General features: G+C 40.6%; 2 protein-coding genes across 2 annotated transcripts; one reads left to right on the forward strand and one right to left on the reverse strand.

The window, feature by feature from the left end:
• The first annotated feature begins 23,706 nt into the window (after positions 1-23,706).
• On the forward strand, positions 23,707-86,570 carry rims4 (regulating synaptic membrane exocytosis 4). Its single transcript, XM_075460174.1, has 7 exons — positions 23,707-24,674; positions 24,760-24,978; positions 64,245-64,389; positions 73,690-73,802; positions 74,973-75,074; positions 75,586-75,725; positions 83,394-86,570. Exons 2-7 carry the CDS (start codon positions 24,882-24,884, stop codon positions 83,610-83,612), a joined length of 816 nt encoding a protein of 271 aa, XP_075316289.1. The 5' UTR covers positions 23,707-24,674; positions 24,760-24,881; the 3' UTR covers positions 83,613-86,570.
• Positions 86,571-108,298: 21,728 nt separating this feature from the next.
• abraa (actin binding Rho activating protein a) lies at positions 108,299-115,506 on the reverse strand. Its single transcript, XM_075460175.1, has 2 exons — positions 114,811-115,506; positions 108,299-110,110 (listed from the first exon to the last, which is right to left on the reverse strand). Exons 1-2 carry the CDS (start codon positions 115,423-115,425, stop codon positions 109,673-109,675), a joined length of 1,053 nt encoding a protein of 350 aa, XP_075316290.1. The 5' UTR covers positions 115,426-115,506; the 3' UTR covers positions 108,299-109,672.
• Positions 115,507-144,179: the final 28,673 nt, after the last annotated feature.

Below are 144,179 nucleotides of genomic sequence, written 5' to 3' on the forward strand. Positions count from 1 at the left end.
AGAGTTTAAGCTGGGACGCACGGTCACTATCAGCTCACCTCCAGCTCTGGATATAAGAGGCCCTCAGCTCTATTCCCGCGGAGAGTTTCTGCTTGAGCTGCTGCCATCTTTACTGTGAGCTGCACATGTGAGAAACTTTCATTTCTCATTCTTCCCCTTGAACCAGATCAATACAGTAATCACACATCTCTAAACAACCTCATCTCTTTGATTCCCCCATTGAGCACATGTGCCCCCCCCCCCTTCGACTGGTAAACAATTGATTTACCCTCCTGCTGCCTCACTGTTCCGCATCAGTCTCCTATCTCAGAAGGAAACGCATCCAAGCCAGGAAGGACTGTTTCATTAGGACTTACTCGTGCTTTGGAATGATTAGATACATCCACCTTAATGCGATGATGGAGGGAGGGGGGGAAAGAGATGGAGGGGGACATGAGGGGTGACGAAGAGAGGTGAAAAGGTGATTTGAGTTCAGTAACGTCGGAAAAGAAAGGAGGGAAATGAAGCAGGTAAAACTACGAGAGGAGGTGAGAAATAAAGACTAAAAGCCACGTGGGAAGAAACGTCTCCTCGCCAAAGACGAATCAAAGTCACCTCCATGTCTGCACGTCCGCTGGGACACACTCACACATACGGACCCTTGCTGACAAACAGCTGCACGAATCCCATCCTGCTGCAAAGCCGCCCCCCCTCCCATGGTTCCCCACTCTATCAGACTCAAACACATAGAGATAACACAATTTATGGTTCCTTTGCATCTCCGTCAGTCTCTGTTTTGTTTCTGTTTGGTCCTCATTTCTGTGTGTGTGCATGTACCGGTGATCGTGATTAAATAAGAGTCTGTGTAAATGTAAATGTACTTTATTTGTACAACCCTTTACAAACAATCCTTACGGTGTACCAAAGTGCTTTAAAGCAGGTAATAAATAAAGAGAAGAATAAGTAAAAACAAATAAAAACAATAAAAGAACAGTGAAAGCAATAAAATACAACAAAATCAAATAAGATAAAATAAGATAAAAGTGTCATCATACTACTGGGTATTAAAACCAATCCTATATAAGTAGGTTTTTAGCGTAGATTTGAAGAAATGTGTAAAGTAATGATTGCTGCTTAGTGTGCTTGTGTGAATATAAAAAAAATTTTGACAATGTGTCAAGGTGCAGAAGCCTATAAAATACGCCTGAGTGAAAAATACCTCGTGTGTTTTCTTTTATCGCATTTTTATTCCAATTCTTCAATAAAATTGGTGGTTTTATCTTTTTGTCCTTTTATTTGATGTGAAACTTTTGGAAATGAGACTCTCAATCTAGAAGTTTCTATTCAAATCAAATTCATTCATTTAATAAATCAGTCTCATTTATTAACGAGCTGCTGCTTCGTACCTCACAATCTGTTCATGGATCTTGAGAATTCTAACTGTACATATTTGAAAGAAGATGATTTTTATGACCTGATAAGATCACACTAGAGCAGCAGAATATTAGGCCGAGCCTCGACCAAAATTGAGACATAACTGAGATAACTACCATTGGAAAATCGGAGGAAAGTTGACCCTGATCTCTTATCTTTCCATGCAGAAGACTCCCATGAGTAGCAGCTGAAGAGCACAGTTAAATCTGTTGGTCTTCACTGGCTGACACTAGATCAGTTTGGATTGTAAAACACATAGAAGTAAGTTATTTTTCTAATGCTATTTGAATAATCTTTGTTTTAAAGAAGTTTGGTTTAAACTTGTTTAATTTCTCCGTTCCCTTTGATGAAATAGAACAAAGAACTGGGCTAACGTTGGGTTTATTGCTGTCAGTGGACACTTATTGGATTGGTGTACATCAAACAGGATGCTACTGCAGAGAGGATTCAGACTCAGTTTCCAGTAACAGATACAGATGTGAGAAAAATCCCCAAAAAGACATCTGATTAAATATCAGATTATTCAGGATCCCTCAAACAATTACAAAACTACCAAATGAATTAATCTATTCGATTAAATGTCAGATTATTCAGGATCCCTCAAACAATTACAAAACTACCAAATCAGTCAATCTATTCGATTAAAGCTGCAGTCTGCAAGATTTGTTGTTGTCATACGTAAAGTCCTACTTTTTGGCATTTTAAGAGTTTACATGATCTATCAGAACGCTTGAAGTTGAAAACGGTGATCTCCGTAGTCGCAAAATGCAAGAAATGCTTATTTTTTTACCGAAAAATAAAAAGTTATTCAACTTCCTGTCCCGCCCCTTCAAAACACATGACAACTCGTGCACGTCTACGTGCACGCCAGATGCGCCTAAACGACTCCTCATTCATCAACTCACCTGTCATTTGCGATCATGGAAGACACAGTAAGTAGACTAGCCCGTAATGAAGTTCAATAGTCCAGATAAATTAACGTGGGGACGAGCCTACCTTGTATCGCGCGTGCACAATCGGTGATTGACAGGCAGCAGAGCCCAGCTCGTAAACCTGATTGGTTACCTTTTACCGGTCCGGTCTGAAATTTTGTAAACAAACCTGCTGGCTTTGGAGGGACCTAGCGGGACATATAGGGGACCTAGAGAACTCATTTTTTTTGTATTGGGGTATTTAATGTACTACTTTCAGAATCCCCGGACAGTTCCAGGCATTATGCTTGAAAAAGAGTTGCAGACTGCAGCTTTAAATGTCAGATTATTCAGGATCCCTCAAACAATTACAAAACTACCAAATCAGTCAATCTATTCGATTAAATGTCAGATTATTCAGGATCCCTCAAACAATTACAAAACTACCAAATCAATTAATCTATTCGATTAAATGTCAGATTATTCAGGATCCCTCAAACAATTACAAAACTACCAAATCAATTAATCTATTCGATTAAATGTCAGATTATTCAGGATCCCTCAAACAATTACAAAACTACCAAATCAATTAATCCATTTAATTGAATTGTATCTTAAAATAAACTGTGAAAAGTCATGGAAGACTTTGATAAAGCTTGAAAATAATTCATGTCCATTGTGCTACTTCATGAAACGGAGGAGAAACGGACTTAAGTTTACTGACTGAGCTAATCATGACAAAGTCACACAGACACGCGCACACACAGAGAGCAGAGCTACCTGATGTAACATATCTATTTGCCCACCCTCAAAATGTCTGCACGTGAACACACAAACACAAAGAAAAGCTGATTGAAAGAGAAGCATAAATGCAAATCTTATGTGGTTCTATTAGTTTTACACTGTCACACACTGTGGTAGCTCAGTGAAGGTCTTACTGGCCTTCTGTCTTTTTCTGGATGGACCCCAGGGACACAGCATGACCGATAGACTGACGTCAGTGTGTGCAACCTAACCATGATGTGTAGAGCATGAAAATCTTCAAACGGCTGTGGTAAAATATTCAATGTCATTTTGAAACCTGTGACTGCCTAATTTCTGATATAATGCCTCGTCTCAGAGCCCCAGATCAACTATTACATGTTAATTTTCTGCAGTTACTCATCTTCTCAGTCACATTGGTTTTGTTACAGTTAGGTTTTAAGGACTCCCTCTGCTAAAAATCCCATTTTAAACTCGGCTACATTAAATGTTTTCATGCGTTACAAGAAATATCATGAGCTAAATCAGCCATCAGTGCTGGGGCTGAGGAAATTTCAGCTTTGAATCTGCAGAGAAAATCCAACAATCTGAGAAAATCAAGGTCAAACAGCCCTTGTGTTCCACGTGGAATATTGGAGGGACTGTTTGACTATTTAGACTATTGGAGAATTCGGACTGTACAGCTATTTTTCACGAGCTGTGAGAAGGTGAATAAATGAGAAGCTAGTTCAAGCTAGCTTGAGATTCAAAACTTAATCACATTTTAACTACTGATTTTATCTATTGTTCTTATTTCTTTCTTTTTTGTTTAAAATTTAAATCATGCTTTTTATTTCTACTGTTTTAATGTATCTGTAAAGCACTTTGAATCACCTTGTTGTTGAATTGTGCTATACAAATAAACTTGCCTTACTATAGGGTGTTAGTTGTGAACTTGTGGATGCTAGCAGCTGTTTAGCAGGCTGAACAAATGGCCACTAGCCACTGTCCACCAGGACTTGAGCCAAACGAGTAGGTGCTAGCAGCCAGCACTCACTTCGGGCCAAGCAAGCTGGTACTTGTGGCGACTTGTCAGGCTGGTGGAGTAGCTGCTATTTCCCTGAAGCTTTGAGCTAAATTCTTCTCGTTGCTTGCATTAGCTGGGCTATGCTGTGGTCAAGGCTCGATTAGCATATTCATAGATCTGCATGTACTGAATGAGGGGGAAAAAAAGGCATAGAGTCAAATCATAAAGGCATGAGGATTTTCTCATACCAAGTACTTTAAAATGCAAATTTTAGGAACACCTATGTAACCGGTATGAAACCTCTGCATTGTGTTAAGGCTTGTACGAATGGAGACCACACTGCTGATCTTTCGAAGGTCTTTATTTTCCTCAACCTTTCCTCACCGAACATTAGAAAAAAGAGGAAGAGTTTAGGCGGGACCGTGGCTGTGTTCGAAACCGCCTACTACATACTACATACTTGCAAACTGCATACTTATCAATCAGACAGTATGCAGAGCGTTTACCCACAATGCATTTCGCTCCTGCCCGAGACGAAATCAGCTGGCCTGAAGCTGATTTCGCTTAAGCTCTAAACTCTGTAAACACTAGCAACATTTGAAACATTTTCAGGCGAGAAAGTATTCGTTTAGATCCCCAGCGTGTTGAAACCTGACAAAATACCGGCTATTTACAATTTTGTTCAGACGAATTCGGCGCTACTAAAGCTAGCCGCAGTGAGTAACACACTTCCGGTTATTTTCACAAAATAAAATACCCGTTGCCTTTTATCATAGGGAAAGCCATTACGATACAATTGGTGCTTTTGTTTTGAAAACAGGAAGTGAACCTACCCTCGTTGTAGCTAGCTTGAAACTGCCGTTTTGACAGGAAATGACGATCGGCGACGTCACGTTACGTTGCATCTTGGGTAGTTTGAGTATGAGTAGTAACCTCATGATGCATACCCAACATTTCGGAGAATCTAGTATGCATCCGGGAACTTTAACGGGAAAAAGTTAAAGTTAGTAGGAGTAGTGGGAGTAGTAGGAGAAGTAGGCGGTTTCGAACACAGCCCGTGTCTTTCGTAGCGGATGTTGCTCCCCCATAAAAGAATGTACAGAAAAAGAAAACAAAAGTTCCACCTGACTAGTCTTATGACTGTCAGGTTAAAAACAATAATTTTGTGGAATTATAAACAAGCCAAATTAACCCTTGTTACACTTATTATATATATAAATTTTTTTAGTGATAACTGCTGGAGTGCGATTTGAAATGGGCTTGTGGAGGGAAGGCAGAGTTCCCCTCTGGTAAGAATGGGAAAAGGAGAAACCATAGACTTTACAATCTAAGTGAGAAACTCACTCAAAAGTATCCCAAAACTAATTGGACTATAACTTTGAATGTACAAGCCCAAGTAATGCTTGGAATAAGACCCTAAATCAAGATGAGTTGAAGAGGGGACATCTAGGATGCAGAGAATGACCAACATTTATAAAAAAATTAAAGTAGTTTAAACTGTTTCCTTTCCTTGATCATCATAGGAAGTGTGAGATCAGCGGCAGATAAAATGGACGAGCTTGGACCCCTGATGAGGGCACAGCAGAAATATCAGGAGGGTAATATTTTTTTCATCGAGACATGGCTGCAGGAGCAGCTCTAACAGCCCTCTGCTCAGCTTTAAGACTACACGGGCGGACAGAGACTGCAGACAGAGCGGTAACAAGTCAAGGAGGAGGATTACAGAGCCTTTTTACAATAGATGGTGTAATCCTGGACATGTCACTGACAAGGGGCGTCGCTTGTTGGCTGAGAGTTTCTGTCCATGTTGTCCACTGAGACAGTTCACCAACGAGGTTCTTTCATCAAGCTAAGTTGTTGCCAAGCAACAAAAACAACACCCCAACCCATTCATGGCGAACTCTGAAGATATCTACCCCATCTCTTTCTTACACTTTAAATTTCAACATGTTAGTCAGCTTTCATTTTGTTATCTATCTATAACTGTAACAAATCTTTAATAATAATTAATACTGCAGTAATATAATTGGAGATTAATTAAGTATTCCTGAATTTAATTGAATTGAATAAGCAGCTATACCACCTCAGCAAACTAGATGCTACTGCAATTAGTGAACAAGAGACCATCAAACAGGAAGAAAGTGATATTTGAAAAACACCTCACACACCATTTCTTCCCATGTTTAAAGGGCTTCTGCATAATACCAATTCAATCTATCTATCTTCTGAAATCACATAAATACTCATCTTTTATCTTGTCTGTTATTTGTTTAGACATTTTTAATCCTTATTTCAAAATATGGAAGCCAGAACTACTTTCTTTTTTACACTACTGTTGTTCACCCTAAAACTGTCAGGATCTGGGTTTTTAGTTATGTTTTGTGACTTAGTAATTGGTATTTTTATTCAGTGCTCTTTGTGTTTTCGGTATTAGATCAGCCCTTGTTTCATCCTAGTTCGTTTTTATCAGTATTCAGTTATGTTTTATTACTCCTTGTGTATTCTTTGTGTTAGATTCATTTTCCACCACTCCTCGCCGGATCCTTGTCTTACTCGTCCTATTGCCCATCTGAAATCCTTGTCTGTAGTCCCCGTCTTATTCCTCGTCTTATTTCCCTCTCTAGTCGTACTTGTCTCCCGTTTCCCTTCCCGTGAACACTTCTTGCCAGTTTTGAGTCTCCTTAGTCTGTTTTGGTTTTTGTGCTCCCTGTATTCCTGGATCTTTGATGTCATCATTTACTTTGATTAAATCATGAAAATGAACTCACGTTGTCTGCATTTGGGTCCAAACTTCGTTATTACATCATGCCAAAAACCTCTAAAAGTTGGCTTATTTGCTGGTTGATAAGGCTCAACGCATTGTGCCAGAACATAATGGCTACGTTCAATGTGTTTCAGAGTTGCGTTAAAAGTACTTGTGGTTTCTAACATCAATTTAAAGGTGATAGAGAAAGGTTGAATGGGGCATTAATCCTTGTTCTGTGATGTGATATGTAGCCCCAAAAAAATTGGTTGGGTCTGTAATGGCTCAGAACCTCCCTAAAAGGCTCTCTGAAACAGCTGTTACTATGCTGGGTTTAGAATGAGTCTTTTGCCCTTATTGGTGTCGTTTCAGAGCTTATCTGGCAACCTCATTATGAAATGCAGGTAGGTGTTGGCACTATTCGGTTGCCGTTGCTTGATTGGCTGCCCTTGCTCTCACTGAAAAGAAAGTACTCCGTTTGGCTTCATTTGTTTTGTTTTACTTCGGTAACTGTGACTTCCAAAGGTTATGCATTGAAACAAGCAAGCTGGCCTTTGCAGGCTTACTTACCGCCTGCATAATAGTGCAAATAGCTAGCTGCTAAGGGGTTAGCTCATTCCCTTTAAGCTGGGCATACACTGTGCGATTTTTTCAATCGCGTGATTCAGCTGCTGCTCATACTGTACGAGTGAATCGCAAGGGATAAAACGTCACAGCTCACGATTCCTGTTCTCACACTGTACGACCCGATGGTCTGATGCGATCTGGCTGCTCACACTACACGACACGTCGGACTCAGTCGCCGGTCGCTGCCATGCTGTTCTGTTGTCTTTTTCTTCTTCTGTTGACAATTTTCTCTTCCGTGCCTTTGTTTGCGCATGCGTAGTGTGACAGGATGAGGTAAATCGGCTCGTCCAGCTGCTTCAACTGTGCGAGAGCCTCACGAGGAGCGACCAGGATTTCAAACAAGTTTGATTTTCATCCGATCGATCGGGAGGTGGTCGGGAGGGCTTAATCGTTTGTCGTTACCCCATGTATACTACACGGTGCGAGACGCACGATTGAGCCAAAACTCGGGCCCGATCTCCAAAATAGTCGCACGAGTGAAAATCGTGTCTAAATCGGGCCAAAAATCGCACAGTGTATGCCCAGCTTTAGATGAACAAGCCAGAGCTAACGTGCAATTCTTACAACAGGAATATGGCACAACACACATTTAAAACAAAATAAAATGTGATACTTACAGGCTGTACTGATTGCTGGGGTTGATTTTGTTGCAAAGTCGGAACTGACCCTCTACTGAGCATTAAATTCCGACTGAAGCCTGCTCGGAATCGTGCAAGCTTTGTGAAACTGTACTCCGTGAAGGGGCGTGTCTGAAAGGGGGTGGCTGTGGATTTTGGTGTGGGGGGGGCGATTGCGCCAAAAGTTACGTCACTTAAAGCTCAAACACAGACTGGCCCATTTTCTGGGTGCAATTCAAAAAAGGGGGAGTACTTAAAACAGAGGTTCTGACACTTGCTGGCACTTCGTGTGTACTCCCCACAGCGGGGAGACTCAGAACTAACACCAAAAACGTGAAAAAGACGATTTTGATTCTCTATCACCTTTAAGTTAACTGTAACTCCAAACTGTTCTCATCTCTTTTTTGGTCATTTCGAAAGCATCAAATCCCCAATGAGCTTATAGGGTACCTATTTAAAAACAGTAAAGATTCTCATTTTAGCTGTCTATTCATATATATATATGCACATATACATGCATTTTTCAGGTTGTGTACAGAATGGTAAAGAGTGGCTAAGAGGGAAAAAACAGAATACGAGGTACTTTATCCTTCTCTGTTAAAAGTTTCAGTTTTTAATACCAAATGAAGTAGGATTACGATGGAATAACACACATTCAGTTGCATAATCTCTGGTCTACATGACTGCATGTGCGGGAGCTGAGAGTTGGAGAGATTTCAAAATTGGACACAGACAAGACCCTCCCTGTTATATTTCTAAACCGCCTGTCTCCCATTTTCATATTTTCCCATCGGTTTTTGTTTTGTCATTTGAAATGTAAGGGTTATGTCCTCAGTCTCTTCCTTAATTTCTGTCCCTCGGTCGTTCTCCCCTCCGGTTGATCTTGTCATCTCACATTGTTCGTCGGCTGATCCTGATATGGCTGCTGGTACTTGCAGTTGCCTTGGCAACGGCCCGGTTTGGTTCAGACACACGCCCCGAGCTCTGAAGCTGGATGTGGCCTTTATGTCTTATACTGATCACACTGTTCACGTCAGGGTTCAGACAGCGAGTTTTATCTTTCAGGTGGCTCGTTGTATCTGATGCATCTTTATATGAGCTCTTTTTCATAAAAGCCACTTTTATGACGAGCAGAGATCCAAAACATCTGAGAAGAGTGTAGAGAGTTTCTAGCTTTTGTTTCTCACTCCCTCGGCCTCCTCCCCAGGTCTCCCTGCACATCGGTTTCCCGTTAATCACTCACCTGCTGTCACGCCACTCATCAACTCCCCCAGTATATGGAGCTCTGTAGGTTTCTTGTTGTTTTCTCTGCGCTTTGCACAAAAAAAACAGATGTTTATACAGGATGAAGAGAAAAATGGAGAGCTTTTTATGTGCTTGAATTAATATCGTAACACGTTCACAAAAACAAATGTCAGTTTTGCTGCCCTCTTCTTGGTCTTTTTTCTCTTCATTTTTGTAAATTGTTTGCCCACCGGTACCATTATGAGGAAAAGGTGACGTTTTGAATTGCATCTGTAAGTGTTGTGGTCTCTTAGTCTGAAATCAGCCCCAACTGTAAGCACTTTTAAATCCAGGTTAAAAACATTTCTCTTTCGGTGTGCTTATGGTTGAATTCCTTTAAATCATTTTAATGCTATAAATCCTCTTAATTGTTTTTTATATATATATATATATATATCCCGTCTTCTTTGATTGCTTTTAACTGTGTGTTTTAATTTTTATTCTATTTTTTTAATCTCTTTAAATTGCTTGTTTTTATGCTGCTTCATGCGGTTCTTTTAAATGCCTTGTCTTTATGTAAAGCACTTTGAGTTGCCTGTGGTATGAAATCCGCTATATAAATAAAGATGCCTTGCCTTGCCTTAGTCGTGCAACATAAGTATGTGTTATATGATAGTTGGATCACTCCTAATATTAATAAAACAGCAGGATAACAGCAGCACTTTTTCAATTCAATTCAGCTTCTTGTCATGTCAATTCTTCACATGTACCAGACATACGAAGAGATCGAAATTTCGTTTCCCACAATCCCACGGTGAAGACAAAGACATATGCTATATAAATATATGTAAATAATATTTATAAATTACACATAGCTAAACATTAAATAGAAGTAACTAAACATAAAATAGGCATTTAAAGTAAGTAAAGTGCATTGTAGGATGGAGGATTAAGAAGGCAGTGGAATGGTGCAAAACAGTTCTGTTTGGTGATGGCTAAGGCAAGGCAGGTTTATTTGTACAGCACAATTCAACAACAAGGTTATTTACAGATACATTAAAACAGTAGAAATAAAAAGCATGATTTAAATTTTAAACAAAAAAAGAAAGAAATAAGAACAATAGATAAAATCTGTATTTAAAATGTGATTAAGTTTTGAAACTCAAGCTTCAGATTTGGAGCTTTATTCAAATGCAGCAGAAAATAGGTGTGTCTTCAGCCTGGACTTAAACACACTGAGTGTTTCAGCTGATCTGAGGCTTTCTGGGAGTTTGTTCCAGACATGTGGAGCATAGAAGCTGAATGCAGCTTCTCCATGTCTGGTTCTGACTCTGGGAACTGATAGAAGACCGGATCCAGATGAGCTGAGGGGTCTGGAAGGTTCATCCTGGGTCAGGAGGTCACTGATGTGTTCTGGTCCTGGACCATTCAGAGCTTTATAGAGCAGCATCAGAACTTTAAAGTCTGTCCTCTGATGGACAGGCTAAGTGTGCAAGTTGCATAGGAGTGCAAAGACAGTCAGGTAATAGCAGCATAAGTTTTCGTGTTTTGTTTAAACTGTGCAAGTGGCATAATAATAGTGCAAAGACAGTCATGGGGGGGGGGGGGGGGTTTAACATCCTAACAGCCTGGTGGATGAAGCTGTTGGTGAGTCTGGTGGTTCGGGAGTGGAGGCTCCTTTACCTTTTTCCCAGATGGCGGGAGGCTGAACAAATTGTGAGCAGGGTGGCTCGCATCGCTCACAATTTGCTCTTGCCTTGCGGATGAGGCGGGCGGTGTGTATCTCTCTTCACACTTCACAAAGCAACGCTTCTTTCACGTAGAGAGAAAACCAATCAAAATCTGCTCGTTCAAGATAAACGAGTAAATAGAAAGTCAAGCTGAAATCAGACGAAAATAATGTGTTTGTTTTATTGCGTGTGTGAAAATAGAAAAGCATGACATGTTTCTTTTGCCCTCTGTCATCTCAACAAGTTCATTAAAAAAAAAACAGATTAATAAAAATAAGGCATTTGGCTGAAGACCAAAGGCAAGTAGAGGCGTACTATAAGATGTAGATGACAGACTAAACTGCTTGTAAAGCAACTACTATGTAAAGTAATAGAATTATCATGCATGCGACAGTATAGAAAAAGGTTGACAGACATAAATCCAATTTAGTCACACAAAAACGGAGGAAATGGCAACAGAGCTGGCAGGGGAGCAGATGGGGGTGAAAGGCAGGGAGGCAGAGAGACAGAAGCTGAGGCAGGTACTGGTGGGAAAAGGTCAATGCTCCTGTGATAAGGCGAGCTTGGACAGCATGCTCACAGCAAGCAGCCGAGCGCTTGTCAACACGATACCAGTGCACTTCGCTGGCCACGGGACACTCAGAGCAGTGCGCGGGGACAGAGGCATCCAGTGTAAAAAGCCCTTTATTACCCGTCTTAAACGTGGATGAACACCTGATAAAAGGCAGTGAGTAAAATCTTGTTAACATAAAGAAAACAATGTAAACATCTGATTGATGAGGCGGTTTCTGAACAGTTACAGGATTAGTGTGTGGCTGTCTTCTTCTGGTCTGTGTTTGCGGCAGCTGAAGCTGACAGTGGCTGATGGACACTGCAACACGGAGTAAATTATGCAAGATTCCTCACTAAAAAAAAAGCATTGTGGGCCACAGCTTACACCAAACCGGAAATAAAGTTGGACAATCGGACAAAGAGGGATTATTGATGTAAAATTCAGCAAGCAGTTTAAAAGGCACAGACAGTTACGTACAATGACCCTTTCTACGCACAGTCAACTCAGCATAAGATTTTCTGTTCTTAGGAAATCTGTATATTACATTACATTACATTACATCACATTACGGTCATTCTGCAGATGCTTTTATCCAAAGCGACTTACAATAAGTGTGTTCCACATCGGTAGGCAAAAGAACTTCAGGTCACAAGAAATAATAAGTGCATTTCCTTCCAAAAGCAAACAGCTAAGAGCATAACTAGTGCTAGATTAAGTGCAGTTAGTTAGGTACAGTTACGACCCCAGGTCTAGGGATCAGGGTGGTAACATAAATGTGTCCAGAGGGAAAAAGTAAAGTTTAAAATAATTTATTACAAAGAAAAAAGTTCCATAAACAAGACAAGGGGTACACTTTAACCACACAAACTACTAATTGGAAGCACTAGAGTTAGTTAACTCAAACTGTTAAACCAAGCAAAAGGTGGAAGTACGAATTCCATTGAAGTTTCCATAAACAGTCAAACAAAAGGCTGCCGCACACAAAGTGGGTGCTCAGATGTACAAATTCTGTTCCTAAGGCTGTCCCTTGGGAAAATGAGTTCAGGAGCCTTTTATAGAGTGCGGGTGGACCTAATCGTTGACTAATTGGCTTGTCATCTCCTGCTGGTCCAATAGGGTTGCTCAGCAGCTCCCAGGCAGGCAATCAGCGGAGAGTGCTCCCACTCTTGAATCTGCATAAAAATAAACAAAGAGACTGCACAGCCTCTAGAGGCCAGGGGCCGTAACAGGTACCGAGACAAATGGGAAGACAATTTAGGAAACTAAGACAATTTAGGAAACAAATAAGTGCGTAAGGAGCTGGGACGAAACAGGTGATATCCTAAGAGGGCGGATCTGGGTAGTGTTTCCTGAAGAGATGGGTTTTCAGCCTGCGGCCAAAGATGGGCAGCGTCGGGAGATCGTTCCACCATCGGGGTGCCAGAACAGAGAAAAGCCGTGACCGTGTGGATGGTGCGCAGGGACCGCTGAGTGACGGGGCAGCCGGCCGCCTGGAGGCCGCAGAGCGAAGCGGTCGGGCGGGGGTGTAGGGCTCGACCACAGCCTGGAGGTATGAAGGAGCTGTTCCTCCCACTGCCCTGTAGGCCAGTAACCTGGTTCTCACGCAGATGGATGTTTCTCATCCATCTGGAATTTTGTCGGTTGCCTAGCTGTTCTCTGCTGTGAGTAGGCGGGGATTGTATTCAAAACCTCTCGAACCTGATTGGAGAATTCAATGTGTGTGTCACGTACTACTTCGACCAATCATATTGAAAGCGGACGTGACACGTTGGAGCGCGACCAGTCTTTCGGTCTGTGGTGGAAAATAAACAAAACACAACAGCAGCGAGCAAAGCAGGAGCTAGCAGCAGCTAATCGTCCGGCAATGGCTGTGTTTGACTGTGTTCGTTGTCGCGCCGGATGCTACGTCATACCTGTTAACACCCCGCCCCACGATTATGATTGGCCCGGTTATGGGGTAACCGAAGACTTCGGGCTCAACAAGACGCGCCCAGACCCTCGTGCGAGCTCACGAAGTGTAACGAAGATGCACGAAGCACGAAGGGTCTGCGTGAGAGCCAGGCTAGTAGGCCAGCACCAGAGTCTGAAACTGGATGCTGCAGCTACAGGGAGCCGGTGTAGAGAGCGGAGAAGGGGAGTGGTGTGGGAGAACTCGGGGAGGTTGAACATGCTGGCACGTACGCCAGCATGCAGCCTAAAAGGAGTTGTTGGCACTGCAGAATCAATGTAAACTTTCACCTGAGAGCATTTTGTTTGACTCATCAGCAGAAACATTGTTCCATTTTACCATTGTTCCATGTTCTGGCACCCCGATGGTGGAACGATCTCCCGACTGATGTCAGGACAGCTGAGTCGCTGCCCATCTTTCACCGCAGGCTGCAAACCCATCTCTTCAGGAAACACTACCCTGATCCGCCCTCTTAGGACATCACCTGTTTCGTCCCAGCTCCTTACGCACTTATTTGTTTCCTAAATTGTCTTTGTTTTCTAAATTGTCTTCCCATTTGTCTACGTACCTAACTTATTGCACTTACTCTAGCACTAGTTTTGCTCTTAGCTGTTTGGTTTTGGAAGGAAATGCACTTATGATTTCTTGTGACCTGAAGTTCTTTTGCCTACCGATGTGGAACACACTTATTGTAAGTCGCTTTGGATAAAACCGTCTGCAAAATGACCGTAATGTAATGTAATGTAATGTAATGTACCATTATAACCATTTTTTAGGCTTTCAGGTGCTTTTTTATTTATTTTTGGTTCCATAAATAGTTATTTATGATTAGAAAAATATATGTTTTGGGCAGCCTTATCTAAAATAACAAGATGACTTGATCTTTAATCTCTGACCATTCAGGGTAGTGGTGGCACGGAGCAGGACTTGTCACCCTGGCAACCGAGAAAGTTAAGCCACGAGTCAAAGTGTGTTTTCTGTACATGTCAACAGTGCAGAAGCTTGTCGCTCTCTGTGGTAATGGCAGGTAAATTAACAATCTGTGGGTTGTTTTTCATGCCAGTCAGCATCACCTGCAAAAGGGATGGAATTCAGTGGTAGTTTGTGATGTGTAAAATCTCACAAACATCAACGAAATTAAAGGTTTCCTCTCCCAAACAGACCAGGAGAAACTCATCCATGCATTCATCTCCAGTAGACTCCATTACTGTAACGCTCTTTTAACTGGACTTCCCAAAAAGAGCATTAAACATCTGCAGCTCATCCAGAACGCTGCTGCTGGAGTTTTAACCCGGACTAAGAGATCTGAACACATCACAGCAGCTTTAAAGTCTTTACTCTGGCTTCCAGTCAGTCACAGAATAGATTTTAAAAGCCTGCTGATGGTTTACAAATCCCAGAACGGTTTAGGCCCAAAATCCATCTGTGATCTGTTCGGAGAATATAAAGCCAGCAGAGCTCTTTGATCCAAGGACTCAGGTCAGCTGGTCCAGTCCAGAGTCCAGACTAAACATGGAGAAGCAGCATTTAGCTGTTATGCTGCCAACAAGTGGAACAAACTGCCAGTGGAGATTAAACTTTCACCAAATGGAGACATTTTTAAATCCAGGTTAAAGACATTTCTTTTCTCATGTGTCTATGCATGAAATCTGCACGATATCTTTGAATTTATCTGGACTGTTGCTTGTTTTTAAATTCATTTAAATTATTTTATTTGTTTCTCTTTATATTCTTTTATGTATTTTTAATGCTTCTTCCACTCCCTGCTGCAATGCTTTTATTTTATGTGAAGCACTTTGAATTGTTTTGTACATAAAATGTGCAACACAAATAAACTTGACTTAATTTGATTTTGATAAAAGAGGAACAACAGTGACTGAATGCAAGAATTACATTTATTGAAGGCATTAGTGGCCAGAACAGGACTCAATTTTGACTTTTGACTGGCAGTCAACCCGTCCAACCTAAAGTGTGGACTCCTCTCTTAACTATTAGCAGTCAAAGGCTGCGTTACTCTATTTTCCTGGAGCACAAAAAAATTAGATTAAATAGAATAAATGTTTTGGTATGAGACTGGTTGGCAGTGATTTCATCCCTCCTTTATGATTTCATTCTTACCTAAAGAGGCAAAAAGAACTCACCTCAACCATGTGTAAAACATTTGTAAAACTGGGATTTTTCCGTTACTATCAATGTTTCATGCAAAAATTTAAATGCACATAGGAAGCACATCGACCGATTAGGTAGTGTTCAGCAGCAGGAAATGTCATGCCCTGAGACACATACATACAGAGACACATGCCCTTTCACGGTTGTGCCTAACGGCTTAGTTAACTCGCCATACGACCATTCATCAGTTTGTGCTCACACACATTAGGCTGCTGTGCTGGGACCAGTTGAGTAATGACGGCATCGTTAGTTATGATGGCGGATTTTGCGCTGCCCCCACTCACGGACACATTTAGCCTCTGTCAGTTCGGAGGCACGTCAGCGGCAGGTCAACTTTAACCACCCCATTCCGCCTCCGTACTTTCATGACGCTGATGCTCAATGAAGGTGCATCAGTTCTGACTTGAAAGTCATGTGAAAAGTCCTGCACACAAAGGGAAACGCACTGGTGTGCTGGTGGTGGCTGTGACATTCAGACTATTGATTTCACGACAACCGTATGTATATTTTTTGGTAAAATGCATTGAAACAAGGGCTGGGCAACGATTAAAATGTTTAATCTAATTAATCACATGATTTCCCTGATTAATCACGATTAATCGCATTTGTACGCAAAATCCAAAAATGAATCCAAAAGTAGTGTATAGCTTTTAGCATTTAGTTTTATTTTAAATGTGCTGCCATATGAATGAAAGTGCCATAACATTTGTTGTGCAAACACACTTTTAACATCAGCATCTTTCTGTAGTTTTTATGTAGAAGCCTCGCTCCACTGTCTGTTTCCCTGAATGACTTGCTGCTATCAGTTGTGTGTTTTGCCTTTAAGTGATATTTTAGACTGGAACTACTACGCTGAGAAGACAATTCAACTTGGCAGTGTTTACAGATGACTTTGGTTCTGTCGACTCCGCCGTCTGGAAGAACTTTAAAATGAAAATGGCCGAGTAAAAGTTCCGTATCCTTCTCCGTGTTTGGTGGATCCGCCGATTACTTTCTTTTCCGGTTCTGCAGCAGACAGCAACAGACTTTTACAGAATAAAAGCCTGTGAGCAACATACTTTTACAATAATAAAATAAATAATAAAACAGGGGTGGTCCGTGGCATAGTGGGTTGAGCAGGCGCCCCATGTACAGAGGCTATAGTCCTCGCTGCAGCTGGCCGCGGTTCGAGTCCTGCATCAGACAGCCCTGTGCTGCGTGTTGTTCCCCCTGCTTCCTGTCTCTCTGAGCTTTCCTATCCGTTAAAGAGCCCAAAAAAATTTAAAATAAAATAAATAAAACCTGCGTTAATGCGCGATAAAATATTTATCGGCGTTAAATAATTAACGAGTTAACGAAATAATAACGAGTTAACTCGCCCAGCCCTAATTGAAACAAAAACATAATTGTAAATTCGTCTATTTTTCTTCGGTGTATGCAGGTGGAGATACATTAAATCTATTTTAGTATGTATCAAAAGTCCCTTAAAGGTCATTGAAGGTTCTTCAAATAATTGTTTCCCCTAATTGTGCATAAACTAACTATGTTTTAACAATTGACCTTGTTAGGTACATTTTTCAATTCACTCCAATGCTGGCTGGAGACATTTTGTGTTCTGAAGCAGCGGATCAAGTGCAAAGCAAAACTACTCTGACGTAAAAGAATTAAAGGGCGCCTCTCAGAGAAAATTTATTCCGGGTCAGATGATTGCAAACTCGGGAAGAAAGACAGATGGGTGAACTGCTTTTCTAAAGTTCATTTATGTCAATAAAAAGGACCAAATGATGGCTGTGGCTCGTGAGAGCACAGCCATCATAGAAACTATAACTGAAGACACCCCAATGTATCCTTGGTGGAAGTTTTTTTTTGGCACTTGCAACTTTTAAAGGGGGCATTGTGCGTTAACCCTACACTTCAAACAAACTTAAAAAAAATATATCTTCTTTGCCACAAACTGACTTAATGCTTACATTAAAGATATAATTCAGTTCAGATGTGTGCTGCAACTAACCAAAGGTTGGCTGATGCAGCCTGCAGCAACGACACTCTGAAGTAAAGATGTCTCATTTAGTTAAAAACCCATGACTCTGACCCCTCTCTTGTGTCTGCATTCAACTCCTCTCTCTAACAAAGCAAAATGTTTCAGTAGCAGTTTACAATGTGTGAAAAGATAGCTTAAAAAATGCCCATTTTGAAGTTATTTGAAGCCATTTGCGGTGTGATGGCCACTCCTGAAGCCACACAGTCTGTAACCCCACACACCAACACTTTTTCATTGTTGGTTTACATATACACGTTTATGGTAGCACAAATATATGGGTTGTTTATTTTTATTTGATATTGAAATCCATTAGTTCTATTTGTAGCGCGCACATTTAGTTGGCTTTTGTATGTTTAATTTAGTCAAATATTCAATTTGTTGGGCTTTCTTTTGCTGGAGCTGTGGGGGGGCACCTTGGACTCTGGCTGGCACACTCCAATCCCAGATTGACTGGCTGATTGGGTGATACCATCTAGAGCTCCATGGGGGAATACTATGGAGTCTTCATTCTAATTTTTGTATTAGTTCTTTTTGCTTTTGTGATTTGTTTATTTTGTTAACTTGGTTTAGTTATTAGGCATTTAAGTTGATTCTTGAGCTAACTGTGTTTAGTTACTTTCGTTAGTTAAATTTGTAGATGTTTCCCTTCCCTCTTCCTGATCAGCCAACATTTAAGTCCCCTTTGTATGTTGTGTGTGAGGTCAGTTTTGTTTGCTTTTGAACCGTTAGCTTAAGGTTATGTTATGTTAAAATCTTGATTTTTGGCTTTGAGTTTAGTTTCCTTATTTGACCTCTTTTAAGGGCCCTGCAACTATTGTTTGAAGTTTGTTGTTTTTTTGGGAATAAACCCATTTTCCTTGAAATTATTTCTGTGTCCTCGTGCTTGACCGGCTCGGTCCCTCACAGGCGGTGAGAACCAGACTTCATTTTGATTCTCTGACTGACCAAGAAATGTGGACTTTTTCACCTATTGAATGTAAATAACACTCACAAAGAGCAAAAAAAATCTTGTCTGTGGACACCGATCAATACAAAGACTGAGTGTGCCAACGAGGCATGTGTCTGGATCAATCTCCACTCAGAGAAACAAGAAAACGCAGCACTTTACGAGCGTGTCTGAATGAAATAGAGAATTTAACTTGTGGTGTTGAAGCACTTCTAGTGGTCAAGGAGACTAGAAAAGCACTTTAGAAAAGCCGTCAATTTTCCCCCCCATAAGAAAATGATCATTCTTGGTAAAGGTCACCGCCCATCCACCCATTCTCTGTATCTACATCCTCCTGCTCAGAATCAGGAAAAGTTGGAGCCTATCACAGCAGACATGAGGAGAGAGGCAGCAGTGACACCGTGGACAGGTCACCTGTCCATCACAGGGCTAACACACATCAAACTGGCGTGGTGAAACCAGCTGATGACAGCCCTGTTTGGTTAAGAGTGTCGACTCGAGGTGTAAGCACGCACAGGTGGGAGAGCTTCGCCTGTGTTACTCAGTGGCGGATTGACTTTGACCCTGTTCCTCCTCTGAGCTTATGTTTACGTTACTTTGCTCAAACACCAAATGAACGTGCTCTCGTTCACAATTTCTTCTGTGTCTTTTGTCAGATGGCCAAAATGCATCAGAAGCTGTGACTAAAAATCGGCCCATTAATAATAATAATAATAATAATAATAATAATAATAATAATAATAATAATAATAATAATCAGGGGCGATTTTAGGATCTGGTCTTTAGGGGTGCCCAGCCCCCAGTGCTCACAGAGGCACATTATTTCTCACTAATTGAGGCGAACTAGTACATTTATAAATTTTGGAGCCGTATTAGTTTTGCTTTGAGTAGTGTTTTCCCCTACAACATTCAATTTTGACCTCTTCATTTCAAAAGACTGTGGCTCGACAGGGATAACAGAGAACCTGAGACAAATATTGAAGATAACTCAACATTTATTTTGGGAGTAAAGAGTTCAAGCAAAAACAAATGCTAGAAAATAAATGTGCTGAGCCAGGGGGTGCCGAGCTATCTCACGGTGGTGCCTTGGCACCACTAAAAATACCCTAGCCTCGCCCCTGATATTAATAATGCATTTTATTTGACAGCGCCATTCGAGTTACTCGCGATCGGATTAAGACCTCGAGATAACTCAGTTGAAAGTAGACGGTGAAGCACGTGGTGAATTAGACTTTGCGTTCTGCGCATGCTCGAGATTTTTTCCCGGGGTCGTGACCCGGAAGTCAAAGCAGACGATATTCCTGTTGTTGTCGCCGTCGGAAAGAAAGAAACAACGCGATGGAGAATGCTCCGTTGGGCAACAAGCAGCTCATCACAGACCAAATGCAGAGGGACGTAGCTTCATCTTGCTCTGCGTTCTCCGTCTTTCTCCAATGCCTGAGTTTGTTGTTGTTGTTGTTGGTGGTGAAGAGGTCAACAGGAAGTGGCTCTATTAGCAATAGTTGGAATGGGTACAGCGCCACCTGGCCCTCTCCATTACAAACACAGGGAAATCAACAGCAAGCACTCAGCCACCAGATTAATGACACAATTGAAAGGCTCACACTTCTCTAACATCTAGAAACTGTCTTCAGAAGACCTGTCTCAGAGAATTTTGGGTCTCTGTGAGACCCAAAATTCAATTCCATTGAAAAATTGATTGAAAAGCACTTCATGAGCCAAAAATGCCAAAAAATGCCCTGTTTTGGAGGCCTCAAAGCTCAGCCATACAACATCACAGAGACATCATTCAAAGTTTATATGTGACAGGAGACTCAACTTTATAGGGATTGTTCCAGGCATCTGCATCAGGATTAAAACTCATGGTTATAGGAGAGAAAAAGAAGGCACTTTTGCCTAAATGCCAGAAACTGCCCTATTTTGGAGTTGCCATAACTCAGCCATACGACATCGCAGAGACCTCATTCAAAGTTTATATGTGACAGGAGACTCGACTTTAACTGAACTAAAGGGTTTATCGATTGGGCGGGCAGTAGATTGGCACCCATCAAAATTTCTTTAGGAATTTTCTAGTTCTTATTGTAATTTAGCCAATTATCCGATCCTTTCAGTGCCATGTGACCCCACTGAGTGTCATCTGACAAAATCATCATACAAGTAACTTGGAGCAGTGAATTCAGCTATGTCCACATGTGCTATGATCTCAAAAAGAGAAGGAAAAAAACAGCTGAAAGTTCTCAACAATAACTCGATGAGCTTCCCGTGGATACATACTGGGACAGGGACGGTGCTCTAAGTGAATTAACGTTGAGTACTGCTCAACTCATCTGTGCAAACTGTGCATGTAACTGTAGTAACGAAGAAAACAGAGAGCTGTAACCGTGCAGCAACATGAGCACATGCAGTATTTATCCATTATGACTCCCAGCCTGGCTGCTGGTTGAGGGAACTGGAGCTCCCAGAGAAAACTGGCACAGATAGAACCTGCAAACACCAGAAACCGTGAATCTTCTTGCTGTGAGGAAACAGGACTAACCTCTGCACCACCTGGGAAGCTAAGATGAATTTAGAGTTTTCCTTGCTCAGCGTGCTTCCTTTGCTTCTCACAACAGAGTCGCCGCTTGTGACAGTTTCATAAATGCAATGTGATATATTAGTACCTCACTATTTTTCTGACCACTCATTTGTCTGACTGACATCGTGGAATGAACTTTGTGCCGCGCAGTAAACAACTTGATCATTCCTGCTAACTGCTGCTTGTGTGTGCGTGCGTTTGCGTGCATGTTCGTGTTTAGTACTGCATCTGTTGGTGTGAGTGTAATTACATGTGAGTCACCGCATTTCCACTGTGTGCTCGTGTGAAGTTGTGCATTTGTCTCCGTCAGGGCAGCGCGAGTGTTTGTGTGGGTGCAACGCGTCCCCCATGGCCCAGAGATGAATGGAGCCCCGTGGAGCAATGTTGATTACACAGCCAATCACTTCCCTCCTTTGTGTACTTGCTGCACAGAAAGCAAGACGAAGAACAAAAGAGGCAAGGAGCGCACAGCACCAAGTCAAAGATAAGTAGACGTGGAGGAAAGGGGAGGTGAGGAAGTGGTTTTTCATCAGTCATAACAAAACACGCACCTTTAATTCTATATAACCTACATTTTCTGTTTTTATTTGGTTCTAATTCAAAATGATTTCACTTTCCTTTCGGCTATAAAAGGTTTCTATCGAGAAATCACTGGAAAGCTTTGATTCTGAGATGCAACGTGTTGGTTCCTGAAGTAAGCAACCTTTAACGTGACAGTGTGGAGCAACTACTGACACCCAGAGGCCAAGTTAGAGATTGCAACCGTCTCAACTGTGTCCACCCAGTATTTCTTCATGTTTTTATTTTTTGACGACGTTGATATTAATCATGGCTTACGTGATGAGTATAAATGTGTACCTGCAAACTTTGCTTTAAAGGGATAGTTCGCCTCTTTTGACATGAAGCTGTGTGACATCCCATATTAGCAACATCATTTATGAACATTTTCTTACCTCCTGCTGCGTCCTGTGAGACGAGTTCCAGCCTCGTTTTGGCGTTGATGAAGGTAGTCCGGCTAGTTAGCTGGGGTTTAAAAAATAAAGCGTTTTGCTTCTCAAAACAATGTGCGTTCAAAAGAGTAAAACATTTGCATCACAAAACCGTTCTCCAGGAAAAGTCAGACCCCACAATCGCTTGGCCCCATTTTCTCTCTCTCTTCGTATCACTGTGTGCTGTGTAGACCGAAGTGTAGACCGAGCAGTCCCCTGCTTCCGAGCAGTAAACACCGTAACAGGTGCGGCTGTCGGCAGGTAGCTGTACGCATTGATATGAACGCATGGTTCTTTTTTTTGTCTTTTTGAAAAAAAAATTGAAGGCTATTGTGCCTTTAATGGATAGAGAGAGACAAGAATCACAGGGCCGATAGAGGGGGAACAACACGCAGCACAGTGCCGTTCGATGTGGAACTCAAACCGGGGCCAGCTGCAGCGAGGACTATAGCCTCTTGTACATGGGGCGCCTGCTCAACCCACTACGCCACAAACCACCCCTGTTTTAATCTTTATTTTTCATTTATTTTATTTTATTTGTAAAAGTCTGTTGCTCACAGGCTTTTATTTTGTAAAAGTCTGTTGCTGTCTGCTGCGTGTCACGTAGGGTGTGGGGAAGGCAGGACACGGATGCGGAACTTTCAAAAGAAAACTTGGTTTATTTCATAAAACAAAAAAATCAAACAAAAGGCGCGGCTAAGCCGGATTAAAAAAACTAACTGTGACAAAATAAACAATGAACTTGGCATGGAATAGGATAAACAAATATTTAGCTTGGAAGGAAATAACAGGTATCATGGGAGGTAAGGTAGGTCAGTTAAGTATTACAAATATGGCAAAGATCCGGCAAACTGAGAGGGGAGACTGGAAACTAAATAGGGACTGAGAGTGCTTGGAGAGTGAGTGCAGCTGAGGGGAAAAACACAGGTGAAGTGAGTGAAACTAATGAACTGGTAAGTGAAGGGAAACTAAAACATGGCAAAACTAAAAAATAAACATGGACTGTAAAACTAAGACATGATCTAAGAACCAAAACATAAGCTAAAACATAAAACTTAAAACATAACTCCTGTGGCGTGACACTGCGGAACCGGAAAAGAAAGTAATTGGCGGATCCACCAAACATGGAGAAGGGTACGGAACTTTTGTCGTGTTTGATTAATTCGATAAAACATTTTAATCGTTGACCAGCCCTAGTTTCTAGTGATCTTTGCTTGAGGGAGGTCAGTTATCACTGACATAAAGAGGCATCAGAGCAAATAAACAGAGGGAGCGACACTATAAACTTGTTCTGACTTCATTGCCTTGACTGTCTCCAAGTCACACCCATATTCCCTCATCCAGATTTTGATTGGTCCAGCTTGCAGCGACAATCTCCCCCCACTCCTCGCTGCCTCTCTTCCCCCCCCCCGCGCCCCCTTTCCCCTGTTCACTGTCTGCGCTGCTGCTCACCAGTGAATGAGTCCGCTCAGACACAAGCCTCTTGCTCTCTTGCTCTCCCACCACATCTCTCTGTCCTTCCCCGTCTCTGGAGCAGACAGAGGAGCATCGGCGCTGCAACGGAGCACCGCCGGAGTGTCGGAGGAGAGAGGGGAAGCCGACCAGCCTCGCCTGGCAGCAGCAGCGCAACCTCAGGAACATTCCCAACAAGAACAGCAGACAGATCAAATGTGAAACAGTTCAAAGCCAAGCACAAAAGCAACAGATTGGCCAACAGTTGCAACTGTTGCTGAAACTGATGTTGCCCCACCTGATCTGGGGTTTGAGACGAAGCTGATTGGCTTCCTGCAGCTCGCTTCTCCGGGTTGTTAGGCTGCATCTCTGATGAGAGAAAAGCTTTTGCTCTGTCCAAAACAGGTGGATCTAACGATGCCGAACGGGAGGAACAAGAATCTCTGATTCATCCAGGAGGCAACACGGTGCACGGTGGGCGTGAACATCACCTCCACCATCAGCATCTCTTCCATCATCCCTCCTTCAAGAGGCTCTAAAAACACAAGGCATCCAAGCTGAGAGTGCTCAAACAGAAGAGGATGCTGGGATGGCACGCGGCGTGCAGATGTCAGGGAGCTTCGCTGTGAACCAAAACGGGCAAGATCAGCTTTAATCAGAGTTAAGACTCAGGTAAGATCTACCAACTGACACCAGGAGTCCATCACACTCCCACCTTGCATCCGGAAGACAAGAAGGGGTTTAAGAAGAAGATGAACTGAATTAAAGATGACAGGAACAGAGAGATAGAACCCTTTTACGCACAGCCCCGGATAGAAGATCAGCTAAAAAACAAAAGGAAACAGCGTAAACAACCAACAGAAACTGATGTGACCTCTCGCTCCACTTATTTTAGGATGTTGTTTTTGCCCCAGTGGAGCTTTCTTCTTGTCTGACATTCAGAGAAATCTTACTTTTTCCTCTTCAACCTGTGCTGCAAAGTGTTGCAGGTGAGTTCCTGCGCCGATTTGGGTCGGTGTGAGCCTTTCTGGGATTTTTTATTTTTGCTCGACTCTTCTTCTTTTTCGGGTTGAGGTGGATCTGCCGTGGGGGGCAGCTGACAGCCATCCAAGACGCCGCGAGCCGTACTCCGCGTGAAGAATGCCCAGCCGCGCTTGGCCAAGCCGGCCGACCCGGGCCCGACGCCGGGCCTCTACATGGAGAGATCCCAGAGCCGCATCAGCCTGTCGGCGTCCTTTGAGGCCCTCGCCATCTACTTTCCCTGCATGAACTCGTTCGACGAGGATGATGGGGGTGAGTGGGAATGAGCAAATCCATAAAATGTTGGCCCATAACTCACTTTATTTGTCACCTCTCTGCTGGAAACTTGCGCTTCCACATGTGTGGAATCGTGTTATTTGAATGACAGCTTCATTTCAGCACGTTCACATCATTCAAAAAGCCATGTGCGTTGTTGTGGATGCTCACAATTTTGTTTTCCGACATCACTAATTTACGTAAAAATACAATTGGCAACATCTACACTGTAAAGAATTTCCCTGTAAAATAACAGTAAAATACTGGCAGCAGGGATATTTTACTGTTATTTTACAGTGCAACTACTGTTATTTATTTTAACAGTATATTACCGTTTTTTGGATTACAGTATATGACGGTAGGATAACTGTGTTTTAGTAATTTTACAGTGCATCTACCGTAATTTATTTAACAGTATAACTTATTTTGGATATGGACATCAATTCATTGCAAATACTGTTTTATGCTGTGAAATTACAGTTATCTACTGGTATTGTTAAATGCCTGATTTAACTGTTAATTTACATGTGAGGGATGAATATTCAACAGTATTTTACAATTAATGTAAAATACAGTCGGATACTGTTGTAAATCCACCGTAAATATACAGCAACTCGTTACAGTGTTAGTTCTGCACAAATTCTCTGATTAATAGATGAATTAACCCTCAGAAAACTAAACCCGCAGCAGGTTTGATGCTGGATGAAAGTCTTTTATCATGAAAAAATGCCAGACAACGTGCTGGTCCCAGCTCCTGGAATGGTACGTGAACAGTTGACTGCGTGGAAAAGGAAAAGATGCACAGTCTTAGACTTGAATGGTTGGTGGTCCCTGACAGCTTGATTGAGTGAAAAGGTAAAATGACAAATGAAGAAAACATCTCAATCACTAACACTGATTATAACGTCCATTGTGCGCCGACGTTATCTACTCTACAAGCAGGAAGCTTTACCAGCCTTTTGGAAAATGAAATACATTTGTATGTCTTTGTGGTGCAGAAACATATCTGAGTGTCTGTGTTTAAATGTTGCTTCATTTATGGGCTCATAACTTCTGCACAGTCACATTTCTGTTCTCAGTCCGTAGGGTTACGTGCACGCTTGAGTCGAGTTTAGGTTAGAGTTTGACCTGGCCACCTAATGGGACCACTGTCCCAGTATACATGCACAGGTAGGAAAAGAAGTTGTTGACTGAAAGTTTTGTCCAACACTGCGACATAAGGTGGCGACATACTAACCCCCTTACAGGTGGTTCGTGTTGGGCTTCTTCTGGTCGGCCTGTTACATCCCAGACTAAGTCTGAGCTGTGTCAGTTATGATTTGGACAGCTCTACAGCTGTTTACCGTCTGGTTATTCTTTGTTGTTTTTAGCTTCTTTGTTCTTCTTTGATCTTCTCTTATTTCTGGCTCAAAGCCAGAGATGGAAACTCATCTTAGTTGACAAATTTCAACCTCTTCATCTCCTCCAACCTCCAGTTTGTGACCTGGACATTGTTGGAGGGAGGAATTAGGTCGCATAAGGAAGAGTTGAGTGGAGGAATCCAGTGTGTGCACATTGGGAATGAGATAAGTGGATTGAGCATATACAGAGCACGTAAGAGCCCATTTATATTTGCACGGAGATTTCCTCTCAGCGAGGGGTGCAGCAAACTGTTCTTTAGGTAACCGTTTATCGTTTATTCCCTCGGTTAATCGAGTAACCGGATAAGAAACGCTTTTGCAATAATAACTATTTAAAAGAGAGGCTGAAGCTGCTCTGACGGGCAGAGGGAGACTATGGAGAATATTACAAGTGGGCTTGTGCTAGCAGCTCTGGTGACATTTCAAACAGAAATAAGGCACTATTTTTCCAAAAATGAAAAAGTGGGCTCACCGTCCGGCCCTCAGCCTCAGTTGATTTTATTAGAGTTACAAGAGGAATGGTTTCACCTCTACTCACAGCCACTGCAGTTGGGTATTTTTATAACAGACAGAAAGGCATGCGGTCCTTTCAAAAAGCTAACAGGATGCAGGCTTTGTAGAAGGTGCCAGATGTTTATTGAATATTATTCAGATGAAAGGTAGCGTCAGCCTGCAGGAGCCGAGAACAACCGATTTCATAACACAGAAGACGAAGTGCTGGATAGTGTAGCGGTAAGATTGCTGCCTTTCATGTGGGAGACCTGTGGTTCAAATCCCACCTTGATCCCACAAAGATGTGGTTGGAGCCCTCCTTACACTATCTGGGATCTGAGTGTAAGTTGCCTTGGATAAAAGAATCTGTCAAAATTTATCAACATAAGTAAAAAAAGAGGCACGAGGAAAAAGCTCAGACAACATCTGCGCTGTGCAATCTTTATTATTCAACCCTTTGTTTCACTCCGTCACAAAGCAGAACTTTGTCCGCTTTGACTTCTGCCTTTTTCACAACACAGGCAAGGCAAGTTTATTTGTACAGCACAATTCAACAACAAGGCAATTCAAAGTGCCTTACAGATACATTAAAACAGTAGAAATAAAAAGCACGATTTAAATATTAAACAAAAAGAAACAAAGCAAAGCTAAAGCAGCACCAAGAAAATCCGGAGCGCCGCACGGCTCAGGTTGTTTCACGTATTCAGACTGCCTCCAAGCGGCAACAAAACACTATAACATGCAGGTGTTTGCACAGACCCTAAGCCCAATTCATGTACACGCAGGAGCAATTTAACCTCAAACCAGATTATTTGGTTTTGTTAGCCTGGCCATGAGAGCTTCGTCTGAGTTATTTGGACTAACGTGTGTTTTAAAAGTCCTGTTTTGCTCTGTCTAACACAGGAAGTAGACTTTTCTAGTGTCACTGTTACATTCACTAAAATGGATAAAATTCATGTTTGTGAATACAAGAAAGACCGTTAATATTACATCTGTATACGTTTAGAAAAGGTCCAATATATCAAGAAAGTTATATTTAACTATTTTTAAAGTAGCCTTTAATGATCAGAGGTTTAATTTGATGTTTGCTGTCACTTTATACATATAAAATGCACAGAGTCTGTGAATTTTCAGATATAATTTGGTTATCTTACTGCCTTAGTGAGTTATGATAAATGAGTTAGACCGGTTAAGTGCTCTTAATGACGAAGTGTGCACTTGTGTGCACGTACACCTGTGTGATTACGTCTGAATCTATGATGAGATTGTCAGAAGAATCAAGTATTTCCTCAAATTGGATGCATTGGATGATGTAATGCATTTTGATCTGGACTGGTGTTATTGCTCCACAACATTACTTCTGATTCCCTGACACACTAATCCTGAAAAATGGCAATAGTAGATTATCCTTCCTATGCAGACTGACGTAAAGGATGAAACTTTATGTGTATAGAGGAGTCTGTGGAAGAAGGGGTCTTTGCAGATTTTAACTGTGAATGTTCAGGTCACACGTTAGCATAAAGCATATTTATTCAGGTCAATATCAGCTCTTATGTTACACTACATTACATTACGGTCATTTTGCAGACGCTTTTATCCAAAGCGACTTACAATAAGTGTGTTCCACATCGGTAGGCAAAAGAACTTCAGGTCACAAGAAATCAAAAGTGCATTTCCTTCCAAAACCAAACAGCTAAGAGCAAAACTAGTGCTAGAGTAAGTGCAATAAGTTAGGTACCTAGACAAATGGGAAGACAATTTAGAAAACAAAGACAATTTAGGAAACAAATAAGTGCGTAAGGAGCTGGGACGAAACAGGTGATGTCCTAAGAGGGCGGATCTGGGTAGTATTCTTATGTTCATGGATGAAATGAAACTTTAACATCTTAAAAATTTCATGTGATGGCAACAGCTAGCTAACATGACACATGAAAAGAGGCAGTTGTCAGTGTAATCATGCTAATTTGGACTCATCAGTCAGCTGATATCTGAAGTGGTTAAAGGGATAGTTCGCCTCTTTTGACATGAAGCTGTATGACATCCCATACTAGCAACATCATTTATGGACATCTTCTTACCCCCTGCTGCGTCCTGTGAGCAGAGTTCCAGCCGAGTTTTGCCGTTGATGAAGGTAGTCCGGCTAGTTGGCTGGGGTTTAAAAAATAAAGCGTTTTGCTTCTCAAAACAATATGCGTTCAAAAGAGTAATACATTTGCATCACAAAATCGTTCTCCAGGAAAAAGTCATACCTCACAATCGCTTGGCGCTATTTTCTCTCCCGCCTGCCGACAGCCGCACCTGTTACGGTGTTTTCTGCTCGGTCTGCACTTCGGTCTGCACGGTCTACACAGCACGCAGTGATACGAAGGGAGAGAAAATAGAGCCAAGCGATTGTGAGGTCTGACTTTTTTCTGTTGAACGATTTTGTGATGCAAATGTATTACTCTTTTGAACGCATATTGTTTTGAGAAGCAAAACGCTTTATTTTCGGGACCCCAGCCAACTAGCCGGACTACCTTCATCAACACCAAAACTCGGCTGGAACTCGGCTCACAGTACGCAGCAGGGGGTAAGAAAATGTTCATAAATGATATTGCTAATATGGGATGTCATACAGCTTCATGTCAAAAGAGGCGAACTATCCCTTTAAGACTCTTTCTTTGCTGCAGCCCTGTAGACTCACACTGACAGATGTTGTTACAGGTGCAAAAGCCCATACTGTTGACCGCACAAAGAGGCATGATTGAGGATGTGAAAACAACATCACACATCGGCTTGTTGAAACAACCTATTTTATTCTTACCCGCCGTCTTTTCTTAATGCACAGGCCCTGAATTCTAACTTCAGAGTATTGTTTCTATGGTCAAACTGTAGAATTAGCCTCTAAAATCATATCTCAGCCCATTTATAAATCCCCATAATCCCATGCTGTATTTATCTGTCCACTGCAAGAATAAAAGAAACACGTTTTAATGAGTTTTTTTGATGTTACAACATGTCTATATCGTCGTTACGGTGACTGATAAAACTAACTGCATACGATTCCATGAAATGAACACATCCCTGAATGTATTTCAGTTCGATTAGACTCCGGTGTTTTATCAAGGTGGAAGATGACATGATGGATGAAGGTGGAGTTGGGCTACATGATGCTCGGTCAAGAAGGAGAATGACGACAGAAGTGAGATTTAAAAGGATGGAAACGAGACTGATTGGCTGGGTGAGAAAGGAAGCAGGAAGACCATTGGACAAAAGCAGTGATGACGTAATTAACACATTGAATACCAGCGGTTTTTACAGAATTATGTCGTAGACTCCCAGCGTTCTAAACCATTTTTTGACGTTATTTGTACAGTCACAGCATATTATGTTATAGTGCCACTGAAACATGTTATGGCTCGTTTCAAAGCTGAGACTTTAAACTCTTTGTGGGTCAAAACTGCGTGTCTCTAGGTGCCGCCATTAGCGAGCTATCCTTAGCTAAACCAAGGCGGGTATCCACCAAAATCAACAACAAACTGAGATCTCGGGGCTTTTGTGAAACGTGCGCTCTTTCAGCCTGTCGCACTTTAGATACTTACATATCCGGGTCAGAGGATTTGCGTCGTGTCGCATGTTGCAAAGCTAACCTGTTCATAAGACCGCCTCCTTAGACTTGTCGCGTGTCTTCTTCTCCTTCTTGTTGTTTGTTTATGTTACTTTACCGCCACCCTCTGGAAACCGACACGTGCGATTGGACAAAATGCGGAAATGCACAACAATCAATGCAGCGCTATCAAAATTGTTCTTGAGTTGACGCGAAGCCATTGGCGTAATGATCAAAATGTCCAGATGATGACACCAGTTTTTGACTGCCATCTATGTCAGTTCTGTTCATCACATAATTACAAAAATCACACAGAATGTGCATTAGAATGTATAGATTTAGAATCCATAAAAAAAACGTATTTTTACCATGTGGGACCCAACGCATGGGCAGTAAAAACGTAGTTTTTGAGTGGCTCTATTAGCAATAGTTGAAATGGGTACAGCGCCACCTATCATACCGGGGCATGACATGCTTTGTGCCTATGATTCGATTCATTCACCGCCATATATCCAAGGAGAATTACCCTTGCTCAACTCATTCTTATTGTAATTTAGCCAATAATCTGATCCTTTCAGTGCCATGTAACCCCACTGACTGAATAAATGGATCAGATCGCCCTCACTGAACTTTCTCCAAAGCTTAATTTGGAAGCATTATAATCGCTTTATTTTAACCATTTAGCTTAAAAAAAATGGGGGTCGGATTTCGAGAGGGATCAGATTTCGTCACAATACCTGCTTAATAATTAGTGGGTGTTGCATTCAACTGTGCAAGTCAAGTACTCCTAGAACAGAAATAGAATAGAAAAATACTTTATTCATCCCCCAATGGGGGATATTCAAATTAGTCAGGTAGCTCAAAAAAATTTGAAATATTTCCAATGATTGTATATTGAAATCCTGGTAAGGTCTATCTCATTTATCCACTTCTTTATTCCACCTCCCTACTTGCTTTGACTGTTTAGATCTAACTGAGCAACAATGGTTGTAAATGCAAGTAACGTGAGAGCGTTTCTGACAAGATGGCGCTCAGCACAGCATGACGTACCTTCACACTCTCGAGTTTGAGAGCACACAGAGAACCACAAAAGAACACTCTGAGCACAGCGACATCTTTATATTGAAGATGAGAAAACTCACGTGCAAGTGAGTTACCACGACACAGGCAACACACTCGTCTGATTGTAATAGTCTATAAAAGCATGGCCACTGCAAATAGAAAGATTTGTTTTTTAATTAGTGAGCATAGTGACAAGTACATTTAGTTTTGGGTTATTACCTCAGCCTGCATCCATGCTGTGTGTTAGAATCCAACCTGAGGAGCAACATGAATTAAACTTACCAACATTATCTCAGTGCAGAAGCACCTGCAACAGTGACCCTAACAGGAAATTGGGGAGTCGCACATTTCAGAGAGCAGCTGGTGCAGGTTTTGCCTCCTCACGACAAATTCAATCATGGCTACCAGGAGTGCATAGAAAATCTTAATTGTTACGGGGTTTTTTCATAGTGCTTTCAAGAGGGAAGTGATGTTTTTTCAATAAGGAAACATAAAGGATATAGCTGGGATATGACCAAATAGTCCTTCCTTTTTAAAAACTACCTGATCATTTTCAATCTCCGCAAACATGACCCACACCTGAGATTTTCTTTGGCCCACATTTGGCCTTGAATCAAGACTCAGCCACATATCTGGCCTGGCCCTCGCAACACTCACTGTAACCCACGATAAAGCTGGTTTATGACATTCAACGCATGCCGTTATCCAAATTAGGCCCAATCTATGTCCTTCAGGCCACGTCTGGCTTAAATAACACTTCACAGTGCCAAAAACTGAGCCAAAGGTGCCAAAAGTATCACAGATTAGGGCCAAATGTACTGAGATTACATCTGATTTGAGATTAAAAAAATGTAAGAACTAATAAGAGACATGTTCATTAACAAATAAAATGTTTGTAGTACAGAATGTTTCATCAATACTGCAAAGAACCCAAAAGTTTTTCTGAGTTTCCAACTGAAAAATAGCCTCACAAGCTAAATCAGGCTAAAAGAGTCCACTTTGGAGGCTGGAAGGGTTTAATATTGGAGTTACTGTTGGCAAGACTTTCATCCAAGAGTTAGATTTCCCATCGGATCTAGAACTTTATCCCATTTTAATCTTTTTTTTTATTTGAACTCGCTGGTCCAGTTCAGCCACCTACTTCACATAAGAAATCTCCAGTGAGTGCCATCTCATCTGCAAAGTACACAAATCAAGTGTGGACACAAAAGAACCATCCCCACTGTAATACTCTACATTGAAATGATGGCACAATTCACATTCAAATTCATGAACATCATTATTTCACATTTTACAATGAGACTGAGCTGGCAGCAGGGATTTTTCTTGTTGCTCTGTTTTATCATCTTATGGTTAAATGATGATCTGTCGTATAAATGGGATTTATACACCCCGTTTCAGTTGGATGCATAAACGCCAGCTGAACTTATTAAAACACCTGAAAATGTTAATAACTGCAGCCGCAAACACTGTTTAAAAGTTTTAGCTGCATATGGCAGTCGTAAAAAAGCTGATCTATGCGGCGCTCTGTGCAGCATTAAGCATTAAGATGAGGGTGGATGTGCTTAGAAAATGAGAGAAACACGGAGTTCATTCATGTTCCTGTCACGGCTTGAGCCCAAGCCGTCAGGAATTAGAGACCAGAAGGAATAAAAGCTAAAATGTTTGCTTAGTTGTGGAGATTTCCTGGCATTCTGTAGAAGGGAGGAGATGGTTAGAAGGGTCCTCCATGATGAGGGAGGGCTGCGTCAGTAAGGAATCCGAGCTGGAGGTTAGGCGGGCGGGCAGGTGTGGATCTGTGGCTGGCGGGAATATCTAGACTAAAGACCTCGGTATGCTTCTCCATCGCTATCCGTCAATCCGTCTCCGTGGTCACGCAGAGGCTGTTAAACCTTTCAAAGGCAGTTCACCTCCCGATCAGTAGGCGTCGCTACGTTAGACGACCCAATCTCACGACGTCTATCGTGAAAGTCGTTGATTGATTGTTCACCTTCCGGCTCCGTTCCACTCCTCACAGTGAAAAAAATACATAGATAAATCACAATAAAAAAATTATAAAAAGATGAGTGAATCTAAGACAATGTATGTCAAGCATGTTTTAAAAGAAGACATATGAATATAAAAGGAGAGAATGTTACAGAAAAAAACAAAAAAAAAAAACAAGCAAGCAAAAAACAGAGAGATACAGTACATACAGAATAGTATTTAAGCGGGTTGTCATCTAAACACAATGAAATCAGTGGTTGTCCTAGTTGACTTGATTCATGCAGCTCTGATTTCTCTTCCACATATGCAGCTCAGATTTTTAACTGTCCATGCCTTCACATTCCATGCTACACCGGCCCGTTTTTATTCGGTCTGGTTGGTCTTTATGAGCAGCTCCTTGCTCTGGCCTAGCAAAGAGCTTACATTGCTTTTCTTTTTCGGACTGGCTGGAGCAAGTGCTGCAGAACAAACAGGTTCAGAGTTTGGTTCTGGCTCGGAGCTCGCCCTGGAACCACTTTGGGATCCAGCAGAGTTTCCAGGGTACACAGTTTAGATGGAACATTTGACAAGCGGATATTCCCATCAAGAGCTGGCTGTGACCACGGACAGTAAAAGGTGGACAGACACGGGACTGTAAACGAATGATAATGTCCCTATTTCTGTCCAATTTACATTTTGCTCTGTCGCCTGCTTCCCTCGTGTCCATATTTGCATTTCCTGACACCGACGCGAACAGTTTGGTGAAAACAACACGACGAGAATGACAAACGTCCTTTACTCTCGGTGCAGATAACAGCTGTAAAGGCTCTTGTTCCGTCGGGTGTCTCCGCGAAGACCAGAACAAATGGAAATCAATCACTCAGGTTCGCTCATTGGTGTCAGCACTGCACGGGCTCTTATTCTATAAGCCTTCACACATCCATGAATATAGATGCTCCCATGTCTAGACACACAGAATTACACTCGCACATGCACAGGTGATGCTCCACACTCAGACACAGATACAGCAGCAGTGTATGAGGTAATCAGAGTGGAGCGGCAGGCCTTGGTTTGTGGCTCTCAGACTAATTAAATGCTAATATGGCTTGTGATTGTGGCTGACTTCAGCTAAATAGAGGCCTGATTGCAGGTTAAATCTCTTTCTCCTCCTCTCTGTTTCTGCATCTCTCCATCAGGCTTTCAGAGACAGTTTCCCCCTGCAGTTTAAAAATTCGGTTTGCAGGTTAACTCTTGTCTTTCCTCCTCAAATTGCCTTTTAATTGGTTCATCTCTTGTTTTCTCCCTGTCGTTCTCTCTGGCCCTGTTCGCACCTGCTGTTATTTTCTGTCTTTGGTGATCAAGTATCCAGCTGGATGTTTAGATTTGAACGCACAAGTGATGCATTACAGAACACATTCAGAGTGATCTGAGCAGTTTTTTTGCCCCCCTTTTTAGCATTGTATACACAAATTTGTACCAGTCGTAGACTAAATAAATGATTAACCCCAGTTTGAGCTTTTTGGAGCCAGAAATGACCGTATTTGGACAAAAAGGTGGAGCTGGAAAGTGATGCACGAAAGCTGATTGTTTTTTTTTTAAAAGGACCACCAGCGCACAGTTTGAAAGGAGGGAATCTGGTTAATGACACTGTTATTACACGTATTGGATGGCTACGTCCATTTTGTTCCTACAGTGTTTGATCTTGGGCAACACTGCAGAACACCTACTCAAGTGTTGAGCCTCATTTTGTTGAAGAATAACGGCCGATTTTTAAGAAATCCTGCACAGAGTTGGGTATCCACTCTTGTTTTTAGCCATTTGTGTTGCACTAAGTTGTCTACTTGCTAAAAAAAACAGCACTAAAGCACTCTAAAGCACTCGTATTTGCTTAATGACAGTTAAGGCTCTGTATTTTATTCCAGATTTGTTTGAGTCAACTTTTTTGCGCTTTTTAAAGCAGGTACAGACTGTAAAACAAGCAGATGAAATCCCTTTCCATTTCCACCAGTTGTAGCTTGTTTATCCTCAGTGCTCTGATGGCTACATGCTCATAGGAGTAGAGTTACATCCACTCTGATAAGCATCATTTACTTTGACTGGACCCCTGAAATCAGCTGCACACAGATGGAGCCTTGTGTGAAGCACCCTCATTGAAAACATAGCTTGTGCATCCCTGCCTACACCACGACTACAGCAGAGTACCCTTCCTGTTGCACTCAAACGCCAGGCGTTAGGGAATGTTATCGGACTTCTTTAGAAGTGGGAAATGGAGTCAACACACGGGCAGGACTCTGGCCCTGTAGGTGAATTTAGCTCAGAAACGTGGTCACTCAAGACGGATGTGTAGAAGCATTCTAATGCCAGCTGTAAACTGTGACACACTTGTGACTCTGCTGTAGATCACAGGTACAAACACAGGAGTTCTAACTCAGAATGAAAGGTAAACAGCAAGGAAGTCAAGAAAAGAACATAGAAAAATACACCTCTGCTTTTTTTGTATTTGAAATGTCTGACCATATCAATAAATCTTTTCTATGTTGATATATTACTCCATCAAGTCATAGGCTGTGTTCGAAACCGCATACTGCATCCTGCATACTCATCGATCAGACAGTATGCAGAGCGTTTACCCACAATGCATTTCGCTCCTGCCCGAGCCGAAATCAGCCGGCCTGAAGCTTATTTCACTTAAAGGTAGGGTAGGAGATGCTGGATTTTGAGTCCAGCGAAGCTGCATTTTGAAAATACACAGGTAAAAAGTCCCAACCCTTTTCTTCACTTTTCCCCTGAAGCCACGCCTCTAGAGTACATGAACGCGCACGAGCACGAAGGTGCACAAGCGCTGTTCTGACAGCAAGCATCGATCGTTGCCGTATTTAGTATTTAGTATTTAGTTTATGCTAACTATACGTTTAATAATGCTAGGTGCTAGCCAAGCTGGCTCTAGTTTAGCTTCCTGCCAAGCTTCTGGACGTTCACGGAGCAGGGTACGCGCACAGGGAGAAGGAGGGGGAGGGGGAGGGAGGAGCAGATTGCAGTTTGATAGACGGCATCAGTATCCAATCATTGTGAACGGTCCGTTCAGGATGATTGGATACTGTTTTTCCTAGATTGTACGTTCTAGAGGCCACTCAAACTTTTCATATTTGTGTCAAAACTTTTAATTAATTGGTTGCAATGAGGGTGTGAAGAGTATTTCAAGCAATATGTAAAAAAATGTTCCAGAAAAAGATCCCCTACCCCGCCTTTAAGCTCTAAACTCTGTAAACTTAAGCAACATTTGAAACATTTTCAGGCGAGAAAGTAGTCGTTTAGATCCCCAACGTGTTGAAAACCTGACAAAATACCGGCTATTTACAATTTTGTTTTCCGACGAATTCGGCGCTACTAAAGCTAGCCGCAGTGAGCAACGCACTTCCGGTTATTTTCACAAAATAAAATACCCGTTGCCTTTTATCATAGGGAAAGCCATTACGATACAATTGGTGCTTTTGTTTTGAAAACAGGAAGTGAACCTAGCCTCGTTGTAGCTAGCTTGAAACTGCCGTTTTGACAGAATATGACAATCGGCGACGTCACGTTACATTGCATCTTGGGTAGTTTGACTATGAGTAGTAACCTCATGATGCATACCCAACGTTTCGGCGATTCTAGTATGCATCCGGGAACTTCTCGCTTACTCCTACTACTCCTACTAACTCAAAAAGTTAGTGGGAGTAGTAGGAGTAGTATGCGGTTTCGAACACAGCCCTTGTTTGTCTCTGCGTGGCCCGCAACCTGACCGATGGCTTCAGCGGGTACGGAAGATGGATGGATCACAAGGCAGTGGAAGTCAACTCTGAGGGGTCAAAATGTCGCAAGATGTCACGATTTAAAGTTCTTTAGTTTGACTTTGAGGGTTGCTTCTTTCTGTCATTTTTACTTGCTTCCTGACTTTTCTTTAGGTTAGCTAATTATTCCACATCTGTGTTCTGTTGATCACTGCTCCCCTCAGTGTTCGTACTTCTTGGATTTCTTTGTTCCTTGCCAGTTCATCTTCATGCCATCCGGTTTTTTTGTTTCAGCTTGTTCATCGACCCTGTTCTTCCCTCTTCTGCTCTGGCTGTTTTTTTGTTTTTTTTCTGTTTTGCTCTGCAGCGCCTTATCTTCGGTATTTATTTTTGCACTTCTTTTAATTAACAACTGTCAGTCAAATGTGTATGTCTTCACCCGGATTCTCTCGTAAAACGTGACACAGAAAGATGAATCTGTGCAACATTTATTTGTATCACTACTTTTTCAATCCCTTTGTATATTATGACAATTCCAATCAATTTTAATGATCTCACTGTAACACCTGGCAGTTTTAATACCTCAATTAGGTTCACTGTAAAATAAATGAAGCTAACATAATTTGGAAAAGCACCTTTTTTCTTACATTAGAATAATATCGAAGATGAGAGTTAAAACCCGTTAAACGTTTCAGAAAAGAAACAGAAATCCCAACGTAAAGACATCATCAAACATTATCTCGTCAGCAGTTATAATTCGAGGATAATATTTTACATTTTTAGCTGTATTCACTGTGAATAATAATGAGTAATGTTAACCATCAATGAAGGGTAAGCTTTAAATCAATGGGTTTGTTTCAGCTGATTCCTCATTTATAAAAAACGAACAAAAATCAACCCTAAATTCCAACATCCTGGTGTGATCACACACACACACACACACACACACACACACACACATACAAAGCCCTCCCTGTGTGTTAGCTGCACAGATGTCAGAGTTTCAGGTGACAGACGGACCGTCGAGAGGAATCACTCGTGTTACACGGTAAATTTAAAACACAACAAACTGAATGTTCACTCTGCTACTCAAACCAGCATCTAGCACCTCATCAGAGGGAGAAATGATGATCCTGAAAACTCACAAGTTTACACGAATGTAGTAAATCCCTGAGTGTTAAGCGTTGTTCTTTGTTGTAATATGGCACCCTTCAGACTTTCTCATGTTCCACTTGTGGTTGTGATTTCTCACACTCGGTTTAAGTGTCCACTCGTCGCAGTCAGTCGTGTTTTGACACAGTGAATAGCCTTCTTATTGCCTATTATAAAGCATCTTTGGCTTTCCTCTCTGATGCTCCACGTTTCAGCAGCACCGAAACCCAACTCTTTAACGATGGTGGAATAGGTACTCATGTGATTTACTGAAGTAGAAGATTGAACAGTGTCAGCCACAAATGTCATCAAGGAGGCTGTGCAGAGTTTCAAGTATTAGTTTAATAGCTGAATGACACAGCACCCCTTCACCTTTTCATATACAAGATCTACCAGTGAAACTATGTGCGACCACATGCATTATTATTGAGTTACAGCTTCATGACCTGTTTCGATCAGCTGTTCTACACATTCAAATTGATAAATATGATAAAAACAGCAATCAAAGAACCTCATTCCACGGATCTCCTAGTCCTCTGAGAGCAGAAAGTCTCCTGATATGAAGTTAATGTGTGAGCAGCAGCTGTGGAAGAAAGACCGGATCAAATTGTCATCAAATGCCCACCTTTCTGAACGTATTGAGGTAGATAATCCAATGTTTCTGGACACGAGCTAAGAAGGGTTTTTCTTTGCAAATGTTACACAACGACTTCTTTCTTTGAGCATAATTCTGCCATTGATTACATTTGTCACTGTGTTCGAAACCGCATACTTCTCCTACTACTCACACTAACTTTTTGAGTTAGTATGCGAGGTTTTAGTATGCGAGAAATTCCCGGATGCATACTAGATTCTCCGAAATGTTGGGTATGCATCATAAGGTTACTACTCATAGTCAAACTACCCAAGATGCAACGTAAGGTGACGTCGCCGATCGTCATTTCCTGTCAAAACGGCAGTTTCAAGCTAGCTACAACGAGGGTAGGTTCACTTCCTGTTTTCAAAACAAAAGCACCAATTGTATCGTAATGGCTTTCCCTATGATAAAAGTCAACGGGTATTTTATTTTGTGAAAATAACCAGAAGTGCGTTGCTCACTACGGCTAGCTTTAGTAGCGCCGAATTTGTCGGAACAAAATTGTAAATAGCCGGTATTTTGTCAGGTTTTCAACACGTTGGGGATCTAAACGACTACTTTCTCGCCTGAAAATGTTTCAAATGTTGCTAAAGTTTACAGAGTTTAGAGCTTAAGCGAAATCAGTTTCAGGCCGGCTGATTTCGGCTCGGGCAGGAGCGAAATGCATTGTGGGTAAACACTCTGCATACTGTCTGATCGGTGAGTATGCAGTATGTAGTATGTAGTATGTAGTATGTAGTATGCAGTTTCGAACACAGCCTATAACTTGATGGAGTGATATATTAACATAGAAAAGATTTATTGATATGGTCAGTCATTTATTGATGCTTTTGTGGTTGGTGCGGTAGGAGGATATGGAAGCCACACGCTGTGGCGGCTTTGAGGTGGTTAAATGTCTATTTCAGAGATTTACCTAAACTGGCTGCATCACTTAAAGGTGATTTTTTTCACCACAGTGGCAGAGATAGGTGTGTAATAATGGATGCACGTCATAGATAGAGAGTATAACAGAGAATCCTATTGAAGAAAAGGCAACTGGACTTCTTTTCTTTGTTCTTGAAAGGCTGTTTGCCCCTAATGTGAAGGACGTGTTCACTTCTAACTGGTGGACATCAGCTAGAAATGTTGGTTTCCTAAGCTTCTGTTTGTACAGCAACAAAGGTCTAAAGGAGGTGTGGAAGAAGACGACTATGTTAAAAGGGAGATAAGCAAGTGAGTACAGCTGAATTCACTGCCACAGACATTGTTTTTAAGTTGCTTGAATGGTGATTTTGTCAGAGCAGAGTGACAGTCTGGAAATACTTTAAGTGACCAGTAGCTGACAGGTGGCCTCAGTGAGCTGATTTTCAGGCTCAATTTCTGTCAGAAACAGAAAAGAAAAACAGGAAAAACACGTGAATGAGAGCGGGTTATAACTGGAACTTCAGCTGCATTAATTTACACTGTTTTTACACAAAGATGCAAAAAAAGATTTGAGTCCGGTTGAGTGAATAAATCCCCAGCTGCATCATCTGGCTGTGCTAATCCAGTTTGGATAAACTCCTTCTGTTTCAGATTGAATGATATGTTTACGTGCATTTCAGAAGTCAGGGTTTGGTCGGGCTTATGAACATTTCTCTCACTGACCTACACAGTGACACACACGAGACTTCAACAACTCTCAAATGCGAGCGACCATTCATCAGCCTGAAGGCGCCACCTGATGAGAGGTGAACGCCATCAAGAACCGAGAGAGTCCAGCCGTCTTTTATTCAAGAACCACGTTATTGTGAATAATCTTGTCGGCAGTAGATTATTTTAATTTGAATGTTTTGACTTTTTAACCTTAAAAATTCAATTTCAAGCCTTGCTGGCTGAGGTGCACACCTCGGCCACGTAATGGAGCGCTAAGAGGTTGTGCCCATTTCACATATTTCTGTGAGATCAGGCTAGGAGGCAAGGAGGGCAAAAAAAAAAAAAGAGAGAGCGGGGGGGATGGATGTGAGAATTGAAAAAGGAAAATGGCTCAGTAGGTTCCTTTCTCCCACATTGCCTGTTACCTTCAGCCTTGTTTTCCCTTCTCTCAATCCCTCCCTCTCCAATTGGTCTTATCTGCATTTGCTGTCATTATTCCTGCTGTTGAGTCACACAGAGGCCATGAAAGATGAAGGAAACGCACATAAAACACAGATTTCCCAACTCGAAATAAGCTGTACGACACCATTAGGTTGTGAATATAAATGAAAGTATTTAAATGAAAACAATGGACTGCTGTGAAGGCGGCTAATGACGTACAGGACGAGAAAATGAAGAGGAGAGACGCACAGAGCTGGTGTCGAAGTTATGAGTTATAACACCGAGGAGAAACAATGGGGGGGAACGAGAGCAGGAGAGCGGTCTCTGGTGAGTTTCTGAGCCGGTGAGACGACCCAGAAAAGTCAGGATTAAAAAATGGACTGCCAGAAAAAGAGGTCTATTCTATAGGGAGGAGGAGAAGGCATAGGCAGAGGAAGGAGGTGAAGGCTGCAGATGTTCATTTGTTATACCGAGCACATGTGGCAGCAGAGAGAACGTTATTCAGTCTGGTTGTTTCTCACCACGAGGTGCAGGAGCCGCATCGGGCTGCGGCGCACATCAGCAGCAGGAGTACAAACTTACCCAGAGATTAGGATGTAGAGCAGTGGTACTCACTATTTTTTCACAAGAGCCACATTGACAGATTAAAATCAAGGGAAGAGCCACTTTTACGACAACATACTAAAGTTCCCTTTTGCAAATATGCATTTCTACATATAAAACATCCCACAAAAAAAGAAACAACACAGCCAATACATTTTCAATTAAGACCATATTTACCTTAATACTGGGATGAGCGGAAGCTGGCGTGCATGTCCTTGACTTTCTTCATGTTGTATTTGTAGTTTGTTGTTGTAATCATAGTGAGACATTCAGGATGAGCATGGTTTTTGTGCTGGTTTTTGCCCTTTTTTAATTAAAAACCGATCCATTGTGCCTGCATCTCGCGCTGGCTAAAGGAGCTAGCGTGCGCTGCGGTCAAGTGTGACGGTGGTTTAAGCGGGCTGCGTTGCCAGGTTTAACAGTGTGCCCCCTTTAGTAAACACCATTAAGCCTTAATTAATACTTAATAAAAATACTTAATACTGTGCAGTTTTCGCTGTGTGTTATTTGAAAAAATGTATTGTTATGTTACCATATTGTTATAAGCTACTATGCGAGTGCGAGCCGCCAATTAAAGCTTGAGGAGCCGCGCAATGAGTATCTTTGAGAATGAGCTAAAGAGCAGGGATGGCACAAAGATTTACAGTAAAGTTGGTGAATCCAGGTTCATGTTGAACGCTGCTCATTACTTAGTAAAAGCTAGTCTTAAGTTCACATTAGGCTGAACACAAAGTATTTATCTCTGCTTTATCATTTGCAGAAAACCATCGTCATTTCCTGACTGTACAAAGTGGATGGTGTACACATGTAAAAGAGGCCTGAATACATCTTTGAGATATTTTACAGCCTGATGCAACATCAACCCGCACAAAATCACAAAGACAATATTCATGTTGTTCAACTAACTATTGTGCATCCTTTTTAATTTTCACTCATCTCATTTTTTTGGGTAAGATGTACCAGCGTGCATTTGGACTACGACTGAATGCACTTAAATTCAAACCAAATTGACCAGGATTATTCCAGGTCATTGCAGTGGGATAAAAACAAGAGCAAATTTCCATTGTGAAAAGTAACTAATTACTTTATTCAAGTATTTTTGAAAAAACGTGTTCTAAAACACTTGTACTATTGTTGGTACATGTGTCTAATTTGAGTATTTCCTGTTTTTGATCATCTACTTTAATACATTTCAAAGAACTCTGACACTTTTCACCTTCTTTGTGACAATGTTTAAGCCGTTAAAGGGAAAGTTGGGGAAGGTATGACGTCATCGACGCGCGCCGCTGCAGCACAGCTCATTCACTCCGGTAAGGACGTCCATCTTACTCAAAGTCGTCAACCACGTCGTCAAAATCTGATAAATATCCTGCCATGTTGCACAAAACTAGCAGTAGCAAACTCTGTGTTAAGTTAGCCAACCGTCACAGAGCATGGAGTGAAAGACATCATGATGTCATCCCACAAGATGCGTGTGTAGAAAGCCCCCAATAACAACAACACGGCAGCTCTGAGTTAACAGTGCAATAGTACGCGTTCATTCATTCATTGGTCTTAAAGTATTGGTGAAAAACTCCCGACATAAAAGATTGAATCTTCAGTCACAACTAAACAAAAGGAGGTGCAGTGAAAAACGGTTTGTTTGAAGACGAGTGTAAAAAGATTTAAAAGGAAAAGCAAAGTTCGGAGAACGAACTTGAAACCGAGGTCTGGATGACGCTCATCGAACGGGCCCGTCTCTCCTGTCAGGCTTCACTGTGACAGCCTGGGAGCAGGAAGTCAAGTTGACAGGGCCTTCAAGTGGAGACAAAGCCAGACGAGAGAAGCACTGATGCCTCTTCAAACGTACGCTTACATAATGAATGAGAGTGTGATTCGGCTCTAAGTGCGACAGCCAGTTAACAGCCGTGCTTTGTGTGGTAATGACAGGAAATCTCCAGGAAGGCAATTTGAACATGTTGATCCAACGAGCTTTGACGGACACATCCTATTGTCTCTCATGACAGGTTAAATCCTCTCTTCCTGCTCGAGCAGCTTGTAAATTGCTCTGATATTTATTTTTAGGGATGAAATTGAAATATTAGTTACAAAAAACACAATATATACAATGCTGTTTTAGTTGTTTTTCTTATTTCCCTTCCCCGTCTCCTCTTCTTCGGTTTCTGCTGCCATCTTCACTCCCTTCTGTCCCTTTTCCTTAACCTTTCTCCCTGTCCCTTTCAGTCTTTCACACCTCATCACCCCTAATTTTCCGTCCTCTCCTTCACCTTCTGTTCTCCCATGAACCCATCTTTACTGATTATCTCTCCTTACACTCTTCTCTCGCTCGTTTCTTCTGCGACCCGACTCCTCCACGCTCTCCTTCCATTAATCTGACAGCTGAGCGTGTCGTCTTCATGTCTGAATGAGCTCCCTGGTCGCATTTTGTGATAGTTATCTTGCAAGTTTCGGACCTACTTCAAACACGATTCACTTGCAGTCACGTCAGCGGATGGGGACACACAAGATGTGTTAACAATCTGCTTCAAGTAGGAATCCTACAGATTGTTATCAGCTAGAAATACATCGGGGCCAAAACATGAAGGGCTGGATGGATAAATAAAGGCTCTCATCTCCTGTTCAGTCAAAGTTGAGACGGCGAGCTCAGTTGAAGTGAAAGATGACATTTTCTGTAGAAACTACGTTCTTTTTAGATTATTTGGTTTTCCATTGTAGGAGGTACCACTTAACTGGTACTCTTTTTAGTGCTACCTTGTAGAATATTAACACAATTTCTTAGACAGGCGTGAATTTTAAGCCTCGTTTCCACTGTCAGTACGGTTCAATACTTCGTATCGGTATGGACGGGTCGCTTTGGGGTCAGCTTTGCGTTCCCACTGTACTGTTAGTACTGTCAATCTCCGTATTTTGGCTCAGAATGTTTCCAACATGGCGTCGAGGCAGAAGCGCTCCAAAGTTTGATTATATTTCACCAAAAAGGACAATACTAGGGCCAGTTGCAACACGTGCAGAGCTTTGATCACATTAAAGGGGGGAAATACCTTGAAATACTTGAAATTAAAGTGTTACTGCAACCAAAGTACTATATATTTAACTGGACGAGAATCGATAAGGAACCGAATCGATAAGCGATATCGATAATGGAACCGGAATTGCTAAATTCTTAACAATTCCCATCCCTAGTTATTAGTGACATGACCGGGCCAGCCACCGTCATGTTCTTTGGATGTTATAAACAACGTGTTTGTGTGTTGTTTTAGGCGTGTATCTAATGTAACAGACCTATCTGACAGGATAGAGAAGTTTCATCTGACCCAGTTATTTAGTCCAGTTATGCTATCTTAAGGTCTTGGACCATTTAAGGACATACATTGTGTAGTATGAGCAGAGTGGACGAGTACAAAATAGGAACATAGATTGTTTAGAAACTAGGGCTGGGCAACGATTAACATTTTTAATCTAATTAATCACATGATTTCCCTGATTAATCGCGATTAATCGCATTTGTACGCAAAATCCAAAAATGAATCCAAAAGTAGTGTATAGCTTTTAGCATTTAGTTTTATTCTAAATGTACTGCCATATTAATGAAAGTGCCATAACATTTGTTGTGCAAACACACTTTTAACATCAGCATCTTTCTGTAGTTTTTATGTAGAAGCCTCGCTCCACTGTCTGTTTCCTTGAATGACTTGCTGCTATCAGTTGTGTGTTTTGCCTTTAAGTGATATTTTAGACTGGAACTACTACGCTGAGAAGACAGTTCAACTTGGCAGTGTTTACAGATGACTTTGGTTCTGTCGACTCCGCCGTCTGGAAGAACTTTAAAATGAAAATGGCCGAGTAAAAGTTCCGTACCCTTCTCCGTGTTTGGTGGATCCGCCGATTACTTTCTTTTCTGGTTCCACAGCAGACAGCAACAGACTTTTACAAAATAAAAGCCTGTGAGCAACAGACTTTTACAATAATAAAATAAATAAAAATTTAAAAATGCGTTAATGCGCGATAAAATATTTATCGCTCATTAAATAATTAATAACGTATGTATTAAATAACGCGATAATAACGAGTTCACTCGTCTAGCCCTATTAGAAACATACAGAATATGAATACATAATGTCTAAGAACCTCTTGTTTCACCATACTCATATTTGATTCTATCGTGGGGTTTATGTTTGGAGTGAGTCAGGGTGGATATCATGAGTAGCTTCATGATGAAAACCTGAAAAGCCAATGGGATTATCTCATGTTAATGCTGTGTGTTATTAATGATTGACTGTAATGTGCTGACATCACACCTTACTGACAAACCTCAACCCATCAGGTGTCATAAAGCTAAATAATTCAACATCATCAATTTCCTGTGAAATTCGTTGTTTGACTCATTGGTAAACGCGCTGATTGGTATTTGTGATCAGACTGAAATGCCTGAATGACACTTCAGTGCTGCAAACAACATTTCTTTTCAGCGGGGGAAGCGTAAAGCTGCGCTGGATGAACTGAGCTGCAAAAGAAACACTTCTCTCCACGAGCAGCATTTTATGGCTGAATGGAGCCTCCGCCGGTGGTTATTTAGCAAGATGTTATCTGTTGCTCGCTGAGCAGCTTATGAGTGTTTTGAGAGTCATCAAAAGCACGGAGGCTTCACTTAAAGACACAGTAAATTTGTTATTGTTCTCGATAGAGCCATTCGATTTTCAGCTGAGCTCCAACTTTTCCCGGTTTAACGCCAGCGAGCAGGGAGTGTGTGGTCTCTGTGTGGCTGACAAAATGTTTTACTGTTTCACCCTGTTTAGTCCAAGCAGAATCAATTGCACCACCAGGGATTTTCTGAACAAAGGCACCTTGCAGACAAAATAGATATTTCTTTTAAAGTCTCAGTCGGCGCTGTGTGAGCCCTGCGACTGGTCCAGGGTGTACCCCACCTATTTCCCAATGGTAGCAGTACTCAGAAGGAGGTGGGGTACGGTGGCTCAATAAAAAGGCTTTGATAAGAAACATTTATGACTTTTGTTCTCACAAATGTCAATGGATATCTAAATCTAAATATCTACACTACTCCACACCTGACCTCCTCTCCTGAAGCTTAAAGTGATACTATGTAACATTTCTACCTTAAAATAACAGCTTGAAAATTGTGCGGCTAGAATGAGTTTTAATATTACGATTGGCCTGTCTCCTATGCCCTTCGGGGGTCTGAGTTGGAAAAACTGCGCTATGTAACTTTGCTGGACCAGCCCGGGAGCTGAGCGGAAGTACTTCGACTTGCTTTCTGGCACACCTACCGCAAAAACAAATAGACCCCTCTCACGCTCCCAGGTACATTTGATTACTCTTACCTTCTCGGTCGACATAGCTTGCACCTTCTGACTCCTCGCCGGTTCGTCAACAAACGTGAAACGTGAAAGCGAAAGGGTGTTGTATTTACGACAGTGTAACCGTACATTACCTCCAAGCCTGTAGGGGGAGCTCCATAGTGGGCTTTTTGAGAAATGTACAAAACAGTTCAAAGTGCTTTCCATAAAATAAAAGCATTGCAGCAGGGAGCGGGAGAAGCATTAAAAATATATAAAAGAATAGAATGAGAAACAAATCAAATTTAAATTAATTTAAAAACAAGCAACAGTCCAGATAAGTTCAAAGGTATCGTGCAGATTTCATGCATAGACACATGAGAAAAGAAATGTTTTTAACCTGGATTTAAAAATGTCTCCATTTGGTGAAAGTTTAATCTCCACTGGCAGTTTGTTCCACTTGTTTGCAGCATAACAGCTAAATGCTGCTTCTCCATGTTTAGTCTGGACTCTGGACTGGACCAGCTGACCTGAGTCCTTGGATCTAAGAGCTCTGCTGGCTTTATATTCTCTGAACAGATCACAGATGGATTTTGGGCCTAAACCGTTCTGGGATTTGTAAACCATCAGCGGCTTTTAAAATCGATTCTGTGACTGAATGAAAGCCAGAGTAAAGATTTTAAAACTGAATGACTGAATGACTTTTGTTCTCACAAACGTAAATGGATATCTGAATCTAAATATGTAAATACTCCACACCTGACCTCCTCTTATGAAGCTTAAAGAAAAAAACTCATGAAAAATATATTGGTGGACCAAAAGGAAGGTGAAGCGTGCATCATCTGTAGAAATAAACTGCTCGTTTTAAGATGAGAAAAACAAAACAATTCCTATTTTCACATGATATGCTGAGGAAATGATACTGGTGGTGAGTATTGTGCCATTTTTCTGCCAGCAGACATGCCCTAAATGTTGATTTGCTCTGTGAAAAATCCAGAACTCTGTGGGAGTAATATTTTGTGGAGGACGTGTCATTAAAAAATGGCCTTTACCGTCTCTGTAAAACCAGTCCACAATGGATTTTTCTCGGCTCTTGTGGAGCCTTTTTTTCAAATGTCATCAAGTCTTTGTAATACTTAGGTCATCAGAGCAGAGTCTTTCTTTTTCAGAAAGCCCTTGCTCAGGCATTTCAGTCATTTGAAAAAGTTCTTGCTGAAGACTTCCACTCTGGACCTGTTATTCCTCTCCACTGCCCTGCGGTCTCAATGCCGACCTTGGCCCGGAAAAGAAACAGCACAACGGTGCCAGCTCTAATCGAGGATAGAGGCCTCTGTTGTGTGCATGTGTGAGTCAGTGCAAACAGAAGTGCTTTTTTACGTGCACGTGTTAGCCCTTTTTCAAATATCTCGCCAAAAATGATGTAGAATTTATCTCTCTGGAAGCAGCAGCACATTTGGCTCACCCCTTGAAGTGATTTACTGTCCCTGCAGCAACACAGTAAAGCTGTCCAGTCATTGCATCCACGTTGGTCAGGGAGGACATAAAGGCCAGACTGGCTCCGGCTTATAAATGGATTCTATAGGAATGTTGTCAGAGTTAATGTGTTGGATGCAAATTAGTCTTATCCTGATCTGAAGAGGCTGTTCTTAACAAAAAAGCCTTTTTATAGGCGTTTTGGTGTCTGGCTTTTCCAGCGTAATATGCGTGGGCGAAACATTTCGGGGCAGTTAGAAGATGAACAGTTCGTTATTCCTCCTGAACAATGACTGTGTTACTTCTCCGCTCCCACCGTGTGCTGTTATGTTAGGGTTGTGTTAGGGTTTGGTTGTGAAAGTTGTGAAACCGACACGAAATGCAGTCGTTCAAATCGTGTCCTCAGATGCAACTTAAAGTTTTCTGATTCACCGGGCGATGAGAAACTCAGCTCTACTCTACTCTAAGCACTCTAACTCATCTGTGAACATCTTGCAGGGTGTAACGCATACATGCACAAAAACAAAGCAATTGTTGTTAGTTGGACTCCAACAAAAAACAAAAATAGGGATTTTTTTGTGCCTGAACATTGTTTTGAACATAGAAAAAATTGAATAGATTCAAGTGAAGGTCTGGAGGTGCGTCTTTTAGCAGATTATTTCTTTCTCGCAGACACATCTACATGTGATCTTGGTGAATGTGGGCATTAAATCCCAACCTTGCAGTTGATGGATGACTGTTCTCTGTCATTTTCCTAAGAGTTCGAATAAAGGCAACTGGACCAAAACAACATTATCTCAGGACAGGTTTCAAATTTCCTCCACAGAAAAAAAACACAGAAATGTCTCAGTCAAGGCTTAAAGATTGTACAATAGCCATGTTTCTGCTCCTGTCGCGGGATTACTACCCTGACAGTTTTATGATTATGTGAATGTTAAGGAGGAGTTGGTGGGCGGTGTTTAACCCCCAACCTTCAAGCCAAAGACTGCTGGTTTCCACTTCTGCTGTGCGTCCATCATTACTTGTACTTATTCTTTCCTACGTTAGTCCCACTGGCGAGGGTTAGGAGTTAAAAGTACATGGTTAGGGTTAGGAATTAATGTTCATGGTTAAGATGTTAAAAAAACCCGCATGGGTTGGGTTAGAAAGCTGCCTAACAAAACGCTGTCATCTCACAGTTCTTACTCTTTTTAAAATTTTAAACGGTCTGGCCCCCCTGAGTATTTAACTGAACTCAAACATGTTCACAGACCAATCAGAGCTCTGAGCTCGGCAAACAAACTTTACCTGGAGGTGCCTAAATGCAGGCTAAAAACGAAAGGCGATCGAGCCTTTGCAGTGGTTGCCCCTAAACTTTGGAATGGGTTACCATGGTTACCGCTGCATATTCGTTCATCAGAAACTCTCGACATTTTTAAAACATCTCTTAAAGCCCACCTTTTCTCCCAGGCTTTCAGAGCTGGGTGAAACAAATGTTGTCTGTGTTTGTAAATTGTTTTTTATCTTTTATCTTTTTCTTTGTTAAATGTATCTGTTGGATTTTATTGTTCTTTATTTATGTAAAGCACTTTGGTCAACCCAGGTTGTTATAAGGTGCTGTATAAATAAACGTGACCTTGACCTCCTGAATTGTGAAACTACTGCCATATTCTATGCGTGGACAAATGTTCCCGTCAAACAATTTCTGGCTGTTCTGGATTTTATCTGATTTAACAGGTTGGGAGCAAGTCTTTGGGAATTCATTTTAACTGTCTCCCTGCGTTACTTTAAAGCGACCCACCTTCCACCGCTTCTTACGTCAAGAAAAGGAAGAACACAGTATCGATTATGGAGTCTGTCTCCCAATGAAGATAAATACTAGTTGGCTAATTGGAGAACTTTTCATCGGTTGGTTGGATTGCTTTAGCGGCACCGTACTTGATGTCTGGAGGAGCAGAAATATGTGATCTTTTATTATAGCACCTGCTCTCAACTGTAAAATTTGGACTTCATCACTTCTGTCTTCCCCTCTTGACAGATTTCTTTTCTTTTCACCAGAGTCCATGAAAGACAGATAGTTTTCTTCCTTTGGTTATGTTGAAACCAAATCCATTAGAGATATGCATGTGTATGGAAATGATATGGAGATATTTAAGCACGTAGAAATGACTAAGGCATAAATATCCTGACATCAGTGTCCTCATATTTTCCTTCGTTCCCCCGAGCAGGCCTCCGGGACGGAAGAAGAGGGCTGACTGAAGCTCAGCCAGTGTCACAGTTATGACCGTTGGCTCACAACCTGAGGCTACAGCTAGATTTGCACCCTCTGTTTAAGCTGACCTAATATAAAAACCCAACTTTTCTACATCCACAGTTTGGCCACAGTCACTTTCTTTTGTTCCTTCTTTTTAGGTGAATACTGTAAATCACCTTTGATTCGCTTTTGCACCCTCAAGCCCCAAAGCACAAACGACACACATCTGACCACCTTTACTTTGCTAATATTGTTTTAATATTTCCACAATCTACAGCTTTTGTAGATTGTATGACTTTGGCTTGAAGAAAATACTTTGCATAGCCGTCATCTTTGTTTTTACATCAGGCTAATGAAGCTTTTTACCTGTGAATATCCCTTCTAAATTGAATGTAAATGTAAATGTATTTTATTTATACAGCCCTTTACAGACAATCCTTACGGGCTACCAAAGTGCTTTACAGCAGGTAATAAATAAAGAAGAATAAGTAAAAGCAAATAAAAACAATAAAAAGAACAGTGAAAGCAATAAAATACAACAACATCAAATAAGATAAAATAAGATAAAAGTGTCATCATACTACTGGCTATTAAAAGCCATCCTAAATAAGTAGGTTTTTAGCCTGGATCTGAAGAGGCCCAGGTCAGAAATAAGACGCAGCTGGACGGGGGGCTTATTCCAGAGCCTGGGGGCAGCTTTGGGAAAAGGCTCGCTCACCCCAGGGTTTGTATTCTGACCTGGGCACCTCCAGCAGAAACTGATCTGTTGACCTCAGAGCTCTACCAGAACTGTTAAAAGCTCAGATAAATACGATGGGGCGAGGCCGTTAAGAGCTTTAAAAACAAACATTAAAAGTTTAAAATCAGTTCTATAAAGGACAGGAAGCCAATGGAGGGAGTTAAGAACAGGAGTGATGTGCACACGTCTGTTGGTGTTGGTTAAAAGACGGGCAGCAGCGTTCTGCACCAGCTGAAGGCGGCTGAGAGAAGACCGGGAGACGCCCACATAAAGAGCATTGCAACAGTCTGACCTTGAACTTATTAGGGCACGGATGGCTTTCTCAAGGTCATGACGACTTAAAAACATTTAAACTTTGGCCAGGAGACGCAACTGGAAAAAACTAGTCCTGACGACATTGTTAATTTGTTTGTCCAACCTCAGATCAAAGGTCAAAGGTCACTCCAGGATTAAAGGAGAACTCCGGTATTTTCAACATTAAGCCTCTTTTCTGAGTCGTCTGCAATGTTTTAGAACCCCCCTCACCGCTTTTTTGATGTTTACTGCTGTCTCCGGTATTTGCCTAATTTTGATTCTTCTCAAACTGCTTCAGAACGGCAAGTCATGCGCATGTCTACAAAGGTCCGTAAAAGCACCATAAACGTCCGTTTTCAAAATCATCAACTCACCGGAGTGGTTACTGGTGTGCACTGGTAATCCATATCAAATTTCATGGCGAAAAGTTGCTTCTGTCGTGTTTTATTTGGCAGCTCGTTCATGCTCGCACTATTTGAGAAGAATCAAAATTAGGCAAATACCGGAGACAGCAGTAAACATCAAAAAAGCGGTGAGGGGGGTTCTAAAACATTGCAGACGACTCAGAAAAGAGGCTTAATGTTGAAAATACCGGAGTTCTCCTTTAACACTGGCTTCCCTCAGACTGCTACTGCTCCCAGGTGTTCGAGACAGTTAAACAGCTGACTCACCAAAATCCTTCATTTTGAGAAAAATTGACAAATGCTTATCTACCAATAAGGTAATTAACTCCCGACTTCCAGCGTGCAATGATCAGCTTTGCCATCGTTTGTGCTGCCAAGAGGTTTAAAAAGCAGCTTCTTATTCACCCCCAGCCCGAGTCGTCACTCGTCATCGTTCTGTTACGCCTCCGACGGGAGAGTTTTTTCTAAATAAATGCAACTTTTTCAGTGCCTCCCAGGATCTTCTTTCTCTGACAAGCGGCTCCTGCCAAATGTTCTCTTTCTGTAATGAATAGGCCGGTGGTGACAGAGCAATTCCACTCACTGCGGCATCTATTTCATTTTATCGAACCATTCGCAGGAGTCATCCGCAGGGGTAAAGATGTGCATTATTGCCGAACCGTTTTCCAGATGCCGTAGTTCCGCACAGCTGTACAAAACGCTCCAGCCAATAATGACACAAGACTGGAGTGATGCAAACGGCAGGTCTTTCAAAGCGGTTATAATGTTTACTGCAACTCATTTTTAGATGTCTGCTTTTTCTTCCTGAGGCAAATTAGGCCAAGCTAAACAACATCTGTCTCTACTTTTCCACCCTAACGTGACCCAGAGGAGTGAATGTACCCCAACCGTCTTCATTAAGTCTTTGTGCCAAAACTCAGTGTTGAAGCACAGGAAGGTGGATGAGTGAAGGGATATGTTATGAGCTCTCAGTGCTGCATGGGAGGCAAACCGAGCCTCAGGTGTTGTGAAGTCGAGAGATTTAAAACTTGATTTGGGGGTTTTCTCCCAAAAATAAGCTTCCCGAGATGGAAGCGCAGCGCCTGTGTGATGCTTCATCATATGTGAACGAGGCGCTTTATTCCTGCCACGTCGCTTTGCAGGCGGCGATTTGTTGGTGGTGCTTCGGAAAGGTAAACCACTTTCTCAACATTTGAATTTCAGCTTAATTTTGTCCTCCTGTCAGCCAATCTGTCTCAGTTGGAGGATATTATTTCACCAGCTCTGTGCTTACAACCTCACATGACTCATGAGTCATAAATCGATTGAAACAAATGTCATTGGCTGAAGCCGACACACCAAATGTCTTACTGAATCTTTTATGATGGACATGTTTTGTTTCTTTCACAGAAATTTAAGATGTCAAAAATGATATTTTGTGAAAAAAAATGTGCCATTGACATTTCAGCAATAATTTAAGGTCGACAGTGCAGAACATCCCACATGCAGGGAACCAAGATAGAATAAATATCCAGAATCAAAGTGTTTACTCCAGCCTGGGTTAAAACAGAGCAAAGCAGTCAGCTTATGAGGCAAAAATAAAGGTGGGACACACAAGTAAATACACTGAGTTCATAGCTGGACTGTTAAAGAAGAGGGAAAAAACAACGTTAAGATGATATTCGTAGATCAATCAAATGTTTTTCATGGTGGTTTTTGATTTGCATCTACAAAATTTCAGAAGAGATGTTGATGATTGTTATTTTTGCTTGTTTTGAATTGGACCGGATACACATTATGGGTAATGGAAATAACATAAGGAGCAGTAATAACTATATATAATGAAAGCATATAATAGTTGTTATGGGGGGGAAAATGCAACAATATTCTCACATCATTTAGGAATATCCTGGATATTCCCAATTATGACAGTAATTTTGAAAGATTAGCTCTCTTAATTTGTCTGTAGTGGATGTCCACCACAGTTGTTGTTGTTGTCCTTTTTTCTTTTTTCTCCTTGATGTAAGAGCTCTGCGTTCTGGTTAATTTTGTTTCATTACAACCATTAGCAACACAGCTTGTACTGCCAACCTCTGCCAGTCTAATTTATTCATCCCAAACAGGTCAATGGAAATGTGTTGGATTAACATTTCTTTATTTAACAGCTTCTCAGAAGATCACCTCCAACGTGCTTCGCTAGTAAATGGTAGCCTTTAGTGAACCTAGATGCTTATATTGGTGCCATGCATCTGCTCTTCAAAACCGACTTGTTCTCAATAAATTCGTGACCCATTTTCCTGAAATTCAAACAGGAAATCGTAGCGATATCTGGAGCGATATTCTGGATTTCTTATTAAATAGCCACCATCGTGCGTGAGCTCAGCTCTACTAACAATATTTATTTAGAGTTTCAGCCTCTGTGAGTTCCTCCACATGTGTAGAATTCTGCACCACCTGGTTGCAGAAGTCTGTCTAATAATGTATTAGACAAACTTGTCACGTCCATGGGGGTTTTCGCCATGTTTTTAGTTCATGTTTAGTTTTAGTTTTCTCTCATGCCTTAGTTTTCCAGTCCAGTTTAGTCATGTTTTCCCCATAGTTTCTGTTGCTCTGCCATCACCTCCATTCACACCACCTGTGTTTTTCCCCTCAGTTGCACTCAGTCAGTATTTAGTTTCCAGGTTTCCTCATTGTTTTTGTCAGATCCTTACACCGTCATTGTCACAGTAAGTCATGCCATGCCATGTCAAGTCAAGTCTTTTTGTTTTCTCACAGTCTAGGTTTTGTCATCCGGTTCAGCTGGACCTTTGGAATAATATTCCCAATTTTTAATCTAATTAATCACATGATTTCCCTGATTAATCGCGATTAATCGCATTTGTACGCAAAATCCAAAAATGAATTCAAAAGTGGTGTATAGTTTTTAGCATTTAAATGTGCTGCCATATGAATGAAAGTGCCATAACATTTGTTGTGCAAACACACTTTTAACATCAGCATCTTTCTGTAGTTTTTATGTAGAAGCCTCGCTCCACTGTCTGTTTCCTTGAATGACTTGCTGCTATCAGTTGTGTGTTTTGCCTTTAAGTGATATTTTAGACTGGAACTACTACGCTGAGAAGACGATTCAACTTGGCTGTAAATGCAGGAGTTATTTTTTTAAATTTATTTTGAAATAAGTAAAACAGGAAGTAGCTTCACACAGAGACCGAGGAGCACCTGTAGCGGTGATGTTACCTGCTAGTTTATTTTAATTTTATTACTCCATGCTTCGTGGTGTTTGCTGTAACTGTGTGAATGTGATGCATTCAACAGACTTTTACAATAATAAAACCTGCGTTAATGCGCGATAAAACATTTAATAATTAAATAAAAATAAATAATTAACAAGTTAACGAGATAATAATGAGTTAACTCGCCCAGTCCTATAAATCAGTTTGCTTTTTTTCCTTTTACGCCTCGCACCCACGCTACCTGGCAAAACTAAACTTTGTTAAAAGAGGAGGACACTCAGTCACTTCATTGTAACACTCTTAGACCCACTTCTGCAGGCTGGACGAATGCCTGTTTATCTCAGATACTTTATCTTCATCCCAGCTGTTGCTCTGAAGAAGGCAACATAGGCTTTTATTAATCGATGTTACCCCACAGTGCTCGCACATGCCTTTTTCACAGCAGCCAACAATAATTGAACACAGGTGTGGGATAATTAACCATTCAAAAACAGGTGTGGAGGGGAAAAGGGGAAATGTGCCAAATCCAACATGAGTGTACAAAGACACGACATTTCAAAGTAAAACATTGAATATAAGTGATGTTAACTGATGTAAAAAGATAGAGAGCAACAAAGTTAAACTGAAGAGAGTCTAGACAAACTGTCACAGTGCGCATTTATGGCTCAGCTAATATTGGCTTCCTGCAGAAAGTCTCTGTCTTTCAGGTAATTTAGGCCACAAGCTGTGACCTACCTTTAGCTTCCAGTCTTCTTGGCTGTCAGTCATTGCGTTGGCCAGATCCGTCGGCTGAATGAGGAGCAGTTATTTTGGTGTCTGTTCCGCTTTCATTAACGTCCCTCTGCTGGGAGACGAACTAATGAGTCCTGGCTCTCTGACTGCTACATCACAACTTTTGTGCGTCACCTCAGACACTTTTTGTGCTACATCACAGTAGGTGCTCCACATCTCACGCTGTGAACTACATTCACAGCAAAGGCAGAAGACTATTTTAGAATGAGTAGGTTCGACTTCGATTGTCTTTTTTCTTTTCTGGAGGCTCAGTGAAGAGAGGGGATCTGACTGGTATAGATGAGCCCGACGATATGTAAATATGTTTGACATTTAGGGATATTAGGCAAATGGTGCTCACCTTCAAACAGCAATCCCAAATCATATCTGGCAGAAATTACACCGGATTTTCTGAAACGACACCATGAATGAACATTACATAAATTCAATTTCTTTTTAACCTTAACAGGGCTCTGAACGTTGAGACAAAAGCCGCTTTCGGACTGTAGGAACCTTTGGCAGTTCTAATAACCTTTTAATCCGCGGGGCCGTTTTCTCCCGTGTTCGCACATACAGGAACTCGGGGCTTTCTCCCTCAGTTCCTATAACCATTTAGCTCCTTCTCCGAGGTCGGGTCTTTTCATGGTTCTATAGAACACATCTGACGGAGGTGTTTGGTGGTCGGTAGCTACGCCCCATGTCATGCTATCACGGCTGAAATGTTTCATCATACCACACAGACAGAACCGGCGGGTGTTTAATAAGTTAAACTTACACGTTGTCTCCTTTGTCTGCGGCGCTCTGCTCTCCTTTCTTCCTTCATGAAACGAAGAAGTATCTCCTGACTCTCTCTGTGAGCTCTTCCAGCCTCGATGTTAGACGCCTGATGTGATCGTCCATGATTAATATCACCATCATGCAGACCATGAACACGGCGGCCTCCCCGCTCTCCATGTTAGCTTTTTGTGGTGTTTTTTCTTCTCTCCTTACTTTTACCGGGTTTTGTTTTGTTTTGTTTTGTTGTTGAATGTGGCGCTAAACGGCTAACGTAACACGTCACTGACGCAGACGGCTGCACGGGGCGCATCAGTCCCGACTCATGTGCGAATGCAGACTGAAACAGAAGGACAGTTATCAGAACGAAATTCGAGTAGGACAGTTCTGATAACTGCGTTCTTATAACTACTCTGTCCGAAAGCGGCTAAAGGTGGCTTAGACCAGACTTGTGGATTTACTGACAGACAGACAGGTGAAATCAGCGCAAAAGAGTAAAGGGGAAACTAAAAAATATCAAAGGCTGTGTTCGAAACCGCATACTACATACTACATACATACTTCCACACTGCATACTCATCGATCAGACAGTATGCAGAGCGTTTACCCACCGAAATCAGCCGGCCTGAAGCTGATTTCTCTTAAGCTCTAAACTCTGTAAACTTTAGCAACATTTGAAACATTTTCAGGTGAGAAAGTAGTCGTTTAGATCCCCAACGTATTGAAAACCTGACAAAATACCGGCTATTTACAATTTTGTTCCGACGAATTCGGCGCTACTAAAGCTAGCCGTAGTGAGCAACGCACTTCCGGTTATTTTCACAAAATAAAATACCCTTTTATCATAGGGAAAGCTATTACAATACAATTGGTGCTTTTGTTTTGAAAACAGGAAGTGAACCTACCCTCGTTGTAGCTAGCTTGAAACTGCCGTTTTGACAGGAAATGACGATCGGCGACGTCACGTTACGTTGCATCTTGGGTAGTTTGAGTATGAGTAGTAACCTCATGATGCATACCCAACATTTCGGCGAATCTAGTATGCATCCGGGAACTTCTCGCTTATTAAACCTGGCATACTAACTCAAAAAGTTAGTATGACTAGTAGGAGAAGTATGCGGTTTCGAACACAGCCAAAGACATCTGGAGACAAATAAAACGGCTGGTAAGAGGGGTGATGTAGCTTAGCTTTCCAAGCAGATAAAGGTTGGCTCTGTTTCTTATACCTGCAAACATTTGTGTTTTAGGGTGATTAGTTCATCTGGTTGGTGTTAAATATGAAAGTATTACATCAATTTAAGCGTTGAATCAGACAGGCAGATAGTTTCTATAAAGATATTCATCAAAAAAGACCATTAAAATATCAAAGCAATGACTTCCTTTTGGGTACTTTGGGAACTTATTTTACTTGTTTTATGATTATAAAGAACAAATTAATCCCAAAAGAAACGAAAGAAAATGAGACGGAATATCCTGAGGTTTGAAGTAGAATTCATTTATGTGAAAAAAGTCAAAAGTTACATTTAAAATACTTTGGTCGACCAAATTTTGGTTACAGAAGCCTGATGTAATTAGGCATCGAAATGATAAAAATAGAATAATTCATTTCAGATAAACTGACTTATTTCATGTTGACAATAGCCTCAAAAAGGCCTTTTTTGTCAGTGTTTTTATGGGACTAATAGGATGGAGACTGCTCGAGTAGAATTCCACTGATGCTCTTAAGGAAAACAACATCTTTTTGCATGAGATTCAGTTTCCTCTCACTCTTCTTCCATCTTTGTTCTCTGTTGATTTAAAACCAACAGAATCAGCAAGAAGAAGGAGCTGGACCCTGCATGATCTAATACGTTATCCAAACCCTCATATACTTAATGAAGTTTTCCCAACTAAGAAGTTCTATAAAATATAACCATGATCAATAATAATAATAATATATTTTATTTATAAAGCACTTTACATCAACTTAATGACCTCAGTGTGCTATATTTTAAAACTAGCATTTAAAAAACAAAACAAAACAAATAAACAAACAGAAAAATAATTTTAAGATTTTTTCAGTTAAACTAAAGGCTTTTCTAAAAAGGTGAGTTTTCAGGCCTTATTTAAAAGAATCCACAGTGATCAAAACAAAATGACCTCTCATCTGTAGAGTACATGTTAGACCGACTTGTCAAACAGTCGCTAATGTAACCACTGAGTGAAAGTAGATATTTGATACGGAGTCTCTAATTAATCTAAAGCTTTATTATATACTCTGTGTAAGTCTTAAAGCCATGATTTTAATCCATTATACATGTGACATAAGCCAGCTTGAATGGATGTACGCAGTGAGAAAGCACAGCAGGTTCGCTGCCGCCTGAACGTCATCAGAAGAGTTGTGTAACTGTTGATTATTCACATCCCCTTCAGTCCTGGGTCGGCCATCTTTAACGGGAATGAGAAACTTCTCACCTTTTGATTCACGATGGCTTTTGAATGGCACCGACTCTCAAACGAATCCATTTGCGAAACATTAGTGTTGTGGCTATTCGTCCTCTTGTGTCAATACTCAAAACTAAAAAATGTCAAAACCAAGGCTGTGTTCGAAAACGCATACTTCTCCTACTACTCCCACTACTCGTACTAACTTTTTGAGTTAGTATTTGAGTTTGAGTAAGCGAGAAGTTCCCAGATGCATACTAGATTCGCCAAAATGTTGGGTATGCATCATGAGGTTACTTCTCATACTCAAACTACCCACGATGCAACGTAACGTGACGTCGCCGATCGTCATTTCCTGTCAAAACGGCAGTTTCAAGCTAGCTACAACGAGGGTAGGTTCCCTTCCTGTTTTCAAAACAAAAGCACCAATTGTATCGTAATGGCTTTCCCTATGATAAAAGGCAACGGGTATTTTATTTTGTGAAAATAACCGGAAGTGCTACGGCTAGCTTTAGTAGCCAGTTTAATAGTCGGTATTTTGTCAGATTCAACACGTTGGGGATCTAAACGACTACTTTCTCGCCTGAAAATGTTTCAAATGTTGCTAAAGTTTACAGAGTTTAAAGCTTAAGTGAAATCAGCTTCAGGCCGGCTGATTTTGGCTCGGGCAAGAGCGAAATGCATTGTGGGTAAATGCTCTGCATACTGTCTGATCGATCAGTATGGAAGTATGCAGAATAGAAGTATGAAGTTTGCAAGTATCTAGTATGTAGTATGCGGTTTCGAACACAGCCGATAATAAACTAAATTAAATCAAACGGCCACTGAGACACCTAGGGAGTGAATTTACGCAGGTAAAATGAGTCCATTGTCAAGGCAAAAAAATTAGGTTTATTTAGGTTTATTGTTCCAACCAAGCAAACGAACAAAGAACAATGGCCTTTGCCGCCTCTCTTGCCCTGGTAAAAAACCATTAGCCCTCCCAGGTGCCCGCTCACCTATGACTGCCTGCCCATCTAAGTAAACTCTCCCAGTGCGCCCCAGCTAACCAGGACTGGTTTTGATATCAGCCATAAATGGTAGGAATGAATCCACAGATCAATCCTGGGACATGTATTCCCCAGCTAGCTTTCAAAATAAAATCATAATTAAATACCCAAATTAACTCAAACAATACTAAATATCATAAACAACCAAAAAAGGTGTATTCCCCAAACTAAACCCCCAAAACGTAACTAAATAATAAGTGAGCCAAATATTACAAAATAACAAATAGCAATTAACAAATTAACAAATAATAAATACAATTGGCATTACCTTAAATGACTTGTGCAGGGAAGTTTTCCGGCATTTGTGGGACTCAAATGAATGGAATTCAATGAATGGGATGACGAGCAGAGCAATTAAGGTGGAATGCAGGTACAGTTTGAAGCACAGACACAGATATGTAAACACGTGGGCAGACAGATGAGTAGAGAAAAGCATCATCGGCCTAATGTTCAGAGTGTAAGAGACAAACATAATCAGCCTTGAAATGTTTCCAATAAGAAATCTGTTTCGCTCTGCTATAAATAAAGCGTTTCGTATTAGATGGAGGTAAAACTAAGATAAAATCCCATTAGCACCGTGAAATGGTGGTTGATGTGTCTCCATCCTTTCTCCACCTGTAGTAATAGGAACATAACTCTGTCCTGCCTAAATAGCTGCACCACTGATGACAGGAGGTGACAAGAGGTTACCCTCACATGGCTGTCTCGTGCATCTACCCCTTAACCCTCACCCCAACCCCAACTGAACTCTACCCTGACCCAAATCTTTACCCTAAAAGTGGCAGATTTACAACTTGATTTTTTTTGGACACGGAGCCTCCTCAAGATTTGGGACCCAACAACGAACTCACACACACAGTAGACAGAAACAAGACAATGTAGGAAATTACAGGCCTTTGTGTTTGAAAAGTCTAACAGAGCATTCTCATTGCTATCTTGGGTGCAACTGCGATCTCCATGGTTACAGCTTCTACGTCCATGGCAACCGTGTATGTCACTGCTGATGACACAAGCTGTGCCCCAAAAAAATCACTCATTCACTCTCTGTACAACAGACTCTCAGCAGCGGAGCAGTAGATTGTGATTTTTTTTTTTAGACTCTGGGAGATTTTTGGTCACACGGTCTAGATTTTAATGTCGGGAGATGCTGAACATTGCATTATGGGATTATTAGGAGACAGACGCAAACATGCATGTGCAACCTAATATTAGGGATTTATGTTAGAACTTTCTTTGTGGTAACACGCAAAAGAAACACTTGATTAGATGCATTTTTCACCGTAATGGTGAAAACGTATGATCTGATTACAGAAAATGTGATTTAAGATTTCAAACGACCATTCTGGCCATTGATTTTATTTGTCCCCCTGCCCACACATCTGGCAAATTAACTTTGATTTTGCAGACAGAAAGGTTTCTGAACCTCACAGTAATCCCAGATCTCAGTGTTCTGCCTGGTTGAACAAAGGTTTCTTTGTTTGTTTACCTCCTGAGAGACATTCTTAAGAACAAACCCAGTCAGTATGTTCATTACAAGATAAAAAAAACTCAATAATGCATGTCAAGATATATTTAAACTGTAGTAGTTGGATGGGAACATGCAACCACTGGTCTGTGATCACCAACCTCCTTAGGATCAAATAGGATCTCATAAATTTTTAACATTTAAATGCAAAAAAATAACTATCTCATCAAATTCTGTAGTACCGTGTTACTCTTTAGAGTTATTTTTATGTTCTGTTGTCATGTCATTACCTTAAGGCAGGAGTCATCAAGGACAAAAAAAACCTGCAAGAGCAAAACTAAAGAGGTGCAAAAGGTGGACAGACGGACTGACCTCCCGACTCACACAATAGGTTAGGGCTGGGCGAGTTAACTCGTTATTATCACTTTAACTTGTTAATTATTTAACGTCTAAAAAATATTTCATCGCGCATTAACGCAGGTTTTATGTGTGTAGCTCACGGGGCTAACCGGCGCTACTTCCTGTTATACTTGTTTCAACATAAAAGCACGTATTTCAAAATAAATTTAAAAAAAACCTCCTGGTTTGTTCCAGGCATATGCAACAGGATTAAAACTCATAGTCATAAGGAGAGAAAAAGAAGGCACTTTTGCCTCAAATGCCAAAAACTGCCCTATTTTGGAGGCCTCATAACTCAGCCATACGACATCACAGAGACCTCATTCAAAGTTTATATGTGACAGGTAACTCTCAACTTCAACTAAACTGAACTTTTTTTTTATAGGACGGGCAGTAGATTGGCACCCATCAAAATTTCTTCAGAAATTTTCTAGTTTTCTTTATAGCTTAGCTTTAGATCACAAATCTACTCATCGCCGTGTCATTCCTGGCTCGTACCGCCTGCCCAATCTTTACGTATTATAGCTATTTATGTTTGGAGTTATGAGCAGCTGGCTGAGTTGATCTTAATTATTGTGGAAACCAACTGCCCTGGTAGCTTTTCTGGTTCAGGTGGCTCAAACTTTTTGCTGAGAATCAGGTCCAGTTGCATTAGCTTTGAACCATGTTGGCCCCTGGAAAATCGGGTCCATGAGTTAATACAAGTCCAGTAGGAGCCAATTAAAGATACTGTTGTCCCGAGCCACTTGGAGTCCCACTGAGATGAATTAATAATGTTTTACTTTGTAGTTAATGCAAAACGATAATTGCTATTTTAGATGAAATGTTCCTGCAGCTCCAGTGGAGTTTACAGAGTAAAATATTTGAGATGGACTTTGGAATCAAAGCGGTTTGTATTCACACACACGGCAGCAACAGACTGAAATTTACACACTTCTGTTTGTGCAATTTCCCTTAGGCTGAGTGCAATATTTTAGCAACACTTTTGCACTAAGTGCATTTTATTTATTTTTTATATTTTTTATATTCTTTATTCCGAGTGCTGGCACATAGCACTTCCATACCGTTTTTATATTGTACAGTCTGTATAGCTTGAATATCTAGCAATCTAGCAATGTTGACCGGAAGTCGAGGAACGACATTTTGTTGTCAAAACTCACTTGTGATTTTTGTGCAATGACAATAAAAGAAAGTCTAAGTCTAAATCAGGGCAAAAAGGGATGCGGCAGCCACCAGCGATTCATTCAAGAGTCTACGCTGGAAGTCAATGTTCACTTGTGGAGGAAACTTCTTTGAATCGTGTTGTCTTTTCTGTCTGCCACAGCTTTTATGTGCCTTATATGTCTGTCTAAAATCCACAAAGCAATTCTGGAGAATGCAAAAGCAGGATGAGAGGTAGGAGAGTCAGGCAGAGGCATGCGGGGCCAGAGAAATATCTGTGAAACAAACTCTGAGCATCAGACTAAATAAAGTTAATGTGCTTTTACTTAGCAGGAATAAATTTCACTCCTTTTAAATATTTTATTATAAGTTATCTGGACTCTGTAGCTGGCTTTAAGTCGGTAGAGTTGGTGTGGACTAACGCGGGAGAAAAATGATCACATGGAATCAGTCAGGGAGCAGAAGCAGTAACCCAAATCTGCCAACGTCCCATCCCACATGAGCGCGATCGAAATAGAACCATTCTAGGTCACTCTTTAATAATTTCAGAACTAACTTCACAGTACCGCGTGTGTGTGCATGTGCATTGTATTAGATTTTCTGCTTATCAGTCTCATTTAATCCCTTTTAGAATGACCAAAGAACCAACAACAAAACACAACAAGCTCACGTATTATAATTAACATTTTTACAGTTTATTTGAACGATTTGCTTAATATCATAAAAACTCTTTTTGTCAGTTCGTGTTCCTCCCCACCTCAGGGTCTTTGGTGTAGCAGTTTCCACTGCACTGCCTGCACGTGCACTGCAGACTCATTTTGGACTTTCTGTGTGTGTGTTTCCCTGCAGTGGACACAGAAGGCAGGAAGCTGAAAGGAGGCATCCAGAGGAGCACGGAGACGGGTCTGGCGGTGGAGATGCCCAGTCGGACCGTCCGTCAGGCCAGCCACGAATCCATAGAGGACAGCATGAACAGCTACGGCTCAGAAGGGAAGTGAGTAAAACACCTTCTGCACAGCACAAACGCAGCACAACCTAAATTCATTCACTCATAAAGCTGTTTTTGTTTTGATTGTTTTTACATTTCAGTGAAATCTCAAAGTCATGCTAAATGGTCTCAGGATTTCTTTTTAGCTGCTTTCTTTTGGGAGTTGTGGTACTAAAACATAAACACTTGCACATAGTTTTGTACATTTATAAGTGAAACATCTCTTACAGAGTTTAGAATATTGTAGCCCAACAAATTGGCAACATTTGGACATTTCCAAATCGTGGATTTAGTGTCGGAAACATCTTGTGAAAGCTCAGTCGGTTGGTTCAGTTCAGTTCAGTTTGGACATAAAGCAACAAAAATAGTCTCAGGAAACTTTACAAAGAAAGTAAAATAAGTTCAATAAAGGTATACAAGAATGGACACACATAAGAAATACAACAGAACGGACAGACAGATGAGACGTGGACCTTTCTTTAGGCCTTTTTCCACCAATCCTCCCTGGTGGCCCAGTAAGATCAAACTGTGTGATCAGATAAGTGATTAAAGCTCATAACTGGCTTTTATCTGAGTCAACTTGACATGATGGAAATAGCAAACATCAAATGGTGAAGTGTTTAACCCCTAACTGTGTATATCATATATTTATTTCTACTTCTTACCGTGTATTTTCCAACATCTGAACCTAACAAGATGTAGTAATTCTGACCCAAACTATGCAAGTATTTTAACTCCTAACCCGAACCATCTGCAAGTGAGAGTGAAGCAGAAAAGTGAGGGATGTGTAAAAAGTAGGGCTGGGCGAGTTAACTCGTTGATTATTTAATGACGATAAATATTTTATTGCGCATTAACGCAGTTTTATTATTATTTTTTGGGCCTTTTGTGCCTTTAATGGATAGGAAAGTTCAGAAAGACAGGAAGCAGGGGGCAGAGAGAGGGGGAACAACACGCAGCAAAGGGCCGTCTGATGCGGGACTTGAACCGGGGCCAGCTGCAGCGAGGACTATAGCCTCTGTACATGGGGCGTCTGCCCCATTGTACATTGAAATTTTTGAAGTTGAATTTTTTTCCACTGATTTTTGTTTTTAGAAATTGATTTTTTTTTTTTTTACACTGTTGGTTTTTCAAATTCAAAGTCTGATTTTGATGCTGTAAAAATTCAATATTAGAAATTCATATTCAAACTCTGATGGCACAGAAAAACTTCCATATGGGAGCACTTCTCGTTGTTGTCTAATGAGCTTCATGCCCTCTGACTGCCCTCTCCTCGCTGGTTTGGGGTGAAACGTGCAACTGCACAGATGTTTGTTTGATCTGTGTGGATGTGTGCTGCTGCTCCTGCTTGTTACCCTTTCCGCACCATATTTCAGTTCCAGTGATCTTTATTGTGCAGGGTGGCTCTCTGAAGTAATCTGGAATGTATGACACACTTGCTTGGCATCAGAATTTGATATAACTATGAAGTTACAATGCTTGGTTTTAGAAAGTAAAATTAAAAGGATACATCAAGAAATTTGGAGAATTGTTTGGGGATTTGTGGAATATTTACCTTTTTGTTCCGAGGTCCCCCCCCCCCCCCATAATCCGTCTCGTGTCATTATGTTTCTATCAAAAGAAAAATCAGCAGGGGTTTTATGGACAGGGAGTATTCGGTCAAAGCCGGTGGAAAAGCACGATGACATCATTGATATTATTGTAATACGACACATACGCACACACGGACACATGCAGATCTGTGCCAACCTGGCAACCAGCTTGAATCCAACAGTTACATAACAGAACAAGGCCGACAGACAGACTGATGTGGATTTGGAGGCTTTAAAGAGGAACAGAGGATGGAGCAGAAAGTACGCAGAGGTGGAAACACTGGGTGTGTTTCCATCGGCATCCCATTAATATTTGAAATATGTAGATCATTTGTCCATGAGGTGCTGTATGAAAATATGTTTTTATATATATATATATATATATATATATATATATATATGTGTGTGTGTGTGTGGATTGTTTGATTTATGTCAGATCAGACTGAGGCCCTAATTAGTATGAGGTTAGTTTTCAGCATACTAATGCGCATGGAAGCAAACTGTAGGGAAATAGGAGGGAGGGAAATAAGGAATAATAAAAAAAGGAATAAAATAATATAAATAAGAAATAATGAAGAAACCGAGGCAGAGACACAAAAAACTTGTTTGCTTCAACTTGTTTAAAGCGTTTTCTCCTCTTCTTCCGTGTGGCCTGAGCAAAAAATACAGAAGGAACCAATACATCACATCAACTGTCGTTTATTTATTTGATTTACTTTCGTATTATTTGAGTGTACAGCACTTTGGTCAACTGTTTTTAAATGTGCTTTATGGATAAATTGGATTGGATTGGATCGTTGGATCTTATAATGTAAAAATACAAATATGTTTTGAAAGGAAGCATCTTGAGCTGTAGATGTTATTTAGAGTTAGCACGCTTTGAGCATCTGCCTAAATGTTTATGTATAGGGAGAAATGATCATCGTATTAAGCACCTTCATACCTCAACAAAGGTCACCCAGTGTGAACCCTGAGTGCTCCACAGACCGTGCATGAAGATTGATGACATGTCAGCTTAGAGGAACCGAAGCCAAAATATCCAGCATGGTTTTACGGTAAATTCCTTAATGTATATGAAAGGAAAATTATATAGATTATGCAGATGAACAAGAGTTTAGAATTTCTTGTATTGGGACTCCTTCACATTCTGTGTCATCTGCAGATTAATTCAATTCACTTCAGTTTTATTTATATAGCACCGAATCACAACAAATGTCATATCCTGGCACACAAGGATACGACTCATTGAAAAAACAATCACAATTCAACCAAATTAGTCCATCTCAGACAATGCCAATTCAAAAAGAGTCACCGAGCAAGGGGAACCAACAGATTCCATCACAACTTGAGCTCAAGCTGGAGCCAGGGACTGGGAAGGAAGTTTTCTTTGATATTTTGAAGGGCTGGGCGAGTTAACTCGTTATTATCGCGTTAACTCGCTAATTGTTTAACGCCGATAAATATTTCATCGCCATTAACGCAGTTTTTTTTTTTTTATTATTATTTTTTTTAATTTTTAAAATTTATTTTATTATTGTAAAAGTCTGCTGCTCACAGGCTTTTATTTTGTAAAAATCTGTTGCTGTCTGCTGTGGAACCGGAAAAGAAAGTAATCGGCGGATCCACCAAACATGGAGAAGGGTACGGAACTTTTACTCGGCCATTTTCATTTTAAAGTTCTTCCAGACGGCGGAGTCGACAGAACCAAAGTCATCTGTAAACACTGCCAAGTTGAATTGTCTTCTCAGCGTAGTAGTTCCAGTCTAAAATATCACTTAAAGGCAAAACACACAACTGATAGCAGCAAGTCATTCAAGGAAACAGACAGTGGAGCGAGGCTTCTACATAAAAACTACAGAAAGATGCTGATGTTAAAAGTGTGTTTGCACAACAAATGTTATGGCACTTTCATTCACATGGCAGCACATTTAAAATAAAACTAAATGCTAAAGGCTATACACCACTTTTGAATTCAGTTTTGGATTTTGCATACAAATGCGATTAATCGCGATTAATCAGGGAAATCATGTGATTAATTACATTAAAAATTTAAATCGTTGTCCAGCCCTAATATTTTGCCTTTAATTTTGCATAGTGTAAGGAATCAGTCATCCATCTTTGCCATTGACCATTTTTCACACAGAAGAAACGCTTGAACAGCATTTGCATTTTACCTCTAAACACATTTTTGGAGAAGAGCTTAGAGCTGGACCTTTTGAGCCCTTCCTTCTCTGTTATAAAAACTCACTGCCGCCCACAGACCGGCCGACATCATTTTCCTCTGCTACGGTAAGGGGTTCAATCGTCATTCAGACCCACGACAAGAGGTCCTTCGGTGGTTGTGTGTATTCATCGGCTCCGACCGGCTGTGATGTAATCACAAAAATGTAGGAATGTTGCAGCAGTCTGAGGTGGAGACGGTTCATGTTTTTATTCATTAACATACATCTACCGACCCAAACTGTCCAGCCCACAGTGACACATGATGGATCAGTTTTTACAGGATGCTCACTCTGTCCCACTGTGCACTGCTGACTGAGACGATCAAGTCAAAAGTGATATTCTCAGAAAGTTGTGCTCCACCACAGCTTTTTTTTTTACAGTGCAACGTCGTCCTTTCCTGTTTGTAGCCCTCAGAGTTCAGTTATAGTCCAGTTCTATGAGTGCTTGTGTAACTTTTTTTTATTGCACCTTTGATTTTTTTTTATTTTCTCATGCATTTGTTTTTTGTTGTTTTTGTTGCTGTTTAATTCACATTCATCACTTTTAAATGACCTTAAGGTTATGAGTTATGCAGAAAATGAATCTTTTGAATGAAGCAAACAGAGGAGCTAGGTGCTTTATATCTGCTTATGCTCCAAGCCGCGGTCATTATGACGTAGGAACTACGGTTGGATCATTAAGCTGGCTGCACTGCTGCATCATTTAAATCATCAGCGGCAAACCGCCACTTGTCTTCCCGTCCGCCTGTTTTTCCGTCAGCTGTTTGGCTCGACCTGCTGATTGAAAAGCTCCATTCCTGCTCACGCACAGCCATGAATAAGCACTTTGTTAGCTAACACCATCCAATCACACTTATGAGCTTATTGATTTATGGTTGGGATGATCAGGACCCAGTGATTGTGTGTAGGTGTGCGGCTCTGCTGATGGCTGTGATGGAGCTAAATTGAAGTGCTTTTCATGTCCTCATGCAACAGATAATATTCAAATTTTCACATCTCTTATCTCTTTCTTTTTAAGGATAGTCAATCATTTCTTTTTTTGTAAGACTTTTGTACGTGCGGTGTTCACCCAGTCCCAACTCCACGTTATGAGGACCAATCGTTGTACAGTTATGTTACAGGAGGCTCTCCTTGTGTTTAAATCAAATCAAATTTATTTGTATAGCACATTTCATGTACAAAACAGTTCAAAGTGCTTCACATAAAATAAAAGCATTGCAGCAGGGAGTATAAGAAACATTAAAAATACAAAAAAGAATATAAAGAGAAACAAATAAAATTATTAAAATGAATTTAAAAACAAGCAACAGTCCAGATAAGTTCAAAGATATCGTGCAGATTTCATGCATAGACACATGAGAAAAGAAATGTTTTTAACCTGGATTTAAAAATGTCTCCATTTGGTGAAAGTTTAATCTCCACTGGCAGTTTGTTCCACTTGTTTGCAGCATAACAGCTAAATGCTGCTTCTCCATGTTTAGTCTGGACTCTGGACTGGACCAGCTGGCCTGAGTCCTTGGATCTAAGAGCTCTGCTGGCTTTATATTCTCTGAACATATCACAGATGTATTTTGGGCCTAAACAGAGTTGACAGAGTAGGTTCTGCGGTGCAAAAATTAAACTCCATTTGCTGCTACAAATAGCCCAGAATGGACACAGTGAACACAGCTCCTTCGTACTGGTTCTTGACCAAACCTTAAGATTGTTTTTAATAGCCCAAACCAACCACCTGCTATGCAGATATAGGACATATTGCAGTATCAGGAGACAGGATTCAAGCTGGAGTAACATTTTAAAGTAAAGTTATTTTAAGCATAAATTTGTCATTTTTAAGGCAGTTAAGCTTTACTTAAATAAAATAAAGCAATGTTTGATTTCAAATGAGTATAAAAATGTCCAATTCTTGAGAGCAAACTGTGCTTTTGAACCCTTAAATGACAATATTTACCTACAGTACAACTCTAATTGTTACATGTTTCATACCTGAAAAAAATGCAGGTAATAGAAATCGACCAGTGAAGGAGCAGCAAGTCACACACTGGAAAAAATCAAAGTCTTACCAAGTATATTTGTCTCATTTCTAGTCAAAATATCTCATTACACTTAATATAAGACACAACTGCCTAACAAGTACTATTTCAGCCAGATATAGGGACTTGTTTGAAGACAATACATCTGGAATATCTTGTTAAATAAAAAAGTCTTCAAAACAAATTGTTTTGAGTCAGATTTCATATGAAACAAGCTTTTTTTGACATTTGAAAAGTTTTTTAAGCTAATTTCAAGATCACTTTTATCTCAAAAGTCCTAAATATCACATCTTATTTCAAGAAATCTTGACAAGCTGATTTTCACTAGTTCCATTGGCACATTTTTTTGCTTATTTCAAGCAAAAATGTCTTGTATTTGTTGTTTTTCTTACTTATTTTTGGAGGGGCATTTTTTCCAGTGCATATCTTACACTCATTCACCTGTATCACCGATACAACGCTCTCTATCTTCATAAAACCTCTTTCCGTACCTCTTACTGTTCTAAGTTGCAGTGCGTCACAAAATAAACCATGAGAGCTGAACACTGTGAGATTTTAAGATGTAGTATTTCCAGTGTGTCATCCATTTACGGCATTAAACGTCACAGTCTGTAAACAGCAGAGTAATCCCCAGATGTGCCCCACACACTAACATAATAATCTAAAGCTCAGGATTTTATCACCCAGTAATACCCGGTCAGCTAATGTTGTTCGACTTACTGCATATCAGCATTCTATGCTTTCCTATGTGCACACACACACACACACACACACACACACACACACACACACACACACACACATAGGGACATGTAGTTTTAACCTTATTAAACTTTGTTCAACTCTAAAATACTTTAATACACTTTTTGAATTATATCCGTGGATAATTTGCATAGAAACACAGATCCCTTAAACTCAGGCTATACAGAGAAGTGAAAACGCGTAAATGAGATTTCAGGATTATGAAAACGATTGCAAGCCTTTTAATATCTGCTGACGTCTGCATCTAAGTGATTATTTAGCAGCGCTGTAAATTATTTTGTAATGACTGCAGAGTTTTTGCTGCACAAAATTAAAAGCCTTTGGAACTTTCTGTCATGGGACGATTATTTTTCTCCTTCATTTCAAATGTAAGGTCAAGAATGTTACACTGGTTTTCTTAAATGTGCAGCAAGAACTCATCAGATTAAAAACTCTTTAATTTAGAGTTCAAACAAATAGAGGATAAAGATTAGATGGGAAAGAAAAAGGCATAAAAGTGGAGCCGAGAGAAATTTGTTTTGTGGGGACTAACGAAGCTGCAAAGACAAAACAACACAGAAGTGGAGGATAGAAAGAGGAAAGAGAGACTGATGAAAACTCAGTAAAGATGAAAGGAAGGGAAGGGAAAGGACAGTAAGATGGGAGCATGTGTGGTTAATCAGGCCCATAATTGTTTGCTCACTCTGGTAGACAGCACTGTCAACAACAGCATTGATGTGAGACCATAATGACAAAATCACGAGAGTAGAATTGATCCTTCGCTTTGAACATGGCCGTGACTAGTAGTGCCTTAAAATGGGGTCATGATTACCATGTTAACCTCTTGTGATATCTGCAACCACATGATGGTTGTTCATGAGTTGTGTACACAACTTCCCCATGTTTTAATCATAAGCCAACAACTTCAAATCACAGCATAAATCATAGAAAAGTTTGCCGAACTCAGTTCACCTGGTAGCTTGATGATAGTTTGCTATTAGCCAAATGTTCCTGATGGCTGTAACTGTGAGCATGCTAAAGTGAAACAATTGCTACCATTTTTTCTTTATTTAAAATTTTAAGCTTTTACACGAAGCTGCAAATTAAACATTAGTCAGCTAACTTGTTGAGCCGACTGACAGTACATTAGCTGTTAGATGGTAGTTAGCTAGCAGTTAGCTAGCTGACAGAAACCTGAGAGCTAACAGGTAGATGGTTAGCTGAGTGATGAGACTGACTGTCCTTTAGGGGTTAGTAGACAGTTAGCAAGCTGTGAGTGTGGGATTAAATACCAAACAGCCATTTTCTGGCTGTGTTAAATGGCTAAAAGGTTGGGATTCAACTGGCTGACTGCCGGCTTTCAGTTAGCCCGATTGTCTGCTTACCCACAAATTTGATACCCACATGTGGCTAGCTAATCACACATTTGTCATGTGTTGTACAGCTTACAAAGGAAGAGAGGTCTACTAAATGTATAAACCTTGCAATAAATTAGTATTTGAACCTCTCTTATGTACCACTGTCTTTGGATTTTTGAAACATCTTTGTTATTCCAATAAGTAGCCTAATATTTTTCTTAAGCTAACACAGTTCAACGACTGTCCAGACATAGTGTTTTAAAACATTCTGTATTTTTAATCTGTGAAGTAAAAAATAACTAGTTATAGGGTTAACTATAATGATACAAATAATAGAATGAAAGAATGCGATTATTGTTTTTATCTAAAATTGGTGGCTGTGTGTCTTATATACTGCTTTCAGGACCTGAAAAAATATCTCAAGATCAGCTAAACATCAAACTGATCCTAGATCAGATTGTTATTATTGGTTTCTTATAATATGCTGTTAATAGCCTCTCACTTAGTTTTAGTTTAAATTTTTGGTAAAAAAAAAAAAAAACTTGAAAATGTTTACAATTTTAAAGCATTTTTTAAATATTCTTTAAATCCATTTAAAGCCCACCTGTAACCAATAATTGTCAAGCTTGCATTTCCCTTTTCTTTTCTAGCTATATTGCAGCTCTGGCTGCATTTATGTAATCGTGTGCAAAAGTTATTGTAATTGTAATGCATGTTAGTCTGATTTTGTTATAAATGCAACTATAACTGGAGCACCACACTCGACACACTATTAGAGAGTAATGCACTTCTCGGCACTTTGTAGCCTACTGTGATACAAATATTAACATGTCCACATTCATTGCCAGAAAAACAGTAGCTAATGGCTTTTTCCCTTTTCCCTTTCTTCACAAGTACATAGGGAGACCACTCATGATAATTTAAGTTTAACACAAATTACCATTTATGTCTTGCATTAGCTGTGATGTCAGGTAAAGCTTTCTCGGCAGGATTTTTGATAAAGGTCTGTTTTACATTGTGGTGTTATGTTTTTCACTACCAAGGAAAAAAAAACAACACACACATCAACACGGTACCTGGCAGTCTGCTACCAAAGCAAGATGAGGACACATGGGGTCAAACCACGAGCCAACAATCAGAGTTTAGTTTCAGGGAGCTTTTTTTTAGTTTAACGAAGTTGAAACCTGAGTGGTAAATGTTTCATCAACTCTTTTCTTTATTCTTTTTTTCCCTACTCTATGCCTTTCCCCTTTATTTTGTTTCCCATCTCTTGCATTATCTTTCAGCCCATGATTCACTTTCCCCTTTTTAATTTAACTGCACCAGGAGCTGTCTAATCGTGTCTTTTCCCCTCTCTTCTCAGTCTGAACTACAGTGGCATGTGTCTGGCATCGGATGCTCAGTTCAGCGACTTTCTGGATGGAATGGGACCGGCTCAGTTTGTTGGGCGACAGACGCTTGCAACAACATCCATGGGTGAGAGTAGACAGAGATTTTAAACTCTTTTGCTAATCTGTTTCCCTCGTGAGTCATGGAATTGGTGATGTCAATCACTCAAGCTTTGTAAAAGCCCATCTACAGTCAGTTCAACTATTCTTTATCCGTCCATTTTAGTGATAGTAAGTGCTAGTAAGTCAATTTTGGATAGACGTTCCAGGATTCTAGTTCTAGGATTAAAAAAAGAAAAAAAATGACATGATGATGTTCTGAACTGGTCGCTTGCAATTTGACTGGTTGGCATAAATTTTTAGAGTCAAAACTGTCACATTTTATGTAAAATGTCCCCTGAGATGGGCTACAGGAACATTTCCCCCATGAAAAATGAGTCTGAAAAGCCATATACCAAAAAGTATACCACAAAACTGAACCAAATGACACAAGGTACAAAAGTACCTCGTACATCAAAACTGTGTTTCACTGCATTATAGTTCCCATCATCCCCTGCATATGTTCATTTGGAGTCTGTATATACTGGCTTCATTGTGTGCAGACTGCAGGGATCTGCAGTAAGTGGGTCAGTTCTCTCACTGGCAGACAGACTGTGTCCTTGGACCAACAACACTGACACTCACTGGACCAGCTCCACTCCAAACATGCTGCCCAGTCCAACATTATATCATGTCAGAAAACCCAGAATAACTTTGCTGTCATCTGTGCTCAGCCACTTTCAAATGAATATATTTGTCATTTTTTGGGGGCATTTCGATGAAACTTATTTCACATATTCAATGAGTGAACTTCAGCAATGTTTCATTTTCCACTTGTCAAAACACTAACGTTAAATAAATTGCAACAAAAAGATTTGGATTACAAGAGACACATGGAGCTAAACAGCTGTCTAATTACACATAGATTTGGCTAACTTTTTACCAGTTAAATACTCGTTACCTGCTAATGTTGCTGGTCATTTGACGTGGTTTCTGTGGGTTCATCAGATCTTTTTTTTACCATAAACTAAAAGGCTGATTGTATTAAATGTTGCTCTATATAAATAACACCAAAATAAAGCTTAAGAAGGTTCCATTTAAGGGACAAATATAATCTTTATAAATCCATTGTATCATGAAAAAAAAACAGGGAAGGATACACTCCTCATCCGTTTCTTCTTTATCATTAATTAAATGCACTGTATTCTGACCCTTCCAGGTGATGTAGAGATTGGTTTGATGGAGAGGAATGGGGCGCTGGAGGTGGAGGTTGTCCAGGCCAGAGGACTCACAATGAAACCAGGTTCAAAAGGACCTCCAGGTATGTTCAATTCAGTTCAATTTTATTCATATAGCACCAAATCATAAAAAAATTTGTCATCTCAAGGCACTTCTCAAGTCCATTAGAATCCAATGCATTGTAATACAATCATAATACCATAAAATCCAACTGATTAAATTGCAAATTAGTCCGATTCAGACGGACAATTAAAGAAAAAAGTAGCCATTTTCACTGCTCCTCTTTTGAATACACATTAGTTTTATCCATTTAATCATTTAATTTTTATGACTTCCAACTTCCAAGCCAGCCTAGTTTGTCCTATTAACACTGAGATTTTTCTAATCAGTTCGACAGCTACACAAATGTTCTGACAGATTATTTAATTTGCCGTCTTCTTCTATAATCTGCCCTCTTCCACGTAACCACAGCATTTCAAATTGTTGAATCTTACTTGTTTAAACCTCTGAAGTCGCTGAAAATCCTAACTCCACATCAGAGTTGCAGATTGCTCCTGATTCACGTTCTACTTCTCTCTCTGCTGTCACCCCAGCGGCGTACATCAAAGTTTATCTCCTGGAGAACGGGATCTGTGTGGCCAAGAAGAAGACCAAGACAGTGAGGAAGTCGCTGGATCCGGTCTACAATCAGGTCCTGGGCTTCTCTGAAAGCCCACAGGGGAAAGTAGTGCAGGTAAGACAACACGGCCGTGAAACCACAAGAGGCTTTACTCGTCATATTTGCTTTACAAGGAAGAGAGGATCAAATATTGAACATCTTGTCCTTGAAATAAAAAAATGGAAACTATGGCTGTGTTCGAAACCGCCTACTACATACGACATACTTCCATACTGCATACTCATACATCAGACAGTATGCAGAGCGTTTACCCACAATGCATTTCGCTCCTGCCCGAGCCGAAATCAGCCGGCCTGAAGCTGATTTCGCTTAAGCTCTAAACTCTGTAAACTTTAGCAACATTTGAAACATTTTCAGGCGAGAAAGTAGTCGTTTAGATCCCCAACGTGTTGAAAATCTGACAAAATACCGGCTATTTACAATTTTGACGAATTTGGCGCTACTAAAGCTAGCCGCAGTGAGCAACGCACTTCCAGTTATTTTCACGAAATAAAATACCCGTTGCCTTTTATCATGGGGAAAGCCATTACGATACAATTGGTGCTTTTGTTATGAAAACAGGAAGTGAACCTACCCTCGTTGTAGCTAGCTTGAAACTGCCGTTTTGACAGGAAATGACGATCGGCGACGTCACGTTACGTTGCATCTTGGGTAGTTTGAGTATGAGTAGTAACCTCATGATGCATACCCAACATTTCGGAGAATCTAGTATGCATCCGGGAACTTAAAAAAAGTTAAAGTTAGTAGGAGTAGTGGGAGTAGTAGGAGAAGTAGGCGGTTTCGAACACAGCCTATGTGTTGGGGTTTTGGGAGTTCTTCCAGTTTATCCTTTTGCTCTGTTGAGTTTCTTGATTTGGATTTCTTTTGCTATTGTTTCTGTGAGGTGTTTGCTTATCAGTTCATTTATTTATCGCGTGCGTTTCCGGTTTTAGTTATTTTCTCGGTTTTTATCTTAGTTCAGTTTTTATTTTAGCCTGTTTAGTATTTGTCCTCGGCTCCACACTCACCTGTTCATTGTCAGTCTGTCACAGCTGCAGTCACTTTCTCATTAGTTCCTCACAGTGTATATACTCCTTTGTTTGGGTCCTCCAATGCCTTTCCCCCAGCAGCAACCATAACACGATGTGTTTAACTGAACTGGCCTTCATTGCTTGAACTTTCTAGATATTACTAGTAGGGTTGGGCAACGATTAAAATTTTCAATCTAATTAATCACATGATTTCCCTGATTAATCACGATTAATCGCATTTGTGCGCAAAATTAAAAAATTCATTAAAAAGTAGTGTATAGCTTTTAGCATTTAGTTTTATTTTAAATGTGCTGCCATATAAATGAACGTGCCATAACATTTGTTGTGCAAACACACTTTTAACATCAGCATCTTTCTGTAGGTTTTATGTAGAAGCCTCGCTCCACTGTCTGTTTCCTTGAATGACTTGCTGCTATCAGTTGTGTGCTTTGCCATTTAGGAGATCCTGGATTTTGAGTCCAGCGAAGCTGCATTTTGAAAATACACAGGTCAAAAGTCCCAACCCTTTTCTTCACTTTCCCCCCGAAGGCACACGAGCGCTGTTCTGACAGCAAGCATCGATCGTTGCCGTATTTAGTATTTACTATTTAGTATTTAGTATATGCTAACTATACGTTTAATAATGCTAGGTGCTAGCCAAGCTGGCTCTAGTTTAGCTTCCTGACAAGCTTCTGGACGCGTAATTCGTTCACGGAGCAGGGTACGTGCACAGGGGGGGGAGGGGGAGGGAGGAGCAGATTGCAGTTTGATAAACGGCATCAGAATCCAATCATCGTTAACGGTCCATTCAGTATGATTGGATAGTGTTTTTCCTGGATTGTACGTTCTAGAGGCCACTAAAACTTTTCATATTTGTGTCAAAACTTTTAATTAATTGGTTGGAATGGGGGTGTGAAGAGTATTTCAAGCAATATGTAAAAAAATGTTCCAGAAAAAGAACCCCTACCCCACCTTTAAGTGATATTTTAGACTGGAACTACTACGCTGAGAAGACAATTCAACTTGGCTGTAAATGCAGGAGTTTTTTTTAAAATTTATTTTGAAACACGTGCTTTTATGTTGAAACAAGTAAAACAGGAAGTAGCGCCGGTTAGCTCCGTGAGCTTCACACAGAGACCGAAGAGCACCTGTAGTGGTGATGTTACCTGCTGGTTTATTTTTATTTTATTACTCCATGCTTCGTGGTGTTTGCTGTAACTGTGTGAATGTGATGCATTCAACAGACTTTTACAATAATAAAACCTGCGTTAATGCGCGATAAAATATTTATCGGCGTTAAATAATTAACAAGTTAATGCAATAATAACGAGTTAACTCGCCCAGCCCTAATTACTACACCTAATGATGAAGCTTAAAGGCATTTATAAGAAATAATCTTTCCCATATTTGCCTACTTAGTTTGGGTTAACATGTAATATGTAGTCATTATAACTCAAAAATAGATATTTGTCATAACTAAAGTCATTAGGATTTAGTGTCTGGGGATCATTGATGCCGGTACAATTCTATTTATTCATTTTCTTTTTTTGGTCATGGATGTAACAGATGTTGAACCCAACAGCTAGTCAAACTACCTGATTGAGAGGGTGACATTTCTACCCAGGATGCATAACTGAGCTGTAATTCATGCCAACAATCACTTATCTTTATCCTCAGAATCTTTATCTGTATCCCATCTTCTCCATAACATATCACAATGGTTCCACCTGGTTTTTATAAGCCGGTGAGCGTAAGTTGGAAAATATTCCGTAAAGGTTACACATCAGACGAAATTGAAAAAAAAAACAGCGCTTGACATTTCAGGAAATCTGACCTGAAGGACCACGGGCTATGTGCACTGATTGTACCTGGAAAGCCTGGCCTCCTGGCTCATTCCAACCCATATCTAAAAACATTGGACACTGTGTGAAATATAAATGAAAACGGAATTAAAAAAATAAATAAAAAATGCTATTTCATGGGAAATATTAGCTCATCTTGAGTTTGATGAGGACAACATGTGTCAGAAGCTGGGACAGGTCCATGTTTACCACTGCGTAGCATCATGTCTGTTTTTAATGCTGCGCTGCCTGAAGGCCAGAAGATCCCCGACATCCAATATTGATTCCTTTGCCGTGTCCCTTGTGCACAGAGACGTCTTTTAATGATGTTATGTGCTGTAGTTGTAGCTGGTGGAAACAGTGATTGGCTCTGTGGAGAGGCCCAGAGCTCCGGCTGCATCCGGCTGCACTGCTGCTCTCGGCACCGTGCAATTAGCCACTAATCGCCTCCCTCTTAATTATCCGCTGTCTGTGTTGCTGTCCTTCCACTTTCATCAAGCTCATTCACGCCGGATAATGGAAATCGCTGAAATCAGCAGCATTTTTCAACGTGTCATTTCCCAACTGAAAGCTGCTTAAGTCTACACGACAGTTCATTTTAAAACCATCCAAACAACAAATATTCTGTAAATGATTTTTGGAAAAATTTATTCTCCAACTTTTTAAAAGGTTTGCAGCTATTATCAACATTTTAATTTATCTAAATGATTTCCTAATAACTTCTTGGATGTGCAGTAGCTCCTATCTTCTGTAGCGAATTGGAAAGCTTGTTGAAGCTTTATAGAATAGAAAAATACTTTATTCATCCCCCAATGGGGAAAATTCAAATTAGTCAAGTAGCTCAAAAAAAAATTATTAATATTTACAATGATTGTGTATTAACAACAACAATAATAATACCAATTCTAATAAAAATACTACTGATAGATAGATAGATAGATAGATAGATAGATAGATAGATAGATAGATAGATAGATAGATAGATACTTTATTGATCCCGAAGGAAATTCAAAGCATCCAGTAGCAAGACATAATAAAGCAATTAAATGTTTATACAATTATAAGCACTTTAAAAACAATCTAAGAATTTAAAAAACATTTTAAAAAACAGTTTAAAAATATAAAGTGACCAGTGAAATTCAGAAGTGCCATCACTGAGAGCTGTTGCACAGCCTGATGGCCAGAGGAACAAAAGAGTTTTTGAGTCTGTTGGTGGAGTAGGATTGAGATAGCTAATAATGATAATAAATGACTAAATAAATAAATAAATAATTTAAAAAACTCAATCAATTTTAGAAGAACTCAGCAGTCTTATGGTTGTGGGAACAAAGGACCCCCTGAACCTCTCAGTCCTGCCAGGATGCTGTGGAGAGAATGTTTATTTACGTTGGCTTATTGGGGAATTCTGGCCTTAAAATGCAACATTAAGTAAATTTACGAAGCGTTCAATGTGTGCATTATATTTATTTTATTTAATCAGTGACAGGAGTTGATATATTCTTCAGCCAATGCTGCTCTATCAATCTATCTAATCCAAGCAGGAGGACTTTTTGTACTTTAGAAATCAAGCACACCGGCATTTTTAACTTTGACAACAAACAATATATTTTGGTAATATTCTAAATAAAAATGTCCATCATTGGCCAATAGTAACATGTCTCAACTTCATTTTTATGGATCAGTTAGTTGAAAACACTCAATAGTTATGTGGAACGCCAAGGACTGCATGTGGCTATGGCAGTTGAACGTATTACACCAAACCATGGGTATTAATGTGCTGCTGACTGAGCCTTTTACTCTGCTGGCTGACAGTCATTTGTGATGTCCAAAACTGATTCTGGGCAAAAAGGCCTCCCCACTGGCTTCCCAATCTCGTTACCACAAAGTCAGAACTTCATGATTTAGAGCAGTGATACTCACTATTTTTTTCACAAGAGCCACATTGGCAGAGCAAAATCAAGGGAAGAGCCACTTTTACGACAACATACTAAAGTCCCCCTTCTACATATAAAACATCCCCCCAAAAAAGAAACAACACAGCCAATACATTTTCAATTCAGACCACATTTACCTTAATACTGGGATGAGCGGAAGCTGGCGTGGATGTCCTCGACTTTCTTCATGTTGTATTTGTAGTTTGTTGTTGTAATCCTAGTGAGACATTAGAGATGAGCATGGTTTTTGTGCTGGTTTTTGCCCTTTTTTAATTAAAAACCGATCCATTGTGCCTGCATCTCGCGCTGCCTAAAGGAGCTACTGTGCACTGCGGTCAAGTGTGACGGTGGTTTAAGCGGGCTGCGTTGCCAGGTTTAACAGAGCCCCCTTTAGGAAACACCATTAAGCCTTAATTAATACTTAATAAGAATACAAAAACGCAAACTTAATAAAAATACTTAATACTGTGCAGTATTCGCTGTGTGTTATTTGAAAAAATTTATTGTTATTGTTACCATATTGTTATAAGCTACTATGTGAGTGCGAGCCACAAATTAAAGCTTGAGGAGCCACACAATGAGTATCTCTGATTTAGAGTATTGTTGCGTAGACGATGACAAAACAGAACTAAATGTGTCTGACGACTCTGGAGACCACATGATGTTCTTTTCTGTGTGAGGCAACAAGACATTTTCAGAAGATCGTAAAGGTTCCAATGTCTCAGATTGAGGGCGGTCTAGTGGCAGGAATGCAATATGATATATATAACTATGTTATTACTAGAGTCACATAAAACTAAACATATTTTGGGCCTAGGTGGAGGGCATTAAGATGGTCATATGTGACTCTAGCCTATTTTAACTGCGAGGTCAGATCCTTGTCAAGTTCAAACTATTCCTGATTATTTTTTCAGTGTGCGAACAGGGAATACCTTTGCCATATAGGGGCTACATGGATTTAACAAAGATTAAAAGATGGTCTTTGACGGTCATATAACGTCTCCAGGAATGCCAGAATCCAAAGATTCCCATCTGAACTTTGTCCACACACGACTTCCAGCAACTTTTTCCCCCTTATGTGGCATCCTGACGCCATCTCTTCACAAGCTGAGTGATGATCTAACAAAAGAATTTTCATCAGACCAGACCCTCTCATTCCATCTCAAACGGGTTAAAGTTCTCAAGCTAAAGTGGAGTTTGACCCATGGGGCTCTGCATATTTCCTATTTCATCCCAAACAACATGTTTCTTATCTTCTATCTTTCATTTCTCCCTCTTCACCCTCTGTTTTTCCTGATTTGTGGTGGCTGAGGTCAGGACCTTGAAGAAGTAATTGGAGGCAGAAAGACGGATAGATTCTTCTTCTTCTTTCAGAAACAGAGAACAGGTTGAAACAGATTTGATCTCTGAATCTCTCTGGAAATCACGTGCAGACACTTGGTCCCCCCCCACACATGAGAGAATGGATATGCTGATGGGTATTGATTATTTTGTCTGCTGTCTGACAAGATATGAGGCCGTGTGAGATGATCCTCGATGTTATCGGGACGTCAGGGGACAGATGCCACCAAATGCACAAACAAACATGCAAATCTCTCAATTTTGCATTCACACACATGCACACAAACCTCCTCATTTACTCTGACACGTCATCCTGCTCTGTTCTAAAATTAGAAATGTTCTGGAAGCAGTTTTGCAGAAGAACAAATACCAAACCTGATATCATGATAGCACTTTATGTTAATTAAACATATTCTCCTAAGATGGCTGAAAACAGTGGACTCTTAGAGCTTTCATACCTGTAACCTGCGTGCCAATTTAAATTGATACCTTACTGGTTTCCAAACATCCCGTGGATCATTGATAATCCTTACCAGTGCATCCCAAGTCCATATATATTAGGGCTGGGCGAGTTAACTCGTTATTATCCCGTTAACTCGTTAATTATTTAACGCCGACAAATATAATTTATCGCGCATTAACGCAGGTTTTATTATTTATTTTATTATTGTAAAAGTCTGTTGCTCACAGGCTTTTATTTTATAAAAGTCTGTTGCTGTCTGCTGCGGAATCGGAAAAGAAAGTAATCGGCGGATCCACCAAACATGGAGAAGGGTACGGAACTTTTACTCGGCCATTTTCATGTTAAAGTTCTTCCAGACGGCGGAGTCGACAGAACCAAAGTCATCTGTAAACACTGCCAAGTTGAATTGTCTTCTCAGCGTAGTAGTTCCAGTCAAAAATATCACTTAAAGGCAAAACACACAACTGATAGCAGCAAGTCATTCAAGGAAACAGACAGTGGAGCGAGGCTTCTACATAAAAACTACAGAAAGATGCTGATGTTAAAAGTGTGTTTGCACAACAAATGTTATGGCACTTTCATTCATATGGCAGCACATTTAAAATAAAACTAAATGTGAACAGCTATACACTACTTTTTAATTCATTTTTGGATTTTGCGTACAAATGCGATTAATCGTGATTAATCAGGGAAATCATGTGATTAATTAGATTAAAAATTTTAATCGTTGCCCAGCCCTAATTTTTTTAGGAATTAAACTAATTCCCAAAGGAGATATCTCTCTGTTTTACTCTTGTGGGTGTAAACCACATTCATATGGTAGCACATTTAAAATAAAACTAAATGCTAAAATATACACGATACACCACTTCTGAATTCATTTTTGGATTTTGGGTACAAATGCGATTAATCGTGATTAATTATATTAAAACGATTTTAATCGTTGCCCAGCCCTGAGATATATATATATATATATGTGTGTGTGTGTGTGAGACACATACACAGGACAACGATCATAGCTGGAATTTCTAAAATGGTTAAAGATGTTGTGCAGACCATAGTAACTAAATATGGCATGGCTACGTACAGCATGTTTTTCTTACTAATTTTTCCACTCTTTTACTCTCCTTCAGGTGATTGTTTGGGGAAACTATGGACGAATGGACCGTAAATGCTTCATGGGCGTAGCTCGAATCCTGTTGGAGGAGCTGGACCTCAGCACAATGGTGATAGGCTGGTACAAGCTGTTCCCTACCTCCTCAATGGTGGACCCAACAATGGCGCCGCTCATCCGCCACTCATCCCAAATGTCCCTGGAGAGCACCATTGGGCCCTGTTGTGAGAGATCATAAGACTCATGCCAAACTCGATAGTTTTGATGTTGCAGCTCAGATTCTATTACTAAATCATTCGAAGACACCTTTCTATATACTCTGCTGTCCTGCGCCAGGGTCAGCCAGGAAGTGCTGCCCCTGGGGCAGGTAGGTGTTAAGTATCTCTCTCAAGGGCGCTTTTACAGGTCCACCCACCCAAGGGTTTAATTACATTCCTGATTGGGAAATAACTGTACATAACAGCAGGTCATCCTGCATTAATTTGAAATGTATTATAATTCTTTTGATATTGCACCAAATTCTTTCCCAAAACTCCTGGGAAACACATTTCTTTTGTTGTTGCAAACCGGCCCCTCAGACTCCAAGGGAAACGTTTCTGTCTTCAAATCTCTTTGATGGAATAAACAGAAACCTACTTAATGAGGATACTTCAAAAGCAGTTTGGCTCGGTTGCCAACATTGATCCCATTCTGTCGGGACTACAGTCCACAGTGGGCTCAGCTTTGCTTCAGCTTCATGCCTTCTTCACAGCCTACATTTGATTCTCATTCCCAGAACTGCATGTTGTCTCTCTGTGTCCTCATTAAGGGGGCTGAACAGCTCCTGAGTGTGACCCGTCTATCCACGAGTCTGGAGAGAAAGTCAGACTGCATCGGACTGTCTGAGACGCCGGTCTCCTGTCGGTTTGTGGATGTTTTTCGCGGCAGGACTGACAAAGACTTTGTTGTAACATACAAAAAACATCTCTGCTTTAAGATGTGTTTCCTCTTTGTGTCACATTTGTTCCATCATTATTCAACTCATTTGATAATGTTAAGAATGTGATTGAAGTAAACACGATAGAAAGCCCCGTAAGGCTTCTCAAAGGAACGGTATCTTGATCTGAACTTGAGAATCCAGAGTACCGCCGGCTATATATGACTCTTGTTAGATACCCATCAGAGCTGCAGGTTATTTACCTGTACAGTTGGGTATAAATGGGTTTGTGGATATGGATCTAATCCATATGGTGTGCAATAGCATGTTCTGAGTCCCTAAACACCTTGAGTCGTTGTGGCCCAGGAGCCTGAATGAGTTCAGTCAATAACAATTTTAATGTTATTGATGCTTTTCAATCAAATGGAAATATGCATCCTTATTAGTGACTTTAAAAATGTGATCCAAGACCTCATTTGAGCTGGATGTTTTTTGATTCGGTGGCACATCAGTTCATTTAAAATCTCATGCTACAAGGTTTAATTGCAACAAAGACTCATCAGGAAAAGTTTGGAATTCCATTGCCTGACCTCTTTAGTGATTGTTGTGTGGAAAATGTAAAAGTCTTAAAGGTATAATATGTGATCCAGAATCCTTCCTAGTTCACAATGTAATAAAAATGTCAGACGATGGCAGCATCGCAACTGAACTAAATTAGATTTAATGCATGGGATAATTCCATTGAATTGGTGGACTGTAAATGCACGAGATTAGCAGGTTTAAATCTTGTTGAACCCTATCAGGACATAACATGTACCCAGCATGAAACAGCCAGGTATAACGGGGTATGTTGATCTAAATTTACCCTCCTTGTGCAGACCACTGACGGATGGTCAAATGGTAGAAAAAAAGAAAGAAACAAGGATGGCAGTAGTACAGGACTGACAACTTGCTGTGTATCCTGTTTTAACTGTAGCTTGGAATGCTATTTAGGATATAGTCTAGAGGTAGATTCATAGTGAACCTCTTCTTTTTTTAAGCTTTGGCTTAAACATTTGTCTAATAACAGTTTCTACTGTGCCAATTTCTACCAGCAAGTGTCTTCTCCTTCATTTACCTTGTGGCATCTGCTATTATAAGGGAGGAACAGAAACATCCACTCACAACGTGTAACAGCAGCATTCGGGCTGTGGAGAGTAGCATCCGTTTCATTCTAAATTATAGCCCTGGTCCACAGAAAGCCAAGCCAACTGGTGATTAGCCATGCTACGACTCAGACTGGAGGGAGGAAAATCATGAGAGGAAGAGGGTATGAAATGTACTCTGGATCATCCAAACAAAGAATCTGAGGTTTTACGGACACAGAAATAGGAAGAATCTGAAGGGAACACAATGGGCACACTAGTACTTGTCTTTTATTTGGGCACTTTATGGTTCTTAATGGGTTTTTTTTGTATGTAAATATTACCATTGTTAGTGTCTTTTGGAGTGAGCCAAAGTAAATCTGTAATGACTTAGTTGATTACCATCTAAACTCGGTGGGAAAGGAAGTGATATCCTGCTAGTTATTGTAAGATTGTAGCATTAGTTGGTAGCATCTGCATGACTGATTAAAACTTCTAATTAATTAGCACACAACTAAGATAAGATTACGCATGAACTATAAGCTACACAGAAGGAGGACCATTTAAATAAGTGTGTTGGATTCAGACACATGGATTGAAGAGCATATCTATGTAGCATTTTCAGTTCAGATTTTCACCGAGGTGACTAATATTTAGTTTAGGCATTATTTTTTGTCAATAAAACACAGAAGGAAGAAATGGATATATCTAAATTTTTACCCTTTTTTATCTTTTGAGGGAAGACTTGAGACAAAAATCTAATTAATCACAGTGATAAGCTGATGAAATGAATGGAGTAACTTTTCTTTAAAACGGGCCTCTGCTTTGCCAGTAGCAGTGTTGCAGGGATAATAATGCTGTATCTTTTCCAGACAGATTAGCTACATTCTTTAAAGCAATAAACAACATCCAAGTCATCGTAGTTTTTCACACAAACACACATCTAGGTGGTTTTCACTGCAGTCAGACTAATCACTTCTAATATTGGAACGGGACAAATGAAGTCATCATGTGACGTATGTTGCGCATGTATCATGACTGTTTGATTCCAAAAAAAACGTGTTGTTGTTCCTTTCTTGTTTAAGCTGAGAAGATAACTGCGAGGCAGCAGCATCGTAAAAGATACAACAAACCATTAAAAAAAGTTCCCACGAAAGGGCTATTTTTCTCTAGTTATTTACACATTCCCTGTCGTAGCTTTTATGCACCAAACCGACCACATCTCCCGTATCTGGGCAATCAAACGGTGCACAAACACCACAAAGACCACCTGCCACCTGCCATGCACACCTGTGATCGTACTCTCCAGCACAAGTCAATTTTCAACAATAGGAAACAGAAGATTTATGTTTTTTTCTTGTGTCGCGCCACTTTTGCTAACCGTAGAAGCTTGTGTGTAGCTTGAGGTGTTGGCAGTGTTCGGCCTGTTGCTCAGGGAAGAAAATAGGAAGAGAGGGAGGCAAAAACTTAAAAGAAATCAAAATCAAATCAAATTTATTTGTATAGCACATTTCATGTACAAAAAATTCAAAGTGCTTCACATAAAAGCATCGCAGCAGGGAGTGTAAGAAGCATTAAAAAATACATTAAAGAACATAAAGAGAAACAAATAAAATAATTTAAATGAATTTAAAAACAAGCAACAGTCCAGATAAGTTCAAAGATATCATGCAGATTTCATGCATAGACACATGAGAAAAGAAATGTTTTTAACCTGGATTTAAAAAGTAAAGTAAAGCTGTAAAATCACGGATTCTCCAGCCGAATCTGAAATAATATCATTCTGTGACGCGGTCCAACTGCTCAAATGTAGAAGACAGACTTTCACAGATGCTCCAGATTTGTTCCGCAGCTAATTGTTGGCTTTGTTTATTTGTTTGTTTTATAAAACCTCTTATACACCAAACCGACAACAAGAACAAGTGACGACGGCAGAACCGCCCCCCCGCTGTGTCTCCTCACACTGGCAGTGTACACGCTGGCATACAATGTGCAGCTTTGCCATGCAGGACGCAGCAGAGCTCTATGAAAGTTTAAAATAAGTCTGATCTTTATTTAGTCCAGTTTTTAGAATCCAACATGGTTCAAGCTCAGTTATAGGCTGTTTTAGTGTGTTTAGACTGCATATATCATTACAAAGACCAAATATTACACAGTTTAAGTCGCATTAACCTACTATAGAGTTCACTCTCTGCTCCGAACAGTCAGTCTGTCCGCCTCGACTTTGATTTTATAAATAGCTGAAACCGATCTGAGGGTGTGCTACACACACATACAAGAGACAGACGCTCACAAATGCTCCAGATGTTTTTCCACATCTGTCGGCTTCGTGTATAAGAGCCCTAAGGGTCTAAAAAGCAGACTTCAACTTCCCAAAAAGCCCCGTCTGCTCTGATTGGTCGGCTTTAAGTGCCTGATCAGGCTCCGCCCACCATTCCAAATCGACTCTGCTGAAAATCAAAGATGGCCGGCTGAGTGATTGACATTTTTCAGCAGTGTCCACAACTTATTTGTCTTCATAGTTGGTCCAGACATGAGCGGGTCGGTGATGTTGTGGTTAACGCTGCTGCCTTGGTCTGAACTTTTGCACAGAGTTTGCATGCTTCCCCTTTGCACCTGCATGAATTTTCCTACGGGTACTCCGGTCTTCTCCCCCAGGACAGGAAAACGTGCATGTTGGGTTAACTGGTGATTCTGAATTGGCCCAAGGTGTGGGTTTTGTATTTGGCCCTTTGATGCAGGGTGTACCCCGCCTCTCATTCTGTGGCAGGTGGGACAGGCTCCAGCCCTACGTGGCCCTTTTTTTTTTCCAAAGGGGAATGCCACCTGGCCTCTAAGAATACCCTAAAACATGAGATTTTGCTGATCTGAAAATGCAGGATCATTTTTCACAGCCTGAAATGTACATTCAGTAGCATATATGTTAATATAACACCAATAATACAAGAATGGGTAGCAAGAACAAAGGAATTATTTTTGAAAATGAGGGGAAGCTGGAAAAGCTGCAGAGCGTAGATATATACATGTACAATTCTACTGAAAATAATACGTTCTCTATCTGTGTTTCTGTCTATGTTCTTTTTTCTTTGTGCCAAAACTGTTACATGATTTGAGCGCTCCTTTCCCAGGTGAGCACCAGTGAAGACGAACGTTTACACTCGGGCCGATAATGATCCTGATTTACTGAAAGAAAAACCCAATTAGAGTTTGAGTATGTGTAAAACAACGTTAGTTTCCTATCGATCCATATCTGACATGCAGCAGCTTTGTGTTCAACAGACATAAACTATGAAATAAATACAAACAGCTTCAGCTCTAACAGCTCCTCTCATGGCTGCAGAGACACAGCATTAATGCAGTAAATGATGGGTTTTCTCATTTGTGTTAACTTAGTGTAAAAAAAACACATAACTAGCTGACATTTGGCAGAAATGCCTCTTCACTAATTGTTTGTAAGAGGAAATGTATGCCAACAACACTAACACGATTAAAGGTTTGTTAGAACTAATTGTTTACTTCTGATCATCAAAAGTTTTGAGTTTGTTTGTGACATGTTGTGACTTTAAAGTGTACTGAATGGGACATACTCAGCTCTAGAAATGGTTGTCTCCTCCACCTGGATGTTCAAATGTTCATTTCTATTAATTGTAATGTAAAGTAGAGGCCTTAAAACACATGACGTACATTCTGCCAGGGCTAAGGACAAAGAATTTGTCACATTATCATAATGTTTCTTAGTGTGGGCTTAAATTAACAAAGTGCTTTTTTTTTTGAAGCATAGATATTCAAAGATTCTGACCTGTTTCTGAACAAGGCTTACTTTCTATACTTAAGAAAACGATGCTTCTGTTTCTTTGTTGTTTGAAATCAATAGATTAAAATGAAGACAGAATACACAGTAGCCATCTGTAAGAATTGTACTAATCTTGTTGGTGTCCTTTTACTCTTTTTTTTTAGGTTGTATCTCTGCAAAACAGACATTTCCCCATGCGTAAATGGTACTTTATGTATCTGTATGTGGTGCAATTTGGAAGAAAAGTGTGGAAACAGTCTTTATGTGAATCAAAGGTAACATGACTGTCTCTGAATCTGTGTGCAACTCTTCATCATTTTTCTGTTAACTACCTGAATTATCTTAACTTCCACCAACTTTGCACCCACATGTCCACATGCACACTACGATTAAAACACGATTTAGTCTTACAATCGAGAGACTGGGTGAAGCCTAAAATATTTTCCCAAAGTGTGTTGAGGATACACCCTCAACCATAAATCGATTAACGACAGATTCCCTGAGGCAATTAAGAATTAGATACGCCTACCACAAGCTGGTTAAAAAATGGAGTCCCCAACATGCCAATTAAAGTTGATGGCTGGACTGCGTTGGGCTCATTTTCTCACACAAAAAGCACGCTGACTGATAAATTCCTAATGCAGTTCTCGTGACCTGAATACTTACTGTGAAATTTGTGTTTTTTTATGTTTAGAAAGTGTCCTCTGTGCACATATGTGCACTTAACGTGGCAAAAGTTGCAAGGGTAGTGAAAAAAATTAAAGGATTAAACTAAAAGCACCCAAACACTTCAAATGCGCTGTCTTAGAACTAAAGTCAAAGTTGCAAATGGGAGCAGCTATTGACTGCTTTTCGTTGCAACTAAATCATCACACACTGAAGTAGTTTATTTCCCAAAACAAGTAGATTTCTCTTCTTCTTCTCTTCTAAAATTTTCCGGCATATTCAGGCATAAATTTCTCATTTTTAAGATTCTTATTCTTTAAAAGTGAAAAAAGAAGCATCTCGCATTGCTTGTCTGCCAGTAGGTTGCTCTAATATTGATTGATGTACTCTGGAACTTTAAGATTATCCATCTTTAAAGTGAAGAAAGGAACTTTGCATGAGTCTTCTAACATGTGGTCACCGGTACATGTGATCAAACTGTTGGTGCACGGAGGTGAAAGTCTGTTTTTGCAAAAGATCAACCTAAAAGTGAAGTCAATGTAACGTTGGTTTTACTTATCAGAAAGAGAGTTTGTGTCCTGTTCTTTCAGAGCGACAGTGTGTGCATATCTGGTCATACGTCCTGTTTTATCCTGGGGAAAAGGAGGAGGCGTGGGAGAAGGAGGAGTAGACTCACCTCCCAAAACAGTAGCTGGTGGATCCCAAAAGTAACACATTTCCTCTCGTCTGCTGTGGTGCAGAGGCAGCAGTTCCCAAACTTTCCTGTTTTCCCCCTGAAGACACCCCCCGCCTGCACTTCCCTCATGAAATCAGCCTCTTAAAAGCGTTCCCCCACATACCATCTGGTGGATCCTCTCATCTGAAGCGTCCCACATTAGCATGAGCGAATACATTTTTAGGTTGGGTGACCCCAGTGAGAATTAAAGTGCCATCGTGTTACATAACTTTCAGCACTGTTTCTTGCAAATGTATCAGTCAAACTCGTGTGCGAGCTCATATTTCAGTCACACATTGCCAGTTGGTGTCAACTGATGTCTCACATTTTGGGCTCTATCCTAACGCGTCCAAAGAGACTCTAAAGATACGAAGCCATAATATCTACAATCTTCACAGCCTTAAATTCTAAACTCTGAATGATTTGAGTTTCCAAGCGTGACATTTTTCCTGAGGCCCCACACATGCAGTACTATGGAAAGGTGATACTTTGGTGTTGGGACACGAGAAAGCTTTACAGGCCTCCTCGTGTCTGGGACGTGTGATTATGGGCAACTTTTGGAAGCAATGTTGAAGGCGAATTTGTTTTTCTTCTGTCGAGACCATTTATCCAAGAAAGAACTGCCAGATACACAAACAATCCTTTAATTTTTTTTACGGTCAACTGGTACAAAGCTTCACTGGAGAGACCAACTTGTTGCTTTTCGAGCTGAATAAGGCTTCCATTTGCAAATATAATCAGCTTTTTTTTTTAAGCTTTACTCTCTTCCTATCTGTAGATTAGCATCAAAGCGCTGAGCAGCCAAAGCCTGTTCGCATTGCTTTTCATCTGTTGCTCATGTTCTACTGCCTTGAAGACCTGAATGTTATCAAAAATGTGATTAAAAATGTCATTTAGTTTAAAGATTTATTTGCAGATTCTTTAGCAAACTGTTGTTGAGTAAATGCACAATTTGGTGTATTGTTATTATTATTATTATTCCAGCTGTTAATAAAATACTTTAACTCAATTGTGTTGTTTTTTGTTTATACGCTTCCAACTGTCGAATGTGTGGTGGAAATATCGCGTAAAAGACATTAGGGAAAACATCTTTTATGTAAATTTGCTGGTGGAAAGTGTTGTTGAATGGTCGTATGATATCTGTCCCCTTATCTTATCCAGTTGTCCGAAAGACACTGGAGGGAAACCCTTAGCGTAAGTTTTTTAATGCACTTGATAAGCATCGTTGATGTGATTTAGACCAATCCAAGATTATTTTCTTAACCCCAACAATTTTTTCTTGCACCATAAATAAATAGTTTAGTGATTTGAGCTGAACGGGAAACAATGTTTTCTAAAACAAACCAAGTATTTTTCATGTTTAAAGCTCACCTTTTGAAAACAAAAGTAAAAAATTACTCGCTGTCACAAGCTGCTTTTGATTTCAAGTCTCATGATCTGATGTTCGGTGGCTTACCACCAACCTCCTTCAACCTCCTGATGTGGACCTTGTTATATGTCCTTGCAGTAGGTGGCTATGTTCGAAACCGCATAGTTCTCCTACTACTCATACTAACTTTTTGAGTTAGTATGCGAGTTTAAGTAAGCGAGAAGTTCCCGGATGCATACTAGATTCTCTGAAATGTTGGGTATGCATCATGAGGTTACTACTCATACTCAAACTACCCAAGATGCAACGTAACGTGACGTCGGCGATCTTCATTTTCTGTCAAAACGGCAGTTTCAAGCTAGCTACAACGAGGGTAGGTTCACTTCCTGTTTTCAAAACAAAAGCACCAATTGTATCGTAATGGCTTTCCCTATGATAAAAGGCAACGGGTATTTTATTTTGTGAAAAAAACCGGAAGTGCGTTGCTCACTACGGCTAGCTTTAGTAGCGCCGGTAGTAGGGCAGGAGCGAAATGCATTGTGGGTAATCGCTCTGCATACTTTCTGATTGCTGAGTATGCAGTATGGAAGTATGTAGTATGTAGTATGTAGTATGTAGTATGCAGTTTCGAACACAGCCGGTGTCTTAAAGGAACCAACACCAAAGACTCATTAGAGTAACACTGTAGAAGCGGGCTCCCCCTACAGTTGTGGAATGTAACACCAATTTTATAAAAAACACATCTCCACCTGAGCCTTGCTCATGAACTATGTTCCTGCACATGAATTTGTTTCTGTTCGGAAATTGAAATAATTCAGCTTGTGTATAATTCCACAAAATTATTTACATTACATTTATAAGAATAGTCAGGTGGAACTTTTGTTTTCGTTTTCTGTTTCTGTTTTATGGGGGAGCAACATTTGTGACAAAAGACACGGTCCCGCCAAAACTCTTCCTCTTTTTTGTGATGTTCGGTGAGGAAAGGTGAGCTCCCATTTTGTCATTCATATTTGTCATTTTATTTTGTCAGGTATGCCCCATGTTTTACTTTTTTGTGCTAATGTTTGCGTCTTGTAATCGGGGCTCTTTTTGGTGATGTTCGGTGAGGAAAGGTGGAGGAAAATAAAGACCTTTGAAAGAGCAGCGGTGTGGTCTCCATTAACCTTAACACAACGCAGAGGTTTCATATCGGTTACACTTAGTGTTGTTTTGAATATATCGATCCATTTTCAATGAGCGCTTCATCCTATTCAGGGTCATGGGGGTTGTGTGGGGTGTGGGCTGCACCCTATCCCAGCTGCCAATCATTCGACAGGCCAGTAAACACACTGGAGATGTTGCCAGTCTGTTTCAGGGCCCGTTTAAAAATCCACCAATCAAATTTGAAATATTATATTATAAGGCTTTTTTTTTGTTTGTTTTTTAATGGTCAAAAGGGGAAAAACAAAACTTTAAAAAATATTGATTTTCATTTCCTGTTTGAGTAACAAAAATTACAGCAACACTAGAGTAGTTTGTGAACTTTAAAATGTGCCTCTGACTCATTTTGAAGTGCACAGAGCTTTGTTATGCACATTCCCCAGCCTGAAAACCACCCTGAGATACCATAGTTCACAACTTTGGTTTTCAGCTCCGTACAACACTGCTTTGCCCTATGCTCTTGACATTTCTATGGGTTTTTGATTTTTGATGGTAAAATCAATCATGTGTACATGTGTACAGCTGTACATTTGCAGGACAGAGATTTGTTTTCATGAAAGTGGTGCTGCATCGTCGGGGGAGCCAAAGAGGAAAACGATCACCAAATCATCTAAAGCAGGGGTGTCAAAGTGGTCCATGAAAGGGCCGTGTGGGTGCAGGTTTTTGTTCCAACCCTGCGACAGCACAGCTGACTTGTTTCATTCAATCAACTGAACTGTCTGCACTCCAGTTCAGTTGATTGAAGGAAACAAGTCAGCTGTGCTGTCGCAGGGTTGGAACAAAAACCTGCAGCCACACGGCCTTTTCATGGACCAGTTTGACACCCCTGCTCTAAAGGTACTTTAAAACCAGTGTTGGGTAAGTTACTTTAAAAATGTAATCCGTTACAGTTACAAGTTACCTGGTTTAAAATGTAGTTGTAGTGTAACTTTTTGGATTACTTAAAAAAAGTAATGTAACTAATTACTTTTGGATTACTTTTGGATTACTTTTACCTACTTATGTTATAGGATAATCTGTATATTATCTGTATGATTCCATCTGTATTTATCACATTTATTCATACCATGACATTTTTCTTTTCATTGTACTGCCATAACTACATTAAACATTCTCTGCACATACATGCATTTCTCTAGGTAATTGATCTATTCTGCACATATCTATTAACCATCTTTCCTTACACTAGCTGTAAATAACTGCATTTTATCTCTAAATACTGCATGCTATACAATCTGCACGCGTTACCCTTGATAAGATGCCAAACTGCATTTCATTAATACATGTGCAATGACAATGAAGTGCTCTACTTTAGTAATAAATAAGCAAAGTAAGACTTTTACATCACATTTTATTTTTCTTTGCACACCCTTGCTTGTGTGTGTGCGCCAGTACTTCCGGTGAAAACTTCCAGGTGATTTGACAGCTAGCGCGTCAGGTTAGGGCCAGTGGCCGTAAACAAAGGTTAAAGGGTTAGTTCGCCATTTTGCACATTAAGCCCTGTTTTTAGGTAGTCTGGGGTGAATTATAGATGTTCTGATCACAATTTGGACATTTGGTGCTGAACGGAGCATTTAGGTATCCACTGCTGCAGCCCCCCCACCTTTGCATTGAGTCAATGACCACTCAAGCAAACAATCATAAAACGGCATTAAACTTTCGTTTGCAGAGACATGAAACTCACCGTGTGGTCTGTGGTGGACAACGATACGTTGGCTCGAAAATCACCGCGAAATACGCTTCCAGAGAAGTTATATTACCATTATTGTCCGTCTTCATTGATTTGTATTGTACACAAACAACGCACTATCGCCACCTAGTGGCTGGATGTCTTGCTGCTGCTATTCAACGGTGTCCGGAAAAATAGGTCCACCAAATGCTAAAACAACTGTTAGAAGGCACATTTCGCTGCGATTTTCGGGTCAATTTCGGGTCAATTTCGATAAATTGGGGGGGCTGCAGCAGTGGATACCTAACCCAGATAGCAAATAGTCATTGAAACGATGTTAAATCAACATCCCGCTGTCAACGATAAAGTCATTGAATCAACGTCGAACTCTGACGTTGATTCAATGACATTTTGCACCCTCTATTATCATTGAAACAACGTTGAAATCATACCTAGAGATCAACAAGATTTCAATGATATTTCGATTACAATGGATATTGAAACAATGTTGAAATCATCAACGAAACTTCAATGGTATTTATGCCTATACCACAGGTTTAATCTAAAAAGGTCTAAATTAAAATATTAAAAACATTATTATTAGACCATTAACATTAATATCTTGTAAAGCGACCTTGAGTACCATGAAAGGCGCTATATAAAAAATTTTTATTATTATTAATATTATTATTATTATTATTATTATTAATCCTGCTATCTACAGCCAGGATGGGCTATGAGCAAAATATAGAAACTATAGCAGACTAAGCCTGTAGGCTATATCGCCTAGCACAAATAACACCCTATGCATTTTTTTATTTAAAATCAAACATCGTTTTTATTGCATTTTTCTTTTTTTCCTTTTAATGCGCGAGGCTATCTCCTGCAGTGGCCGTCGTCCAGATCCCCCCGCCCGGTCTGGAGCGTAGCGCAGCGCTCTGCACAGCTTGTGCGAATTCATGTATTTGCAGTACTCAGTCGTTGAGCCAGGGCATCTAAAATAAAAAAAAACAAGCAAAAAATACATTTCAGTTTAGCATAGCAGATTTCTACCTGTGACAGAAACACTATGTGTGTGTGTGTGTGTGTGGTATATCTTTCCCTCTCAAACATAGACATAGAATCCTATCCATATTTTATGACGAAGCTTATTAAACTTACTTGACGATGTGGATTAATGATCTGAAAAAAGAGAAAAAGTAAATCACAATGTCAGTAAACAGCAATTTAATTCTGAATCAATAAACCACTAATTAAAAAAAAAACGACGAGAAGATAGTGACAGCCTCTAGGCATCACGCAAGCTGACGTGTTGCTAGCGCATGCTAACTTATTCATCCAGACAACGTTGAATTCAAGTCAATCTTCTGATTGTTAAGTAGCCTATTCAATCGTTTTATTAGACACCTTGCCTCTTCGATCGCTGATCCTAGCTAGGGCAAGGATATGCAGATATACTGTACACCCCTTGCTGGGAAATAAACCGGTGAATAAAGCATTGCTAGCTAACTGACGATTTCGTCAGGGTGTTTATGAAGCCTGCAGTTAACTTGCTTTTGACAACTTGCAGGGTTGTTGATCGGAGGAATTCTGCTTGATTTATAACAGAATGCTATGACAGTATCTAGCCTATGCACCATGTAAACTATACATTTAACTGTGTAGGGCAGTTCAGCATTCAAAAGATTAAATCAAAGTGCTTTCTTACCTGAAATTGATTCCGAAATGAATGGGATGGGGTGCAGTACCGCCGGTCTACCACATGATGGTCTCCCGGTCAACTATAAATCCATGACTTTTCAATCATCTTTCCCGGTCAACTATAAATCCATGACTTTTCAATCATCTTTCCCGGTCAACTCAAAATCAATGACTTTTCAACATTACTATTATCACCCGGGAAACCAAATATCAATGATGCATCAATCATACTAAGGATAACTATGTATCAATGTTGTTTCAATATCACTGCGGTCAACATTATGTTGTGTCGGGTTTTCATCAGTTTGCCAATATTGATTCAACATTTATTTTGCATCAAGATTTCAATATCAACCATTCTGATGACTCAGATGGAAAAACAATATCATTTCAATGTCAGCTTGCTATCTGGGAAATGCTCCGTTCAGCACCAAAATTATGTCCAAATTGTGATCAGAACCTATAATCTATAATTCACCCCAGACTACCTAAAAACAGGACTTAATGTGCAAAATGGCGAACTAACCCTTTAACTTATAGCCGAGAAGAAAGATGATAATATAACGTAGCTAAAAAGACTAGCTTTCTTCAGTAGCCTTGATGCTTAATGCGTACCGATTTAGCAAGCCTAGCAGCCTCGTTGCTAATGCTAGCCGCCGTAACGTTACCAACCATACCCGACGTCAAGGAGTTGGCTGAGCAGGGGCAAGATTATGGGGCTGGCAGAGTTAACTTCATAATGGGTGAGTGCAGGTTTCATTCACTTGTTTTCATTCTTTCACATTGGTTTATCCGATTGCTGGCCGCCGAGCCATTATGTGTCTGGGTTTGTGTGGGTTACTGATCATGGTTGTTAGCTCGATAGTCAGGTTGTGTGATGTGTGTGTGAGTGTGTATTTTTTCTATGGGTACATGCCATTAACTGTATGAGCGGTCTGTGCTCGTTTTTTTAATTTTTATTTAATTAGATTGGAGATACTAATTAATACTGAGGGGGGGCTGGTCCCGGGGAAAATTGCCAGGGCCGATTTTTTTCCCCAGTCCAACCCTGCTGCTCTGTACTTCTGTCACTGCAACCTCGCACAAATTGTAATCCTGTTAAGTAACCCCCATTCTCACTGAATGTAACTGTAATGCTGCTTTAATTTATTGGAAATAATATAAAAACAATGATGATAATATCCTAATGTTACTCCAAATGTGGAGGAGAATGTTTAAACTTTAACTTTTGGAGATCAGTTCATCTTCTATTCATTTAGCAATATGAAATGATTTGCACTGACGTTTCTTTTCCACCGTCTTTTCATCTTTCTCTTCTATCACTGTCTCTCCCTCTCTTTGTCTGTCTCCATGGCAGATGTCGGGACTCCCTGGTGACCAAACCGATCGCTCTGTATTAAGGACGCGCCCTCGCTCTCATCACAAAGTAGAAGCCTTGACAGGAAGACGGGTCACACCAGGTACGTATGCACACAGAGGCAAAAATATGCCTTCAGACATCACAGAATGGCACACAAACACAAGCATGATTTGCACACACAAAGACAAATTCACACACTGAAATTGGATGAAGCGGCAGGAAGTCTTTTAAGGTTTTGAATGCAAATTGAGACACAAATCATTTCCTACGCAGGAGAAATGACAATTTTGCAGCATGTTTTACGTAATATATGGACAGCAGATAGGAAGGAGTCGAGCTTCGACTCAGATGGTGCCCCGACTCCTTCTGTCATCCCTGCTGTATCTGTTTCATAATATCACATCGTTTTAATCTGTGCATAGTAAAAAAAAGACTGAATTATGATTTAATACAGTACTTCCAGCTCTCTACTTTCACCTTTCTGCCAGTCCTAGCTTCCCCTTTTTCTTACTTCCCTCTCTACAACCTCTTGCTTTCCTGATCTTCTCCATTATTCCTCTGTGCTCCTCTGCCCTAATATCAGCTGTTACTCTGCTACCTCTGAACAAATTCTTAAACTTTTCTTGCAAACATCCACTACCTCTCAGCTGTTTACTGTGTGTGTCAGGCAGAGAAGGATGTAAGATTTGCATTCATATTCCTGTTTACATCTCAAAGAGCATATTCCAATGAATGCTTCCTCATTACTTTACATCCCCCTACGCCACTGGGATGTTTCCAAAGCCCTTATTTAGTCCACACCCTGCAAAACCCACACCACTACTTCAGTTACATCTTCTTATCTCCTTTTTTCTTGCAGCCTTCTAACCTTTGCTGCCAGTGTTGCCAGATTTAGCTCAGACTGGCATTCTCCCCGTGCTATTATTTTATCATCGTTTACACAAAATATTTTCTTATTTAAGTTAAGCTAATCAGGAAATACAGATGACATGTCTTACTCAGTCTAAGGTCTTGATCATTGGAATTAGTAGCAGAAGCAAATGAAAGGAAAAAGCTTAGGTATGTAGAGTTGGGGGCAGAAGCAGAGCAGCGAGTATGGAAAGTCAGGATCTGTCCAGTGGAAGTAGGATGCAGAGGATTTGTTGCAAAGTCTGTTGTCTCATCGTTGAGGGAGCTGGGTGTAAGTGGACAGAGTGTGAGGAAAATAGTGAAGGAAGTGTCAGATGAGGCAGTAAAATCCAGTCAGTGGATTTGGATTAGAAGAAGCAATAGCAGCTGGGGGCCCAGCAGGGGGAGCACTTAGGGTAAACAGACTCTTGGGAGAAGCAAAGAAGAAATCCAGGATGTATTTAAGTGGAGGGTGTGGCCCATGTGAGTCTTCTTACAGTTTTTCTCGATTGCTAAAGCACAATTTCTAGATCTCTGTGCACAATGACCAGTTGCTTAAACACATTTAATAAATCAGGCCCCTAGTTGGCTTAACTATAAACACATTTCACCTCAATCTCCAATTTCACAAAACTCTGAACACATTTGCATTTGCCAAAACACATGTTGCAGAACTCTAAACACATTTGCACTGCTCTAAACACATTCACACTTATGCTAAACACTTTCGCACTTGCTAAAACACACTTTTGCTCACACAATGCAAAATGGTAGACTCAGACATCAAAAGTTGAACACAATGAAAGCACAGGCGTCATTGCTTAAACACGGTGACTCAAAATTGAAGACACATGTGACACCATCCATATTGGCCGCTTGAGAATGCACAACGACTCAAAATTGAAGACAAAGGAGGGCGAGGAGGGCGAGGAGCAGGCCGAGGAGGGAGAGGAGGAGTGCAAGGAGGAAGAGCAAGACAACCACGTACAATCATCACAGATGAAATGCGAGCTACTGTCATTGACCATGTCATTGTCCATGGAATGTCACTGAGAGAAGCTGGACTAAGAGTCCAACCCAACCTCAGCAGGTTCTCAGTGTCCACCATAATTCGGGCATTCAGAAAACACAACAGGTATGTACTGTAGTTACTTTGTCTAAATGTTTGCAGCCCACAATCTAAATTGGTTTCACCACATTACCTTTGCTTTGGGAGACTGGACATTGATTTTTGTATTGTAGATTGTAAGTCTTTTTTTGAAGAGTGAAAGCCTATTTGTTTCTATAGGGTTGGAAGATTGCCACATCATGGTGGAAGGGCTCCCCTATTCACAGCACAGCAAGAGATCCTCATTGTGGACATGGTCCGGGAAAACAACATCATCAGACTCAGGGAAATAAAGGAGAGAGTCATAGCTGACAACATCAATTTTGGAGGTATTGACAGAGTCAGTTTGGCCACCATAGACAGAGTCTTCCGTCGCCAGAAGCTACGCATGAAGCAAGCTTATAGAGTTCCCTTTGAGCGTAACTCGGACAGAATCAAAGAGCTACGTTTCCAGTATGTGCAAGTAAGTATACATACGGGTATACAATGTTGATTGTTCACAGTACAGTGGGTGTACAAGCTCAATGTACTGCACAGTAGCCCACAGTGTACTGTAGTACTCCTTCTGTGACACTACCCATACTCTATTAATTTCCACAGAGAATCTTGGGGTTGGACGCCATGATAAGACCTCATGAATACATCTTCCTGGATGACGCTGGCTTCAACCTCACCAAGAGAAGGAGGAGAGGCCATGACATAATTAGCCAAAGAGCAATTGTGGACGTTCCTGGCCAACGTGGGGGGAATATCTCCCCATGTGCAGCCATGACCTCAGAAGGGCTTCTCCACAGGCAGGCTCTCCTTGGGTCCTTCAACACCCAGCGTCTCCTCACATTCCTGGGAGAGCTACGGGACATCCTGATTGACCGTGAGCAGCAGAATCTGGTTCCAGCACAGCCTCCTCCCATCTATGTCATCATCTGGGACAACGTCAGTTTTCACCGCACCAACCAGATAAGAGAGTGGTTCAATATACACCAACAATTCCTCAATGTATGTCTGCCACCCTACTCACCTTTCCTCAACCCCATAGAGGAGTTCTTCTCATCATGGCGGTGGAAGATGTATGACCGGCAACCATATAGTAGAGAGAACCTCCTCAGGGCCATGGACCTGGCCTGTGACGATGTGGGGGATTACTCAGGCTGGGTCCGGCATGCCAGAGCTTTCTTCCCCCGTTGCCTGGCGAGGGAAAACATAGTCTGCGATGTGGACGAGGTCCTGTGGCCTGACCCCACCCGACGACGTGATGCGCAGGCCCGTGCACAGTCCCCCGCACAGCCCCCCCCCCCCACACACACACACACACAGACCCCATAGTACCTCTTTACTGTAAGAATTTGTGACATGTATCCCCATGTATGCTTTTTGTTTTGGGAAAAGTACGTTTGTACAGGTTGTCAATAAATGGGGTTCAATTCCCCTAAAAATAATCTGTGACTTACTATTGGTACTATACAGATGTGATTACTATACAAATGATGGGGTACTTAGAACATCACACCCTGAACATTGTGTTTTCAATTTTTATTGAAGTGTGTGATAGATATCCAATAGTGTTTACATTTTTGCAAGCTGTGAGGACCATTTTGTTGTCAAAGTTTAGTTTTGGCCATAGGAGCAACAGTTTTGTGGTGAAAGTTTGGGTTTTGTGGTTGAAAGTTTGGGTTTTGGAGTGAGAATTTCGTTTTGCAAAGAGACTGCGAGTTTTTATGGAGCTAGCTTGAGAAAAGTGTTTTGTGTTTAGAGAAAACGGAGGGCAGTTTCCTGAAATGTGTTCTGACATTCGAGAAAAACTGTAAACCAGGCGGCCATTTCAGGTGAGTTGGCCTGTATGGCTTTGTATTTGCTGGCATTCTTAGTGACTGTAGAAGCTAAGCCAATGCTTTAAGCCACTGAGGTATTTGGATATTAAACCTAGTTGACACGCTTGGACCATACCATGACGGATGAATGAGAATCCTGTTGTGTTTCAGTTTTGATGCAAACAACTCCATTTATTTTGCATCTCATGCTCTAAATGACTTATCTCATGAATACATCCGCACAGAGCACAAAGTGATGCTACACAGCGGTCAAAAACTGTTTGTTATTCCGGAAACACCTGACGAGCCCCCAAAAATACATGCAATATATAGGCTGACCCGCCAATCACGATCTGACAATGACACACAACAACTAAAATAGATCTGCTCTTACAGTGACTGTAGGACTGTTTAGGTGAGTTTATCTGCTGAATCTGCTAGTGTGTCTTGTCCTGCCTCCACCTCTGGCACCCTCTATACTTTCTTTACCCCCTACCCGAACCAGGGTTTGAATCCCCACCCCGCTGTGACTGGTGTGCAGTCATAGCGGGGGCTTCTGGGGTAGCATGTGGTTGTGGAAGAAAAGATGGTTGTTGTGGTGTGAGGACCAGTTTTGGCTGGCTGGAATTAGGGGAGTTACTCTGGGACACCGGTGATCACTTTCTAGCCTCCTGGAGGTGTCGTGGGCCCAACTAGACGAAACACAGATGAAAGGAGGTTCCCACCTGATGACCCCAATGACATGTTGGTCAGCACTGCTCACTGGTTTATAGGGATTATAGAGAATTATTCACTGAGTCTGGTCCATTTTTTATTTAGCACAAGTTTCTTGTGTTTCCCTTAAATATTGATGTTTTATTGATATCATGATATTGCTTTGCACGTAAACATGACCACTGTTAGATTTGCTTTCCTAACCAAATGTCTTGAGTCAGATAAGATTGTAGTCTGGCTTCAAACAGAGCCTTTTAAAACCCTGCACTTTCATCACAAGGTGTCAACATGTGACAAGGTGGGAGTACTGGAGTTGGACTGGTGCCAGTGTCAGTTTGGAATTGGTTCAACTTCAGAACTTCCTAAGAACCAGTTTGCTTTTTTCAGCACCATAATTATGTAATTATGTCCTTGGGAGTTCTGAATTTCTGTACAGGACTACTCTATGCAGCACATAGGACGTTTTCCCTTTTTGTAGGCAGACACTGGCTCTGTCTATCTATCGTAAACAAAGTTTTTGCTGGCCTGAATATTCACTATGATCTCAGCCTTGATGAAAGTGGCTCTTAGACTTGGACTACCAAAGAGGTGATGCTTTGCTGGAATCAGTTTCCCTTTCCAAGTGCCAGTTGTAAGACTGCTGAATACAAAAATACCTGCACAAGATCAAGCATTCACTCCAAACCATCCCAGTAACTGCCTCTTTCAAAGACAGCTGTTTATTCAACTAGGCTGTGTGGAGCAACAACCAAACCTACTTCCTGTCAACATGCGACTCCTCCTGTCAGTCATATGGGTTAAAAACAGCTAAAATCCTCAAATGTACACATTATGCTTCCTGGTGGAAAAAAAAAAAAAAAATTAGTAGGGCTGGGCAACGATTAAAATTTTTGATCTAATTAATCACATGATTTCCCCGATTAATCACGATTAATCGCTTTTGTACGCAAACTCCAAAAATGAATTCAAAAGTAGTGTATAGCCTTTAGCATTTAGTTTTATTTTAAATGTGCTGCCATATGAATGAAAGTGCCATAACTTTTGTTGTGCAAACACACTTTTAACATCAGCATCTTTCTGTAGTTTTTATGTAGAAGCCTCGCTCCACTGTCTGTTTCCTTGAATGACTTGCTGCTATCAGTTGTGTGTTTTGCCTTTAAGTAATATTTTAGACTGGAACTACTACGCTGAGGAGACCATTCAACTTGGCTGTAAATACAGGAGTTTTTAAAAAATATATATTTTGAAATACGTGCTTTTATGTTGAAACAAGTAAAACAGGAAGTAGCGCCGGTTAGCTCCGTGAGTTTCACACAGAAACCGAGGAGCACCTGTAGCGGTGATGTTACCTTCAAGTTTATTTTTATTTTAATGCGTTAATGCGCGATAAAATATTTATCGGCATTAAATAATTAACAAGTTAATGCGATAATAACGAGTTAACTCGCCCAGCCCTATAAATTAGACATTAAACATTTCTTATCTATGAATCCTTTGTGCAGAGATGGGACCAAGTCGCACATGTGCAAGTCTCAAGTAAGTCCCAAGTCTTAGCTTTAAAGTCTCAAGTAAGTCCAAAGTAATTGTTTCTTGGGCAAGTCAAGTCCAGTCCTGTAATAGGTCAAGTCAAGTCACAGTCAAGTCCCCTCATTATTGCAATTTTACCTGCAGAATCTGATCTTAATAAAGTGATGAGAAGATATAAGTAACTGTCAGTAAACATCATTGGCCAATGTGTCCAACCTGTTCATCCCGTATCATATCAAGCTAACGTTAGCTAACTACTGACTAGGCTAACAGGATAATATTAGCTAATTTGACAAGCACTTACTGGTCAGAATGGATCTTCAAATGACGAACAAAGTTTGAAGTTATGTTAGATGCTTAACACTCAAGTCATTCAAGTCATCGTGTCTCAAGTCAAGTCAAGTGCCGAGTCTTTAACTTCCAAGTCCGAGTCGAGTGTCAAGTCTTTTATTTTTTGTCAAGTCAAGTCACAAGTCATCAAAACAGCGACTCGAGTCGACTTGAGTCCAAGTCACAGTGACTTGAGTCCCCATCTCTGCCTTTGTGACTGACCACATGAAAAAGCTTCAGCACTGGACAAAAATCAGTCCGTTTTTCCTTCTTAAAGCCGCTCGTCAGTCAAAGCCATCCCAAATAGCCTTTTCTTTCCCTCGACACTCCTTTGCTTCACTGTTTCCCCTCTGGCGTGTCCTTCTGGTAGAACAGTAGAGAAGTGAGAAATAAAAGTGAGGGGGCTGAACAATCCTCCATCAGTGTACAGGCTGACAACTAGAGAGTCCACGAGGGCTCAAGGCTGTCTCACTGCAGCATGAGTGAACACTGAAGGGCTTTGGCATGAACTTCTAGAGACTTTCCCTGAGAGAGACCGTATGATTTTCACAGGGAATAGCTCATAACTCATTTTAACAGTGACATCAGTAAATGAAGACTCTGGAGAAAAATCCCATGAACTAAATATACTTTCCAGTTAAAATGACAACCATATTCTTCCAACTTTTATTTCCTATGCTTCTATTACTGTGTATTGCTGCCGTGTTCTCAGTAAGGATAAAGTACAGCAGTACTGCATTTTACTGCATCCATCAATACGTTTCATGTCGTAAAACTTGATAAGTGAAGATTAAAAGAAGCAAAGAAATAAACAACATAGACAACATGTCTTCTTTTGATTTCTAAAGTTACAGACTTGTCTGATCTGAGAAAGATGGGCAAGAGAAAGTAATGTTTGTTCAGAGTTGTGTTGGTTTGTACCTAGTTTGTAAGCCTTTTCCATCTCCCTATCTTTAATTAGTTTACTTTGACTTTTTTTTCACTAGCATTTAGATAGAAAAGTTGGCTTTTTGCTCAGAAAATAAGTCTGTTTTACTGCTGAATCTGTATTTACAAATTTTGGGTCTGTTTGACCTCAGAAGTTATTATATATCTGATGCTTTTTAATGTTTTTTTGGCTCTGTCTCCCTCTGACACACCCGTTTCTTTTTCACTTAATTTTATGACCTTCATTTAGCTTCCTGAAATCTAAGATCAATATGTGCTCGAGTTGTTGACACTTTATTTTAAAAATAGACTATTTTGAACTCTGAACATTTGTAAAAAGATACAGTGTGACTCATAAGAAATAAACAGAAAGAAAGAAATCATCATGAGTGATCTGTTTTGTGAAAGGGAACCTTAGAAAAACCTTATAACATTTCAACAGACAAACAAAAATAACTGCCTATAGGAGTGCTTGCTCACTAATATTTAATGTAACTGTCACAAAAGGAGTGATTACCAGTTTAAAAGAGTAATAATGTCCACAACATTAAGATTTAAGATTGAGGCTTGAAGGGTTTACCAGTGGAAATTAGTAATGTTTATGAATTTAAAAGTAAGTGGTTAAGGTTTGGAAAATATCACAACCTTCATAATACACACTCTCAAGTCTACTGACGTGGATAGGACTCCATTTGAGTCATATCTAGGGATGGGAATTGAGAACCGGCACCCAGTAGTTCGATTCCGTGGAATCGTTAACCCGCCTGCCTAACGATCCCGTTTATAGGTTCTGCTAACGTCTGACGCATCTGCGCGATGACGTCATGTGCACGCTTTGTATTTTGGCTCAGAATGTTTCCAACATGGCGTCGAGGCAGAAGCGCTCCAAAGTTTGGTTATATTTCACCAAAAAGGACAAAACTAGGGCCAGTTGCAACAGCTGCAGAGCTGTGATCACATCAAAGGGGGAATACCTCCAACATGCTGAAACATGTGACCACACAGCATGCAGTTACTTTGCACGAATGTAAAGTCTTTGACACGCTTCTAAGCGATGGCGGCGACTCTCGCGGGGGAGCTTGTGGCACAGCGTCTTCCGTCTCATAAGTCCCAGGTAACGTAAAACTTCCAGGTCCTGTTGGTTGTAATAATGTTAGCGACATAGGCAACTAATAATTTCCATCTGATATTAACATTTAGTTGACGAGGACTGCAAGAGTGAGGCAGGTTCAGAAGCAGGTGCAGAGGCAGGTTCAGAGGCAGGTTCAGAGGCAGGTTCAGAGGCAGGCTCAGAGGCAGGCTCAGAGGCAGGCTCAGAGGCAGGCTCAGAGGCAGGCTCAGAGGCAGGCTCAGAGGCAGGCTCAGAGGCAGGTTCAGAAGCAGGTGCAGAGGCAGGTTCAGAGACAGACAGAGGCAGGCTCAGAGGCAGGTTCAGAGACAGACAGAGGCAGGTTCAGAGGCAGGTTCAGAGACAGACAGGCAGGTTCAGAGGCAGGCTCAGAGGCAGGTTCAGAGGCAGGTTCAGAGGCAGGCTCAGAGGCAGGCTCAGAGGCAGGTTCAGAGGCAGGTTCAGAGGCAGGTTCAGAGGCAGGCTCAGAGGCAGGTTCAGAGGCAGGCTCAGAGGCAGGCTCAGAGGCAGGTTCGGAGGCAGGTTCACAGGCAGGGTCAGAGGCAGGCTCTCAGGCGGGCTCAGAGGCAGGCTCAGAGGCAGGCTCTCAGGCGGGCTCAGAGGCAGGCTCAGAAGCAGGTTCAGAGGCAGGCTCTCAGGCGGGCTCAGAGGCAGGCTCAGAGGCAGGCTCAGAAGCAGGTTCACAGGCAGGCTCAGAGGCAGGCTCAGAGGCAGGCTCGGAAGCAGGTTCAGAGGCAGGCTCAGAGGCAGGCTCTCAGGCGGGCTCAGAGGCAGGCTCAGAGGCGGGCTCAGAGGCAGGCTAAGAGGCAGGCTCAAAGGCAGGCTCAGAGGCAGGCTCAGAAGCAGGCTCAGAAGCAGACTCAGAGGTAGGCTCAGAGGCATGTTCAGAGGCAGGCTCAGAGGCAGGCTCAGAAGCAGGTTCACAGGCAGGCTCAGAGGCAGGCTCAGAGGCAGGCTCAGAAGCTGGTTCACAGGCAGGCTCAGAGGCAGCTCAGAGGCAGGAAAGCTTCTCCTTTCATCGAGGCAGGGAAGTAAAATGAGGCAAAAATAGATAACATTTTGGTGCTTACTTGAAATTAAAGTGTTACTGCAACCAAAGCCATTTGTACTATATATAACTGGATGAGAACCTATAAGGAACCGAATTGATATCGATAATGGAACCGGAGTTGCTAAATTCTTAACAATTCCCATCCCGAGTTATTATTGTGGAAGAGGCCGTAGGAAGAGCTCTGCTCATTCTAAAGTGTCAATAAAAACCACAAAGTCACTGGTTTTCCTTCCTAACGATAACCATTTCTAAAGTTCTTTCTGCAACTGCGCGACTGTCACGCGATAAACACTGAAAAGAGATTTCTGCCAAAGGCAGACGCCAACATAATGCCCATCACTTTTAGTTGGTAAGCTTTATCGTGTTGGTCTAAGAAGCTTGAAAGCTTTCATCTGCTGTTGTGCTTTTTGGATAATCTAATGTGAAACTCACCACATCCTGTAATCCTACCCCTGTTGTGCAAGTGCTTGATCTTGCAGATGGTAACGTAAAACTTCCAGGTCCTGTTGATTGTAATAATGTTAGTGGCGTAGTGTATGAAGAATTTCCATCTGATATTAACATTTAGTTGACTAAATGTCTAAATAGGACTGAAAGAGTGAGGCAGGATCTCCTCTGAGCCTGGAAAAAGTAAAATGACAGAGGCGAAAATAGATAAAATGTTGGTGCATACTTGAAATAAAGTGTTACTGCAACCAGTCATTTGTACTATATCTGTACCATATATAACTGGATGAGAATCGATAAGTGATATCGATAATGGAACCGGAATTGCTAAATTCTGAACAATTCCCTTCCCTTAACAAATATCCCATCTTCAAAATACACACACAAGAAATTTCCCACTGAAATTCATTCCTTTGAAAGTCCCGAAAGAAATGCACAATTCTAACAAAAGATGCAACGATTTTTCTTTTGTTTTTGTCATGTTTTATTTCACTCATTTATGCCAAAACTATTTTAATCCTTTAAGACTCCATCAAAGATAAATATTGTGTTATACACACGCAAAACTCAGTGTCTCTGTGTACCAGAATATCTGAAAACTTTTATCTCATAATCATTTATATTTCAGCGACTTCCACGTAGCCTGTGTTAACACTAACTGCAGCAGGCGCAACAGAATAATCTGATACACATTATTTTACCCAGTTTTTGTAGTATATTTATTAAACCGTCCTTCTATGAGAAGACACACACACTTTCACTTTGAAAGAAGAATATGTTAAGATTTTTAAGCCCCTCCACCATTTCATTTCATTTCATTGCAGACCGTTCTAACAGCTAATCCTTATGAGATAAAATACATTTCACAATACAGCTAAAACATAGTAGTTCTTCAAACACAAACATCAACAATTCTCATCGCCGTCACTGTGTTTTCCCTCTAAACCAAACATGTATATTCACATCACGATTATTTATTTAGTATTTATTCAATCAAAATGTTATTTTTATCGTGGTTCAGAATAAATGAAACGTTTGCCTTTTGACACTTATCTGAGCTGAAATATTCCTCTTCTATGTAAAACTAAACAAAAACATTGTTAATTAAACTCTGATAGCGGTTCTTTTATCCATTCATCTTTTGTTCCTTCTTCAAACAGTAGCAGACTCTGCTCACAGTTGGCTTATTAGCTTTAAAGCTCTGCTAATAAAAGATCAAATGTGAGCTAAATAATACATAAAAAACACAAAGGTTTGGTCTTATCATAGTGTTTTAACGTGACCTTTCGTACTACTTTTTCTGTTGCCGTTGCAGTAGGCTAATAGCCTAAACTGCAGAAAGTCTAAGCTGTTTGCTTGTTTTCAACTAAAGTGTCTTTGGAGTACAAAACTTTGACTTTTTAAGGCTTTTCACGGTAGGAAATCAGCGTTGTGTTGCTGCTTCTTCGGCTGCAGTCAGAGTAAAGCCTTGCTGCGTGATTGGCATTGTGGTGGATTCTCGAGGCGTCTAGCATGTAGCATAGTTAGCAAGGCAAGCATGGTTGGCATGCTAAAGATAGTTGCCCTTCACTGCCTGATCTGTCAGGTATATGAGAAGAAGTAATGAGCTCGGTGGCATCGAGTGTGTATGTGTGATCCATGTAAATGATGCCTGCTAATAACTTACATGCACTTCTGTTTTCTTTGTGTCCGTTTGCTACTTAAATGTTCTACTTAATTTCCATTGACTGTGTTTATCCCTGGAACTCTGTGGATAATCTTTGTGCACGTTTGTGCAGTCCTGTCGTGTACACGGTGCAGCTCTGGTTAGCATGGTTAGTTGGTTTTTTTTCATGTGTGTTTGCACCCGTCTGTCCTCAATCCCTCAGCGTGATGATGATGTGGTCGTCCTGTCCTTTCCACAGCATCTCCCCCTCAAAGTCCAGCATCTTGTGTTTGCGGCAGCGCAGCAGAATGCCCACCACTTTGTCCGAGATCTTCACGTAGCGGTCAAAGAGGCGTCCGAATGAAATGACAGTCCGGCCCTCTCTGTCTTCGAGGCCCATGTCTCTGATAATCCACACCATCTCCTCCATCTCCCTGTGGATGTGTTTCTGGGCCCTGTCGCCCCTCTCAGCGGTCTTTGAGCCGTCTTTGGGTCGGCCGTACCCGGAGTCGCCTCTGCGGAGGCGCTGGGCCATGGCGTACTCGTGGTCGAACTCCTCACTGAAGGGGTTGAGCTTCTGGCCGACAACGTGCTGGTCAGACCACTGCTGCCAGCGGCTTTTGATGTCACTCATAGTGGTAATCTTAATCTGCAGATAAATAGGCATGTTAGCACCAAATAACAAGGTAGCTAAAAAGATCCATCAAATCATTTTTATACAGTGCAACATATATATAGGATATCTTAGCCTCTGCCCCAGCTGATAACTAGCTTGTTACCTCCTACATCTTCCCTCAATAAGCAGCATTTACCCAACAACTCTGCCTAAAGCAGAGATACTCACATGCGGCTCCTCAAGCTTTAATTGGCGGCTCGCACTCGCATAGTAGCTTAATAGTACAGCCTTTATAGTAGCATCACTACGGGCTGTGTAAACTGTGCAGACCGAGCAGTAAACGCCGTAACAGGTGCAGCTATCGCTAGGTGGCTGAACGCATTGATATGAAGGGAGAGAAAATAGCACCAAGCGATTGTGAGGTCTGACTTTTTCTGGAGGGACGACTTTGTGATGCAAATGTATTACTCTTTTGAACGCATATTGTTTTGAGAAGCAAAACGCTTTATTTTTTAAGCCCCAGCCAACTAGCCGGACTACCTTCGTCAACACCAAAACGAGGCTGGAACTGTGCTCACAGGACGCAGCAGGGGGTAAGAAAATGTTCATAAATGATATTGCTAATATGGGATGTCATACAGCTTCATGTCAAAAGAGGCGAACTATCCCTTTAAGTTTGCGTTGTTGTAGTATTAAGTATAATTATTAAGTATTAATTAAGGCTTAATGGTGTTTCCTAAAGGGGGAACTGTTAAACCTGGCAACGCAGCCCGCTTAAACCACCGTCACACTTGACCGCAGAGCACGCTAGCTCCTTTAGCCAGCGTGAGATGCAGGCACAATGGATCAGTTTTTGATTAAAAAAGTGCAAAAAACCAGCACAAAAACCATGCTCATCCTGAATGTCTCACTATGATTACAACAACAAACTACAAATACAACATGAAGAAAGTCGAGGACATGCATGCCAGGTTCCGCTCATCCCAGTATTAAGGTAAATGTGGTCTGAATTGAAAATGTATTGGCTGTGTTGTTTCTTTTTTTGTGGGATGTTTTATATGTAGAAATGCATATTTGCAAAAGGGGACTTTAGTATGTTGTCGTAAAAGTGGCTCTTCCCTTGATTTTGCTCTGCCAATGTGGCTCTTGTGAAAAAAATAGTGAGTATCACTGGCCTATAGGTTGAGATTAATGCCCCTCAGTCTGTAAATAAACTCCCTGCCAGTTGCTGAAACAGATCTTGGGCTTGGCCTTTGCTTTGCACTCAGGCAAACTGTACACTGATTGGAATATGCGTCTCAATAAACCAGCATGCTCAAAAGTAAATTTTGCAACGCTCCAGAAATAGGTTTGAAGCCGGTGCTGTTGTTGACCTTTGCAGAACTGACCGACCGTTTTTTAATTTCTGTGCATTTCTCGTCATAGATGCACGCTCAACGCCCATCAGCAAACTCTTTAATGTGCAGCTGTGTGTACTTATTTGATGAATTATTGTTTATTTATTGTGTCACGCCAGATAACCGTATGCCTTCTCCTTCGTCTTCTCCTCCTCCCCTTCCCTCTCTGTCGGTATTTTCCTCAGCTTGCCAGCCCTTCAGATCACTGTCATTTTATCTCTTCGGAATTCGCTCAGTGAAAAGTGAAGACTTACCACTGCCACTTGTCTTTCCCTGAACTGTGTGAACTTTGTAAGTGATAATGTGCCTGAACCTCGTTTTTTTTTGTACTTTGATGCTTTTTTTTTAGTTAAATTGTATTTTTCTTATGTGCTATTCTTGATTTTGCTAAGCCTATGTAGCTAAGCACATTAATTCCATCAGTTTCAGGTCCTTTGTCCTGTATATTTTATATTTCCCATGCTTTCTGTGTTCTATCAAGACAAATCCTAATTTGTTAGCCCAGTTTTCTTTTTTTTGTTTGTTTTGTTTTCACGACCATTTGGGTTTCTTTTTTTTAAATCAAATCAAATTAAATCAAATGTATTTGTATAGCACATTTCATGTACAAAACAATTCAAAGTGCTTCACGTAAAATAAAAGCATTGCAGCAGGGAGTGGAAGAAGCATTAAAAATACATAAAAGAATATAAAGAGAAACAAATAAAATAATTTAAATTAATTTAAAAACAAGCAACAGTCCAGATAAATTAAAAAATTAAAAAAATTAAAAGATATTGTGCAGATTTCATGCATAGACACATGAGAAAAGAAATGTTTTTAACCTGGATTTAAAAATGTCTCCATTTGGTGAAAGTTTAATCTCCACTGGCAGTTTGTTCCACTTGTTTGCAGCATAACAGCTAAATGCTGCTTCTCCATGTTTAGTCTGGACTCTGGACTGGACCAGCTGACCTGAGTCCTTGGATCTAAGAGCTCTGCTGGGTTTATATTCTCTGAACAGATCACAGATGGATTCTGGGCCTAAACCGTTCTGGGATTTGTAAACCATTTTTACCCAAAAGATGCTAAAAACAACTTTCTTTCTTCTTTCTTTTACCCCTCCGACTCTGCCCCTAATTTGCAAATGTTAGAGTGATAACATACAAGGTTCAGTCGGGAAACTTTGATCCTGGCAATATTAATTCTGGCATTTAGAACAATTGCTTCCAAATCCTTTTGTTTCTGAAGCTGCTATCACCTGCGACAGATGCAGATGCCATTTTTACGAGGCCGTTAACATCACATTGGAAAAAAAAAATTATTTGATAGCGCACGCCTTTAATAATTTGCCTCATTCATTATAAAAGGGGATTTGATTCTAGAAAATAAAGCCTTTGATAATTATGAAATCAACATATTTCAGATTATATTTGCAATACTCATAACCAAGCTTGTTACTAAAATAAATCAAATAAAAAGTCATCTGTGTGTCCCATGTTAGCTCCTCGTCCTCCTCTCCCCCTTCACCCTGTTTTCCTCATGCCGGTTGTTCTACCTGAAGGTCGGGTTGGACAACATGTTGCTGTGTAACTATATTTATTGACATATATTCCATTGCGCAGGAGACCAGAGTTTTTTATGAGTCCTGGACCCGTTCACTGGCGACCCTTCCAACATGTCGAGGGGCCCCTAGACGGCTCCTTGGCCTTTTATGGGAGATGTTAGTATTGAAGTTATGCAACTGTTGTTCTGTTTGGTGTCCATGCAGGAGTTGGATGTCTTCAGGTGACATCAAAGCCGCTTCTGCTTGTGCACTCGCACTGTGTGACTTGAGTGGAAAATCTGCGCTCTATTTTAGGCTGTTTATCCTTCTCTGCGATGGATTCAGAGACATGAGTGACATTTATTGTACATTCTTGAAAAAATAGAAGCAAACAGGGGAGAGACCACTTCTAATGCTGATGTTACCAACTCAGAAAATACGACCGTTAGATTAGTTTTGGTATAAGCCAACGAAACGTGATATATTTCCTTTGATTTTCGGAATATTTTCACATTTTAAGGTCGAGTTTAGGTCACGTCTCTATGCCTTTTGAGATCCAGCTGTCACTGAGCAAATTTTCCATTTCGAGATCTGTTTCTGGCCACTTGATGAATGCCGGTCTAACTTTCAGTCGTCTTTCAGTGGTGGTGTCACATCTACATTCTCCACGATCAAAACAGTCTCCTGCTGCTCTGAACTGCTTTGATAATAGACTGAGAGACTAACCCCATCTGTGCGTGTCCTGTTAAACTGCAAGAGCAAGATGAGAGAGGCTAAAACAGCCGTTGAAGATATATATATATATTAGGGCTGGGCAACGATTAAAATGTTTAATCTAATTAATCACATGATTTCCCTGATTAATCACGATAAATCGCATTTGTACACAAAATCCAAAAATTAATTCAAAAGTAGTGTATAGCTTTTAGCATTTAGCTTTATTTTAAATGTGCTGCCATATGAATGAAAGTGCCATAACATTTGTTTTGCAAACACACTTTTAACATCAGCATCTTTCTGTAGTTTTTATGTAGAAGCCTCGCTCCACTGTCTGTTTCCTTGAATGACTTGCTGCTATCAGTTGTGTGTTTTGCCTTTAAGTGATATTTTAGACTGGAACTACTACGCTGAGAAGACAATTCAACTTGGCAGTGTTTACAGATGACTTTGGTTCTGTCGACTCCGCCGTCTGGAAGAACTTTAAAATGAAAATGGCCGAGTAAAAGTTCCGTACCCTTCTCCATGTTTGGTGGATCCACCGATTACTTTCTTTTCTGGTTCCACAGCAGACAGCAATAGACTTTTACTAAATAAAAGCCTGTGAGCAACAGACTTTTACAAAATAAAGCAGGCGCCCCATGTACAGAGGCTATAGACCTCGCTGCAGCTGGCCCCGGTTCGAGTCCCGCATCGGACAGCCCTGTGCTGCGTGTCGTTCCCCCTCTCTCTGCCCCCTGCTTCCTGTCTCTCTGAACTTTCCTATCCATTAAAGGCACAAAAGCCCCAAAAAATGTTTTTTTTTTAAATAAAAAAATAAAAAATGCGTTAATGCGTGATAAAATATTTATCGACATTAAATAATTAATGCGATAACGCGATAATAACAAGTTAACTTGCCCGACCCTAATATATATAATGTAGATATATGTTGAATATCTGTTATATCCCACAGGTAACTCATTAGTGATCATTTGTAATTATAAATATATTTCTCTGTAGCTTGAAATTGAAATATATTCATGTTTGTGCAGTGGTGGTGGGGGGGATTCAGCCTGTTTAAACGTGTTCATAACCGGGCTCAACCACTGTACCTTGGGCTTGTCAGTCTGTGTTTTGGGTTGGCCGTCACTCTGTTCGGTTTTTGACTCGCCGTCCTCCCCCAGCCCGCTGTCCTCCGTGTCCACGCTGTTGCTCCTGGATCCCAGCTTCTTCTCCTGCAGCATCTGCTTTTTGTCCTGGACGACCCCCCGTCCCCCGGCGCTCTGCAGCGCCCTCATTTGGCGCCGCCGTGTTGGCGACTCATTGCCCAGGAAGGGCTTGTTCTCCTCAGGACCGGACTCCATCTTGTCTCGAATGGCGTTCACCACGTTGCTGCCGCTGCACTCACTGAGCTTAGGCTGGACCGTCTTGCTCACAGTGCCTGTCCGGATTTTATTCCCACTGGTGTTGCTGGAATCTGCTGCAATTGCCCGCGGAGTAACGCTAAATTTTGCCACATTGTTGCACTCTTTTCTGTCTTCCTCCTCAATAGATGAAGGCATCCAGCCACTTGGGATGGCGTCTTGCTTGTCCGAGTGTTCGGCGGCCCATCCCTGCCAACTCTTGGCTAGGTTGGCCACCATTGCAGCGCATTTGATTTTCCGTACGGCCCGTTTGAAAGCCTGCGGCTCCTGTGGCGAAACTGTGGCAGTCCCACCTCCACTCATGGTGATAAAACACTGAAGATTTTCTTACGACAATAAAATCTGATCAGATCTGACGGTGTTCCAGGGCCTTTGGCTGAAAAAGGCTCAATGCAAAAAAATCAAGAATATTAAAAGCAAAGCAAGAGCAAAGTTTCAGGTTGCCTTCTGGAAAAAAACAAAAAAAAAACCTGGTTATGTTAAAGGAAGGTAAGAACAATTTGTTCTGAATAAAAAAAAAAACAGTTTCTTTTGCCCCAGAGTCTACCCCAGAACTTAAAAGCTCCTCACGTGACTTCAACTTTCATTGATCGAGCACCTTAGTCTTTACAGCCTCGATGGATCTTTCGAGAAACATCCAGAGCTTTCTCGATCATCAGTCGGTCAGTGGGTGAGTCGCTGGTGTGAAGAGTGTGTGAACTCCGCCTTTAATCCCCTGCTGAAGCCCCCCTGGCTCCACTCTGGCCTTTAAATAGGGAACGGCCGTAAAGGAAGTGATGCCGCACAGCGTCCACGTGAGACAGAAAAGTCCGGTGTCAACACTCTCATTACTGACACACACACACACACAGCGACTGAGGAGTGGAATTTCTCCGAGCGGGGGTCCGGGGAACAGGTGTCCAGCTTTTTTAGCCTCTCTGTGGTTCCTGTCCTTACTCACAAATAAAATGAATCACAAACAAGCTTCTGCCCTGAGTCTGCCTGCTACGCATGGAGGGACTACCTCACTGTGCATGAGCTTACCGAGTATATATAGGGATGTTTTCATAAAAACGCGTAACCCGGCTTTAATGCATGATGACCCGGTATGTTTAGATCACTGAGATGACTGTGAATTCCTAAAGTGTGGGTCACGTACATAGAGAGCAACAGGAATGTTTGTCTTCATGTCTGTGCATGTGGGGCAGGAACTAATATAGTTACTGTTATTTCAGTGAGAATGCCCAGAATAGTTTTTATCCATTTGTTAACTAATGCTCAGTGCAAAAAAACAACAAAAACACTTTGATACGTCCACATTTCCAGCAGTACTTCTCCTACATGTCCAGTTTTGAAGTAAGGAAATACTGACAGCTAAGATACTGATAGTAAGAAACTGACAGCAGCAAAACTAGGTAAATCTTTAGTTTGTAATCTGCAACATTCTTGGAGACTTACAGTAAAGAAAGGAGCAGTTATTGTTGTGTTTGAACTTGGCCCTTCCTTGCCTTTGTAGGGCTGCATTCATATACCTCAAATGTGAGATTAAGATTACTTTATCGTCATGTAGCCACACGAAATTACTCCTCTGATTCCTCTGGTTCTGATTACCCATCCTGTTGGCACCTGTTGAACACACACATGCACATGCACAGGTTCACACACTCATGGGCTGTGTTCGAAACCGCATACTTCTCCTACTACTCCCACTACTCATACTAACTTTTTGAGTTAGTAAGCGAGTTTGAGTAAGCGAGAAGTTCCCGGATGCATACTAGATTCGCCGAAATGTTGGGTATGCATCATGAGGTTACTACTCATACTCAAACTACCCAAGATGCAACGTAACGTGACGTCGCCGATCGTCATTTCCTGTCAAAACGGCAGTTTCAAGCTAGCTACAACGAGGGTAGGTTCACTTCCTGTTTTCAAAACAAAAGCACCAATTATATCGTAATGGCTTTCCCTATAATAAAAGGCAACGGGTATTTTATTTTGTGAAAATAACCGGAAGTGCGTTGCTCACTGCGGCTAGCTTTAGTAGCGCCGAATTCGTGGGACCAAAATTGTAAATAACCGGTATTTTGTCAGATTTTCAACACGTTAGGGATCTAAACGACTACTTTCTCACCTGAAAATGTTTCAAATGTTGCTAAAGTTCACAGAGTTTAGAGCTTAAGTGAAATCAGCTTCAGGCCAGCTGATAGAAAAATAGAAATTTAACAGAGACGAAGCTCATCTCAATGAAATTTTCTCCCATTTTGCTCGTCTCTCAGGATTTCTCCAGCTAACCGGATTCATCTAATTGTGAACATCTTAAGCCGAGAATACACCTGGATTTGCATCACACAGTCACGTAAGCAACTTGCTCTGTCGTGGGCATAATTGTTGACGTACTTGCCTGTGTAGGATTCCACTGAGGGGGGGGGGGGGGCACCACATGACTCAGACCTCCACCACAGGCACTGTTCCCACTCCGTGTCTTTAACATCTTCCTTCACACACGGGCGTTTGAAAAATACCACCGATCTCTTTCCAGCTTTTTTTTTTTTACAAGCGTATCCATCACTGTGCAGTGGCAAAGAGACATGTTAAAGATGACAAACATTTTGACCCCTGCTGACCCCTGCTGACCCTACATCTGGTCAAATTGGGCCTGAAGCTGCCCCTAACGGTCGCCAACATGTTGCAGCTTACATACACAAACAGCACTCAACAAATGGAGGACACAAGAGGCAGGCGTGATAGACGTGTGTATGTCTCTTTGCAGCGTACCCGAGCAGTGTTTAATAATAACTCAGACCCAAGATTAGTTACAGTTCTTTTAAATGCCTTATAATCACCTTTTCTCACCTAAAGAGGAAGTCTCAAAGACCATTTGTATTTGTTGTTGTGTTTCATCCGTCCAGCCCTTATTCTGAGAAACTGTCTTATCTAACTCATCTCAGTTCGTGCTGCACAGATGAAGTCCTTGGAGTGGGTGACTTTGCAGATGAGTTGGACTGACAGAAGTTTGCTTTGATTTCATTGGATTATAATTCGATTGAAATGGACCGTGTCTTTGAAGTGCCTTGGGATTACTTTTGTTGTGATTTGGCACAATATAAATGAAAATGAATTGGATTGAATAGCTTCAGTCAGACTAAAGTAGAATTTTATGGTAAATATAACAGATCTCTGCCACGGTCCATGGACTGTTGTGCTTTGACCTTGTGGTGTTTCCTGACCTGGCTCCTCTGTATTCAGCCACACGTTTCTCAGTTTATTTAATTTTATATATATATATATATATGTATATATATATATATATATATATATATATATATATTTGTTTGTTTGTTTGCTTTGTTTTATTTTTTTATGTGTGTGTGCATATGTCTGTTTTTGTGTATGTGCTGGGGTGGGTCAGGGTGGGGTGGGGATGGGGACTGCTTTTAAACATGTATAGCACTTTGTGCTACATTTTAAAGTATGAAAAGTGCTTTATAAATTAAATTTGATTTGATTTGTCCTCTGGTTCATTTCTGTTAGCTTCACTGTGGTCTTCTCCACCAGGTTTCCACTGCTGACTGCCTCACCTGCCGTTTATCCCCTCATAACTTCATCAGTACATATTCTCCTGGTTTTCAGTTGTTCGTTGATGATGCCTTCATCTTTGTTTCCTTACCGTTGCCTCCAGTCTTTGTCTACTTCTCTTTGTCTTTGAATCCTGACAATCTCAGTTGGACGCACGTTCTAAAGTCTATTTATTTATTCAAGGAGCCTCATAAAGCTCAAGTTTACTTTTTGAAGACGCAAAACAAAGTTCTTACAAAGAGAAATACAGGCGTAGAATTAATCCAGATCATTTAAAATCAATTAAACATTTCACTAAGTTTGATTGCTCACATATCTGGACCCACCAGGATTGTGTTAATCTCAGCATTTAGTGAAGGTTCTGATGTTTGCCTATTGATGGAATTATTTATTTTATCCCATGTTGGAGAATGAAAGTGCGCTTGTAGTCAAACAGTAGTGAAACAAAACAGATGCACGATCAGAAAGAGTCTTCCTATCTGACCAATCTGACTAATCTGAGGACATTTTTATTGCTTTCACTGTTCTTTTATTGTTTTTGTTTGTTTTTCTTCTCTTTATTTATTACCTGCTGTAAAGCACTTTGGTACATCGTAAAGATTGTCTGTAAAGGGCTGTATAAATAAAGAACATTTACATTTACATTTGCTGTATTGTAACATCTAAATGTAAAAATATTGCTTGTAAGTTTTAAACTGAAAGGTTGAGGGATAAATGAGGTCCACGATTTTGTAAAACAAAAACAAAACTACACTTATTTAGTTGGTTGTAAACTCACTGCGTCTGTATTTGAATCTATAAATAACAAAGAAACAACATTGCTGCAAACTGATAAACAAGTTCAGTTTTCGGTTCATATTCCCCAGCGGTTCCCTCTGTTGTGCCGTTTTATATATGCAGACACGGTGGTCTTGGAAGGTGATGCTCATTAGTGAAAGTTATTATAGTAAAGCAGAGACAGCTTATTAAAACCTCTGCAGACTGAGTGACAGACTGTTTTATTTCACACATTGTATCAAGTTATTAACGTTCAACTGAATTTAATGAGTCGACCTGTGATGATCAAAGATATCCAGATATTATTCTAATTGTCTAAGCGTTTTATATTAGATTAGATTTTCATTTCCTTCATTATTGCTGCTTGAATGGCTGAAGTGCTTCTATCTGTGTTTTGAAATCTTTTTTTTTTTTTAATTAAGCAAACCTGAGTGCGATGTTTTTTGTTCTTTAAAATTAAAAACACTTTTCAGAGGAGCTCAAATCTCTCCAACTGTGGCCGAGCCGCAGTAGGACAAAGCTGAGCGCGTCTTCTGACTGTCTGCAGACTAAAATAACCGAATGAGGGGCCAAGCCGTCACCAGCTCAGGTTTCTGACATATGTGTGTATCTTTGCTTGTGTGTGTATACACGCCTCGGGTTTCAGGCCTCCTGCCAGCTAAAGCTTCACGTGCACGCTCCTAATGCCTGCCGTGCATGGCAGGCTTGCACAGAAATAGACACGGCTGGCACGGGGAAGCAATGAGAAAGGTGTGAGAGCTGTGTGTAATGATTTGAGTCTCTAAACACGACTTAATCAGAAGAAAAGCTTACTTAAAGAGTAATGAGATAAACAAAAACTCTGCATTTCTTCTTCAACTGCAGCAAACTGCAGGTTCAGGGGCAGAGCGGTGAGCTGGCAGGGATTTGGTGTCTTGCTAAAGGGCACTGTGGTAAGTTTCGGCCTCACCCAGCATACTTCCACGCATAGTTGGGTTGAGCTACGATTATAGCGCAACCAGGCCATTTATTTTAACAACTGCCCTGGTTCCACTATACAAGTACAAGTGGAGAATTGGTTTGGAGAATAGGTGGCAATACACACACTGCAAATACAGCCTTACGGACTAAATGTCACACGGTGAGGTCAAGATGGGTTTTTGTCTTGTCTCCATGTTTTGTCATTTCCTGTTTTATTTTGAAGAGTAACTCTCCTCTTGTTTCAGGTCACTTGCCCTTCCTCATGTGTCACCCGTTGGAGCGTCTTCCCTGATTCCTCATTGTGTCCACCTGTTTCCCATTTGCCCTCATGTGTCTTATAGTCTGCGGCTGTGTTCAAAACCGCATACTACATACTACATACTACATGCTACATACTTCCATACTACATACTCATCGATCAGACAGTATGCAGAGCGTTTACCCACAATGCATTTTGCTCCTACCCGAGCCGAAATCAGCCGGCCTGAAGCTGATTTTGCTTAAGCTCTAAACTCTGTACACTTTAGCAACATTTGAAACATTTTCAGACGAGAAAGTAGTCGTTTAGATCCCCAAAGTGTTGAAAACCTGACAAAATACCGGCTATTTACAATTTTGTTCCCACGAATTCAGCGCTACTAAAGCTAGCCGCAGTGAGCAACGCACTTCTGGTTATTTTCACAAAATAAAATACCCGTTGCCTTTTATCATAGGGAAAGCCATTACGATACAATTGGTGCTTTTGTTTTGAAAACAGGAAGTGAACCTACCCTCGTTGTAGCTAGCTTGAAACTGCCGTTTTGACAGGAAATGACGATCGGCGACGTCACCTTATGTTGCATCTTGGGTAGTTTGAGTATGAGTAGTAACCTTCTGATGCATACCCAACATTTCGGAGAATCTAGTATGCATCCGGGAACTTCTCGCATACTCAAACTCGCATACTAACTCAAAAAGTTAGTAGGAGAAGTAGGAGAAGTATGCAGTTTCGAACACAGCCGTAGTCTTGTGCTTGAGTGTTTCGTTTTGTCGTTCACCCAAGTCTGCCACTGTCAAAGTACACATTGTCTTGCTAGTTCGTATACTAAGCCACGATTCCTTGCCTCCTTGCGAGCGATTTTTTTGTTTGTAAATTACGTAATCTAGTCTTAAGTTTTCATAGCCATTTTGTTTATTTTCGTTATCGTTAACATTTCAAAGATTTTGTAGAGCCTCCGGTTTTTTAGGAGTGCATTTAGTTGTTTTTTGTTTCTAGTATGAAGGTGTTTTTCCTCCTTAGGGAGTGATTTTTTATTTATAGTTCATAGTTAATTTCCCTCCTCTTAGCAGAGGGAGTTTTGGTTGTTTTTATTTATTAAGTTTTATATTACATATAGAATAACATTTTCATAGCTTATCATTTCATCACTTCGTATTTTTGGTTGGATATATATAATAAAATCTGCCTAATTGGATTCTCTGCATCTGAGTCCTCTTTCAAGCCCAGGTCTGACACTAAAGACCACTCTTAGTTCAATTCATTCTTTCCGCATTTGTGTCAAACAACTTTCTGTCATTTACTTGGCGACAATGCTGCCACTTTGTCAGAGCTGCTGTTTCTGGCAACAGTAAACGCTTATAGGAGTAGTTTTTAATCACTATACTTTTTACTTTTACTTGAGTAGATTTGTGCAGCAGAAACTGTCCTCTAACTCCGCTACATTAGGCTACAATGAGCTGGTTACTTTTCTTCTTACCTCTTTGGTATTCTACGCCTCATTATTTTTATCCCCCCGCGTACGCCTCATTTTAATGTTTTATTCTGACAGAGAGAGAGACTTCCACCAAAGGCTCTACCACCTGACTGTGTTCCACCAATCAGACGCAGCCGTGCAGTCTGGTCACATGACCATACTCAATCTCAGCGGCGGGACGGGTTAGCTTTACAGTTTACAGTCGTAGCAAACAAACAAAGAAACAGATGAAAAATGTCAGAATCAACGGTGGGAAATGCAGACACAGACGAGGCCTCATACTGAAAGCATGTTTACCTTACAAAGAGTGAGAAACAGCAGCTACATTATGTGTCTTCTGTGTCAACCAAAACAAACGCACATTTCAGCAGAAACTCAACATCTAACTTGAGGAAACATGTAGCGCTAAGTTTCCTAAATTCGTTGTTTTTCCCCCATGGATAGATGAATGTTTGTTTTTTAGGTTGCATATGGGTTACATATGTTTTAAACATTTCCTAAGTCTATTTTGTTATTTTATTGAAGTTCTTGAATTCACCTGGATTATTTTAATTTAAGCTATTTTGTAATGAATTCATTCATTCATTTTCATTTATTTGATCAATTGGATGAACTCTAATTTGCCTAAAGATGATTATTTAGTATTTTTGTCCGTCTGATTGAATGTTCGTGTTAACAAATAAATCAGACGTTACTCAACATTCACTCTTTTTTCATCAAGGAACTTTTTTACTCTTACTCAAGTAATTATTTGGATGGCTACTTTTTTACTTTTACTTGAGTCATATTATTCTGAAGTAACGGTACTTTTACTTCAGTACAATTTTTGGCTGGTCTACCCACCTCTGCCGACACATCACAACAAACTTCACTATATTCAACATTCATGTGGAGATCTGATGCTACAGGAAAACTTTTGTGTTGATCTCTGACACCAGCGGACCTTATGAAACGGCAGAATTCGATGTAGCTGGAGTGTTAACAGCTGTGAACACAGCTTTATTACAGCAAAGCTGATGTTAAGAGGACGGAGATCAGATTTAAGGTGTACCCAGTCACCCTGATACTGACCAACAACAAAAAAAAGGCAAAAATGTTATTTATCCTTAAAAGTAAGTTTGATTTTATCCCAAATAATGCATTTTTTCATGATCTGAATGTTTATTTAAAGAAATATAAAGCAAAAATTAGTTAATTCAAATGACTGAAGTTTATGAGTTCAGAAGCATTTGTTGTGGCCCAGATGTCCCCTAATCTCATACAGCCAGGCCTCCGTATGGTCACACTCACAACGAAGCTGTTGCTTTAAAAGGAAAGGCACTCCGTGAAATTCAAGGCAAAGGAAAATCACGCTTACGCTAACGGATTTTTCAGAGCCTGATTGATTAGAAGTCATCACATACTTCACATCTGTAATCCTTCAGCAATCTCTCGATGCAGAGAGAGAAGTTTCCTTTTATCATTTCATCTTATTTATTCAAATGGCTTTGCAGTAAACTAAATAACAGAAGGCAGCGCATTAAAGGGGAAGCTAACCTTCTTCAAACTGTGCAACGAAATGGTTTCTTTTGCTGTTCAAATAATAATAAAGTAAATTAATAAAGAGAGCTATCGAAGAAAAAATGTCCTCAATCTTAAAGTCCTTAAAATGCAAAGTTCAGCTTAGCCTCTCATTCACAGCTGTGGAGGAAAAGTGTTTCTCAGGCAGTTTGTTCATGCCTTGATGACTCTAAAGCTGCCTGAGGGAAGGTTGCCACAAAGTCAGCGACCCGGGTGTGTGTAGTCTGTCAGTGTTTGCAGCTCCCTTCAGAATCCTTAAGGAGGTTATTTTTGTTTCTTTTTGTTTTGGTCCTTGTCTGTACTTAATATTAATCTGTTTTGAATAGATTTTTCAGGTTTTGCTTTTTTGTTTGTTTGTTTGTTTCTTTTTGTTTTTTTAAACTCTTTCCTTTCACTGTGTGGGTTTTTTGCTGTTGTACGGTTGTTTGTTTGCTTGTTCACCTCATTCTGTGTATTATAAGGCGCTTTCAAGCTTCTGTACAAAGCTTTTGGTGTATAATTTCAAAAAGCAATAACGATATGTTTAAAAAAAAAAAACAGTCCACCGCAGATCTTTTCCTCAGTGGAAAGAATAGTCTTACTGTAACAGAAAGGAGCTTTTGCTTTGTTTCCTGTGTCACCTGAGCCGATGTTTACCACAAATGTTCTGCTGCCAACATTTTAAATGTTTTCTATTGTTTTTGTGAGATTTAGAAATCAAATCAAACTTTATTTATATAGTACCTTTCATACTAAACAGCAGCACAAAGTGCTTTACATAATAAAATCAATAATCAAAACAATTCATGCATAAACTCACACACGACATCACACCGACAACCACACTGCACACATACCACCTCTGAGCGTTACAGTGATGGAGTCTACTGGAGATGAATGCATGCATGAGTTTCTCCTGGTCTGTTTGGGAGAGGAAACCTTTAATTCTGTTGATGTTTCTGAGATGGTAAAAAGCTGCCTTGGTGACAGCTTTGATGTGGCTGCTGAAAGTCAGATCTGAGTCTATCAACACTCCGAGGTTACGAACTTGGTCAGGGATTGTAAGGTCCCGAGTCTCAAGATATTTACCAATGCTGACCCTCTTCTCTTTGCTCCCAAACAGAATGATCTCAGTTTTGTCTTCATTTAATTGTAGAAAATTCTCTCTCATCCAGGTGTTTATTTCCTCCAGACACTGAAACAGTACGTCTGCTGGGCTGCAGTCGTCCGGTGACAGAGACACGTAAAGTTGTGTATCGTCTGCATAACTGTGATAATTGATGTAAAAGCCTCTTGCATATTCTCTACAGTCATATCTAACTCCCTGGCATTGTTTCCTTTCTCAATATTATGAGAAACGGAAGTTTTAATGGCACACCAACCATTTTCTAAAGAGTAGAAAACTGATGTCACGCATCCCAAACTGAAAAACAGTTACTCGTGACGCACATGACTCACATCACGGTTTATATTTTGCGCTTCATGTTCATCTCTTGCTTAACGGACGCATCTGAGTCTAATTGGAGGACGTCTTTTTCAGTGTCTGCTGACGCCATCGCTGCAGGAAAGGAAGCCAGAAGCGACATCTCACCGGTGGTCGGTTGTTCTGGCCGAGCTGAGTGCCAGTTCTGGCAGAGTGAGAAACACGCAGCTCGTGTCACACTCAGACTCACACACATTTACGCTTCCAGTTTCCAACGCTCACAAAGCTCACCGAATGACAAAAATGTTGTCAAGCTCCAAAACCTAAAGAGGTTGCAGTAAAGCAGGAGACAGAACCACACAGGAATACAGACTGAATAAGATCAACACACACGGAAAAACTGTCCCGAGTCTCACAGCAGGAAAACAGATTGGAGCCGGTGTGAAAGAAGCCGCCCGTGGTGATGACATCATCGCACAGCCATGGCGATGAGCAAAGTGTTCTGATCCGTTTCTGATGAAGAGAGCAACTGTCCCATGGCTCGGTTTCCTCCTCAGCCAGGATCTGAAGAGGAAACTGTAACAGTACACATTTATTACTCTGGGAGAGTACAACAGCTGGAAAACCCACTGTTCTGCTTCCCTCTGGGACTCTGCTACATAAAGGGTTTGCAGTCTCCTACACTGGGGCAGCTCATTAATGCACATCTCTGACAGCACTTACCTGAAATGCATTATCATCATACTTCAAAATAATTCTTAAAACTTCTCTTTGCATGAATATGTCATGAACTGCAACCTGCAGCTTCAGCCCGTTGAAGAAGGAAGCGGCTGCTGCACACGGCTGCACCTCAGAGCTGATCGATTTCCATCGTCTCTCCTCACCATCTCTACTCCTGGAAGACTCAGCCTCTCTGGTAATATTTTCTGAAACCATGAAATGAACCTCATTGATAGCTCTTTTCCATCCATTGTGTTCACGTCACACTTTTCTAGTGTCTTACTGCCAGGACACAGATCAGGCTCCTTTGAAGCACATTATTATTAGTATGAGACGGTATGCTGAGCCCCAACCAAACAGCCGATACCCGACTGGCAACTAAAACATTAAACTAACTAAAACATTTCTTTTCTCATGTGTCTATGCATGAAATCTGCACAATATCTTTTAATTTTTAATTTATCTGGACTGTTGCTTGTTTTTAAATTCATTTAAATGATTTTATTTGTTTCTCTTTATATTCTTTTATGTATTTTAATGCTTCTTCCACTCCCTGCTGCAATGCTTTTATTTTATGTGAAGCACTTTGAATTGTTATGTACATGAAATGTGCTACACAAATAAATTTGATTTGATAACTACTCGTAGAGGATAATTAGCTAATTTCTAACTTAGGTGAAGTGAGCAATTCGACTGCTGACTTTAGATTGAGGTTCATAAAATAAAGTGTGATTTTAAACTTGAAGTTGGCTGGAAATAAAGATGAGGAAACTGTGTGATTCCACTCTGAGCTGGGAGTGTAACAAACTAATCCAGTGCAAATCTGAATGGTGCACGGAATGACAAAACACCAGAGTTTTTTTAGTTGGCATTGACATCAGACACACAAACATATGCTCTGCAGCACAGAAAATGTCTTGTTTTTATGTTCTCATAAGGATAGCTCCTCAGAGTATTGACAACCATCCTCTGCTAATCACCTGTACATACAGTCTCACCTGTACACAGATTTTCATCTGTAAATACTGTCCATATGCTATAAAAACAACCTGTACATACCCCTATATACCACCTTATACTGCATGCACTCACTGCTTATTGCACTTCTGGTTAGATGTTAAACTGCCTTCTGTTGCTCTAACTGTACATGTGCAATGACAAAGTTGAATCTAATCTAATCTAATCAGTCTTATTTATATAATAATAATAATAACTTGGACTTATATAGCGCCTTTCAAGAGAATAGCCTGAAGTTCCAGCTAAAAGAAGCTACTTTGCAGCACTTGATTTAATTTAGGAAGAAAAAAAAACTCCCTTTTTTTTTAAACACTTCATTTTGGAATTTTTCATCTTATAAACAAAAATGATACTGAGCGTATTTGTTAAGCAGTCCAACACCTACAGCATATGGTACAAGGAACAATTCTACCAGACTGCCGAGATAAGAGATCACATATTCCCCCCACCCACCTCCCTTCACAAAGAAGAACAACTAAACAGAAATTACAATTCCTAACAATGGGAGCCAAAAAAAAAAACACCAAACAAACAAATAAATACATAAAAAAAGGGGGGGGGGGGGGGGTCAAAATAAATCAGGCGCAATCAATTAAAGTTGGTGCATCCCATGCTACGGCAACACTCAGCTCCAGACACAATCAACCTCAAATTGTTAAATCCATCCCGCAGTTCTCTACGTGTGTGATGAAAGGTTGCCAGGCCTTTTAAAATCTAGCAGTTGATCCCCTCAGAGTGGACCGGACTTTCTCTAACCGCATGAACTGCATTAGATCTCAAATCCAGTGGTTGTGTGTGGGTGGTGCTTCTCCTTCCATTTGAGAAGAATCAGCCACTGAGCAATCAGAGACGCAAAAGCAATAATTTATCATTTGGAAGGTGAGCTTCTTCAGTCACTCCAAACAGTGCTGTCAGCGGAGACTGATTAAGAGGAATCTCAAATACTATTGAGAGTTTTAAATTAGGGCTGGGCGAGTTAACTCGTTATTATCGCGTCAACGTGTTAATTATTTAACGCCAATAAATATTTTATCGCGCATTAACGCAGGTTTTGTTATTGTAAAAGTCTGTTGAATGCATCACATTCACACAGTTACAGCAAACACCACGAAGCATGGTGTAATAAAATAGAGATAAACTAGCAGGTAACATCACCGCTACAGGTGCTCCTCGGTCTCTGTGTGAAGCTCACGGAGCTAACTACTTGCGCTACTTCCTGTTTTACTTGTTTCAACATAAAAGCACGTATTTCAAAATAAATTTTAAAAAAACTCCTGCATTTACAGCCAAGTTGAATTGTCTTCTCAGCGTAGTAGTTCCAGTCTAAAATATCACTTAAAGGCAAAACACACAACTGATAGCAGCAAGTCATTCAAGGAAACAGACAGTGGAGCGAGGCTTCTACATAAAAACTACAGAAAGATGCTGATGTTAAAAGTGTGTTTGCACAACAAATGTTATGGCACTTTCATTCATATGGCAGCACATTTAAAATAAAACTAAACGCTAAAAGCTATACACTACTTTTGAATTAATTTTTTGGATTTTGCGTACAAATGCGATTAATCATGATTAATCAGGGAAATCATGTGATTAATTAGATTAAAAATGTAAATCGTTGCCCAGCCCTATTTTAAATACATCCTCCGGGAAGATGTATTTAAAAAAAACTCCCTTTGAACCGGGAGAAACCTCCAACAGAACCAGATTCAGAGAGGCAGCCATCTGCCTCAGTAGGTTAGGGGTGAAAGGACAGAAAAAGAAAGAGACGATAACAAACAAACACCTGGCAGTGACTCGTGGGAGGTCTCCACGCGACCCAGCCTAAAGCGCCATAGCTGAAGGTGGTTCAGGGTTACCTGGGCCAGCACTAACGCAGGAGACAGGTGTGATGGCTGAGGGCTCTGCCCTGTCATTTCCCATTTAGAGAGTCTTGGAAACACAACTAAGCCTGCAGTCTGAAAGCAGCGTGTTCCGTCTGGGTTATATGGTTCTATGATTTTAAAGGAAGCGAATGAAGAAAAGCTAAAACTGGACATGATCAACAAAGAATTCTCCAGGGTTTCCCTCACCGTTCAGCTCCTTTTAGTGTCAGCAGCACCATAGAAGCCAGGGGAGAACACATTGAACAGCTGTGATGATGGAATTTAACTTGTTACTTTTTGTTACTTGTCAATAAGATACATAGAGCTCATAAGACACTGTGCAACACCTTGTCATGGATTAAAAGGAACAAAAATGTGTTTTTCCCCCTTTTTTTATTATAATTGGCCTCTGAATTCTTGACGAATTCAGAAGCCAAAATGCAGAATAATTAAAAAATGCAAAAGAAGTGATCTGTTAAAATACAAGTTATGCCATTTCATTTCATATTACTTGTTTTGTGAGTTGTCAATCATTCAATTCTTTGACAGTATCGGCATGTGTAGAGCTCAGGTAACTCCGGCCAATCACAGGGCAGTCTGTAGGTGAGGGGGCGGGACATAGCGGAGGTCGTGATTGAGGTGAGCAGAGTGCGCAGAGGAGGGAGACGAGTGATTTGGTGGACCAGAGTTCTTATTTTTTTATGGGAAATGGCCAGTTTACCTAATTTGAAGAACTGTGTGACCACCGAGAGGTAATTATGAGCATATAAGTGTTTTTGAAACTGTGACGAAGCTGTACACTGTTAAAATTGGTTTGTTCTTAGACATTATAAATGAAATAGTCTCTGTACTCTGTACTTTTCCATGCAGGAATGGGAAGACAAAACAATTGGGAAAGCAAGGGCAGATTCACACACACACATTGTTTGGCTGATCCAGAGAAGCATGTTGAACCTACTCATGTCCAATCATACTCGGTCGAGTGTGAGTCCAACCTATGAGGCTATAAATGCAAATGAGACCCGGAAATCGAGGCTCAGGCTACCTTTACACGGAAACGATCTGAAACCAAAACGCAAAAGTGGAGTTTCGTTTTCACTTTTAAATCTGCATTTAGACGAGCGTTTTAGGGTGAAAATCTGCGTGCATACGGAAACGCAAAAGTGTGTGACGTTTCATTATCGATGCAGTAAACACGCCAGATGGCTCGGTGGCAACACTACCAAGACCAAATCTTTCTACCACTCCATTCACAAAGTTATCCCACCACTGAGAAGTCCTCCCAGGTCTCACCCACAGCTGTCTAGGTCGCCTGCTCTCTCTATGAACTTCAAGAATTTCAAGAACGTAGTTCATATTTTTGGTCTGTTCTTCACTACTCTCGCTCATCATTGCTGTTATCTGATGAAATGACTCTTGAACGTCAATTACCGCGAGTTGAAAGTCCGCAGGGACGGACATGTTGATAGCCTACTGATGTGTTTCCCACGGTTTCCTGGCTTGTCACGTCATTTCTATGTGATGAGAAACGCAGTTTTGCATTTTCATCCTTTACACGGTGGCGCGACAGTGGAGCGTTTTCAAGAATTCCACTCTGGAGGGCGTTTTCACTTTTTTGCGTTTCCATGCCCCCAAAACGCTGTTTCCATCTAAACGATATAGTGCATCCGCAAAAAGGTTTTGCGTTTTTAACCCGTTTTCGTTTCCGTGTAAACGGCCCCTCAGTCTGACGGATTTCCTGCGGGAGCTCTGTTCCACTGAGCCCGGCGCTGATATACTTTGACATGTGACTACTAATAAACACTTAATTTTACTTGAGATTCCTCCGGATTGTTCTTGAGCTGCCATTGAAAGAATCGAATTGTACGTTTAATATCAACTTTTACTGGACATATTTATGCTTATTTATGCCTCTGCGGCCGTGGCTCAGTGGGTCGTCCTGAAGGGTGGCGGTTCGATTCCCACTCTCACTGCTCACAGATTGGTGAACTGACAGCTGGAGGGGTGGCAGTCCACCTCACGGCCGAGGTGCAAGGCACCGTACCCCCCTGATCCCCGGGCGCTGTGATTGTCTGCCCACCGCTCCAGTGTGCATGACATCTGTGTCCATGATTGTGTGACCCTGTGCATGTGTGTGTTCAACAGCTGGCGACCTGGATGGGTTAAATGCGGAGAAAAGAATAGAATAGAAAAATACTTTATTCATCCCCCATGGGAAATTCAAATTAGTCAAGTAGCTCAAAAGAAGGATTGTTTATTAACAACAACAATAATAATGATACCAATTCTAATAAAAATACAACTTCTAACTAATAATAATAATCAATGACTAAATAAATAAATAAATTTAAAAAAAAATCAATCAATTTGCGAAGAACTCAGCAGTCACTGTTAGTTAACTGGAGGAGTAATTTCGTGTGACAATGACTACATGACATTAAAGTCATCTTGATCATTGTGCTTATTCAGAGTTGATACGTTCCTTTTTGAAGGGAACAAGCATCGATCCCACGGTGTGGAGGGTTAGAACACTAGATGCTTACAGGGGGGGGGTCCAAATAGGTGGGATGAGGCCTATAGTGGAAAAGTACCGGACACAGGGAGATGGGGGGAGTTTTCCCACACAGGGTGGAGACATCTGGATGGAGCAGAGATGGAGTACGAGGCTGATATCGGACCAAGAACCAATCAGGGAAAGCCAAGTCTAAATCACGGCTCCTCCCTGACTTTTGGACCAATATTTACATCATATTTGTATGGTGATATTAAAGTGTGTTTAGAGAAAGAGTGGTCGCCTTTTTCTGATCAGACTGCCTGGCAGAGAGAGCTCCACAGCGCTGTGGAACCTGAAGCTTTAAATAAATCCTGAGCTCGACTTGGAGTTTGTGCATCTTCTCTCAGACCAGTGATCCTCACTATTTTTTTTCACAAGAGCCACATTGGCAGAGCAAAATCCAGGGAAGAGCCACTTTTACGACAACATACTAAAGTCCCCTTTTGCAAATATGCACTTCTACATATAAAACATCCCAAAAAAAAACAAACACAGCCAATACATTTTCAATTCAGACCACATTTACCTTAATACTGGGATGGGCGGAAGCTGGCGTGCATGTCCTTGACTTTCTTCATGTTGTATTTGTAGTTTGTTGTTGTAATCATAGTGAGACATTCAAGATGAGCATGGTTTTTGTGCCGTTTCTTTCCCTTATTTAATTAAAAACCGATCAATTGTGCCTGCATCTCGCGGTACACCCGACGTTTGCCTGCTCGTCCCCTCTCTGGCGTCTTCATGCGGATTTTTGTTTGGTTTTTGTGCTGGTTTTTGCCCTTTTTTAATTAAAAACCGATCCATTGTGCCTGCATCTCGCACTGGCTAAAGGAGCTAGCGTGCACTGCGGTCAAGTGTGACGGTGGTTTAAGCCAGGGGTTCCCAAACTTTTCCATGCCAAGGCCCCCCAAACAGTATTAGCTTCTGGCCGGGGACCCCCTCTGCAAACCACAGACAAAATATGTAAAGAAACATCAACTTTTAGAAGGTATTTTCTTTCTTTTCTTTACGGACAGCAGCTCGCCGTGTGAATGCAGCCTGACTAAATGCTCTTCTTTACGTCTGAAGAAGTCAAACTGCCGGATGTTTTTGTATCAAGTGACGCTAAAGTTTGGAAGGTTTTGAACACTCATTTGAGAGGGTCTCCAGACAGAGGACGCCATTTTTCTAAAGCCAAACTTAATGTATGCTACCTCATACTTTCTGATTTTAATTGGCCAGTTCTTAGGTTTTTTTTGCAGCAGTGTCCTCCACAGCAGGGCTGTTGGTCTGTTCCTTCGGTCTCTTTGTAGTCAAAAATCTGTCTATTTTGGCTAAGCTACCTACACGCTAGCTTGAGGAGCAAAGCAGCTTGAGAACAGGCGCAAACCGCCAGGTCTACGATGTTTTGACTGGCAGCCAATCAGAAAGACAAGCATGGCAAATAACATTTCGATACCATATATTTTTATAAATTGTATTTTACAATACCGATTAAAAAAAAGTGACTATTTTTTATAATGATTTAAAAAAAAATAGATTCAATTTTTTTATTTTTTTTATTATCTTCCCTCCAATTTTCTGAGGCCCCCCTAGCACCCCCTGGCGGCCCCCACTTTGAAAACCACTGGTTTAAGCGGCTGCGTTGCCAGGTTTAACAGAGCCCCCTTTAGGAAACACCATTAAGCCTTAATTAATCCTTAATAAAAATACTTAATACTACAAAAATGCAAACTTAATTAAAATACTTGATACTGTGCAGTATTCGCTGTATGTTATTTGAAAAAATGTATTGTTATTGTTACCATATTGTTATAACCCGAGTGCGAGCCACCAATTAAAGCTTGAGGAGCCCCGCAATGAGTATCTCTGTCTCAGACAAACGAACACGACGGTTATCTAAATGGCTGATAAACAAAATGGACGATACTGCACAACGACAGAGAGTGAAATGCTTCTTCAGGTCAATGCAGGAGCTCATTCCTGCCAGCAGTAACAACCTGCAACAGGTTGTGATTGTTGAGATTGCTGCAACATGCCAAAAATCAATGCGAGACTTCTAAACAAGGCCTTCTTCCATCCCATGTCACTCAGAGAGCTTGTTTTTATTTATTTTTTGTTGTCTTATGCTGCTTCATAGTTTTTAAAGCATTACTTATTTATTTATTGTACAAGCTTTACTGACAAACCAGCCAGGATCTGTGGTGTCAGATCGTCTTTTCAATTCAAATTCAATTCAAATTCAAAAATACTTTATTTATCCCAGAGGGAAATTAAATGTTGATGTAGCTAAATTAAATCAAAGAGTTATTATAGAGGCTGATGGCTGTGGGCAGGAAAGATTTCCTGTAGCGGTCCGTTTTGCATCCAAACTGAAGAAGCCTTTGACTGAAGAGACTCTGTTTTCCGATAACAGTCTCATGGAGAGGATGTTCAGGGTTGTCCATAATTCTCTTGATTTTATGCAAAATCCTTCTTTGCATTATTGTCTCCAGAGGTTCCACAGTCGTCCCCAGAACAGAACCAGCCTTCCTTATCAGGTTGTTGAGTCTTTTTAGGTCCCTGGTTCTGATGCTGCTGCCCCAACAGATGACGCAAGAGGAAATGACGTAAAAAAATTACTGACGTAAAAAAAACAAGGAAATGACCAAAAAAAATTTGCAGAGCAATGACAAGATTCAGCCAGGATAAAACAACATTTTTGTAACAAATTAAGCATTTTCAACACTTTTGAGTCCAAGGGTTTCTTAACCCTTGAAAGCTATCAATCTGTCAATCCTTTCCGTGTCCGGGCCGGGTGAGGTTTCCCGTGTTGAGTCAAATTAAGCCGCAGGCTCCACTCCTGGTGGTGCCCTTCCGTCAATTCCTTTAAGTTTCAGCTTAACTGAAATTGACTGAAAACAGTCAATGTGGCTCACAGATTTTATTATTTGGGTTGCCAGAAGGTAAGCATTTAAGCACACTTACTTCATACTATACTTAGAATGGGGTTGTTGTAAAATATTGCTGTTTTCGCTCTTTTATTCTTTACCTTTTTTGTCATGTTACCGGGGATAAACCAGTGTCGTGTCTACGGACAACTTAGCCATTTTAAATCGTATTTTTAGCTACTCATCACACCTGTCACAGAGACACATCATTTGTTCCCATTTCTTTAGTTGCATCTATGAAAAACAGCAAAGATAACACAGTCTGACAGCCAAAAATAGGATTTCTGCAGCAACAAGGTGATTCCCAAAGAGCTGTTAGCTGAAAACTTGGCATATCTCAGCATGGTGTGCAGTGTGTCCTTAAAACATTTGAGGAAACTGGACAAGTGGAGGACAAAAGAAGAAGTGTCAGGCCTAAAGAACTATCTACAGCAGATGAACAGGATCTGAAAGTGATGTCCTTAAGAAAGAGGAAAAAATCCAGCAAAGCCCTGACACAGGAGCTGAGAGATGCATCTGGACCTTCAAATCAAATCAAATCAAACTTTATTTATAAAGCACTTTTAATAGATTAAAATGTAGCACAAAATGCTATACATGTTTAAAAGCAGCCCCATACCCACCCCAGCACATACACACAAACAGACATATGCTCACACACGCAGAGACACATGCACACGCACATAAATTAAGAATAAGATAAAAAAACAAACATAAATAAATATATATATATATATATATTAGGGCTGGGCAATGATTAAAATTTTTAATCTAATTAATCACATGATTTCCCTGATTAATCACGATTAATCGCATTTGTACGCAAAATCCAAAAATGAATCCAAAAGTAGTGTATAGCTTTTAGCATTTAGTTTTATTTTAAATGTGCTGCCATATGAATGAAAGTGCCATAACATTTGTTGTGCAAACACACTTTTAACATCAGCATCTTTCTGTAGTTTTTATGTAGAAGCCTCGCTCCACTGTCTGTTTCCTTGAATGACTTGCTGCTATCAGTTGTGTGTTTTGCCTTTAAGTGATATTTTAGACTGGAACTACTACGGGGAGAAGACAATAGCTTGGTTTCAGTCACGTGGTCGTAAGGGGGCACTGTTTTCAGATGGTTGTCAGGAAGTAAATATGGCGACTACGTCTATGGAGGAAACCATTCCAGAGAGTCCGTATTGTAGAGATTTAGAACCAGTTTCTAGAATACGATACAAACAATTAGTGAGTAAATATGTTGGGCAGGACCCGTACCTCATGAAGATGATAGGGACACCTAAAAAGTCACAATGAAGCCCATATTAGACTACCGGAAACTTAATAATTATTACTAAGTAAATGAGTATTTAACAACAACCCAATGCTATATAAACACAGCCACAAAAAAAAAGTTAGCAGTTAGCTAACATACCTCTGACGAAGTGGTCGCTGCAGACACGAGAGTAAACAGACTCTGCTCCTCCCGACTGCATACGTAGGTTTGAAATCCATTTTTCACGGCGTTGTTCTGTTAGCTTTTTACATATCTCACCTTTGTGTACGACAACCTTTGGTATTCTAAAAAAACGTTTTTCTTTTTCACGGGTAGAACGGTTGGAGCAGCCGTAAACAGCACAAAACACGGGCATCTTGATATTTTTACACAGCAGTTCTATGGGCAGACTTCACTTCCTGACATCCATCTGAATTTCGCGCGTTCGCGATGCAGCACTGTTACGTCACGAGAAACCAAGCCATTCAACTTGGCTGTAAATGAAGGAGTTTTTTTTAAAATTTATTTTGAAATACGTGCTTTTATGTTGAAACAAGTAAAACAGGAAGTAGCGCCCGTTAGCTCCATGAGCTTCACACAGAGACCGAGGAGCACCTGTAACGGTGATGTTACCTGCTAGTTTATCTTTATTTTATTACTCCATGCTTCGTGGTGTTTGCTGTAACTGTGTGAATGTAATGCATTCAACAGACTTTTACAATAATAAAACCTGCGTTAATGCGCGATAAAATATTTATCGCCGTTAAAAAATTAACAAGTTAAAGCGATAATTTAACGGGTTTACTAAAACTAAATGCTAAAAGCTATACACTACTTTTGAATTCATTTTTAGATTTTGCGTACAAATGCGATTAATCGTGATTATTCAGGGAAATCATGCGATTAATTAGATTAAAAATTTTAATCGTTGCCCAGCCCTTGTTATTTTTATTGGTCACAATAGGAACATGAATTATCTAAACAAAACTGGGAATTAGTATTAAAAGAAAATGACATGGATAAAGCATATGATAATTTTCTGAATATTTTTAAATCATTATATGAGAAAAATTGTCCTAATGTAGAGTGTATTTCTGCAAATAAATATTCTGAAACTCCATGGATCACAAAGGGATTGCAAAATGCCTGTAAAAAAAAGAATAAGTTATATAGAGACTTCATAATGCATAGATCAACTGGGGCAGAAAATAAATACAAGAAATATAAGAACAAATTAACTGCTGTCTTAAGAATAGCAAAACAAGATTATTATAGTAAACAGTTGGATAGAAATAAAAATAATATTAAAGGTATCTGGAATATTTTAAACAGTGTTATTAGAAAAAACTCCAAACATGTTAGTTATCCACAACACTGTACAAACAGTGGAGATAAACATTTAAATAACATGGAAGAGATAGTTCATAATTTTAATAAATACTTTGTAAGTGTGGGCCCTAAATTGGCTGAGAAAATCCCGCAGCCCACAGGACATGAAATACTAAATGATGTATTAGTTAGAAATCCAGATTCCATGTTTCTCACAGCAGTGGAGGAAAATGAGATCATAGATATAGTAAATAAATGTGAAAATAAAAGGTCAACTGACTATGATGGCATCGACATGATAATAATTAAGAAGGTGATTGTGGAAATTATTCAACCGCTAACATATATCTGTAACCTGTCAATTCGAACAGGAATATTTCCACAAAAAATGAAAATTGCGAAAGTCATCCCACTACATAAATCTGGGAATAGACATGATTTCACAAATTACAGGCCTGTTTCATTCCTTCCACAATTTTCCAAAATTGTGGAAAAAAATATTTGTTGTTAGATTAGAAAGATTTATTAGTAAACATCATCTACTGACTGAAAATCAGTATGGATTTAGGCCACAAAGATCCACAGCGATGGCAGTTCTGCATTTAATAGAAGAAGTGACCAGTGCATTAGATAAAAAGAAAAATGCTGTTGGGGTATTTATTGATTTAAAAAAAGCATTTGATACAATTGATCATGACATACTCCTCAGAAAACTTGAGGGTTATGGTCTAAGAGGAGTAGTGTTGCATTGGATGAAAAGTTATCTCAGCAATAGGCAACAATTTGTGCAGTTGGGTGATTTCCAATCCTCATGCTTGGACATTGTTTGTGGTGTTCCCCAGGGCTCAGTATTGGGGCCAAAATTGTTTATTTTGTATATAAATGATATATGTAAGGTCTCCAAGAGACTTAACTTTGTATTATTTGCTGATGACACAAACATCTTTGGTATGGGTGAAAATTTACGACAGCTGTTGCTTGAAATTAATCTAGAGTTATGTAAACTGAAAGAGTGGTTTAATATTAACAAATTGTCGCTAAATTTAGATAAAACCAAGTTTATGTTATTCGGTAAGTGTAAAGAGAAGAGTGATTTACAAATAAAAATTGATAATATGACTGTGGAGAGAGTGACTGAAATCCGGTTTTTGGGAGTATTGATTCAAAATAAGATCTGTTGGAAACCTCATATAAAATATGTCCAATCTAAAATTGTAAGAAGTATTGCAGTTCTTTCTAATGCTAGAAAATATCTAAACTCCTCTGCCCTATATATTCTGTACTGTTCACTTATCTTACCATATCTAAGTTACTGTGTGGAAGTTTGGGGCAACACTTACAGAACGTCACTTCAACCATTATGCACATTACAGAAAAGAGCCATTCGTTTAGTTCACAAGGCTGATTTTTATTGTCATACCCACAATCTATTCATCCATTCTTATTTACTGAAACTCACTGATTTGGTAGAGTTTCAAACTGCACAGATTATGTATAAAGTCAGAAACAAAACATTGCCAGAAAATATTCAAAAATAATTTTCTGATAGAGTGGGGGGATATGACTATATAGAAAACCTCAACTTCAGAACTTTGAAGGCTCGAACAACAATGAAAAGAATGTGCATTTCTGGTGTTGGTGTGAAGATCTGGAATAAACTCTCTAAAGAGCTGAAGCAAAGTCCAAGCATGAGATATTTTAAGAAAGGCCTCAAAATGGTTATTATTCAAAGGTATAAGGAAGAACAAGGGGGATGATCCTGGCTGGGAATTAAAACTCTATGTATGATTTCAGCAAGTGTGTGCAGGTCTGTGCATGTGTGGGTAAATGTATATAGGTCTGTAAATAGTTGTGTATTATTTTTGTATATAAGCAGATGGGTGTGTATATGGGTGTATGTATGTATATGTGTGTATAGGTGTATGTATATGTGGATGTGTATATATGTATGTGTACATATGTATATGTGTGTGTATGTAGTACTTTCATCTCTCTGAGGAAATATAACTATAATTATTATTTCATGTTGTCAGAAAGGATATTGGAAACTGAAAATAATGTGATAAATTACTACTGGAAAAGGGGTATGATTATATAAGTTATACTTCATCATACTCCTTTTCAGACTCATAATCACCGATGTGATGTGTCTTCAAGAAATTTATTTATAATTTATTATGTACTTTGTGTTTGCTTTGCACTGACCGGTGAAATGTTTTGTCTGAAATAAATTACTATCATCATCATCTTCAAACTCGGTGCTCAGCGACAAACGTCCAAGCAGGATGACTTGTTGTTGTTGTTGGTGTTTTATTCAGAGTTTTGGAAGAGACGATAAGTGCTGCAGAATGCGCTGCTTCATATTTCTGGGTTAATACTTTTATTTGTTTATTTACTTCCACCAGCAGAGGGAGGGGACGGGGAAGTGGGGCAGCAGCAGATCAGAGCACGGAGCTCCGTTCACGGCGCAGGCAGAGATCCAACCAGAGACCGAAATAAACCTGACAGGCATTCTTTAGTTCTGCATTCCGCACTCTGTTCCCTTTCAACTGTGAATGTGACACCACTGAGTCACGCAGCGGCGTGCGTGTGTTGGTGTGCGGCGGAGAAAGTCTGCCCGTGCACTTCGTTTATCAGCACGCATGTGTGCGAAGCTCCTTCAGGTGTGTGTTCCTGCTTTTGTGTATCAACAGCAAAACCTAATAGGATCAGTCGACTTCAATCTCCCGTCTTGACGATACACCAACGCACAGTCGCACGTCTCCTCTTTGAAGTGCCTGTGTGCGAGTGTGTTAATCTAAAACCCACCAGCTTGTCCTTATTTCCTGCAGTAAGTAAAGCGGATTACACTGCTTTACCATCTTGCCATTGTCATCTACAATATAATCTAACCAGTCATGTGACTGAACAGATAATACAGTGATTTATGTGACTCATCCATACGTAACCATGTTATACCTTTTTTTTTTTTTTTGCAATGCAACCTCTTCTCCATAAAAGCTGGATGTTAATTAATTAAACTATATAATCGTTTTAAAACGTACAAAGGCGACACGTAATTTTGAAATTAGAAATTATATGGATTAGAAAAATAGAAAAAGACTTTTTTTCATTCCTCGTAGGGAAATGTGTCAAATGTGTCGGTACGATATATATGCTGCTACATATACAGACGCACACGATAAGCAGGTAGTGTCTAACCATTGGTTTGTATCGTGGTGGTCGACAAACTACAGAAGAAGGCAGTAGTGATAGACGAAGCCATACTGAGTAACAGCAACATCAACAAGAAGGAACACAAGAAGCTCGAAAAACACCGAGGGGAAGTTAGCGCCATCGTCTTACAGCAAGAGGGTTCCTGGTTAGAATCCCAGCTGGGACCTGTCCACGGTGCACCTCTCACCCAAAGACAGCTGGGATAGGCTCCAGCCCCCCCTCCAGAAGTTGGAAAGATGTGGGAATTGAAGGCAACACTGGTTTGCAGTGGTATCGGAACACTTGGGGCCGTGACTCCCAAACTGGGAGACTGGTTCCGGATAGTCCAATGGTTATCTAGAGGAGCGCGGTTCAAGGAACAGCTAAGATGCAGCTACCAGGCCTCAGGTAGAGGACCTGAGCTTCAAGGGGGGCAGTACTGTCCACAAGATGGTCGAGTGGGAAGTTTTCTTGTGATGCAAGAAACATGTTTTAAACAACAGGCTAAAAAAAAACGTTTATGTGAGGCGGCTGTAGCTCAGGAGGAAGAGCGGCCATTTTGAAACGTCGGTGGTTCGACTCCCAGCTTCTCCGAAGTGCTCTTGGAGAAGACCCTGAACCCCATTTTGGCTACATCGGTGTGTTAACAGCTCTGTGTAGCCTGTAAAACTGTAGACACAGATGTGTTGTACGAGTGTGTGAGTAAATGGGTGAATGTGGCTTCTATAGCCTCGTTTCCTCTATCCAGTCCGGTACGGGTCGGTTCAGAACGGTACAGTACGGGTCGGGTCGCTTTGGGGTCAGCTTGCATTCCCACTGTACAAAGGGGACCCTCAGGGGTGGGTGGAGTGCGTGCCGAAGCGTAAATAACATCCATAATTTCGAACCACCTCCAAGCTTCTTCAGCTTAAAGGGATAGTTCGCCTCTTTTGACATGAAGCTGTATGACATCCCATATTAGCAATATAATTTTTTTTTTCTTTTTGGGGGGGCTTTTTATGCCTTTTAATGATAGGACAGTTGGAGAGAGACAGGAAGCAGGGGGCAGAGAGATGGGGAAGACATGCAGCAAAGGGCTGCTCGGAGCAGGACTTGAACCAGGGCCAGCTGCAGTGAGGACTGTAGCCTCTGTACATGGGGTGGCTGCTTAACCCACTACGCCACCGACCGCCCCAGCAATATCATATATGAACATTTTCTTACCCCCTGCTGCGTCCTGTGAGCCGGGTTCCAGCCTCGTTTTGGCGTTGACGAAGGTAGTCCGGCTAGTTGGCTGGGGTCACAAAAATAAAGCGTCTTGCTTCTCAAAACAATATGCGTTCAAAAGAGTAATACATTTGTGTCATAAAGTCATTCATCCAGAAAAAGTCAGACCTCACAATCGGTTGGCCCTATTTTCTCTCCCTTCGTATCACTGCGTGCTGCCGCCTGCCTACAGCCGCACCTGTTACAGTGTTTTGCTGCTCGGAAGCAGGGGGCTGCTCGGTCTGCACTTCGGTCTGCACGGTTTACACAGCCCGTAGTGATACGAAGGGAGAGAAAGTTGCGCCAAGCGATTGTGAGGTCTGACTTTTTTTGGTAAAAGATTTTGTGACGCAAATGTATTACTCTTTTGAACGCATATTGTTTTGAGAAGCAAAACGCTTTATTTTTTAAACCCCAGCCAACTAGCCGGACTACCTTCGTCAACGCCAAAACGAGGCTGGAACTCTGCTCACAGGACGCAGCAGGGGGTAAGAAAATGTTCATAAATGATATTACTAATATGGGATGTCATACAGCTTCATGTCAAAAGAGGCAAACTATCCCTTTAATGCCACACTGGCTCGCGGTCCGGTTGAAACCACTCTCTGCCATTTTTGCGTAGCCTGGGCGAAAGCCGACTGTTGACTCTGTCAAACAGTCTGGAAAAACCCAAGAGGAATCCGTTTCCATGGAGGGTGGGACCTTACCCAGCAACTTAAATTCATTGGAGTTCCCTTAACCAATCAGTAATGTTTAGAAAGGACGTAGGTTATGCGCCGAGGTTCATGCTTACTCTTGCGAGGCTCTAGCTCGCGAATCACACTTCCCACATCCGCTTTCATTATACCAGTACCATTTGAGAAATCAAACTTTTCCCAAAGCCAGTTGGAAGGAGAGCTACGACATCCTTGCCACTAACAAAATTGACGAGGCATTCCTCTTGCTCTTGTTTTAATTGTGTAATGCTCTCCAGGGTTGAGACAACTTCATGGATAGCTTCTGGCGTTCTTCCGTCGCTATGTTTATTTCCGCTGCGGTTGAACTACAATTATATGGACTACAATGGACTCCGCGCGTGAGTTCTGTGTCACCACTCGCAACTGTTTGCTGATTGGCAAAACACTGAGCGAACCGAGGTAGGGGGATTTGGCCAGACAATGTGCGGAGCCAAAATCTTTGGGCGGAAGTACGTAGGATGGCGTCGCCAGGCTAATTTTTGCGGCAATCAGCTGCAAAACTTTTTCGCTTCGCACAGCGCCATCAAGCTCCCACTGCACAGCCTCCTCACCAACAACGGAGAGCAGAGCCTGGAACCAGTCCTGTGTGCTCGGTACCCCAAGCAGAAGGGTTACAGACATGGTAACGGGTTCCATGGGACCGGTACGCTTTCGTGGTAGTGGAAACACTGAAATAAGCGAACCGTTCTGAACCGACCCGTACCGGACTGCATACCGTTTATCATTAATGCCTCAGTCTACCTTAAAAAACGGTAGCATGCCAACGTTTTACATCAAGTAAAACTGTCATGCATGGTTAAAAATGGTAAATTTACTATGTTTCAAGGCTCCAAAATTGTTACACACCTATGTTTTTTTTCGCTTATGTTTCACATTTTGGGAATCCATCACACATGTGATCCTGTATAACTGACACAACGATGGAAAAAGAAGATAAAGGAGGGAGTAAATGATGGCGTTACGCTACAGATTGTCATGCTCAGGAAGTTTAATTTCCATCCTACACAGAATTACGGAATAATTCACTTTTTGACCTTGCTGTTGGTTAGAGGTTAAAAACATCTGTTCAGGCTTAGATATTAACAGGTTTGCATCTTGTTTCCTGGATGCTTTCCTTCGCAAACACTCAGCAATCAGAACGTTAAAACTATCTTTATCATGACACTACTAAGCTTTGGACATATGACTAAACTTTCACATTTTTTATGAGACTGGGTTGGTTTAAATGTAATGGTGACATAAGACTGGGAAAAATGAATAATTACGTAAAAGCACCAAAACCAAACCCTTGATGGAGAACATCTGACATCTCATGATAGCTCAGCATTTTAACACTAATATTAAATACCAAGTATTTCCAAATAAGAGGTAAAGATGCAAAGGTTAAAACAATATTTACAGATGGGGCATATTTAAACAGATCAGTAAATTTAATCTAAGATCTTTCAAAGAGGTACGTTTTAAGATTTGTTTTTAAAATTAGAAAAGGTTTCTGCATTTTGTATCTAAGCTGGGAGCTGGTTTGAGAGGAGAGGAGCCTGAAAACTAAAAGCTCTGCATCTTGTTTTATACACAGCTTTTTTAGTCTCGTTAACCACTCAAAGCAGCTCCATTTACCCCCTCACACACCTTCATGCAGGACTTATTGGAGCTCTTCTCCTCCAAACTGATGACAAAAGGCCCGGCTGTGTCTCCTCAGGTCACCAGCGTCTGGGCAAAGACATTTAATTCAATTCAATTAAACAACAAATTAATTGGATTGTTTTTCACATTAATACCTTCACTAAGCATTTAATACTTGGCACATCAATATATAACTCTACTAATGTCGCATTAACACATACAGCTGATTCCCAACGCCAAACAAACAGCCAATTACAGTGAGCCTTGATTGACCGACCTGACTCCTTACCAAAACCATCAAGTTGAAGATGCTGAAAAATAGCGTTTTACATATTGGAAAGAGATACTATCGCTGACAGCTCCTGACAGCTAATAAAAAGGAGCCCTAAATCTGTCCGTTTGAGATGGACTGAGGTTGAAAACAGAAGAAGCTTCTCGCATTTAGTTCCCACAACTGAAGAAACCATCCTGTTTGTTATCAACACGAAATATGTGAAAGAACATGACACAGGTATCTTACATCCACCTGTGGAAGCGCCACTAATTTGGAAGGTTTGGAGCAACAAATGCTGAAATATGGTTGGGAAATAGTTCAACAATTTAGCGCTATTGTCTCTCAAC

This window comes from Odontesthes bonariensis, chromosome 3 (genome assembly GCF_027942865.1).
Source record: "Odontesthes bonariensis isolate fOdoBon6 chromosome 3, fOdoBon6.hap1, whole genome shotgun sequence".
In the NCBI taxonomy this organism is placed as follows: Eukaryota; Metazoa; Chordata; class Actinopteri; order Atheriniformes; family Atherinopsidae; genus Odontesthes; species Odontesthes bonariensis.

Coding starts and splice junctions, on each gene's coding strand:
- abraa (XM_075460175.1), bottom strand. CDS start 115,425: ATGAGTGGAGGTGGGACTGCCACAGTTTCGCCACAGGAGCCGCAGGCT. Junction 110,111..114,810: donor CACAGACTGACAAGCCCAAG/GTACAGTGGTTG, acceptor ATTTATCTGCAG/ATTAAGATTACCACTATGAG.
- rims4 (XM_075460174.1), top strand. CDS start 24,882: ATGGAGAGATCCCAGAGCCGCATCAGCCTGTCGGCGTCCTTTGAGGCC. Junction 24,979..64,244: donor GTTCGACGAGGATGATGGGG/GTGAGTGGGAAT, acceptor GTTTCCCTGCAG/TGGACACAGAAGGCAGGAAG. Junction 75,075..75,585: donor AGGTTCAAAAGGACCTCCAG/GTATGTTCAATT, acceptor CTGTCACCCCAG/CGGCGTACATCAAAGTTTAT.